Source organism: Elaeis guineensis, chromosome 3, assembly GCF_000442705.2.
Source record: "Elaeis guineensis isolate ETL-2024a chromosome 3, EG11, whole genome shotgun sequence".
Taxonomy (NCBI): domain Eukaryota; kingdom Viridiplantae; phylum Streptophyta; class Magnoliopsida; order Arecales; family Arecaceae; genus Elaeis; species Elaeis guineensis.
This window is the reverse complement of record NC_025995.2, coordinates 50771147-50915325: the sequence shown is the minus strand read 5'-3', so window position 1 is coordinate 50915325 and position 144179 is coordinate 50771147.

Sequence of the window (144179 nt, the reverse complement as noted above, 5' to 3'; positions counted from 1 at the left end):
TTGATCAGATCAAATGGCTGAAGAGTCCAATTGGATTGTGATTTTGGTGAAGAGTCTTACTTGGACTAGACTTTATGGAAAAGTTTCACTAGCATTGGGACTCTACTATTAATAGAAAATTTATTAATAATTAGATTACTAATTGACTCAATTTGATTGAGTAAAGAGATTTGGATCAAGTCTAACTGAATTGGATTCTGTTCGACTCTGATTGGGTTTGATATGATCGAGCCTGATTACAAGAAAAGCTTGATCCTGATTCGATCAGAGTTTTGACTCAGCTAATTTTTAATTGGGTTAAAAATTTATTGAGATATCTGAGTTTCTAATTGGATTAGGTTCATTTCCATCGGTGGGTTCAATCCAAATTTGATTTGGATTAGAATTAGAATTGGAAATGAAGAGTCCTTGACAACTTGGACTCTATCCTTATCTCTTGCGCCACTCCTGAACCCATGCTAATTTCTCTATGCCTAATTGAATTTGGGTTGTGATTTTTGATGTTATGATAGAGGATCCAATATGAGTGGGCGGCAATATTTGATGAGTCATAATCTTATCTCTTGCCTAATTCGAATGCGATCCGAATTAGAGATAAGATGTAAACTAGAAAAAGATTTTTCATACATAAAATATTATTGGTACCATATTATTTTTTTTCTTATTTTTCTTAAAGAATTCTTTAGTATGTGAGACTCTAAAATATTTTTCCATATCTTAATGATTTTTTTAAAATTTTTTTAGATGCCAAAAGGTGGTTTTGGCATGGACTATTGTTGCCCTTCTCTGTAAAAATCCTAATTCCTAGTCTATAAAAAAGGGTCCTCTCTCTTGGATGTCCCATGATCAATTTTCTTACTGATTTTTGATTTCAAAGCCTCTTCTCCTCCTCCTCTCTTCCTCCTCTAGATATTCTCTTACTTTGGAGTGTCCAAGTTATTTGAAAAAGAAGAAAGAAACCAGTTGTCAAAGTTGCTTGCGGGCTAGCATCTCCAAGTCCCTGATCTGTGCCAGTGTTTGCATGCATTTTTTTGTAGAGGTCAGATGACTTTGTGTGGCTATAAGTGATCTGAAGAACACCCTCTCTAAGTGTTAGACTAGAGAAGATCAAAATCCAATTGGTTTGGTAATCATCTCTAATCTATTTTGATCATACCATTAGATCTAATGGTTAGATCTAGGATTTCAGCATCGATGAGATCGATGTGTATTTTTATTTTTAGATCTAAAGTATATCATATTTCATATTTTCTTTATGATATGATAGTCTAGATTAGATCTTATGTATGTTATTTAGATTAAATAGTTTAATCTTATTCTTTCGCTGCACAAAAATTTTGAAATTGCATGCATAGCACTAACTACATTTCCGTCAATTGGTATCAGAGCCATGGCTGTTTTTATATGAATTATTATGCCTTTAAATCTAATTTTTTATTATTAGATCTGATTATTTATGATTTAGATTTGATCTAAATATATTTATTTTTAGATCTGATTATTATTTATTTAGATTAGATGTTCTGAGTAGCAAAGTACTCGGATTGGGTAATCACCAAGCCGTCTGATCATAGGAGCAAGTAGGATTTTATGACCCTCTCTTCTCATTCAATGGGGTGCTCTTCATAGTGTATAGGGGTACCATTATGAGGTCCCATGAAGAAGAAAGTGAAAAGAGAAAATTTATTTTCTTGCGAAATCTTAGATCTTGAAATCTTAGGTGTTGTTGTATGTCATGCAAGTTGCGAAAAAGTTAGTTACATCTAATCTTGTTTAATCAAAATTATTTTGATTTAAAATCATAAAAATTTAGATTTTATCTAAAAAAATTATGATTTAATGTAAAAAATTTATATGTAAAAATTATTTTCAAAATCTTAACTAATTTGATGCAAAATTTAATTGAGAATTAAGTATTAAACTCAATAGATCTAGAATTGTGATTTAGATCTAATGACATTGCATAAAACATGAGGCATGGGTTAGCTCTAATCAGATCTTTCTCTTTAATTGAGTTAGACCTAATGTTAGAATCAAAAAATTGATTAACCATGTAGAAAAATTAATTAAGTCTAATCAAATATTGAATTAGATTAATCAGGATTTTTCTAATGTAATAGTTATAGATGATCAAGTCTATATCTTTGATTAGACCAAATGGACCTTGATTGTGACTTAGTAGTTGAACCTAAATCATTAAGTTGGTCAAATCAAAACTAGTTAACCAATTAGTGTCTAAAGTAAATTTGGCATTTCGACTGGTGGTTTTTAATTGGAAGCGGCTTACCTGACCATTTCGATGGTGTCTAAGGCAAGCTTAGCAGATCCTCCCATCGATCTCACTTACCTGGCCAATTTGGTGAACTAGAGTTTGATTAGATTGCTAAGTGATTCGAGTTAGCCTATGCCATTAAGGTTGATCAATGTGATTGATCTAGATACCATTTCAATCAGCATGACCCTAACCCGATTCAGTGACTTGGTGAAGTCAGTGGGAGAATTATAGTCTACTGATTGATTTCTTCTCTTTTCTCTTCTTAAAAATCAAAATTAAATTTTTTAAATTATTAGATCTCTTAAATGAGCTGGTTATGGTGATAACTAGATCATAGCCTCCTATTAAGTTGGATGATAATGGATCCATTAGTATGATGACATTGGAGGCCCAAAGCTCTGGTGCTCATCTACTATTAGAATTATCATTCATAATATGATGACTTAGTTGAGTCTCTCTATCAGGTGGTTAGGTTAGCCAGCCAAAATTTGACCTAATCATTTGGTAGTTAGATTCATAAGTATGATCATGTTAATAGTTGGACCTAACCAGGGGCTTGCAGAGAAGACCAAAGTCAACTAAAAAGTTACTTAGGGCTAAATCAACTATTAGAAATTGTTTAGTGAAATAATTGGTTAATGAACCTATCCATAGATGCACATGGGTGAGCTGGCCAAAGTCGGACTCATGTGCAGTCTATATGGATTTTAGTACCCACTAAGGAATTAAAGTAATTTTTTGAATTGGAGGTAGAGGCTATCGATTCGTATAAAATAGTGGGAGAACCTTTAGACTAAAGTTCATGTCTTTAGACTGAACAAATTTATATACTAATTAGGTTTTAGTTTTTTCTTGTGTGTGCAGATATGGCCTCAAACTTGTCGTTTTGATCACCGTTGGATAGTGAGAAGTTGATGGGACCTAATTTCGATAACTGGTATCAAAAGTTAAAGATCGTCCTAAAGCACAAGCGGATCCTGTATGTGATTATGGATCCAGCACCTGAGTCTGCTCCCAATGCCCGAGGTACGGTCTGAGATACTTATTTGAAGTGGCTCAACGATTGCACCATAGTTCATTGCATTATGCGGGCCTTCATGAACAATGAGTTCAGCCAAAAGTTTGAAGAGACTCAACTAGAAGAAATGCTTCAAGTATTGAGAGATTTCTTTGATACTCCCGACGATATTGAACGGCACAAGACTAATTGCACCATTTTCAATGCTCAAATAAGGGAGGGTGCATCTGTTATGGATCATGTATTGTATATAATCGAGCAAATCGAGAAACTGAGCAAACTCGACTTCCCTTTGCATGAACAACTGGAGAAGGATGCAATCCTAAACTCCCAGCCCAAGTCCTACCTACCATTTCTAAGTCATTTTAGAATGATGAAGCCTATAGTCAACTACCACGGTCTGTTGGAGTTGCTACAGACTTTTGAGAAGGATCACTAGCTTCACAAGGAGACGGTGAATTTAGTGGGAGGATCTTCTTCGGATAGTCGACGTCTCTTTAAGAAAAAGAAAATGAAGAAAAATAAAAAAGTGCAAAGTACTGGGAGTCAGACCCAGAAGCTCAAGTACAAGGCCGATTAGAGTCAGGTAGAGTACTTCTTTTGTAAGTAGCAAGATCATTGGAAGAGGAATTATCCTCAGTATAAAGCTTCTCTTGATCTGAATAGGCCAAAGAAGAAGCAGCAATCCATTGCTGGACAAGATACTTACGTGATAACACCTTGTAATTTCTCTCTTTTTGATACAATGACTTGGATATTGGATATCAAAAGTCCCATTAATATTTTTAATTCATTGCAGGGTCTCCAGATTAGTGAGAGATTTTTGAACATTATGATAGAAGATCAGTTCCAATTCTAACTTTAGAAATCATCAAGCTTGTATTCGAATCTTATTCTATTGTTCTAAATGAATGTCATTACTATCTTAGTTTTCTTTTAAATATTATTTCTGTAGGCCTCTTGGCCAATCCAAATTATGAAATATTAATAAAAAAAAATTGTGATATCATTTTGAATGGTGCTACAATTGTGCATGGACAGTTGAACAATGGAATCTATGTTGTATCTAGGCCTAATGTAATGTACATGTTAAATAAGCATCCTAAGTTTGTTGATGTCACGAATGTCTACCTTTGGCATTGTAGGCTAGAACATATCAACAAGAACAGGATGAGGAGATTAGCTCAAGAAGGTATTCTTGATAAAGATGATTATAAATCATTATCTACCTCTGAGTCTTTGTTTACTTGGAAAGATGACCAAGTCACCTTTTACTAGAAAAGATGAACGAGCCAATGATGTTCTGGATCTAGTATATATTGATGTATGTAGACCAATAAGCACAAGTGCCAGAGGAGGATATCACTATTTCATTACATTCACAGATGATCTATTGAGGTATGGGTACATCTACTTGATGAAACACAAGTCTGAGTCGTTTGAAATGTTCAAACATTTTTGCAATGAAGTAGAAAAATAAATTGGAAAGAGTATTAAAACTCTTCGATCAGATCGAGGAGGTAATATCTCTCTAATGAATTTCTGACATACCTTGAGGAGAATAGGATTCTCTCTCAATGGACACCTCTTGGAACACCATAGCATAATTGTGTGTCAGAAAAGAGAAATCAAATCCTATTAGATATGGTTCAATCTATGATGGACTTTTCTACTCTATCGATATCTTTTTGGGGATATGCACTCGAGTCAGCTTATTATGTGCTAAATAAAATTCTTAGTAAGTCAATAAGTAAAACACTATATGAGATATGGACTGGACATAAGCCAGTACTCACTCACCTTAGAGTTTGGGGATGTCCGGCTTATGTCAAACATTTGAAAATGGACAAACTAGGAGCCAGGTCTGATAGATGTAATTTTATTAGATATCTCAAAGAAACCAAAGGATATTACTTCTACCTTACTGATGAACAAAAGATGTTTGTCAGTCTTAGGGCAGTCTTTTTAGAAAAGAAATTCTTTGGGGAAGGGATTAATGTCTCTAAGATTGAACTTGAGAAAGTTCAATAGGTAGAACTGATACAGTCTAATGAACCCATAGAACTGAATTTGATGAGATCAAACCTAGAACCCATTGAAAAGGCACCATTAAGAATATTTGATAGAGTATCTCGTCAACCAGATAGATACTACAGTTTCTTGATCCAGGATGGGGATCCTGTTGAACTCAATGAGAGCAATGAGGACCCGATCACCTATATGGATGCAATGCAGAAGTTTGACTCTGATAAATGGCTTAAAGTCATGAAATTCAAAATGGAGTCCATGAAGGTCAACGGTATATGGATATTAGTTGACACACCTGAAGAAGCTAAACCTATAAGGTGTAAGTGGGTCTTCAAAAGGAAGAGGGGCACAGACAGGAAGATGGAGACCCATAAGGCCCATTTAGTTGCCAAGGATTATCATCAGTGTTATGGTATTGATTATGACAAGATATTTTCTCCTGTGGTAATGCTCAAATTCATTCAGATTATGCTTGCGATAGTGGCATACATGGACTATGAAATCTGACAAATGGATGTGAAAATAGCTTTTCTAAATGGAGAGCTATAAGAAGAGGTGTATATGATATAACCTGAGAGTTTCACATCCACAGATGAGTCCAGAGTATGCAAGCTTCAGAGATCCATCTATAAATTGAAGCAGGCATCTAGGAGTTGAAATATGTATTTCGATAAAGTTATTAGAACGTATGGCTTTGTTAGGAACGGAGAAGAGCACTGCATTTACAAATGGATAAATGATTCTGTGATTGTATTCCTCATTCTATATGTGGATGATATTCTCTTAATTAGAAATAATATCTCCTCATTACAAGAAATAAAAGTCTGGTTATCATCTCAATTCTCTATGAAGGACTTGGGAGAAACATCCTACATCCTTGAGATGAAGATCTATAGAGATAGATCAAAAAAGTTACTTGGATTGTCTCAGTCTACGTACATTGACACCGTGCTAAAGTGGTTCAGCATGGAGATTTCAAGAAAGGCTATCTTTCGATAGGCCAAAAAATTTTTCTCTCAAAGAAGGATTATCCGATAATTCTTCAAGAGAGAGAGAGCATATGAGTAGAGTTTCATATGCCTCAGCAGTGGGTTCTATAATATACGTCATGACATGTACGAGATCAGACGTGGCATACTCACTAGGGGTAGTGTGCAGATACAATTCTGATCCAGGAGATAACCACTGGAAAGTCGTAAAGACCATCCTTAAGTATTTGAAAAATGCTAAGGATTAGTGGCATATATATAGTGAAACTGACTGAAAACTAGTGGGGTCTACCGACTCTAGCTTTTAGTCAGACCATAATGATAGCAAGAGTGTATCAAATTATATTTTTACCCTGAATAGTGGAGCAATCTGTTGGAAGAGTTTCAAGCAGCACACTATAGCTAACTTTGTTTGCGAAGCAGAGTATATCACGTCATCCGATACTGCAAAAAAAGCTATATGGCTATGAAAGTTCATCGACGAGCTAGGAGTAGCACCCTCCATTGATGGCCCTATCTTGTTATACTACGACAACAATGGAGCCATTGCTCAAGCCAAGGAGCCAAAGTTTCATCAATGCACCAAGCATATTCTGCACCGCTACCACCTGATCCGTGAGATCGTGGATCGAGGTGATGTCGACCTTCAGAAGATCGATGGAAAGAAGAATCTGGCTAATCCATTTACTAAAACTCTCAGGATCAAAGAGTTTGATGATCACAAATCAAAGATGGGTATATGATATTGTACCGATTGGCTTTAGTCCAAGTAGGAGTTGTTGGAAAATATATCCCAAAGCCAATCGTTAGATGATTGTGCTCATTTTATAATATATATATATATTTATATTAATAAAAGTTATTTGATATTTTTTATTATAAATTATCTATCTTTGAACTTCAATATTGTAATGAAGTCCTTAGGACTATAATTAATCGACAAAGAAGGATTTGTTAAGTCTTTAAAAATATTCATGACCAAACGATATGCTATTACAAGGATGATAGTGATATCAAGTGTAGGTATTGTGCACCATATGAGTTAGTTGTTCTCTTAACCAAGGAGTGTGGAGGCACTGTTATGGTGTGCAGATGGAACGTAGGAGTATATTCGCATCAAACATGATCATATATCGGGCACTCTGCTATCAATAGTAGCTCGAGAAGGGTATGGATATAAGTATCCCTCAGACCTAAGACCACCATGGTGACTTGTAAGCAACTCACTGTATTTTAGTACCACACCATCTGAGTTTTTAATTCAGTGACGGAAGGATACTGGATGAAGTCAAGTACTTAACAAGTCGATGTGTGAGTCAAGATAGAATTGACTCCTCTGAATTAGTAGGAGATATGCATCAGTATATTTTAATTTAGTAAAATCTTGATCAAGGTAATCTATATGATAGATTTGAAAGATTGAAATATAATGTGGTCAACTTAATTAGGGTTGACAGTTAAACCCTAGGTCACTTTGAGTATTTGGGTCAAAGGGATGAATTATATGATAACCGTACGTCAGTAGGTTTTAGAAGGTTACTTTGCAATACTTCAATCTATCCAGTCGTCGGGTCACCATTACTAAATGATTATATCGATGGTATAGAAAGTTGTTCCTATACTATCAGCTTAGATTTGAACCTATGGGGTCACACGTATTAGAATATTTGATCAGATTAGATGGCTAAAGAGTCCAATTGGATTGTGACTCTGGTGAAGAGTCCTACTCGGATTAGGACTCTGTTGAATAGTGCCACTGGGACTGGGACTCTACTATTAATAAAAAAATTATTAATAATTAGATTACTAATTGACTCAATTTGATTAAGTAAAGAGCTTTGGATCAAGTCTAATTGAATTGGATTCAGTTCGACTCTGATTGGATTTGATATGATCGAGCCCGATTATAAAGGAAATTTGATCCTGATTTGATCAAAATTTTGACTCGACTAATTTCTAATTGGATTAAAAATTAGATGAGATATTTAGGTTTTTAATTAGATTAGATTTATTTTTATCAGTGGGTTCAATCCAAATTTGATTTGGATTAGAATTAGAATTGGAAATGAAGAGTCCTTGTCAACTTGGACTCCATCCTTATCTCTTATGCCACTCTTGAACCCATGCCAATTTCTCCATGCCTAATTGGATTTGGGTTATAATTTTTGGCATCATGATAGAGAGTTCAATAAGAGTGGACAGCAATATTTGATGAGTCATAATCTTATCTCTTGCTTAATTCAAACGCGATCTGAATTAGAGATAAGATGTAAACTAAGAAAGAGATTTTTCATACATGAATATTGTTGGCACTATATTATTTTTTCTCTTATTTTTCTTGGAGAATTATTTAACATGTGACACTCTAGTATCCTTCTCCATATCCTAATAATTTTTATAGAATTTGTTGGGATGCCAAAAGGTAGTTTTGGCATGGACTATTGGTGTCCTTCCTTGTAAAAATCTTAATTCCTAGTCTATAAAAAGGGATCCTCTCTCTTGAACATCCCATGATCAATTTTCTTGTAGATTTTTATTTTTAGAGCCTCTTATCCTCCTCTCTTCCTCCTCTAGGTCCTCTCTTACTTTGGAGTATCCATGTTGTTTTAAAAAGAAGGAAAAAACCAGCTGTCAAAGTTGCTTGCAGGCTAGCACCTTCAAGTCCTTGATCTGCGCTAGTCTTCATGGGGATTTTTCTATAGAGGTTAGATGACTTTGTGTGGCTGTGAGTGATCTGACGAACACCCTCTCCAAGTGTTGGATCAAAGAAGATCAAAATCCAATTGATTTGGTAATCATCTCTAACCTATTTTGATCATACCATTAGATCTAATAGTTAGATCTAGGATTTCAGCATTGATGAGATCGATGTGTATTTTTATTTTCAAATCTAAAGTATATCATATTTTATATTTTCTTCATGGTATGGTAATCTAAATCAGATCTTATGCATGTGATTTAGATTAAATAGTTTAATCTTATTCTTTCACTACATAAAAATTTTAAAATTGCATGCATAGCACTACCTACATTTCCTTCATTGTGGGATATGGGAAAAAGGCCACTGAGATACTTGCTCTAGTACACATCGATGTATGTGGACTATTTGATGTATAAGTTAGAGATGGTTATAGCTGCTACTTCATTATCTTTATCGATGATCTATCACGGTATGGATATATGTTTTTGATGAGATATAAATCTGAAGCCTTTGAAAAGTTCTAAAAATTCAGAAATGAAGTAGAGAAACAAATAGGCAAATCCATTAAGGTTCTTCAATCTGATTGAGGAGGTAAATTTTTTAGTCAAAAATTTTTGAGATATCCTAAAAACAATGATATAGTCTCTCAATGGACTCCTCCTAAAACACCTCAGCTCAATGGGGTATCTGAAAGGAGGAATAGGGCCCTATAGATATGGTCAAGTCCATGTGAGCTTCACTAATTTATCCTTATATTTTTTGGGACATGCCTTATTAACCATGATATACCTATTAAATAGGATTCCTTCAAAATCTATTCCTAGCACACTATATGAGATATAGTATGGTAAGAAGCTGAGTCTAGGTTATCTGAAGACTTGAAGATATCCAGCCTATGTAAAAGGACAGATGGCTGATAAATTAGAGGATAAATCTATTATAGTTCATTTTATAGGATATCCAAAATGATCTATGAGATACTACTTCTTTTCACATGATCACAATGTAATTGTGAGTCATCACACTATATTACTAAAAAAATAGTTTATCCAGGATAGTGATAATGGAAAGTTGATTGAGCTCGAAGAGAAAGTATCTGAAGAGCAACGAGCTATAGATCCTCAAAAACTCATTATTTATGAGCCAGTAGTAGATGTTCCTCCACACCTCATAAATATAGTAGGATCTCCCATCTTTCTGAAAGGTACATAGGTTTGTTTATAGAGAATATAGAGAAAATATTTCTTATGGGAGATAAGGGTCATGGAGATGATCTGAATACCTTTGATGAGATGATGTCTGACATCGATTCCAAAAAATGGTTAGATGCAATGAAGTCAGAGATTGACTCGATGCACTCGAACTAAGTATAGACCTTAGTGGATCCACCTAAGGGTATAATACCCATTGGGTGTAAATGGATCTATAAAAGAAAAATTGATGCAGATGGTAAGCTAGGCTCGTGGTAAAAAGTTATAGTCAGCATGAAGGTATTGACTATCGAAAAACCTTCTCGTCTATAGTCATGCTGAAATCTATCCACACTCTGCTTGTAATTGCAGCTTATTATGATTATAAAATCTGACAGATGGATGTGAAAATTATTTTTCTGAATGGATATCTTATGAAAGATATCTATATAGAGCAACCTTTGAATTTCACATCTGATGATGGTGATTACTGAATCTGCAAGCTGCAAAGGTCCATATACGAATTAAAGTATGCTTCTCAAAGTTAGAATATTCACTTTAATAATGCAATCAAATCATTTGGTTTCATCAAAATGAAGAGATTCAGTATGAAAGATTCTAAAAGAGGACTTCTACCTCTTAAGCTGAAGAAAAAATCAGCTTTTTCCTTGTAGGATCTTCCAGATCTAATGAGATCTGGGGTAGAATATTTCAAAAAAAATTATCTTATGATATTTTAGATCTAAGATCTATTAGATCTAATTCTTATTATCTGATATTAAATCTAAAATTAAATCTAAAAATATGAGGAATAGAAAAATACCTCTAGGGTAACTAGATTACCCTGTAGATGATCGCAGCAATGCCCGAGGTTCTAAAATAGCCACGCAGTTGCCTGGCCTCTACCGATATCCACTCAAGTAGGATCTAGATTGTCTTCTCCTCACAAATCTTTGCTCCAAAAATCAGATCTGGATCTGATCTGGAAGATCTTCAAAAGATCTTTTGAAGCTGGAGCAGCAGCTTCTCGATAAATCTTTGCAGTCTTCTAATCAGGAAGCCACCACACCTTGGACAAGCACCAGATGGACACCCAACCTCTTGGATGTGAAGAGGGGAGGGAAAGGAGTAAAGGGGATATGGAGAAGTGGAGAGGATTCAGGCTTTTGTTGGTTATTGCGCAGAGTCTCTAAACCCTAGGCGCAGATAGGGTTTAAATAGACCCTGCTGCGCCATGCAGTGCCACATCATTCGACCAATCAAAAAATTCTAATTAATTCTGAAAAAATTTTGATTGATGCAATGATATCATCTAATCATATTAGATAAGAATCTCCACAATCTCTCCTACTATTGGTGCCAACACTGGATAAGCACAGTGAGATTTGCACCCCACTGTCTAAGTTGATCAAGGGATCAGAGTCCTCATCCCATGGGACTCTATCCTTATCCACTTGGGGTGCATGCCCAATCTTAATATGGCACCCACTTTGAGATCTAATTTAGCAGGTGGACACTCCACAAAAAATCTTCAATGACCTCTTGCCAAGTGGCCTTCAGTCCAAGGTCCATGGGTCAACGTTTGACTAATGTCCTAAAACGAAAATGGCAGGTGACAGAAATTAGCAGGTATTGTCTTAAATTCATCTCATGAATTAAGATAAATCCTTTTTGAGCTAGACTGGCTCCAGTCAAATTATGAGAAACCTTCTCAAGGTTCTCTGAGTGAGTCAAATCATATTTGGCTCAATCGAGATAGAAAAGATTACACGAGGAGAAAGTTAGGCTCAATCATGTGCTAGCATGATTTCCTTAAATCTAATTAGATCTAATCCAAATCAATCGAACTGGACTAGCTCAATTGATGACATCCAGACTCTAACTCTTGTTTGTGTGACCCAGTTAGGTTCATTTTCATATGGCAATGAGACACGTCATGATCTCATCATCGACATCATCGAAACTCCTTTCGATGGATCAGAACTCTTCTGATTCAGACAATTAGAATGATCGATCATCAAGATCATTCTAATTGCTCTCAAAATCCATCAGTGACACCTAATAGTATATGGTGACAACTGATCAAAAATGAAGACGAACCTCTTGGTGCAGCTACCTGTGTGATTGAGTTCCTCTATCATGAGTTCCGACTGAATTAGGGTTAAGATGAACTCGTCAAACCCAATATCAGTCATATGATCAATCGATTGATCTGAGTCCGATGTGAAACCCCAATGAAAAACTCTTTTTTCCATTATTTCACTCTGCCATGGTCATGGGCTTAAGAACTCGATCTTTCGATCATCATAGGACTACTCCTCTCATCTACCGAGGTTGATAGATCCCTTCTTGGTTCGATCTGATTCCTACAATGAATGTGCTACAGCCAACATATACCTCAGAGTTTCGAATGGCTAAAAGATTGAGTTATGGTATAGTCAAACTATAACACACTCAAGGTGAACTGTCGATGTACTTTAGGTCAAAGAACTAAACACATAGCTGCAGCATCGAGCTAGTCATCGACGAGAAGGTAGACTTCCTTATGACTGCTCGAGGTGGTCACGCTCAGTACTCTCATTCTCAATAAATATCTGTACTCTCACTCTGATGTCTCCACACCATAGACTCAAGACACATCTACCCTAAGAAAGTGATTGTACACCAATCTTCCAAATCAATCACCATCCTCGTGATGATCCTATGGTCAGGAGCTGTTTATGAGTTAGTTATGTAAATTCATGCCTTAAATTTTCAACTCTTGAAAATATGAATTAACATTCCTACTAACTCAAAGGATGTATCACAAACATAATGTACATAATGTGATAGTAGAATAACCCTTTTATTCATTTATAGTCAAAATTATAAATTTGCCCTTATATTTGTATAGAAATGTGTCAGCCAATCTGGCATCTAGGGCACACATCTAACAAACTCCCACTTGACCTAATACCAATTAGCTACATATCTAAGTCCCATATTCTCAAGGTGGGCTTCGATCTTCTGCTGGCCTAATAGCTTTGTCAGTGGATCTGCCAAATTGTCTGTGGAGTTGACTCTCTTAACCTCGATATAATCTTTTTCGAGGTAATCATGAATCAGATGGAATCGCTGCTTGATATGCTTAGACTTTTGGTGAGACCTTGACTCCTTAGCTAGGGCTATGACACCATTATTGTCATAGTAAAGAGGGATGGCATCCGATGACATCACTCCAAGCTCTGCAGCAAATTTCATATACCAAAATGCCTCCTTCGTAGCTTTCGATGCAGCAATATACTCTGCCTCCATGGTGGATCAGCAATCACCGTCTGCTTGGAACTCTTTCAGCTAACTGCACCACCATTGTAAATGAACAGACTTCCAGATGTTGATTTTCGATCATCTATATCAGACATAAAGTCTGAGTCTGTAAATCTCTGAACCTGGAGTTCTCCATTCTCAAAGACTAGAAATATATCCTTAGTGCTTCTCAAGTACTTAAGGATACGTTTCACAGAAGTCCAGTGCTCTTCATCTGGATTCGATTGATATCTTCTTGTAACACTCAAAGAATGGGCTATATCAGGTCGTGTACATAGCATGGCATACATGAGGCTCCCTATTACGAAAGCATAAGGGATCTTGCTCATGCGTTCAATCTTCTCAGGTGTGCTAGGGCACATCTTCTTGGAGAGATGAATGCCATGTCTAAAAGGTACTAAACCTCTTTTGGAATTTTTCATACTAAACCTTTTTAGGACCTCCTCTATATACATCTTTTGTGAGAGTCCCAGCATCCTATTTGGTCTATCTCTATAGACCTTAATACCCAGTATAAAGGATGCCTCTCCTAGATCATTCATAGAGACTCCTTAGATAACCATATTTTGACTGAGGTCAATATAAAAATATCATTCCCAATCAAGAGGATGTCATCTACGTACAGTACGAGGAAGACAACTGCGCTCCCACTGACCTTCTTGAACACACATGGTTCCTCCTTGTTCTTAATGAAATCAAACATTTTGATCACATCATTGAAATGAATATTCCAGCTCTGAGATACTTGCTTATGTCTATAAATGGACCTTTACAGCTTGCAGATCTTGTGATCATTATCACTGGATGTGAAACCAAGCAGCTGTTCCATATAAATATCTTCCTCAAGATATCCACTTAAGAATATCGTTTTCACATCCATCTATCATATTTCATAATTGAAATAGGCTGCAACAGCAAGCAATGTGCAGATGGATTTTAGAATGGCTACGGACGAAAAGGTATCCTGATAGTCAATGCCATCGCACTGACTCTAACCTTTCGCTACGAGCCTAGCCTTGAATGTCTCTACATTCCCATCTGCACCTATCTTTCTCTTGAAGATCCATTTACACCTAATAGGTACAATACCTTCAGGTGGATCTACCAAGGTCCAGACTTGGTTTGAGTGCATCGAGTCAATTTCTGATCTCATTACCTCTAACTATTTCTCGGAGTCGATATCTGATATCGCCTCATCATAGGTCTTGGGGTCATCACCATGAGCCCCATTTCCCATGAGGAATATTTTCTTTACTTCCTCTTGTATAGTACCTAAGTACCTTTCAGGAGGATGGAAAACCCTAGTCGATCTACGAGGTAGAAGAGGTTGTGTTAGGATTGGTTCTAATTGATTGGGTTCCTCAGGTTCTTTAGCTTGTTGCTCTTGGGAGACATTCTCCTTGACCTTAATTATTCTTCTGATGCCACCATCTTGAATAAACTATTTTTCAAGAAAAATAGCATGTCGATTCACAATCACATTATGATCTTCCGAAATATAGAAATAGTATCCTAATGACTCTTTAGGATATCCTATGAATCAAGTTCTAAAAGATCTGAACTCTAACTTATACGCCTGTTGTCTCTTGAGATGAGCCGGACAACCGCAAATTCTGAGATGACTCAAACTTGGCTTCTTACCATGCCATATCTCATACGGTGTGGTAGGAATGATTTTAGAGAGAATCCTATTCAATATATATATTGCTGTCATGAGACAATGTCCCCAAAGAAACTCAGGGAGATCCGTGAAGCTCATCATGGAACGGACCATATCTAATAGGGTCTGGTTCCTCCATTTTGAAACCCCGTTGAGTTGTGACGTTTCAGGTGGAGTCCATTAAGAGACTATGCCATTGTCCTTAAGATAGTCTAGAAACTTTCGACTAAGGTATTCACCTCCTCGATCTGATCGAAGAACCTTAATGGGCTTTCTTGTTTGTTTTTCTACCTTATGTCTGAATTCTTTGAACTTTTCAAAGACTTCAGACTTGTGTTTCATTAGAAACACATACCTGTACCTAGACATATCATCGGTGAAGGTAATGAAGTAGACATAGTTGCCTCTAGCTGGCACATCAAATGGGCCACACACATCTGTATGTACTAGGGCAAGTAGGCCTGTGGCCCTTTTCCCATGTCCTGTAAAAGGGAGCTTAATCATTTTGCCTTAAAGGCATGATTCACAAACTGGATATGACTCGGAAGTCAACGGACTCAATAACCCAAATTTTTTCAATTTGTTAACCCTGTCTTCCACTATATGACCTAGCCTTAGGTGCCACAGATACCTATCATTTAGATTATCTCTAGGCCTTTTAATTCCCATGGCATTCACATTTTGCTCAATATGAAATACAGATACATATATAGCTGATAGAGATCATTAATAAGAAAACTATTTGCAACTTTATTATTTTCATAAAATATGTTACAATGGTTCTTATGAAAGCTAATCACATAGCCTTCTTGTGCTAAACATGAAACAGAAATCAAATTTTTGCTTGTTGCAAGAACATAATAACAATCTCTAAGAACTAAATCAAATCCTAACGGTAATCGCAGAGGATAGGTTCCCACGACCACAGCAACAACTCTTGCTCTGTTTCCGACATGTAGGATCATATCCCCATCCCTTGGCCTTCTGCTCTCCTCAAGACCCTACATAGAAGTGCACAAATGAGCACTAAAACTAGAGTTAAGTACCTAACTGGATGTAGAGAAAATCGTAAGATTAGATTCTATAACAAGCATGCCTCCAGAAGGACCATCCTTCTTGTTCTTCAGGGTGGCCAGGTACTGAGGATAGTTTCACTTTCAATGGCCGTCTGAATTGTAGTGAAAATATTTTTTCTTTTCAGCAGCCTTCTTCTTCGGTTCTGTCTTCTTCTTCTTCTCATCCACCTTCTGCTTCTTCACAAACTTTTTCTTCTTTCCAAAAGACTTTCTCTTAGAAGAAGTCTGCTCCACAGTAAGGACTGAGCCTTTTGAACCCTTCAAAGAAAGCTCAGCCGTAACCTACATGTTCATTAACTCAGTCAAGGTACACTGCATCTTATGCATATGGAAGTTCATGATAAACTGACCATATGCATCAGATAAGGATTGAAGGATCACATCAATCTGAAAATCCCTGTCTAAGATGACACTGAGCTTCTCAAGCTCCTCAAGGTCCTTGATCATTGACAAACAATGATCTTGGACTGACTTCCCATCACGCATTTTAGTCTTAAAAAGTCTTTGGCAGACTTGATGCTTGGCTGTGCGACTTTGTTCACCAAACAGCTCTTGTAGGTGAGCCAACATTTGGTGGGTAGTCATAATGTTCTCATGCTGATATTGCAAGTCATCAGATATGGCACCCAACATATAGTACGTGGCTTTGTTATCGTCATCCATCCACTTTTCCAAAGACGTTCTCTATTCAGCAGTCAAATGTGCTGGTATGGCAGGTGGGTCCTGGTCCAAGACATGAGTCAGTTTCTCAAAATCTAGAACAATTTTGTAGTTCCTCAACCAGTCCTTGAAATTAGGTCCAGTCAATCTGTGGGTATCTAGTATTTTGGTCAGGGGGTTGGACGCAGACATGTTTTCTGTAGAGAGTCAAGAGTTTCTAGTTAGATTTTGTAATTAGACTTAACCAATTTATTTAGAGATTTTATTTTTAAACAAATTAGGCTCCCACCATTTTTTCAGATCTCTACACTCCCTAGGTAGAGATGTAAAAATCTCCGTGATTAGTGATTTCTAGTGGGTGATGCGATCTCACCGACTGGCTTACCACCTCACCTAACAATTATTGGTGATGGGTCAACTGATGAGTGGACAACTCTTGTCCAATGATTCTCTAATCATGGTGCACCCAAAACTTGGTCTCTAATTCATGAAGCTCACCATGTCCGAAATATTGCTCCAATCCTTAGTTAAGTCAGACCCACCATTTATACGAACTAGATTTCTGATTGGGTCCCTCACCGTATCTGAAATATTGAGCACAACCCATCCTCTAATCCATAGCATCCAATGCCTAATAGACATGGTTGCATCTTTTCGGTGCAACTGAGCCACTGTAACCAGTCGAGAACAATCAACCCCAGAAAGGGCCCGCATATCCATAATGGTGGAAGACCTTAGACTTAATATTTTTTTAGGAAGATTTGATTTAGGTCTCATTAAACTTGACTTGACATAGTCATAACAATTATGACTAACCTAGTGACATGAGCTAGCTCGAATTGTTAGCCACCTTAAATCAGAACTGGATTGACACATATGGTCAGGTAAGTGAGATCGGTGGGAGGGATATGCCATTAACTTGACAAGAATGCTTCGAGTCGAGTAGCTCCCAATTAAAAATCAGTCGATCGCATCTGCCCAACTTACCTTATACACCAAATTGTCGAACCAGAACCAATTGGGTTAGTCTACAATCCAAGCTCTAACCACTGAGCCAAATTAGGCCTTATCTTGATCGAGTCACATCTAAATGTGATTCGACTTTGACCTAGACTTAATCCTATTGGGCTGGTCAATTATTAGCTTTCATGATCCCACTTAACTAACTTTTGATTCGATTTGATCAACCGTTAGACCTAATTGAGCTACACAAATCCGAATCCAATTTTATGAAAATGACTTAGATCTGAAATTCTCAATTTTAGACCTAATTTAAATTCATAAGCTTAATTCATTAATTAAGTCTTGAGTTTATAAATAAAATATATAAATAAATTCTAAGGTTTCAAGATCTAGAGTTTTGCAGAAAAGTAAATTTTGATTTCTGATTAAGGATGAATGTGCAGCACCCCTATACACCATAAGAACACCTCATTGAATGGGAGGAGAAGATCTTAAACCCTACTTCATTCTTATGATCGGACGGTCATGAGGAACATCTTAATCAGAAATATTAATTTAACTATAAAACTAGTTAGATCTAAGTTACATATCACATATATAATTTTAGATCTAACTTATACATGCTTTGCATACATCTCATGTATTAAAATCTGATCTAATTAGTATGCTTTCAGATCTGATATATCACATATAATATCTAAAAAATAAGATTTAAATTAAACTATTCAATATAAAATCTATTCTAGACAGTTACAAGAATAATTCTACAACTAGTCTAGGCATGCAACAGATCAATCTTATGTATTAATTAAAATTTTATTTTTTATTTTTTGATCTGAATATAATATTTATAACATCAAAAAAATAGAGAATAAATTAGATCTAATTTATATTTTAATCATATTAAAATATAAAACTATAAGACTATTAATAGATCAAACTACTCCTAGTCTAGTCATCCATCTCATACATGTTAGATCTACTTAGATTTAATTTTAATTTTTTTTGATTTTAGATCCTATCATATTTGATGTGACATCTAAAATCTATTAATATTAGATAAATAAAAATAAAAATCAGATCTAAATTAGATCTAAAATAGAGCCATCAACCTGGCTCTGATACCAGTTGAAGGAAAAACTGGCTTTTTCCTTGTAGGATCTTCCAGATCTAATGAGATCTGGGGTGGAATATTTCAAAAATAATTATCCTACAATATTTTAGATCTAAGATCTATTAGATCTAATTTCTATTATCTAATATTAAATCTAAAATTAAATCTAAAAATATAAGGAATAGAGAAATACCTCTAGGGTAACTAGATTACCTTGTAGATGATCGCAGCAATGCTCGAGGTTCTAAAATAGCCACACAGTCGTCTGGCCTCTATCGATATCCACTCAAGTAGGATCTGGATCATCTTCTCCTTATAAATATTTGCTCCAAAAATCAGATCTGGATCTGATCTGAAAGATCTTCAAAAGATCTTCTGAAGCTGGAGCAGCAACTTCTTGACAAATCTCTGCAGTCTTCTAATCAAAAAGCCACCACGCCTTGGACAAGCACCAGATGGATGCCCAACCTCTTGGATATGAAGAGGGGAGGGAAAGGAGTAGAGCGGGTATGGAGAAGTGGAGAGTATTCAGGCTTTTGTTGGCTATTGCATAGAGTCTCTAAACCCTAGGCGCAGATAGGGTTTAAATAGACCCTACTGTGCCATGCAGTGCCACATCATTCGACCAATCAAAAAATTTCAATTAATTCTAAAAAAATTTTGATTGGTGAAGTGATATCATTTGATCATATCAGATAAGAATCCCCACAATCTCTCCTACTGTTGGTGCCAACACTGGATAAGCACAGTGAGATTTGCGCCCCACAGTCCAAGTTGATCAAGGGATCAGAGTCTTCATCTCATGGGACTCTATCCTTATCCACTTGGGGTGCACGCCCAATCTTAATATAGCACCCACTTTGAAGCCCAATTTAGTAGGTGGACACTCCACAAAAAATCTCCAATGACCTCTTGCCAAGTGGCCTTCAATCCAAGGTCCATGGGTCAATATTTGACCAATGTCCTAAAATGGAAATGGCAGGTGACAGGAATTAGCAGGTGTTGTCTTAAATTCATCTCATGAATTAAGATAAATCCTTTTCAAGCTGGACTAGCTCTAGTCAGACTGTGAGAAACTTTCTCAAGATTTTTTGGATGAGTCAAATCATATTTGGCTCAGTCGAGATAGAAAAGATTACACGAGGAGAAAGTTAAGCTCAATCGTGTGCTAGCACGATTTCCTTGAATCTAATTGGATCTAATCCAAATCAATCAAACTGGGCTAGCTCAATTGATGACATCCATTCTCTAACTTTTATTTGTGTGACCCAGTTAGATTTATTTCCATATGGTAATGAGATATGTCGTGATCTTATCATCGACATCATCGAAACTCCTTTCGATGGACCAGAACTCTTCTGATTCAGACCATTAGAATGATCGATCATCAAGATCATTCTAATTGCTCTCAAAATCCATCAGTGATACCTAGTAGTATATGGTGGCAACCCATCAAAAATGAAGATGAACCTCTTGGTGCAGCTATCTGTGTGATTGAGTTCCTCTATCATGAGTCCCGACTGAATTAGGGTTAAGGTGAACTTGTGAAACCCAATATCAGTCATATGAATCAATCGATTAATCCGAGTCCGATGTGAAACCCCAATGAAAAACTCTTTTCCATTATTTTACTCTATCATAGTCATGGGCTTAAGGACTCAATCTTTCGATCATCATAGGACTACTCCTCTCATCTACCAAGGTTGATAGATTCCTTCTTGGTGCGATCTGGTTCCTACAATGAATATACTACAGCCAACATATACCTCAAGGTTCTGAATGGCTAGGAGATCGAGTTATGGTGTAGTCAAACTATAACACACTCAAGATGAACTATCGATGTACCTCAGGTCAAAGAAATAGACACACAGCTGCAGCATCGAGCTAGTCATCGATGAGAAGGCAGACTTCCTTATGACTGCTCGAGGTGGTCACGCTCAGTACTCTCATTCTCAATGAATATCTGTACTCTCGCTCTGGTGTCTCCACACCGTAGACTCAAGACACATCTACCCTAAGAAAGTGATCGTACACCAACCTTCTGGATCGATCACCATCCTCGTGATGATCCTATGGTCAGGAGCTGTTTATGAGTTAGTTATGTAAATTCATACCTTAAATTTTTAACTCTTAAAAATATAAATTAACATTCCTACTAACTCAAAGGATGTATCACAGACATAATATACACAATGTGATAGTAGAATAATCTTTTTATTCATTTATAGTCAAAATTATAAATTTGCCCTTACATTTGTTCAGGAATGTGTCAGTCAATCTGGCATCTAAGGCACATATCTAACACTTAAGCATGGTATTCATCTTTCAAAAATGATGTGTCCGACCACATCTGAGAAAATTCAGCACACAAGTAGGATTTCTTACATCTCGACTATAAAGAGCTTCATGTATGCCATGCTATATACTCGACTTAATATTGCCCTTGCTGTGAGTGTCACGAGCAAGTATCAGTTGAATACAGATGAGAAGCATTGGATAGCTATGAACAATATTCTTATGTACTTGAGAAGAACTAAGGATTCATTCTTGATCTTTGGAGGAGGGTCTGAGTTACAAGTCGAGGGTTATACTGATTTAGATTCATATCTGATCCTGATGATAGAAAGTTTATTTCAAAGTATATGTTCATATGCAATGATGGCATAGTTAGTTGAAAGAGTTCCAAGGAATCCATCATAGCAGATTCGACCACAGAAGCTGAATATGTCACTGCTTTGGATACTGCAAAGGAGGGCTTCTGATTCAAAAAGTTTATCACAGAGCTTGATATAATGACATCGAATGCCATACCACTATATTGTGACAACAATGGAGCCATAGCACTTGCTAAAGAGCCCAAATCTCATAAAAAATTAAAGCACATCGAGTGGTGGTTCCACATTATACGCGACTACCGCGAAAAGAAAATATCGAGGTGTGAAAAGTAGACTCTGCAGACAACGTGGCAAATCCACTGATAAAGCAAGTGAGCCAGCCAAAGATTGAAACTCCACCTTAAGAAAATAAAACTTAGATTAGTGGCCAATTGACTTTAGTCCAAGTGAAAGATTGTTAGATATATGTCCTAGAAGTCAATATAGCTGACACATTATAATACTCTAGGATATAAATTTATACTTAAAATCTTGATTTGATCAATAAAAAGATAAGTTTTATTTTCATTCAAGTGTGATGTGTCTTTGAATTATCCATGAAATTAATGTTTATAATACATATTCTTAGAATGTTGAGAATTAGAGACATATATAAGTAATTTCTAAATTACTCTCGATCATAGTATCATCATGAGGATGGTGATCGATCTGGATAGATCGACATACAAATCGCTTTCTTTGGGGTAGATGAATCTCCAGTCTACAATATAGAGATACTGAGTGACAAGTGCGGATAGTTGTTAGAGAATAACTAGTACTAAGAACGATCATACAAGAGATCATGTGAATTTCTATTCAATCATCAGTGATCATCTTGATGCTGTAGTTGTGTAAATGATCCTTTGACCTGTGATGGTATGATTACTCACAGTAAGACTTCTAGAGTTTGACTACACAAAATATGACCTCTTTGAGTCCTTGTAATGTATGTCGGCAATAGTTGATCCATTGTAGGAGTAAAGTGTGCATCTAGAAGAAATCTATCAACCTTGATAGAAAAGAGTGATCTTATGAGATTTGAGAGGCTAAGTCTGAAAGTCTATGGCCATAGCAATGTAATTGATGGAAATGAGTTTCCATGAGTATCACAATTGAACTTGAGCTAATGGAATCTATCATATGACTGATGTTGAGATTTGATAATTTATCCACAACCTACTATCTAGTCGAAACTCACAGTAAAGGGACTGAATCTCATAGAAACTACATCTTGAGGTTCTTTTTTAATTTTGTTAGATTATCACTACATACTGTTAGGTATCACTGGTGGATTGTGAGAGGTTACTAGAATTATTTTGAATCAATAATCCTTTTTGAGTTAAAGTGAAATCATTCTGATCCATTGAAAAGAGTTTCAATGATACTATAATAAAGATCATGGTATAACCACTACTCGACAGAATTGAATCTATGAAGTCACACAACAAAGGGATTTGATCTAGATTAAGCAATTGGGCTTATGAAGTTTCAATTGGGCTAGGAGAAATCCTATTGGGTTTAAGACAACCTTACTAGCATATGGTTAAACCTAAATCCTCATTTAACTTGGATTGCTTATTTGATAAGAATTAATTCGAGCTGATCATCTATAATTAATCTAATTGAATTGGATTCAATGGGCTCCAAATGTTGGCTACCCAAATAGGTTTGAATCAAGCATAGAAGAGGCCTAATCCTTTAACTAATTAATTCCTTGATTAAATTTAAATGGGCACCAATTGATAAGATCAAAAGGGGTGCACATGGTTGTTATGCATGTAAGAAAGAAAGGATGGGAGGGGTGGACGCCCTCCTCCCAATTTCCACTAATTTATTCTACGTGAGAAACATTCAAAAGGGTGCCAATAGTTGGTGGCCCCTTATCCTATTAGGCATGGATTAGTTGGTATTTGGGTTGAGTTCAAATATGAATCCTAATATGATTAGGATTAGTTCTTTGAACCAAATTAGATTTTGGATGGAACCCAAACAACTCACCTATTTAAGTGATGCCACCCATGGTTTCTTTTAAAGTAATTTTCAGATAAAAAACCACTACCTTCTTAAGCCTCCACGCCCTCCCTTCACGTGGCCTTTAGTTCTCACGCCCAAATTAGTTGGGCGTTCCACCATCTCAATCACCCAAGAAAGTTGGGCATCCCCTCTCTTCACAAATCTGATTTATATTTCTTGATTGCTCCAAGATCAAGAAAGAAAAATCAAGACAGGAAGAGAAAAGGAAAGATAAAGGAAAGGATCAAAGGTTGATCAATAGGATTGATTCAGATACGTAGAGAAGATCCAACTTGGAAAAAAGGATCTTCACAAAAGAAGATAAATCCAGGTGGATTCTGAGTGGATACTCATAGAGGCCAAATATTTGTGTGGCTAATATAGAACCTATATTCTTCTAGATCTAGATTTAAAGAAAGAATTAGTAAAATAGGTACGTAATTCGATCATATATTTAATTTCAGCATAAAATCAGTATATGTTAATTTCTGTATATGAACTAGATTCTATGTATTTTGTTTTTATGCATGCATGTTCTAGATTAAAATAAGTTTTAAACTTCTATTCTATTGTATTATCTCGAAAAAGAAGTTTTTGAAATCCACATGCATTCGCCTCTTACAAAATTCAAACACCATTTTGATTGCCTTTAGATGGCTAAACCTAATCCAAGTGCTCATCAAATTGTGTTAGCCAAATACCAAGATTTGAGATCAAATCTAATCTCCTAAGGAGCTATGGTTAGCCACATGTTTTAGTATACTTACCGACTATCCAATTGGATCCAAAATTTCAATCAACTATATAAAATGGGTTTTTGATCAACTTTTTTATGTGTGTGACCCATTGGATTTCACATTTAGTCAGTAGTAGATTCAGATGCAAGTTGATCTAATTTGATTAGAATCTTTTCTAATCGATTAAGGTCCAAACTGTGCTAACCTAAGTTCAATAATTAGAATCTTTTCTAATCAATGATTGAATTAATTTGATCAAATCTACAAGTAAAGATTGATATCTAGCAATACGTCATGACTATCCAGAAGATGTGAAATTTGATAAAAATACCAAATATATTTTTTAGTGGTAAGCTACCATATATTTCAATCATTCGATCATCCCACATCCCGAATATGTTTATGAGTATAGAATCATGTCAAACTCAAATATATATTCTTATTTATTCTCCATCGATCAATGATGACTCTGATGATGAAGAATTAAAAATCTTTTCAAATCTTCATCCTACTTTAGGCAAAGACTTCCTGAGTCATCAAGAGATGAAAATGCATAGAATGGCATCTCTTCTTATTAGGAGTGATTGATTCCTTGTTGACCGACTCACAACCTTCATACACATTTCACCATATCCAAAACATCCGGTACATATCTTTATGCCATGCATGGGTATGAACTAAAATATGAATTCATGTGCACAAAATTCCACAGTGATCTCAGATCTAAGGTGTTAAGAAATGTGTCTTAAAACTAATTGGCTTATTATAAATAATTAAATTTTTGTATATGAATTATTGAACAATGAATAAAAGTTATTTTAGCAAGTTCATCACATGTACATCTTCCGTATAGAACTCTTAATTTTATGATGAAGTCCTTAGAACTATAATACAATCGATAATGGAGGATTTATTGAATAGTTCTTAAATATATTCATGACCAAATGATACGTTATTAAAAGGATGATGATGTTTATCGAGTGTAGATCATTGTGTATTATATAGGTTGGTTGTCTTCATTACCAAATAGTGTAGAGATACTGGTATACATACAAATGAGATATAGGAGTAAATCATCATTGAACAAGTGACTCACCTGTTGAGCGGTGTTGGGTATAAAATACCCTCAGCCGAAGTTCTTAACAAGATTGACCCTCCCAAGACTCCTCCGGCTTTCGACCGCAGATGGTATCTCCCTGGACTTCTCCAACAGTCGGATTTCCACAGTGCTGACTAAATTCTCCCGACGGATAAACTCCCACTACACCACCTGAGCTCCTTCAACATGAGTTCCCCCAGTTATCTATTAAACCGCCCAAAGCGCTCACTAAGCTCCGCCGCCAGCCGACTTTCTACAACTATCAGCTGCTCCCCGAATCCCTTCCAGACTTCTTCCAGCCAGGTTCAACTCCAATCCGAACTACCCCAGACTTCGTCAACGATTGAAATTCTCCAATGGTAGATTCCTACAACTACTAGATTTCAGCCCGGACTCCTACGAGAGCCGGATCTCGTCCCTGACTTCGACTGCGGAAAGGCTTCGCTCGGACTCCTACGGGAGCCGGATCTCGTCCCCGACCTGGACTGCAGAAAGGCTTCATCCGGACTCCTACGGGAGCCGGGCTCCACCCACGACTTCGCTTATAGGTAAACTTCGTCCGGACTCCTAAGGGAGCCGGACTTCATCCCTGACTTTGATTGCAGGTAGACTCAGCCCGGACTCCTACGGGAGTCGGATCTCATCCCCGACCTCGACTGCAGAAAGGCTTCACACAGACTCCTACGGGAGCCGGGCTGCACCCACGACTTCACTTATAGGTAAACTTCGTCCGGACTCCTAAGGGAGGCGGACTTCATCCCTGACTTTGATTGCAGGTAGACTCAAAGCGGACTCCTACGAGAGCCGGGCTCCACCCACGACTTCGCTTATAGGTAAACTTCATCCAGACTCCTAAGGGAGCCAGACTTCATCCCTGACTTTGATTGCAGGTAGACTCAGCCCGGACTCCTACGGGAGCCGGATCTCGTCCCCGACCTCGACTGCGGAAAGGCTTCACCCAGACTCCTACGGGAGTCGGGCTCCACCCACGACTTCGCTTATAGGTAAACTTCGTCCGGACTCCTAAGGGAGCCGGACTTCATCCCTGACTTTGATTGCAGGTAGACTCAGCCCGGACTCCTAAGGGAGCCGGATCTTGTCCCCGACTTCGACTGCGGAAAGGCTTCGCTCGGACTCCTATGGGAGTCGGGCCCCGTCCTCGATCTTGACTGATGGTAAACTTCACCCGGACTCCTACGGAAGCCAGACTTTGCCCCTAACTTTAATTGCAGATAGACTTCGCCCAGACTCCTACGAGAGCCAGACCTCGTGTCCGATTCTGGCTATGGGAAGACTCCGCCCGGACTTCTACGGGAGCTGGATCTCGTCCCCAACCTCGACTGTGAAAAGGCTTCGCTCGGACTCCTACGGGAGTCAGGCTCCATCCTTGACCCCGATTGCTGGTAAACTTCGTCCGAACTCCTAAGGGAGACGGACTTCGCCCCTGACTTTGATTGCAGGTAGACTTCGCCCGGGCTCCTACGGGAGCCAGATCTCGTCTCCAGCTCCAGCTGCGGGAAGACTTCGCCCAGGCTCCTACGAGAGCCGGGCCTTATTCCCAATTTCGGCTGCACAAGGACTTCGCCCGGACTCCTACGGGAGCCAGGCTCCACCCATGACTTCGCTTACAGGAAGACTCCACCCGGACTCCTACGGGAGCCAGACTTCACCCCCAACTTTGACTGAAGGAAGACTCTATCCGAACTCCTACGAGAGCCAGACTCCGAGCTCCTCTCAGATGGGTGGCTAGCCACCTTTCTCCGCCAGACACCCCAGCCGTACTCCGCCGATAGGTCTGGACCCCCTGGCAGGCCGCAATAATGACCACAGCACTGCTGCACTTTCTGCAACGGATTCCACGTGGCTCCATCACTCCCTAGCAGGCCACATAATGGCCACGATCCTGCTCCACTTCCTGTGATGGATACCACACGATTCTTCCATTCTCTGGCAAGCCACGATAACGGACGCCGCTCCGCTCCCCATGGCAGACTCCATGTGGCATGCCCCGGTGATAGCCACGAGTCCACTCCACTACTCTTCGCAACAAACTCCTGGACAGCCCACTGCCAGACGGTTACAAACATCGCTATCAGTCTGTTGCTCCCTCCATCTATAAAAGGGGGACCCCAGATACGTTATTCTCTAAGCTCTCATTTTTACCTAGAAATTCTGCTAAAATTTCTGTTCGAGCACTCCATTCTTATTGAGGCAGAGAACTGACTTGAGCGTTGGAGGGTCTTGCCGGAGCAACCCCACCTCCGATTTAGACTTCTTTTGCAGGTCCCGGCGGCGACCGCGATCCGCACAACTCTAGCTTCTCCGATGCAGGCAGATTTTTGCACCAATAGGATTGGCGCTAGAAGGAGGGGCTGTGTCTTCGCAGTACCCTTGTTCTTAAAGGAGCGCTCAACGGGACCGCCCCCGGGCATCTTTTCCGGTGCCCTCTCCTCCTTCCTCCTCTTGGTCTTTGCCCGATGCCTCCCCGCAAAGCATCCACGTGATGATCCATGACCTCCGCAGCTAGATCTTAGGCTCCAGCCTCGCCTCCAGTTTTCCAGCCTCCTCCTCCTCCTCCTCCAACAACGACGGTCGGCGTGGAGCAATTTGATCTGCTGGCGCAGTAGGTCAGAGGCCTCACTGAAGCTGTGCAGGCCATGCAGCAGCGGCAGTAGCCGCAGGCATCAGTGCGCCTGGAAAGAGTGTCACCGGAACACCGAAATCCGATGGTAGGGTGGGCCACTTGGGCCAGCCACCCCATCTTTCCTGGGAAGACGAACCCGAGGGTGGAGAGCCCTTAGTCGGATCACGACTCCAGCCCTGAAAGATCTCTACCCCCATTTTGCTAGAGGACCCTCGAGACCCGAAGTCGAAAGAATTTCCTGGATCGGAGGCTCCAGGAGATGAACCGACGGATCGAAGAACTCCACCATGCTCCCCCCGCTTATGGTGAGGATATTTGCACTGACCCTCCCTTTTCTCAAATGATCATACAGGAACCAATCCCGCCAAACTTCAAACTTCCCCAGTTCGAAAGCTACGATGGGACTTCAGACCCGGTTGATCAACTGAAGGCCTTCCGGATGATGATGCTGCTTCATGGCACACCCGACACCATTCTATGCCGAGCCTTTCCATCCACCTTGAAGGGAGCTGTGAGAAACTGATACTCGGCGCTGAAGTCGGGTACCATCTTTTCCTTCGATCAGATGAGCCATCAATTTGTGGCCCATTTTGTCAGCAGTCGGTGACCCCAGAAGGGTTTGGAGTCCCTCATCAATATCAAGCAGAGGGAGGGGGAGTCCATTCGGGCCTACATCAATCGTTTCAATGTCGCAGTGTTGGAGGTCCGAAATTTGGACCAATCGGTAGCAATGGCCGCTCTGAAGGGCGGCCTTCAGAAGAATGACCTTTTGTTCTCTCTGGAGAAGAAGTACCCCAGGGATTTTGCTGATCTGTTGGCTCGGGCTGAAGGGTATGCCCGAGCGGAAGAAGCCTTCAAAATAAAGGATGAGGAGACTGCGAGAGAGTGGCAGGCGGGAGACTCGAGTAAACCCGCAGTCGAAAAAGGGCCGAGAAAAGCTCGGCCACGTTCTCGAACTCCTCCCGGGCACAAGCGTGTCCATACTCCTCCTCGGGTATGTAGGCAGAGAAGTCCGGACTATGGAGTTCGGTGGGGTTCTCCACCGGGAAGATTCCGCAACTACATCCCCCTCAATGCCTCGAAGACCCAGGTACTGATGGAGGTCAGGGAGCAGCTCCCTAGGCCAGAGAGGATGCGCACACACCCCAGGAAGCACAACCCCAACAAGTTCTGTCTCTACCATTGTGATCACGGCCACGACACGGAGGAATGCATCCAGCTCCGAGATGAGATCGAGGAGCTCATCCAGCGAGGTCGACTCGATAGGTTCATTCGACACAGGCCTGAGGGTAGAGAAGATCAGCCAAGGGTCCTGCCGCAGCCTGAACCACCAAGGAGAGAGGAGCAGCCTGAAGATTGGCCTCAAATCGGGACCATCGACTCCATCACCGGAGGGCCTCAAGGAGGAGCAGACCTTCCACGACCATGAGACTCAAAAAACCTGTAAATGTACTACTCACGACTTTGCTTTGAATCAAAATTCTTTTCGACTTTGCATGTCTTTCTCTTTTGGCATGGACTTGTTACGATTGGGGATAACCCCTTCAAACCATTAAAACATGGTCATGTTAGGAACAGGAGGAAAACCTCATCCTAACATGAGCAAAATAAAAGTTCGATTATTTTAAGATCGGATCGGGGGAGAGGCCCATATAACGGCCCTTAAGCACCCCCATGGTCATGTTAGGAACAGGAGGAAAATCTCATCCTAACATGAGCAAAATGGAAGTCCGATTATTTTAAGATCAGATCGGAGGAGAGGCCCTACAACGCCCTAATGTGTCCCCACAGCCATGTTAGGGACAGGAGGAGAACCTCGCCCTAACATGAGCAAAGTCAAAGGCCCGGTTCTTTTAGATCGGATGGGGGGAGAGGCCCTACAACGCCCTAATGTGCCCCCACAGCCTTGTTAGGGATAGGAGGAGGACCTCGCCCTAACATGAGCAAAGTCAAAGGCCTGATTCTTTTAGACCGGATGGGGGGAGAGGCCCTACAACGCCCTAATGTGCCCCCACAGCCTTGTTAGGGACAGGAGGAGGACCTCGCCTTAACATGAGCAAAGTCAAAGGCCCAGTTCTTTTAGACCGGATGGGGGGAGAGGCCCTACGACGCCCCCCACAGTCTTGTTAGGGACAGGAGGAGGATCTCGCCCTAACATGAGCAAAGTCAAAGGCCCGATTCTTTTAGATCGGATGGGGGGAGAGGCCCTACAATGTCCTAATGTGCCCCCACAGCCATGTTAGGAACAGGAGGAAACCTCATCCTGACATGAGCAAAGTCGAAGACCCGGTTCTTCTAGACCGGATGGGGGGAGAGGCCCTTGCAATGACCTTTATGTGCCCCCACAGCCCTGTTGGGAACAGAAGAAGAACCTCATCCTAACCTGAGCTGAGATCGACTATGTCAAGGACAGAAGGAGGACCTCGTCCTGATGATGATAAAAATCTGGTCACCCAACATGATCGGATAAAGGAAAAAGTCCCCTCAATGGCACCTCCACACCTCTACGCGACCCCGCGAAAAGCAAGGGGAGGACCCTCACTTAGAAAAGAGAAGAAAAATTAGAAAGAAAAAGCGACGAACTACATCGACAACAGATGAAAAACAAACTACACCAAAAACATAGGAAACTTCATCTCAACAAAGATGGGAGTTCATACCAAACATCTCCGGCCTCTAAGAAGGCTCTCAACACAGGTCAAGAAAATAACGATCTCTTCCAGGTAATGCGGAGTTCGAACCACCGAGCTCGAGCCTACGGCCATGGACGATAAGAAAAGCAAATCAGCATGGCGATGATTGGGCACCTTCAAACGACATCAACGTCGGACAAGTAAAAAGACAAAAGAAGTTCGACGGACGATAATTTAATACAATACGTGAATGATGTAACACAAAATCCTCTTTTCATTTCATTTGCGAAATATACACCACGAAGCCCAGAAGGCTAAAGGAAGATAAGCAAAACCACAAGAACCAAACAAAACAACAAAAGAAAAAATGTATGCATGGAAAGACAGAAGGCCAAAAAGAGCCCTAGGAAAGCTCTGCTCCTTCCGACCTCCAATTATCTGCTTCACTCCTCATCAAGGACTGCCTCAGATTTTCAACTTCTTCTTCTAGCTCTCTCTTTTTCAGCAGCATGTCCTTGGACACCCGACGGAGTGCTGGCTTTCGTTCTCCGCCTCTCGATGCCTCTTTCTCAGGACCTCAAATTTTGCCTCCGCATCCTTGACGGCCTACTGCTCGCATGCCAGTTGGATCTTCAATTGCTACAGCTCGGCCATCCTCCCCCCAAGGGTGATAGAAAGCTCTTCTGTAGTTCTTCTCAGGGATTGGAGTTGCTGGAATCCTGAGAGGAAGCGAGCTGAGCCCTGCCAGCCAGCTGCCCTTTAAGATGGGCAACTTCATCGGTCACCACCCTAAGTCTCCCCTTGTATTCATCCACCTGCTTGTGCCAGCCAGCCCTGTACACATCGTAGCTCGCCTCGACATCCTGGAGCTACTGCTGGAGGTCGGAGACCTTCTTCGACCACTCCCGATCGCTGTCCGCCCGAGTCAAAGGCCGGGATGAACTTCCCTCCAGCTGGCCAATCCTCTCCCGGGCAGCCGACAGCTCCACTCTGAGGGAACTGATTTTGTCATCTTGAGCCCAAATTTGATCACTGGCATGCTTCTTGTGTTCCTCAAGCTCCTTCTCAAAGTTTGCCTTCCTCCGGCTGTACTCCATGATCCCCTTCACATGGAGATTTCGAAAGTAGGTGGCATCCGCGGTGGCTTCGGAATGACTCTCCCTCAACCTACAAAGCTCGCCTTCCATCTTCTTCGACCTTTTTGTTAAATGGAGGACTTCCTTTTTCAGTCACTGGATTATAGATTTCAGCAGAATCCCCTGAGGCAAGGGAAACGCTTCGGCGGGGTGCTGCCATCGAGAGGTCAACGCGTTAAAATGCAGCTCATTACAAAGAAGAAGAAAGAAAGAAAGAAAAAGAAGAGAAGAAAAGTCCCCCAAAAGGAGGAGACCAATTTTATTGACTGAACATTTCTTGAAGACAAAAGAAAGAAGAAAAATGGCAATAAAGGAAGAATACAAAGTTAGAGGTCTTGGACCTCTGGATCAATGGGGGGACTCGGCACCTCTGGGGGGTGGACCGCGATGGCTGCATCGACGGTGGAGGGTCCGGCTTCATCCTCAGACACCTCGTCCAAGAAGCTGAGGTCGAGCTCAGAGAATTTCACGACCATCTTCTCTTGGCAGAGCTCGAACCCTTTATTGAATGCGGCTTGGCCGAACTCAACCTTCAACTTCTTCATTTCGATGGAAGTCTTGAACTCCTCCACCGCTTGACTCCTGGCCTCCGAGACCAGGGTCGGGATCTATTCTGCCATGTTGGCAACCTCGGCCTCCGCCCTCCTCTTCATCTCCTCCAGGTCGGCCTTCTGTTCTGCCGAGGTCTGTCTCTCTCTCTCAAGCACCTCTCGGAGACCGGCCACCTCGAGGGCCATTTCCTTAAGGCGGGTAGCCTCGGCCTGCTGACCTTCCACCACCTTGTTTGTCATCTCGATGTTGGCGAGGAGTTGGTTCCCGAGCTGCAAGGGCGACCAGAGAGTTAGAATGGGAGCTGGGAAGTTAATTAAATGAAGAAGAGAAAGAAAAAAGGAGGACGAATCTACTTACCTCGAGGAAGGCCCCCAGCGAGTCCCAGACTCATTGTGTAGGATCGACGCGGACGATCCTCTGGATGACTTCGGGCAGTGAGCACCCATCTACCAGCTTTTTTATTAGATCCCTATCACTAAAGGGATCATCCCCCTGCTCCTCTTCAGAGCCGTGGGACTCTTCAGTGGCAGCCCGACGACTGCCGACCCTACGGGCCAAGGTCTTCCTCCTCTTCCTCCTCTCACCCCCTGGCACCTCCTCAAGATGGGTCTCTGAAGCGGGGACCTCGGTAGGAGAACTCAAACCCCTCGGGGAAGCTCGGGCGGTGGGACGCTCAGTGTCTGGAAGGACATCGATGGCTGAGGTCGCTTGGGCAGGCACAGCCGAACTCATCCCCTTCGCTCTGGCCCTCTTCGCCAGCCCGGAGGCCACGACGCCCTTTCTTTTGAGAGCCTTCAGGCCCCTGGCAAGCATCTATGCTTCTTCGGCGTCCATGCCTAAAAAAAAAAAAAAAAAAAGAGAGAGAGAAAGAGAAAAGAAAAAGAGGGCATGAAAAAGAAGAAAAGAAGAGAAGTGGGAGAAAGAGAGGAAAGGAAAAGAAAAAAAAAAAGAGAGATGAAATACTGGCGGGATCCAGGGGGCTCAGGCCGATGTTGAACAGAAACTGCTCCTTCAGGAGGTTGGGGAGAGAAAGAGTTGGATATTTGAGGAGTTTCTGGGAGGCTTGATGGTCGTCTCCCTCCAGGCTGGGCGCCCGGCGGACGGAGTCCCTCAGGGAGCCCCAAGGGGGCAACTCTAGCCTCAAGGTCGGGCATCGAACATAAAGAAACTTCCCCTTCCAGTTATGGATAGAAGAAGGGGCACCCTTCAGTAACCCCTTCCTACCGAACTGAGGAGAGAAGTACCACCAATCCTTCACCGTGGGATGACGCTTGAAGGTGTAGAAGTATCTAAACAAAAAAAGGGTGGGCTGGACTTCGACTACATGACAAAGAGAGAGGAACCCTATCAAAAATCTAAAGGAGTTCGGTGCAACCGAAGCCAGAGAAATGTCCAGAAACTGAAAAAGAGCAATGACAAAAGGCGGCAGAGGAAGCCGGAGTCCGACACGAAAGGCCTCCTGGTACAGGCAGAAGCAGTCGGGGGGAGGGGCACTAGCCTGATCGAACGGGCCAGAAAGTTCCAGTTCGTACTCCGGAGGAACCCCATACTGAACTCTTATCAGTTGGAGTTCGTCCGAAGTCAGAGAACAAGGAATGGCTTTCGGTGCAAAAATCGGATGAGGTTCAGCTCTACCTACCGGTTCATCTACCGCCTGAGGACTCTGGGAGACCGAGACAGACGAACTCCTAGAGCCAATAGAAGAAGAACCCCTAGAAGACATCTAAAATCACACGAAGATCACTTACAGAGGTGAAATCCCTAAAAATCAAGGAAAATCATGGACAAGGTCCCGGGGGGCTGATGTGCAGAGCAAGAGGAAAAAAGATCGAACGGCAAAAGGAAGAACAAAAAGGGGAAGGAGTTCCGAGACTAACCTAGGCGATTCGAAGAAGTACGAAAGTGCGGAAATGGGGACGGCTTGAGGAACGCCTAAGGCTGGGAAGGGTGCTGAGAAAAATCAAAGTTCTCAGGAAGAAGAAGGATGCCAGAATGAGACCGTCGGGTAGAGCGGGACTCTTGGAGGAGAAGTGCGGGTTTAAATAGGCCCTGAGATCCAGCATAATGACGATTGCGAATCCCCTCTGGCCGGTCTCTTTTCACCGTGTGTCCCACTAACCACAGTGGGCGGTTAAAAAGTGGCAGACGGCTGACAGTGCCTTTATTGCACCACGCCTTGAGCACTGTTCCACTGCAGGTTCTAAAAGAGCCTCTTCGGATCACCTCGATTTGAAAAGACTTTGGCGCAAGCGCATTAAATGCCAAAATATCTGAAAATGATTGTGCGCAGACATCGAGGGAGCAACTTCGATTGTGATAATCTTTCTGTACTTCCTTCATTCAAAATTTGAACTCGAAAGTAGGGGGACTGGTGTTGGGTATAAAATACCCTCAGCCGAAGTTCTTAACAGGATTGACCCACCCAAGACTCCTCCGGCTTTCGACCGCAGACGGTATCTCCCCGGACTTCTCCAACAGCCGGATTCTCACAGTGCTGACTGAATTCCCCCGACGGACGAACTCCCACTACACCACCCGAGCTCCTTCAACATGAGTTCCCCCAGTTATCTATAAAACCGCCCTAAGTGCTCACTAAGCTCCGCCGCCAGCTGACTTTCTATGACTATCAGCTGCTCCCTGAATCCCTTCCAGACTTCTTCTAGCCAGGTTCAACTCTAATCCGAACTACCCCGAACTTCGCCAACGGTTGAACTTCTCCAACGGTAGATTCCTACAACTACCAGATTTCAGCTCGGACTCCTATGGGAGCTGGATCTCATCCCCGACTTTGACTGTGGAAAGGCTTCGCTCAGACTCCTACGGGAGCTGGATCTCATCCCCGACCTCGACTGTGGAAAGGCTTCACTCGGACTCCTACGGGAGCCGGGCTCCACTCATGACTTCGCTTATAGGTAAACTTCGTCCGGACTCCTAAGGGAGCCAGACTTCATCCCTGACTTTGATTGTAGGTAGACTCAGCCCGGACTGCTACGGGAGCTGGATCTCATCCCCGACCTCGACTGTGGAAAGGCTTCACCCGGACTCCTAAGGGAGCCGGACATCATCCCTGACTTTGATTGCAGGTAGACTCAGCCCGGACTCCTACGGGAGCCGGATCTCATCCCCGACCTCGACTGCGGAAAGGCTTCACCCGGACTCCTACGGGAGCTGGGCTCCACCCACGACTTCGCTTATAGGTAAACTTCATCCAGACTCCTAAGGGAGCCAGACTTCATCCCTGACTTTGATTGCAGGTAGACTCAGCCCGGACTCCTACGGGAGCCGAATCTCATCCCCGACCTCGACTGTGGAAAGGCTTCACCCGGACTCCTACAGGAGCCGAGCTCCACCCATGACTTCGCTTATAGGTAAACTTCGTCCGGACTCCTAAGGGAGCCGGACTTCATCCCTGACTTTGATTGCAGGTAGACTCAGCTCGGACTCCTACGGGATCCGGATCTCATCCCCGACTTCGACTGCGGAAAGGCTTCGCTCGGACTCCTACGGGAGCTGGGCTCCGTCCTCGACCTCGACTGATGGTAAACTTCACCCAGACTCCTACGGGAGCTGGACTTTGCCCCTGACTTTAATTGCAGATAGACTTTGCCCAGACTCCTACGAGAGCCAGACCTCATGTCTAATTCTGGCTATGGGAAGACTCCACCCGGACTCCTACGGGAGTCGGATCTCATCCCCGACCTCGACTGCGGAAAGGCTTCGCCCGGACTCCTACGGGAGCCGAGCTCCGTCCTCAACCCCGATTGCTAGTAAATTTCATCCAAACTCCTAAGGGAGTCAGACTTCGCCCCTGACTTTGATTGCAGGTAGACTTCGTCCGGGCTCCTACGGGAGCCAGATCTCATCTCCAGCTCCAGCTGCGGGAAGATTTTGCCCAGGCTCCTACGAGAGCCGGGCCTCATTCCCAATTTCGGCTGCACAAGGACTTCTCCCAGACTCCTACGGGAGTCGGGCTCCACCCACGACTTTGCTTACAGGAAGACTCCGCCCGGACTCCTACGGGAGTCGGACTTCACCCTCGACTTTGACTGAAGGAAGACTTCATCCGAACTCCTGTGAGAACCAGACTCCGAGCTCCTCTCAGACGAGTGGCTAGCCACCTCTCTCCATCAGACACCCCAACCGAACTCCGACCGATAGGCCTGGACCCCCTAGCAGGCCGCAATAACGACCACAGCACTGCTCCACTTCCTGTGATGGATTCCACGTGGCTCCATCACTCCTTGGCAGGCCACAATAATGGCCACGATCCTGCTCCACTTCCTGCGACGGATACCGCGCGATTCTTCCATTCTCTGGCAAGCCGCGACAACGGACGCTGCTCCACTCCCCGTGGCAGACTCCACGTGGCACGCCCCGGTGATAGCCACGGGTCCACTCCACTACTCTTCGCAACAAACTCCTAGGCAGCCCCCTGCCAGATGGTTACAAACATCGCTATCAGTCTGTTGCTCCCTCCGCCTATAAAAGGGGGACCCTAGATACGTTATTCTCTAAGCTCTCATTTTTACCTAGAAACTCTGCTAAAATTTTCATTCGAGCACTCCATTCTTGTTGAGGCAGAGAACTGACTTGAGCGTCGGAGTGTCTTGCCGGAGCAACCCCACCTCCGATTTAGACTTCTTTTGCAGGTCCCGATGGCGACCGCGACCCCCACAACTCCAGCTTCTCTGGTGCAGACGGACTTTTGCACCAACAAGTGCTATACTGTCAAGAGCAACTCGCAAAGCATATGGGCATTAGTGTCCCACAAATCTATGATCACCATAGTGATTGCAAGCAACTCACTGTACTTTGGTACCAGACTATTTGCATTTCTAATATAGGAATGGAAGGCTACTGGGTACAGTCAAGTACTTATGAAGTCTGTGTGTGGATTAAGATGGGATTGATCTCTCCGGATTACAAGAGACAATGCATCATTGTATTTCAATTTAATAAAGTTTTGGCCAGGGTAGTCCATGTGATAGATTTAAAAGGTTGAAATACAATGGATGACTCATTTAGGGTTGATAGTTAAATTCTAAATCATCTTGAGCATTCAGGGTCAAAGAGATATTATGCGATAACCATATGCGTAGATTCTTGAATATTGCCTTGCAAATATTAGACCGATCTGAACATTAGAAATTATTGTTGGATGATAACTTTGATTAGTACAAAAAATAGTTCCTATACTACCGTCTTAGTGTTCGAACCTATGGAGTCACATACAAAGTCAAGCAACATAGGAAAGAATTGATCTAAGTCTATATATTCTATTTAGAAGTATGTGACTTGATTGAATAAATAGATTAACTTAATTAAGAACTAAGTTAAGGATCATACAGGATTAAATAGTTGACTATGTCTAGCTAGCACTGGATATGAGGTGCAAGTTTAATTTTAGGGATGATAATGATCTGATCTATGATCCAAAAAATTTATGAGAGATTGAATTAAAGTGCTAATTATTTTAGATCAAATCTAATTTAATTAGACTTAGTTTAATTGGGATGAAAATCCAAGTAAGATTTGGAGCTAAATCCTAATTAGATTGGGATTGACAATCTATTTGAATTTAATTCAAATTAGGTTCAAATTGGATCTGATTTGAGCCCAATTTGGATGAGATCCTTAGAGTCCCAAATATCTGGGATTCTCTCTCATCATAGCCGACCAAAAGAAGGAGGGGGTGCTAGTTTTTCTGCCCCTCCTCTTATGTGCATGCATGAGGATGTGAGGATGCTAAGATTGGCATCAATCCTATCTCATCTGGGTTTTCTTCTGTTGGGACATGTGTCCCAAAGCTAATCGTCAGCTTGTTGATGATTATGCTTATCTTATAAATTGTATATAAATTTTTATGAATAAAAGTTATTTGATATTTTCATTACAAATTATCTATTAGAAAATATGTCCCAAAAGTCAATCGTCAACCTGTTGACGGTTGAGCAACCTTGTATTGTAATTGATTTGTTAATAAATAAAATATATTTTTAGCAATTTTATCACAAGCTTTCTTCTTCTAATAAACTTCATTGTTGTGATGAAGTTCTTAGGACTATTTAGGTTCAATAAAGAAAGGATTTATCGATTAGTCCTTAAAACTATTCACGATCAAATGATAGGCTGTTAATAAGAACGATAGCTTCTATCGAGCATAGGTTGCTGTAGGCCATATGGGTTGGTTGTCCTTTTAATCAAGGAGTGTGGAGATACTGGTATGGTATACAGGTGAGATGTAAGGGTACATCATCATTGAACGTGATCAACTCCAGAGCATTCTGCTGTCGAGAATGTCTCTGATGGAATATAGGTATAAGTGTCCCTTAGACCTGAGATCGCCTCAGTGACTTGCAAGCAACTCACTGTGCTTTGGTACTGGACTAACTAAATTTTTAATTCAATAATGGAAGACTTTTGGGCATAGTCAAGTACTTGCAAAGTCAGAGTGTGATCGAGATGGGATTGACCACTCCAAGAGTTGGAGAAGAATGAGTCACTGTATTTTAATTTAGCAAAACCTTGGCCAGGGTAATCCATCAGATGGATTTGATATTTTGAAATACAATGTGGACAACCTGATCAGAGTTGACAGTTGAACTCTGAGGTATCCTATGAGCATTTTGATCAAGGGGATGAACTATATGGAAACTATATCCGCATGGGTTCTAAGGATGTTGTTCTACACATTCGACCTATCCGACCGTCGGGTATCATTGCTAGATGATCATTTTGATTGATACAGAAATTTATTTTTATACTACCAGCTTAGGTTCAGACCTATGAGGTCACACACATTAGAGTTCGTGATCCGATCAAATGGTTGATCAATGATTAAGAATTGTTCTAGGGTTAAATCATCAATACGATTGACATTTAAGCTAGTGCAACTGTTGCAGGAGGATCGATTAGCAATTTGATTGCTAATTGGCTTAATCTGATTAAGCCAATGGGCTGAGATTAAGTCTAATTGAATATAATTTAACTAAATTTAGTTTGGACTTGATTGGATCAAGTTTAATTGATTTATTTGATAAGCCAAGTGCAAGAAAAAACTAGTCCTAGTTCAATTAGGACTTGGGTCAACCTAATTTCTAATTCGATTAAAAAATTAAATCAGATTTAAATCTAATTTAATTTGATTAAATTAAATTTTTAATTGGGCTAAGACCTATTTTAATTGGGTTGATTTGATTTTTGTTGCCCAGCTATGCAACCTAAGAGGGGGGTGAATTAGGTTTTTAAAAATTTAAACTTAATTTGCAACTATGAAGATTATTTAACAAGAGCAAGATAAGTATGGAGAGTGTAATTTATGCAAGGGTAATAGTTGGATGCAAGAATGCAAGAGAATAAAGAAATTTAAAAGGAGAGCAATTAAGCACAACACAAACAAGAAGATTTATAGTGGTTCAGTGCCAATCTTGCACCTACATCCACTCTCCAAGTTCCTACTTGAGAATTCCAATCTACTAAACTGTATTCGACCTGAATATACTCATCGAAACCTCCGACTCTAGCTATCTCAAGCTAGAATACTTATTTTTTGGATACAATCCAACCCAATACAATCCGATTAAAGGTTCGGATCAACCTTCCCACATTTTAGAACCCTTCCAAAAAAAAATAATAACTCAAAAAGAGTATTACAGTTAATTGCACAGAAATACAGATGAAGCTCCTTTAATGAGTGAATAAAGCTTTAAATACACTTTACACAATTAGAAGGAAACTCTTTCAGATTTTTTCAGGGTGGTTGGAGACTTGAATGAGGACTTGAGGAGTTGGTGAACTTGAATTAAAAGCTTCTTGAACTCTTTAAGTGGGCTCTTGCTTAGGGTTGACAAGGATGCTTAAAGAACCTTTTTCAAATCTCTCTCTCTCCTCTTCTTTTTATTGTTGATTTTCTCCTTTAAGTCCCTTTATATAACTTCAAATAATGATGGAGAGTAATCTGGGCTAAAATAGAATCGTTAGAGCACATTAAATAAGCATTAAATGCAATTGAAACGGGTTAAAAACTAGCCGTTGCGAAAATTTTCCATCACAGGGGTCGACTCATAGGGTCGACTCATGCTCATGGGTTGACTCATGGGGTCGACCTCTGTGAAAAAAAATAGAAAATGACTGTTCTGTAATTTTGGCCTGCAAAGCAACAGAGGTCGACTCATAGGGTCGACTCATCCCAAGGGGTCGACCCATGGGGTCGACTCACAGAGTGTGCCAGCCAAAATTTTCGCGTGCCGTTCAGCCCTTTAAGCCATGAGTCGACTCATGGGATCGACTCAAAAATAGAAATCTGATTTTCTTACAAAATACTTTTTCAAAAATATTGAAATCGCCTCTAATAGATTGCACATCTTTTATTCTTGCTCTTGAGGCTTCTGAATCAGATCTTGATAAAATTATGATTTTGCCCCTAAAATGCAATAAGCCTTTTTCCAAGCTAAAATCATTAGTAATCTCCTCAAATGCTTTGTAATCATCAAAATCAATTCAAGGAGCAACAATCTCTCCCTTTTTTATGATGACAAAATACTTGAGCAAAAGCATATATAAAGCATTGAACATGAATTTTAAATTTATGAAGATGCATTACTTAAATATTATAGCAAAGTATTGGAACGAAATACATCATAAGAAGTTTAAAGATAAATTTGAAATTTGCTTATAAGTGTATTTGCCTGGAAAGAAAAAGCTGATTTTGATTCTTTGGCATATGACACATGTGCCCATTTGCTTAACAATTTACTTATTGCTCATTCTTTATTGCTCTTAGTGCTCAATCTCAATCTCAATTTTTGGATTTTTTTTTTTTGCTTAATGTTCAATCTTTATTGCTCTTATTGCTCAATCTCAATCTCAATTTTTGGATTTTTGCTTAATGTTCAATCTTTATTGCTCTTATTGCTCAATCTCAATCTTGATTCTCTACTCCCCCTTTTTGACAGCATCAATTGAGATTCTCTACTTCTCTTTTTTTTTGAATATATTTTCTCTATTCCTTTGTTTTGATGGGATCAATTTTACTTCTTTAGCTTCCTTCTTTGATTGCTTGTTTCTTTATTGCTTATTGTTTTACTCCCTCTCAATATAGCAATCGTAAAAGATATATTAGATTGCTTCAAATATTTCAGAATTTAAAAGTAATTCAATTTGATTACATTCAAAGATATTCATTGAAAGTCAAAGTATATATATATATATATATCCAAAAGGTGACTGAATACATAGATGTTTTAATACATAAGTGTTAACTTAGAGTACAAAAGACATGGATAGAAGCTATCCAAGAGTCAATCAGTCAACATTACATTACATGGCCCATAAGATAGATCCTAGACAACAACAAAAAGGAAAGGACAGACTATACTGGATCTAATAGATATCATGGCTGGATGGATCGAAGTCTGATAAATCAGAGATGGGGTGAGGAGATGAAGGATCATGTCTACGAACTCGACCTCGACCGCGTCTGCCTCTGCCATGGGTAGAGGTGCCAGCACGAGTGGACGGGTGAGAAGATCCTGAAGGCTGAGAAGCAAAAGACTGTGCTACGAGTGAGTGTCTGATGGTGTCCAGAAGGTTCAAAGCTCTCGAAATAGATTGTAGCAGTGCACTGAACTGAGTAGAAGCATGTTCACTAGAGCCCCTGATCTCTCTCCTCAGGAAGTCAAAACCACTCTCTAAGACTCCTTGCAGTCTGGCTGCCTCCGCAGATAGGTCTGAGACCTCAGTGATGTCCTCATGCGGCTGTGGATGGGCTAGAGCTAACACATGCCCCTGCAAGTCAAGAACTCTGCCAGTCAGTCTCAATATACAACCCTCAAGCTGCTCAATACGTACTGACTGATTAGAAATCATCTGGAAGATAGTGGAGATGTGAGGGATCAATGTCTGATCAGATACATCGTGAGATGTCGATCCCTGTGCAAAAGCTGAAGTACCCAACTGTCGAGATAGTATGGAAGCTACACGCTAAGATATCACCTCTATCTGATCATCAGCCAATCTGATCTCTGAAGGATGTGCTCTGCTGTCCGACTGCTGAACTGAAGTATGCCTCCTCGCAGACTCTGACGGGCCAGCCTCGTGATCAGAAATAAACTGAATATCTGGTGAAGCTGCTCTGTGATCATGGAGGGTTGAGGATGGTCCTTCCTCCTCTGCTCTGTCCTCAGCTCTCTCTTCCACACCTTTTGTCCAACCTCCATCAGTTTTGGAAAATCCCATGCGGTGCAAAGTATGGCGGTTGATAGTATCGGAGTGAGATAGCCTAGCTACAGCCTCCCCCTCAAAGCTAACTCCGAACCTCCTAAATACTAAAGTGAGAGCCATACCAAAAGGCAAGTGTACCTTGGATCTATTCAAGGTCTCTCTCATAGCCTCAAACATCAATACCGGGAGGTTCAGGGGGGTTTGAGTAATTACATGAAATATAATGCAGATGTCCCGACCAGAGAGAAGATCATGTCTACCACTTCTAGGAAAAAATAACTTAGTTACCATGTGGTGCAGCAGTCTCATCTTAATGGAAAGAATCTTTGCCTCTAATTTGTTTAAACTACCAGTGAAGGATCTCCCTAGAATAACATTTATTCCTTCCTCTTTAACTGGGAGTTCCATGTTGGTGTACCCCTCACAAGGTAAATGAAGTATCTGCCCTAAAAGCACAGGAACTAGGCTAATGTCAACACCTTTCACTGTGGATTTTACTGTTTTATTACTGTATCCCAAATTCAGATAAAATTCTCTAACAAGATCCACATAAGTATTTTCTTTTAGGGAGTAGTAGAATTTCCAACCTTGGTCCTTAATTTTTGATCCGATAGAGAACCCTTCCTTTTCAAAAAATCTGAAATCAATATTTTTACCGGGCTCTACCTTCCTATCGGAGAGGGGTACTTTACTAGGGCTGATTGGAGACCGTGTTGTAGCTGGAGCTGAAGCAGGGGCAGGGTTTGAAGTAGAAGTGGTCTCGATTGCTGGTCTCTTTCGGTGCACACTTTCTTCCAACCCGCGAACTGATTTCTTCCTCTATGGAAGCTTCATCTTGGGAGCCATTTGCACAAGCAGAACTAGCAAGGAACTTAGGAGAGAAAATGTGAGGGAGAGATGAAGGGATTTTAGTGGAAAGATAAGGATTTTGAAGAAGTGGAGAGCTGGTTTGGAGAAGACGGGTAGAGTCTAGGGTAAGCTCGAGTCACTCCAAATGAGGAAGGAGAAAGAGAGGAACTTGGTTCCAAGAGGGTGATTTAGAGGGTGAGAGACGGTGGGAAAGGGATCTTGAGAGAAAACTTGGATTTGAGGAAAAAGAGAGGGAGACTTGGGTTGGCTGAGAGAAAACTTGGATTTTTGGTTTGGTGGAAGGAAGAAGGTGGAGAGTTGGATCAGCTCAAGGAGAGATTTTCAACAAAAAGAGAGCGTCCGAAGGATTTAGTCAATATTACAAGTTTACCCTAGGGTCGACCTTGGGGGTCGACTCATGGCACAGAGAAATTCAGAAAAAGATGAAACAATTTTGAAAAAATTTGAAACATTAGGAGAAGGATGTTTACCCAAAAATTGATTATGAGAATGATAATTTTGGACTTTTGAGCTCAACAAAAAATATGAGAATTAAGCTAAAAGGATTTTTGGTGGTAATACCTTGAAATCAGAGAGACACTTAAGCAGATGAATCAAGGATTCTTAGTTCTCTTCTAATTTTATAAAATCTATCTTCACTTAAGGCCTTGGTAAAGATGTCAGCTAATTATTTTTCAGTACAAACATAGTCCAGAATTATGTCTTTATTTTGGACATGTTCTCTTATGAAATGATGCCTGATTTCAATATGTTTTGACCTAGAATGTTGAATTGGATTTTTAGTGAGATTTATAGCACTAGGTGTTATCACATCTTATGGGAGTTTCATTAAGTTTGATACCAAAGTCTTCGAGTTATTGCTTAATCCACAAGATTTGAGCACAACAACTTCCAGCTGCAATGTATTCGGCCTCGACCGTAGATAGTGCTATCGAATTTTGTTTCTTGCTAAACCAAGAGATTAGGTTAACTCCAAGAAATTGGCAAGTTCCACTAGTACTTTTTCTATCTAATCTACATCCAGTAAAATCAGCATCTGAATATCCTATTAGGTTAATTAATGAGTCTTTAGAATACCATAATCCTAGAGTTTGTGTACCATTTAAATATCTAAGGATTTTTTTAACTACATTCAAGTGAGATTCTTTTGGATTTGATTAAAAGTGAGCACAAAGGCAAACACTAAATATAATATCAGGTCTACTAGCAGTTAAATATAATAAAAAATTAATCATGCCTCTATAAAATTTTAAGTCTACACTCTTATCTTCTTCGTCCTTGTCAAGCTTACATGATGGGCTCATGGGTGTGTCAATTGCTTTGGAGTTCTTCATTCCAAATCTTTTGAGTAATTCTCGTGTATACTTGCTTTGGGTGATGGAGATTCCTTTCTTTGTTTATTTGATTTGGAGTCCGAGGAAGAATGTAAGTTCTCCCATCATGCTCATCTCGAACTCCCCCTGTATGAGCTTCGCAAAATCTTGACAAAGTATTTCATTAGTAGACCCAAAGATAATGTCATCAACATATATTTGTATAACTAATATATCATCTTGATTTTTTTTAATGAAAAGAGTTGTGTCTATATTTTCTCTTAAAAAATTATTATTGAGTAGAAATTTACTTAGCCTTTCATACCAAGCCCTGGGTGCTTGTTTCAAACCATATAGAGCTTTATTTAATTTAAAAATATGATTAGGAAAAGCATGATTTTTAAAATCTGGAGGTTGTTCTACATAAATTTCTTCAGCAATATATTTATTTAAAAAAATATTTTTGACATTCATTTGGAATAATTTAAATTTCATAAAGCAAGCATATGCAAGTAGAAGTCTAATTGCCTCTAATCTAGGAACAGGTGCAAAGGTCTCATCAAAATCAATTCTTTCTTCTTGATTATAACTTTTTGCAACCAATCTTGCTTTATTTCTTATTACATTTTCATGTTCATCCAATTTATTCCTATATACCCATTTTGTGCCAATTATTGAATAGTTTTTAGGTCTTGATACTAAGGTCCATACATTATTTCTTTCAAATTGATTAAGTTCTTCTTACATTGCATTAATCCAATTATAATCTTTTTCAGCTTCATCTATAGTTTTAGGTTCAAGATGAGAGAAAGCAAAATGATTGAATGCATCTTTAAGTGAGGAACGAGTTCTTATACCATGTGCAGGATCACCAATGATTAGTTTCTTGGGGTGATTGTGATCATACCTCCATTTCTTGGGTAGATTATTTGTACCTTGAGGTTATTCTTATTGTTCTTCACCTTCCTCATCCTGTTTGTCTTCATGTTCTTCATCATCTTGAATTGTTGAATCTTTTAGAGTGATCTCCTTTATCCCTTCTATAAGAGGATCTGCATCATCAAAATCTTCATTCTTCTTTGAAGGAAGATCGTTACTTTCATCAAAGACAACATGTATTGACTCCTCTACTACTAAGGTTTTTTTGTTGAAAACTCTAAAGGCTTTACTAGAAGAGGAGTAACCAAGAAAGATCGCTTCATCGGATTTTGCATCAAATTTTTCTAGTCTTTCTTTACCATTGTTTAACACAAATCATCGGCAACCAAAAATATGAAAATATGCAATGTTTGATTTTCTTCCTTTCCAAAGCTCATAGGGAGTTTTCTTTAAAATTTGTCTAATTAATGCATGATTTAATATGTCACATGCCGTGTTAATTGCTTTCGCCCAAAAGTATCTTGGAAGGTTGCTTTCACATAGCATGGTACGGGCCATTTCTTCAAGGGTTCTATTTTTTCTTTCTACTATCCCATTTTGTTGGGGTGTTCTAGGTGCCGAAAAATTATGGCCAATTCCTTTTTCATCACAAAACTTTTCAAAATCTTGATTTTGAAATTCGGTTCCATGATCACTTCAAATATTTTGAATTGAAAAACCTTTCTCATTTGTGACTTTTCAATAAAATTTAGAGAAAACTTGAAAAGTTTCATCCTTGTGTGCCAAAAAAAAAACCCATGTAAAATGAAAGAAATCATCAATGATTACAAAATCATATCATTTTCCTCCTAGACTAGTAGTTCTAGTGGATCCAAATAAATCTATGTGTAATAGTTCTAATGGCCTAGAAGTTGAAATAATATTTTTAGATTTGAATGAAACTCTTGTTTGTTTATCTAGTTGGCATGTATCACAAATTCTATCCTTTTCAAAGTTCAATTTGGGTAAACCAATAACCAATTCCTTCTTAATGAGTTTTGAAAGTGAATGCATGCTAATATGTGCAAGCCTATGATGCCAAAGCCAACTAGTCTCATTAATCTTGGCATTCAAGGATACTAGGCATTGCATGTTTATTTTGGATAGATCATTCAAATCTACCATATAAACATTACCATACCTATGCCCAATAAATTTAATACCTTCATTAATAGGACTAGTTACAATGCAAACAGAAGATTCAAAAATAACTTTGTATTCTTTATCATAAAATTGAGTGATGCTTAATAAATTATGTTTTAAACCATCTACTAATAAAATATTTTTAATATACTTGGAGGGAGTGATACCAATGTTATCTTTACCGATGATCTTTCCTTTGCCATTGTCTCCAAAGATGACCATCCCTCCATTTTTAGCATCAAGTGTGATGAATTGGGATTCATCACTAGTCATGTATCTTGAGCATCCGCTATCAAGATACCATTTTCGATTTGCTCCTTGGGATGCTAGACACACCTGCAAGCAAAAGTCAAGTTTTTACTTTAGGTACCTAAGCTTTCTTGGGTCCTTTTTGGTTAGTCACAATGGTTCCTTTTGGAACCCATATTTTCTTTCTATTAAAATTTATGGATTTATTAGAGAGACAAGTGTATGACTTGTGACCTATTCTACCACATTTGAAGCAAGTAATGTTTGAGAACTTATTATTTGAAGAGTTTACATAGATATTTTTTAGAAACTTTTGTTTCTTTAAGGGGTTGTAACCAAGACCAGCCTTATCATAAATGACCTTTTAATTTTTAAAAATCATATTAAGTTTATTAGAACTTAAAGTGAATTTTTTAACTATTAGTTTTAGCTTGGCAATTTCACTCCTTAAGTTAAGATTTTCTTGAAACAGGATAGATTTTTCATTTGAAATGCTATCATTTTGTTTTAGTAAAGATTGATTCTTTGATTTTAACTCTTTGTTCTTTACCCCTAGCTTCTTTAGTTCATCAATTAAATCATAAAAAGCTTCATGAAGTTCTTCAAAGGTAAAGTCAATAGGAGTTGTAGAATTTACCTCATTTTCATGTGCCATAAGGCACAAGTTGGCTTATTCATTTGAGTCTTCTTCTTCAGAGCTTGACTCATCACTTTCACTCCAAGTAGCCATCATGGCCTTCTTCTTGTACTTCTTGGGACCCTTCTTCAGTTGTGGACATTCAGACTTAAAGTGTCTCGATTTCTTGCATTCGTAGCAAATAAGAGGTTGGTCTTTATCCTTTTCTTTTCTATGTTCTTCTTTTGTAGGTGGCCTCTTCCTCATTCCTTATTTCTTTTTTCTCAAAAATTTTTTAAATCTTCTAGTAATGAGAGCCATTTCTTCATCCTGCTCTTCATTTTTTGTATCATTAGTTTCTTCATCAAGTTGAGCTGTGGATTTGAGGGTGATTGTCTTCTTCTTTTTGACTTCTTCTTCTTGATGTTGTTTCATGCTCAGCTCATGTGTCATCAGTGATCCTAGAAACTCTTCTAAGGGTAGGATGTTCAGATCCTTGGCTTTTTGGATAGCGGTCACTTTGGCTTCTCAAGTTCTTGGTAAGAACCTAAGAATCTTTCTTACGAGATTACTGTTAGAATAAGACTTATCAAGACTTTTCAGACCATTTATAATATCAGTAAAATGAGTAAACATTTTAGTTATAGATTCATCATGCTCCATTTTAAAAAGTTTATATTTATGCACGAGCATGTTAATTTTGGATTCTTTCACTTGATTAGTTCCTTCATGAGTTACTTCTAATCTATCCCATATTTTTTTAGTAGACATGCATGTTGAAATCTGATTGAATTCATTAGCATCTAGAGCATAATACAAAACATTCATGGCTTTAGCATTTAGTTGAGCCATTTTTTTATCAACCTCATCCCATTCTTTTTCGGGTTTGATTGATTCCACACCATCAATTAATTTAGTGGATGTGTGAGGTCCATTTACTATGATACTCCACATATCATAGTCAAGTGCTTGAATGAAGATTTTCATCCGAGCTTTCCAATAAGTATAGTTTGACCCATTGAAAAGTGGAGGTCGGTTAGTGGACTGCCCCTCGACTAGAGAAGTACCAACTTGAGTTGCCATAGATCTTTAGCTCTTTAATGGTTAAATCAAAGTAGGGCTAGAATATCGAGCTCTGATACCACTTATTGCCTAGCTATGCAACCCAAGAGGGAGTGTGAATTGGGTTTTTAAAAATTTAAACTTAATTTGCAACTATGAAGATTATTTAATAAGAGCAAGATAAGTATGGAGAGTGTAATTTATGCAAGGGTAATAGTTGGATGCAAGAATGCAAGAGAATAAAGAAGTTTAAAAGGAGAGCAATTAAGCACAACACAAACAAAAAGATTTATAGTGGTTCGGTGCCAACCTTGCACCTACATCCACTCCCCAAGCTCTTACTTGAGAATTCCAATCTACTAAACTATATTCGACCTAAATACACTCGTCGGAACCTCCGACTCTAGCTATCCCAAGCTAGAACACTTATTTTTCAAGTACAAGCCAATCCAAAATAATCCGATTAAAGGTTCGGATCAATCTTCCCACATTTTGGAACCCTTCCAAAATAAAAATAATAACTCAAAAAGAGTATTACAGTTAATTGCACAGAAATACAGATGAAGCTCTTTAATGAGTGAATAAAGCTTTAAATATACTTTACACAATTAGAAGGAAGCTCTTTCAAATTTCTTCAGGGTGGTTGGAGACTTAAATGAGGACTTGAAAAGTTGGTGAACTTGAATTAAAAGCTTCTTGAACTCTTTAAGTGGGCTCTTGCTTAGGGTTGACAAGGATGCTTAAAGAACCTTTTTCAAATATCTCTCTCTTCTCTTCTTCTTATTGTTGATTCCCTTCTTTAAGTCTCTTTATATAACTTCAAATAATGATGGAGAGTAATCTAGGCTAAAATAGAGCCGTTAGAGCACATTAAATGAGCATTAAATACAATTGAAATGGGTTAAAAACTAGCCATTGCGAAAATTTTTCGTCACAGGGGTCGACTCATAAGGTCGACTCATGCTCATGGGTCAACTCATGGGGTCGACCTCTGTGGAAAAAAGCAGAAAATGATTGTTCTATAATTTTGGCCTGTAAAGCAGCAGAGGTCGACTCATAGGGTCGACTCATCCCAAGGGGTCGACCCATGGGGTCGACTCACAGAGTGTGCCAGTCAAAATTTTCGCATGCCGTTCAGCCCTTTAAGCCATGAGTCGATTCATGGGGTCGACTCAAAGATAGAAACCTAATTTTTTTACAAAATATTTTTTAAAAAATATTAAAATCACCTCTAATAGATTGCACATCTTTTGTTCTTGCTCTTGAGGCTTCCAAATCAGGTCTTGATAAAATTATGATTTTGCCCCTGAAATGCAATAAGCCTTTTTCCAAGCTAAAATCATTAGTAATCCCCTCAAATACTTTATAATCATCAAAATTAATTCAAGGAGCAACAGTTTTGGTTTGATTTGGTTTGAGAAACCAAATTTGAGTAAGTCATAGGTTGAATTCTAGTAAGACTAGGATTCCACCTTGCACCACCTTAGCCCCCCACACCCACTCTCTCTTATTTTGTGTGACAAAACTTTCTCTCTCAGGCCTTCACACATGCCCAAAGCTTTCCACTCTTTCTCTCTTACATGGAATATGGTTGTGGACCAAGTCAAAGTCGGAATTAGTTTGGATTTCAAATTCTATGAGATAGAATTTTAGAAAACCAAAACTCTTTCCTTATGGCACTGATTTTATCTAGATTTTTTTGAGATTTTTGTGACTTTTATGGCATATATTGTGCACCCTCTACTAGTGGTCCATGGCAGAAAAAGAAGGAGGGGGCACCCAAGAGTTGGGTACCCCTTATCTTGCCCTGTTTGGATTTTTCTTGACTAGGTATTTGATCTAGACAAGGATTCTTCATATCTCATTATTTAAGATAAATTTTATCTTAAACTTTTCATAAATTATAGAGCATTGAGAGATATTTGGGATGTATGAAAATTAGGGAGAAAGAGTGTTGGGACATGGAGATGTAATAGACACAAAACTAAGTGTCTGGGTTAGAGAAAAGAGAAGAAGAATAGGGTCTTCTTCTAGGGTTGCTGAGTTCACCTCTTTTCTTCCTCTATCTGTAAGTTTTATGAGAGTGTCTCATATCTAAAACTCTTTCTCCTACTTCTCATCTTTGAAAGAGTCTAAATCAAGAAGAAGGAGGCATCTGATCGACCATCGAAAAAGGATCAGCACAGTACTAGCATACTGTGCTGATTTCCTGGATCAAGACTTCTGATCGTGATTCGTGGGCTCGTGTGGACGACTCCTAAAGGTTGAACATGTGTGTGTCTCACAACATCATCCTCAAGCCTGGATCAGAAAAGTTAGAACGTCTAACTTGCAAGGTAATAGATCTGATCTATTATATTTTACATACATTAGATGTAGTATAGAAACATGTTGATATGATCAACATGTAGTTCTTGCTCTTTATATTTTAATTTTTGATTTAATGCTATACAATAATCATGTAATAAGATTTTAGATCTAGAAATTCTCTAATTTTATAAGATAAATTTTGATTTATTTTAGTCTTCCACTGTCTAATCTTGAAAAAATTTCAAGATCTAACCCTGAAACCCTAGATCTGGTTTCTTCAATTGGTATTAGAGCCTAGGTTGTTTATTACATGATTATTTATACATACATAGATTATTTCTTAGATTAGATATAATTTATAATCTAATTGTTAAATCTAAAATTAAAATTTTTAGATCAATCACGAACTATAGGTTGTCCTGCTGTAAGGTTTACCCCTTACAGTGCAAAGGTTGTCCTAGTTCGTGTAGATCTATCTTTAATCATAAATTTGTTAGATGTGATCTAGATTAAATTTATGATTTATTAGATTTAAAAAATATTTAAATCTAAAATAAAATCTTTTTGTTAATAATTTCTGTGCAAAGAACCATCATATATTTATTTGGGAAACTTGCACAGTTTAAAGTTAAAATTATTTCAATTATATGAACCTGTTTAGATTAAATCTAAAGTAGTTTCGAGCTTATTTCACTTGCATTTTGATTATGAATCAAATATGCAACTTGGTTGGTAAGAACCATGTTGTAAAATATTTTACAAACATAAAAATTATTTTTGAAAAGCCGAACCCCAATCTTCAATCCAAAACTTAATTGAGAATTAAGAAGTTGTTTGATTAAATTCTAGGATTGTGAATTGAAGAACCTAAGACACAAACCATAACACATTGGGTTAATGAGAATTAGGTCCATTAATTGGGTTAGACCTAAGGTTAGATTAAAGATGGACTTAATTAGAGAATTGATTAAATCTAATCAATTGTTGTCTTAGATTAGGTCAAGGATTCTCTAAATCAATTACAATAGTTGTAGTTGGTCAAGTCCATGTCTTTAATGAGAACCAAATGGACTTGATTCTTGGCTAAGCAGTCTAGCACAAACTGTTAGGTTGATCTGATCGAAACTAATTAAATTAGTTGGTGTCTAAGATAAACCAGACTGGTGATTTTTAATTGGCAGCCCACTTATCTGGCCATTTCTGATGGTGTCTAAGGCAAGCTTTGGCAGACCCTCCCATCGATCGAACTTACCTGGTCTCTTGGTGAAATTATATTTTGATTGGATCATTTGACTATTCGAGCTAACCCATGTCAGCTAGGTAAATCAGTGTGACTGATTTAGGTGCTCCTAGACTAGCCCTTTTAAATGGTCTCCCTTAAGCTGACTTGGTGAAGCTAGTGGGAGGATCATGATAAGCTGGCTCATCTGACCTCTTCCTCTAAATCAATTAAATCTTCTAAAATTATTAGATCCTTAAAATGAAATAGTTATGTGATAACTAGATCATAGCCTCCCATTAAGTGGATGATAATGGGTCCATCAGTTGGATAATCATTGGAGGCCCAAAGGCCTGATGCTTATCGACTGATGGAATTGTCATTCACAATATGATTTCTTAACTGCATCTTTCTAAATGGTGGTTAAGTTAGCCAACCAAAGTTGGGCCTAATCATTCATTGGCTAGATGGGCCATGTATGGTTATGTTAATGGTTGGACCAGACCTTTTCTGTGGAGGCCAAAGCCTACTGATTAAAGACCGAGACAAAATTAAAATTACTAGAAATTATTTAGAAAAATAATTGGTTATGAACCTACCCTTAGATGCACATGGGTTAGCCAATCAAAGTTGAGCTTGTGTGCAGTCTAAGTGGATTCTAGTACCCACTAAGAAATTAGTATAATTCCTCGAATTAGAGATAGAGGCTATCAATTCGAATAAAATAGTGAGAGAAATCTTTTGATTAAAGTCCAAATCTTTAGGTTTAATAAATCAATTACTAATTAGGTTATGATTTTCCTTTGTGCAGATATGGCCACTTCTCTATCACTCCAATCATTGTTGGACAATGAAATTTTGGTGGGACCCAACTTCGGTAGCTGATACCGAAAGTTGAAGATAGTTCTTGAGCATGAACGGATCCTATATGTGATAACGGATTCTGCACCTTAAGAGCCAGCTGTCAATGCACGTGGAATAGTTAGAGACACTTATCAGAAGTGGCTCAATGATCAGAACACAGTACGCTGCATCATGCTGGCTGTCATGAGCAACGAGTTTAGTCATAAATTTGAGACAGCTCAGCCAAAGGACATGCTTCAAGTGTTGGAGGATGCCATTGGCACACTCGATGACGTGGAGAGGCACAAGACTAGTTGTGCCATCTTCAATGCCAAAATACAGAATGGTGCCTCTGTCACTGATCATGTATTGTACATGATCGAGCTGATGGAGCATTTGAGCAAGCTTAGCTTTTTATTGCATGAGCAGCTTGAGAAAGATGCAATACTGAACTCACTGTCCAAGTCTTATCTCCCATTCCTCACTCATTATAGAATGACAAAGCCTGAAGTAAACTATCACGGGTTACTGGGGTTGCTTCAGAACTTTGAGAAGGATCACCAACTCCACAAGGAGTCAGTAAACTTAATGAGAGGTTCGTCTTCTGGTTCTCGACCCTTTGAGAAAGGAAAGAAAAATAAGAAGAAGAAAGTGAAGAAGGTGCAAGTTCAGGCTGGGACATCAGTGCAGGGCTAGACTAAAAAGATCAAGCCCAATAAGAGTCAAGCTGAATGCTTCTTTTACAAGAAGCGGGGGCACTGGAAGAGGAACTGTCCTCAGTACATTACCTCTTTGGATTCAAACAGGTAGAGAAAGAAGCAAGCTGTTGCTTGGCAAGGTATTTATATGATAACTCCTTGCAATTTTTCTATTTGTGATATAGCTGACTGGGTATTGGATACCTGTAGCCCTTACCATATTTGTAATTCATTGTAGGGGTTGCAAGTCAGTAGGAGATTCGAGCAAGATGAGAGGTTCCTGAACATTGGAGATGGAAGATCAGTTCCAGTTCTAGCATTAAAAATCTTGAAACTTGTATTTGAGTCCCATACCATTGTTCTTAATGATTGTCGTTTCTGTCCCATTTTCCTTTTAAATATTATTTCTGTAAGCCTTCTAGCCAAAAATGATTATGAAATTTCAATAAAGAAATAAGTTTGTAATATCATTATGAATGGTGTTACTATTTTTTGTGGATATTTGAACAATGGTGTGTAAATATTATCACAACCTGTTAACGTAGTCTATTCTACTGGCAAGCACCCTAGATTAGATAGTGTATCAGATATCTACTTATGGCACTATAAACTAGGTCATATAAACAAGAACAGGATAAACAGGTTGACTCAAGAGAGAATCCTCGAAGTCAGTGATTGTGAATCACTTCCAACCTATGAGTCCTGTCTTCTTGGTAAAATGATCAAGTCACCTTTTACTGAAAAAGGTGAGAGAGCTACTGAGCTCTTGGGCCTAGTACATACTGATGTACGCGGGCCCATGAGCATAAGTACTAGAGGTGGATATTTCTACTTCATCACTTTCATGGATGATCTAACCAGATATGGATATATCTATCTGATGAAACATAAGTCGGATTTATTTAAAATATTCAAACGATTCTGAAGTGAAATAGAAAAACAAACTGAAAAGAGTAGTAAAACTTTTCAGTCTGATCGAGGAGGAGAATACCTTTCTGGTGAGTTTCTCACATATCTAGAAGAGAATGGGATTCTCTCCCAATGGACTCCTCCAAGAACACCACAGCATAATGGTGTGTCTGAAAGGAGAAATCGAATTTTGTTAGATATGGTCCGATCCATGATGGGTTTTGTCAGCTTATCGATATCCTTCTGGGGATATGCACTCGAATCAGCCTATTATCTGTTAAATAAGGTTCCAAGTAAGTCTGTAATTAAGACTCCATACGAGATATGGATAAGGCGTAAGCCAGCACTTTCACATCTTAGGGTCTGGGGGTGCTCGGCCTATGTCAAATGGTTAGTTACAGATAAACTTGGATCTAGGTCTGACAAATACACATTTATAGGGTATCCCAAAGAGATCGAAGGATATTTTTTCTATCATGCTGATGAACAAAAGGTATTCGTCAACCTTAAGGTAATCTTTTTAGAAAAGTAGTTCCTTGGTGAAGGAACTGTTGCCTCTAAGGTTGAACTTGATGAAGTTCAACAGGTAGAAGGACCGACACCAATAGCTGAACCTGAGTCAGATTTGATTAGATCAGATTCGATGCCCAATGTACTTGCACCATTAAGGCGATCCGATAGAGTACCGTATCAGCCAGATAGATACTTCAATTTTTTGGTCTGAGATGGTGATCCCATCGAACTCGATGAGAACGATGAGGATCCGATCACCTATATGGATGCAATGCAGAGACCTGATTCTGAGAAATAGCTTGAAGTCATGAAATCTGAAATGGAGTCCATAAAGATCAATGATGTATGAACATTGGTTGACCCACCTGAAGGGGTTAAACCCATTGGGTGTAAATGGATCTTCAAAAGAAAGAAGAGCACAGATGAAAATGTGGAGACCTATAAAGCCTATCTGGTTGCCAAGGGATATCGTCAACATTATGGTATTGACTATAACGAGACGTTCTCCCCTGTGGCAATACTCAAATCCATTCGAATAATACTTGCAATAGCTACCCATCTGAATTATGAGATCTGGCAGATGGATGTAAAGACAGCTTTTCTGAATGGAGAGCTGACCGAAGAGGTGTATATAATACAACTTGAGGGGTTTACATCCACAGATGAGTCCAAGGTATGCAAGCTTCAGAGATCTATTTATGGATTGAGGCAAGCTTCTCGGAGTTGGAACATGCATTTTGATAAGGTGATCAAAATGTATGACTTCGTTAATGGTTGCTTTGCAATCTTCGACCTATCCGATCGTCGGGTCATCATAGTTAGATAGTTACATCGATTGGTATAGAAAGTTATTCCTATACTACCAACTTAGGTTTGAACCTATGGGATCACATGCATATAAAGATTTGATCAGATTTGATGGCTGAAGAGTCCAATTGGATTGTGACTCTGGTGAAGAGTCCTTCTCAGACTAAGACTCTAGGGGAGAGTCCCACTGGGACTGAGACTCTACTATTTTTAAAAAATTAATTAATAATTATATTACTAATTGACTCAATTTGATTGAAAAAAAAATTTAGATCAAGTTTAATTGAATTATAATCAGTTCGATTCTAATTGGGTTTGATATGATCGAACCCAATTACAAGAGAAATTTGATCCTAATTCGATCAGAATTTTGACTTGATTAATTTTTAATTGGATTAGAAATTTGATGAGATATTTAAATTTTTAATTGGATTAAGTTCATTTCTATCAGTGGGTTCAATCCAAATTTGATTTCGATTAGAATCAGAATTGAAAATGAAGAGTCCTTGTCAACTAGGACTCTATCCTTATCTTTTGCATCACACCAGGATCCATGCTAATTTCTTCATGCTTAATTGGATTTGGGTTGTGATTTTTGACATCATGATAGAGGATTCAATGAGGATAGGTGGCTATAGCTGATGAGTCATAATATTATCTCTTGCCTAATTCAAATACAATCCGAATTAGAGATAAGAGATAAATTAGGAAAGAGATTTTTCGTATATGAAATATTGTTTGCACCATATTTATTTTTCTCTTAATTTTCTTGAAAAATTCTTTAGTGTATGAGACTTTAAAATCTTTTTTCACATTTTAATAATTTTTTTGGAATTTTTTGGGATGCCAACAGGAGATTTTGGCATTGACTCTTGGTGCCCTTCCTTGGAAAACCCTAATTCCTAGTCTATAAAAAGGGGTCCTCTCTCTTGGCTCTCCCATGATCAATCTCTCATTGGTTTTTATTTTCAGAGTCTCTTCTCCTCCTACTCTATTCCTTCTCTTGATCTTCTCTTGCTTTGGAGTATCCAAGGTACTTAAAGAAGAAGGAACAAATCAGCTATCGAAGTTGCTTGCAGGCTAGCAACTCCAAGTCCCTGATCTGCACCTGTCTTCGCGTGAATCTTTCTATAGAGGCCAGACAACTCCGTGTGGATGCAAGTGACCTGAAGAACATCTTCTCCAACCATTAGACTAGAGAATATCAAGATCAAATTTGTTTGGTAACGATCTCTAACTTATTTTGATTTCTATAGTAGATCTAATAGTTAGATCTAGAATTTCAGCATCGATGAGATCAATGTAATTTTTATTTTCAGATCTAAAGTATATATTTTTATATCAAAGATCATGATGTGATAGTCTAAGATAAGATCTTATGAATGTGATTAAGATTAAATTATTTAATCTTTTATTTCTACTACACAAAATTTTTTAAATTGCATGTATTGCACTACCGCATATTTTCTTCAGCTGGTATCAAAGAATGATTATTTTGATATGAATTAATATGACTTTAGACCTATTTTTTTTTTTTTTATTTGATTATTTATGATTTAGATTAGATATAAATTAGTTTATTTTCAGATCTGATTATCATCTGTTTAGATTAGGTGTTCTGAGTAGCAAAGTACTTGAATTGGGTAATCACCTGTTGTCCGATCATAGGAGCAAGTAGGATTTCATGATCCACTCCTCTCATTCAATAGGGTGCTCTACATAGCATGTAGGGGTGCCACTATGAGGTCCCATGAAGAAGAAAGCAAAAAAAAAAACTTACTTTCTTGTAAAATCCTAGATCTTGAAACCCTAGGTGTTGTAGTATGTGATGCAAGTTGTGAAGAAACTAGTTACATCTAATCTTGATTAATCAAAATTATTTTAATTTAAAATCATAAAAATTTAAATTTTATCTAAAATCTTTTATAATTTGATGTAAAAAATTGACATAAAAAATTATTTTTAAAACCTTAACCATGTTGATGCAAAACTTAATTAAGAATTATGTTAAACTCCATAGATCTAGAATTGTGATTTAGATCTAATGACATTGCATAAAACATGGGGTATGGGTTAGCTCAAATTAGGTCCTTCTCTTTAATTGGATTAGACCTAAGGTTAGAATCAAAGAATTGATTGACCATATAGAGAAATTGATTAAGTCTAATCAAATATTGAATTAGATTAATCAAGATTTCTCTAGTACAATAGTTGTAGATGGTCAAGTCCATATCTTTGATTAGATCAAATGGACCTTGATTGTGGCTCAGTGGTTGAACCCAAATTATTAGGTTGGTCAAATCAAAACTAGTTAATCAATTGGTGTCTAAGATAAGTTTGGCATTTCAACCAGTGGTTTTTAATTGGGAGCGACTTATCTGGCTATTTCGATGGTGTCTAAGGAAAGCTTAGCAGACCCTCCTACCGATCTCACTTATCTAACCAATTTGGTGAACTAGATTTTAGTTAGATCACTAAGTAATTTGAGTTAGCCCATGTCATTAAGGTTGATCAGCATGACTGACCTAGGTGCCAGTTCAATCAGCATGACCTAACCCAATTCAATGACTTGGTGAAGTCAGTGGGAGGATTGTAGTCTACTGATTGATCTTTTCTTCTCTCTTTTTCTCTAAACTGATTAAATCTTTTAAATTATTAGCTCTCTAAAATGAGTTAGTTATGGTGATAACTAGATCATAGCCTCCCATTAAGGTGAATGATAATAGGTCCATTATTTATGATTGACATTGTAGGTGCCATCCGTCTGGTGTTCATTCTGAATGATGAAATTATCATTCATCATATGATGACTTTGCTGAACTATCTGATGATGGTTGGGTTGACCGAGCCATCCTCAGGCTTAATCACTTATTGGTTAGAATCACTGAGTAGATTCATGTTAATGGTTTAATCTAATTGAAACTTTCAATGGAGGCCCATCGCCTATTAAAATAAAATCTGGGGCTAAATTAAATACTAGAAGTTATTTAGAGAAATAATTGGTTGAGAACCTATCTATAGGTGCATATGGATTGATCGAGCTATCTTTGAGCCTATATGTAGTCTGTGTGGATTCTAGTATCCATTAAAAAATTAAGATAATTTCTCAAATTGGAGGTAGAGGCTACCAATTCGTATAAAATAGTGAGAGAATCTTTAGACTAAAGTTCAAATCTTTAGAATTAATAAATTTATATACTAATTAGATTTTGTGTTTTCTTTATGTGTGCAGATATGGCTTCAAACTTGTCGCTCCGATCACTGTTGGACAGTGAGAAGCTTATCAGACCAAATTTTGATAATTGGTATCAAAAGTTAAAAATAGTCCTAGAGCACGAGAGGATCCTTTACATGATAATGGATCTGACACCTGAGGAGCCTGCTCCCAACACCTGAGGCTCGATCCAAGATACTTATTTGAAGTAGCTCAACGATCGCATCATGATTCATTGCATTATATGGGCCTCTATGAATGATGAATTCAGTCAAAAATTTGAAGATACTCAACCAGAGGAAATGCTTCAAATATTGAGGGATTCTTTTGGTACTCTTGATGACGTTGAGCGGTATAAGACTAGTTGTACCATTTTCAATATCCAAATGAGAGAGGGTGCATCTGTTATCGATCATGTATTATACATGATCGAGTAGATTAAAAAATTGAGCAAACTCAGCTTCCCCTTGCACAAACAGCTAGGGAAGGATGCGATCTTGAACTCTCTACCCAAGTTCTACTTATCGTTCCTCAGTAATTTTAGAATGACAAAGCCTATAGTCAACTACCACAGTCTATTGGAGTTGCTATAGACTTTTGAGAAGGATCACCAGCTCCATAAGGAGACGATGAATTTAATGGGAGGATCTTCTTTGGATAGTCGTTGTCCCTTTAAGAAAGGAAAAAAGAAGAAGAATAAGAAGATGCCTGGTGCTGAGAGTCAGTCCCAGAAACTCAAGTTCAAGGTTGATCAAAGTTAGGCAGAGTACTTCTTTTACAAGAAGCAAAATCACTAAAAGAGGAATTATCCTCAGTATATCGCTTCCCTTGACCCGAACAGGCCAAAGAAGAAGTAGCAATCGATTGCAGGACAAGGTACTTATGTGATAACACCTCGTAACTTCTCTCTTTTGATACAATGACCTGGGTATTGGATACTGATAGCCCTATTCATATTTGCAATTCGTTGCAGGTTCTTCAGGTTATTAAGAGATTTGGAGATAGCGAGAGATTTCTGAACATTAGAGATGGAAGATCAGTTCCAGTTCTATCCTTAGGAATCATCAAGCTTGTATTCGAGTCTCATTACATTATTCTTGATGAGTATCATTACTATCCTTTTTTTTTTTAAATATTATTTTTGTTGGCCTCTTGGCTAATTCTAATTATAAAATATCAATAAAAAAAAATTTTGTAATATCATTTTGAATAGTGTTATAATTTTGTGTGGATAGTTAGATAATGGTATTTATGTTGTATCTAGGCCTAATATAATGTACATTTTAAATAAACACCTTAGAATAGATGATATCATAAATGTCTACCTTTAACATTGTAGACTAAGTCATATCAACAAGAATAGGGTGAATAGGTTAGCCCAAGAAGAGATTCTTGATAAAGATGATTATGAATCTTACCTACCTATGAGTCTTGTTTGCTTGGACAGATGATCAAGTCACCTTTTACTGAAAAAGATGAACGAGCCAGTGATGTGCTGGGTCTAATATATACTGATGTATGTGGACCCATGAGCATATATGCCAAAAGAGGGTATAGCTATTTCATTACATTTACAGATGATCTATCTAGGTGTGGGTACATCTACTTGAAGAAATATAAGTCCGAATCGTTTGAAATGTTCAAACGATTCCTGAAGTAGAAAAATAAACTAAAAAAAAAAATAAAATTCTTCGATCTAACTGAGGAGGTGAATACCTCTCCAGTGAATTTCTAGCATATCTAGGAGAGAATGGGATTCTCTCCCAATGGACCCCTCTAGGGACACCATAGCATAATGGCATCTCAAAAAGAGGAATCGAACCTTGTTGGATATGATTCGGTCCATGATGGCATTTGCAACTCTATCGATCTCCTTTTGGGGATGTGCACTTGAAATAGCCTGTCTTGTACTCAATAATGTATTAAGCAAGTCAGTTAGTAAGACACCATATGAGATATGGTCAAGACGTAGGTCAAACCTCTTTTACTTTAGGGTTTGGGGGTGTCTGACTTATGTTAAATAATTACAAATGGACAAGCTCAGTCCTAGATCTGATAAGTATAATTTTGTAGGGTACTCCAAGAAAATGAGGAGATATTACTTTTACCTTCCTGCTGAACAAAATATATTTGTCGGTAGTAAGGCACACTTTTTGGAAAAAAAATTCTTTAGTGAAGGAATAAGTACCTCTAAAATCGAACTTGATGAAGCTCGACAGGTAGAAGAACCGACACCAATGATTGAATCTAAACCAGATTTGATAAGATTAAATCTAGAGCCCAATGAACAAACATCCTTAAGGCGATTTGGTAGAGTACCGCATCAGTCAGACAGATACTTAGGTTTCTTGGTTCGAGATGAAGATCTTGTTGAACTCGATGAGAATAATGAGGATCTGATCACCTACATGGATGTGATGCAGAGGTCTGACTCTAACAAATGGCTTGAAGCCATGAAATTCAAAATGGAATCCATGAAAGTCAACAATGTATAGATATTGGTTGACCCACCTGAAGGGGTTAAACCCATAGGGTGTAAGTGGATCTTCAAGAGGAAGAGGGGCACAGACGGAATGATGGAGACCTATAAAGCTCATTTGATGGTCAAAGATTATCGTCAGCATTATGGTATTGACTATGATGAGATATTTTCTCCTGCGATAATGCTCAAATTCATTCAGATCATGCTTGCGATAGCAGCATACCAAGACTATGAAGTCTGACAGATGGATGTGAAGATAGCTTTCCTAAATGGAGAGCTGAATGAAGAGGTGTATATAATACAACTTGAAGGGTTCACATTCATAGATGAGTCCAAGATGTGCAAGCTTCAGAGATCTATTTATGGATTAAAGCAAGCATCTCAGAGTTGGAACATACATTTTGATAAAGTGATCAGAACGTATATCTTCATTAGGAATGGATAGGAACCCTGCATATATAAGCGGGCAAATGGTTCAATAATTATATTTCTTATGTTGTATGTAGATGACATTCTCTTAATTGAGAGTGATGTCCCTGCATTACAGAGAATAAAAGTATGGCTGTCGTCATAAATCTCCATAAAGAATTTGGGAGAAGCAGCCTACATCCTAGGGATGAAGATCTATAGGAATAGATCTAAGAAGCTGCTTGGTTCTCACAATCCACATACATAGATACCATGCTGAAATGGTTCAGCATGGAGAATTCTAAGGAAGACTATCTTCCGATAGGCCAAAAAATTTTTCTTTCAAAAGGAGATTGTCAGACAACTCCTCAAGAGAAAGCATATGAGTAGAGTTCTATATGCTTCGACAGTGGGTTCTATTATATACGCCATGACATGTACAAGATCAAATGTAGCATGCTCCCTAAGGGCAGTGAGCAGATACCAGTCTGATCCAGAAAAAAATTACTGGAAGGTCATAAAGACTATTCTTAAGTATTTGAGAAATACTAAGGATCAGTGGCTTGTGTATGATGAAATTGACTTGAAACTGATAGGGTTTACCGACTCCAGCTTTCAGTCAGACCATGATGATAGTAAGAGTGTATAAAATTATATTTTTATCCTAAATGATAAAGTGATCTACTAAAAAAATTTTAAGCAGCATACTGTAGCAGACTCTGCTTGCAAAGCAGAGTATATCGCAACATCCGATACTGTGAAGGAAGCTGTATGGTTGCAAAAGTTCATCGTTAAACTCAAAGTGGCACCCTCTATTGATGGTCCTGTGTTGTTATACTGTGACAATACTAGAGCCATTGCTCAAGCTAAAGAGTCGAGATCATATTAGTGCACCAAACATATTCTGCACCGCTATCATCTTATCTGAGAGATCGTGGATCGAGATGATGTCGACCTTCAGAAGATCGATGGAAAGGAGAATCTGACTGACCCATTTACTAAAGCTCTTGAAATCAAAGAGTTTGATGACCACAAGTTGAAGATAGGTATTCGATACTGTATCGATTAGCTTTAGTCCAAATGGGAGTTATTGGGAAATATGTCCCAAAACCAATCATCAGCTTGTTGATGATTGTGCTCATCTTGTAAATTATATATGAATTTTTATTAATAAAAATTATTTGATATTTTTATTATAAATTATCCATCTTTGAATTCTTATATTGTAATGAAGTCCTTAGGACTATAATTAATCGATAAAGAAGGATTTATCGTTAAGTCCTTAAAAATATTCGCGACCAAATGATATGCTATTAATAGGATGATAGCATTGTCGAGTATAGATCATTGCATGCCTATGAGTTGGTTGTCCTCTTAACCAAAGAGTATGAAGATACTATTATAGCATGCAGATGGAATGTAGGAGTACATTCGCATCGAACATGATCATGTACCAGTACTCTCCTGTCAAGAGTAGCTCGTGAAGGATATGGGTATAAGTGTCCCTTCGATCTGAGACCACCACGGTGACTTATAAGCAACTCACTATACTTTAGTATCAGACCATCTAAGTTTCTAACTCAGTGACGGAAGGCTATTGGGTGCAGTTAAATACTTATCAAGTCGGTGTGTGAGTCAAGATGGAATTGACCCCTCTGAATTAGTAGGAGATATGCATCAGTGTATTTCAATTTAGTAAAATTTTGGTCAGGATAATTCATAAGATGGATTTGAAAGGTTGAGATACAATATGATTAACTAAATTAGGATTGATAGTTAAACCCTAGGTCATCTTGAGCATTTGGGTCAAAGGGATGAATTATACAGTAACCATACGCCAGTAGGTTCTAAAAGGTTGCTTTGCAATACTTCGACCTATCCAGTCGTCGGGTCATCATTGCTAGATGGTTACATTGATTGGTATAGAAAGTTGTTCTTATATTACTGACTTAGGTTTGAACATATGGGGTCACACGCATTAGAAGATTTGATCAGATCTGATGGCTAAAGAGTCTAATTGGATTGTGACTCTCGTGAAGAGTCCTACTCAGACTAGGATTCTGAGAGAAAATCTCATTGGAACTAAAATTTTACTATTTTTAGAGAATTAATTAGTAATTAGATTACTAATTGACTCAATTTAATTGAACAAAGAGCTTTGAATCAAGTTTAATTGAATTAGATTCAGTTCGACTCTGATTGAGTTTGATATGATCGAATCCGATTACAAGAAAAATTTGATCCTGATTCGATCAGTGACTCGGCTAATTCTTAATTGGGTTAGAAATTTGATGAGATATTTAGATTTATAATTGGATTAAATTTATTTCTATCAGTGGGTTCCATCCAAATTTGATTTGGATTAGAATCAGAATTAAAAATAAAGAGTCCTTGTCAATTAGGACTCTATCCTTATCTTTTGCACCACACCTGGATCTATGCCAATTTCTCCATGCCTAATTGGATTTGGATAGTGATTTTTGGCATCACGATAGAAGATCCAATAAGAGTGGGCAGCTCTAGCTGATGAGTCATAATATTATCTCTTGCCTAATTCGAATGCGATCCGAATTAGAGATTAGAGGTAAACTAGGAAAGGAATTTTTTGTATATGAAATATTATTAGCACCATATTTATTTTTCTCTTATTTTTCTTAGAGAATTCTTTGGTATGTAAGACTTTAGAATCCTTCTTCACATTTTAATGATTTTTTTTGAATTTTTTGAGATGCCAAAAGGAGATTTTGGTGTTGACTCTTGATGCCCTTCTTTGGAAAACCCTAATTCCTAGTCTATAAAAAGGGATCCTCTCTCTTGGATGTCCCATGATCAATCTCTTGCTAGTTTTTATTTTTAGAGCCTCTTCTCCTCCTCATCTATTTCTCCTCTTAATCCTCTCTTGCTTTGGAGTGTCCAAGGTACTTGAAGAAGGAGGAACAAATCAGCTATCGAAGTTGCTTGCAAGCTAGCACCTCCAAATCCTTGATCTGCGTCTATCTTCACATGGATCTTCCTATAGAGGTCAGACGACTCTGTGTGGCTGTGAACGATCTGAAGAACACTTTCTTCAATTGTTGAACTAAAGGAGATTGATCAAATTTATTTGGTAATGATCTCTAACTTGTTTTGATTTCTATGGTAGATCTCATAGTTAGATCTAGAATTTCAGCATCGATGAGATTTTTATTTTCAGATCTAAAGTGTATATTTTTATATTAAAGATCATGATGTGGTAGTTTAAGATAGGATCTTATGCATGTTATTAGGATTAAATCATTTAATCCTTTATTTCCACTGCATAAATTTTTGTAAATTGCATGTACTGCACTACCGCATATTTCCTTCAACATCTTCTTGGATAAGGTTGGAACTCATTCAAATTAGATTTGAATTAGGAGTCCTAACCCTATATGTCTTCATGTGGGCAACATCTATAAATAGAGAGGTCCTCTTAGTGTCGGTGGAATGCAAAAAAAAAAATTTATGCAACAAAATATTTCTCACATCATCGGTGAGAAGAGAGAGTATTGGAGCCTCCCTTCTTTCTTGGCATGGGTTCTTGGCACTGATCTTCCTCTTGGCATGAAGAGCTCCAAGCATCCATAATCTTGGCTTGAAGGGTCACATCCAAGATCAAATCTCATCCCCCTTTGCTGCCTTCAGAAGGAGCGACGCAGAGATCTTCATCCCTCTTCCTATGAGGCTTGGCGTGCACACGAAGTAGAGGGTATCTTTAGACCTCACGAGGTATCAGATTCAAGTAAATTCTTAAGAATTTTGATCCTTATTCCACTACATATAAGATAATTTATAAAGGTTATAAAGTTTTAGAATAGAAAATATTTCAAATGCACCCTGGTGATTCGACCTTGATTGAATATTTTTCCTTTCAACTGGTATCAGAGCTGGATTGATAATATGAATATATAGATAATTTATTTTATTGAGATTACATCTAGTATGTAACCAAATTTTTATGTTAGACATTGAATCTAATTTAGATCTATTATCTAAAATTTTATGATCTAGTTTTGATCATATTTCAAGATCCTAATCAATGGTTGGTTTTGGTTTGTTATAAATTTGTTATAACAAAATTTTTTGGTTACAAATTTATGTTAAAATAATAACCTATCTATGATCAATTTTCAATAAGTTTTTCATAAATTTTTGTGGAGTTATTTCAGGTTGGAAGTTAGACTTAATCTAGATCTGAATCATATCTGTTTTGATAGATTTTTAGATCTGATTTTAAATAAAATTCTACACAACATACAAACAGGTTTAACCAAAATTTTATTTTCTATATATTCATATGTATGTCTGAATAGTTTTTCTATATAATTTTAGATCTGAATTAATTATTTTATATGCTGTATAAAAGTAAGTTCAGATCTAAAATATATCTGATGTGATGATCTAATAAGATTAGATGCATGTCATATTTGTATGATCATGTGCATGCCTAGATTGTTTGACAATATACATGTTGATGTAATTAGTTTTTGAAATTAAATTTTTGATCTTAGTAGTTCAATACTAGAATTAAGATGATCACCAGGCCATCCGATCATAAGAGAAAATAGAGATTAAGTCCCTCTCTTATCCATTGGATGGGTTCTCTTATGATGAGTAGGGGTGCCACTGTAATCAAGTCTCATAAAGAAGAACAGTGTAAAAAATTTTAAAATTATTTTAATCATAAATATATTTAGATTAGATCTAAAGTGATTTATGATTAATTATAATTTTAATAAAATTAATTCAGATATAAAAATTAATTTTAAAATCTAAATTGTATGTTGCATATGATGTAATATGTAGAGATCTAAATTTTTTTATAATGTGTATGATGCATATATAAAATTTAGATCAGAATGACACATGTTTAATAGTTAAACTTAGATCTGAAAATTAGTATTCAAGATCTGAAATATATAATGTATGTTTCACATGATACCCTAGTAAAATAGTTTTACAAACTGTAACACACATTTCACACATTTAATTTAGAATTAAGTTTAAAAAATCTAGATTTAAGAATTAAAGATGTTAAGATACCTCATAAATCGATGGACAATGGATTAGCACGAATCAGATTTTCTAATTGGATTAGATCTAGGGTTAAAAATAAATATGAATTAATTAAAAAATTAATTAAATCTAATCAAAAATTGAATTTGATTAGATCAGAATTTTTTTAGATCAATCTTAATAGTTGTAACTTGATCAAGTCCATATTTTTGACCATACCAAATGGACTTGATTGTAGTTCAATGATTTAGCTCGAGTCCTTCAATTGATCGAATCGAAACTAATCAATCAATTAGTATCTAAGATAAGTATGATAATTCGATCGGTGGTTTTTAATTGGCAGTTTGCTTACCTGATCATTTCGATGGTATCTAAGGTAAGTCGAGGCAGACCCTCCCACCGATCTCACTTACCTAGCCAATTCGATAGATTATATTTTAATCAGATCACTCATTGATTCGAGTTGACCCATGCCAATAAGGTAAATCAGTTTGACTGATTTAAGTATCTTTGGATCAGCTTGTCTCTAGTCCTCTTCATGACTTAGTAAAATCAATAGGATGATTTATGACTTGTAGGTCAATTTCTTCTCTTATTCTTAAATCATTAAATCAAATTTTCTAAAGTATTAGGTCCTTAAAGTGATACAGTTATTAGATGTGTGCCCTAGATGCCAGATTGGCTGACACATTCCTGTACAAATCTAAGGGCAAATTTATAATTTTGATTATAAATCAATAAATGGGTTATTCTTCTATCACATTATGTACATTGTGTCTGTGATACATCCTTTGAGTTAGTAGGAATGTCAATTCATATTTTCAAGAGTTAAAAATTTAAGGTATGAATTTACATAACTAACTCATAAATAGCTCCTGACCATAAGATCATCACGAGGATGGTGATCAATCCGGAAGGCTGGTGTACGATCATTTTCTTAGGATAGATGTGTTTTGAGTCTATGGTGTGGAGACACCAGAGTGAGAGTACAGGTATTCATTGAGAATGAGAGTATTGAGCAGACCATCTCGAGTAGTCATAAGGAAGTCTACCTTCTTGACAATGACTAGCTCGATGCTGCAATTGTGTGTCTGGTTCTTTAACCTGAGGTGCATCGACAGTTCACCTTGAGTGTGTTATAGTTTGACTATATCATAACTCGATCTCCTAGCCATTCGAAATCCTGAAGTATATGTTGGCTGTAGCATATTCATTGTAGAAACTAGGTCGCACCAAGATGGGATCTATCAACCTCGATAGATGAGAGGAGTAGTCCTATGATGATCGAAAGATCGAATCCTTAAGCCCATGGCCATGGCAGAGTGAAATAATGGAAAAAGAGTTTTTCATTGGGGTTTCACATCGAACTCAGATCGATCGATTGATTCATGTGACTGATGTTAGGTTTGACAAGTTCACCTTAACCCTAATTCAGTCGGGACTCATGATAGAGGAACTCAATGACACAGGTAGCTGCACTGAGAGGTTCATCTTTAATTCTGATGGATTGCCACCACATACTGCTAGGTATCACTGATAGATTTTGAGAGCAATTAGAATGATATTGATGATCGATCATTCTAATTGTCTGAATCAGAAGAGTTCTGATCCATCGAAAGGAGTTTTGATGATATTGATGATGAGATCATGACATGTCTCATTACCATACGAAATTGAACCTAACTGGATCACACAAACAAGGGTTAGGGTCTGGATGTCATCAATTGGGTTAACCTAATTGATTTGGATAAGATCCAATTAGGTTCAAAGAAATCATGCTAGCACATGATTGAGCCTAACTTTCTCCTCGTGTAATCTTTTCTGTCTCTACTGAGCCAAATATGATTTGACTCATCCAGAGAACCTTTGAAAGGTTTCTCTCAGTCTAAATAAAGCTTGTCCAGCTCAGAAAAATCTTATCTTAATTCATGAGATGAATTTAAAACAACACCTGCTAATTCCTGTCACCTGCCAATTTTATTTTAGGACATCTGTCAAATATTGACATATGGGTCTTAAACTGAAGAGAGTTTATTGGAGGATTTTTGTAGAGTGTCTACATACCTAAACCATATCAAATTGGGTGCCATAATCAGATTATGGCGTGAGTCCAATTGGATTAAAGTGGGCGCCCCAAATGGATAAGAATGAAAGAGTCCTGATAAACATGGACTCTTTGGTGCCACCTTGCTTGTGCTTATCCAAAGTTGGTGCCAACATAGGAGAGATGGTGGGAGTTCTTATCTAATATGATCAAATAATATCACTCCACCAATCAAATTTTTTTTAGAATTTATTGAAATTTTTTGATTGATCGAATGATGTGGCACTGTGCAGCATCCAGGGTCTATAAAATCCCTATCTGCGCCTAGGGTTTGTAAGTTTCTGCTCAATATCCAGCCAAAATGAGAATCCTCTCCTCTTCTCTATGTCCTCCCTACTCTCCTCTCTCCCCTCTTCACATCCAAGAAGTTGGACATCGATCTGGCAAAGGTCCAAGGCGTGATGATGCCTGAAACAGAAGGCTGCAGGACATCTTCGACAGGCTGCTGCTCCAACTTCAGAAGGAGTTCTGAAGCACTTTCAGATCAGATAGAGATCTAATTTTTGGAGCATAGATTTATGAGGAGAAGAAATTCTAAATCCTACCTGAGTGGATACTGGTAGAGGCTAGACACTTGCGTGGCTACATCAGAACCTCGGGCTGTGCTGAAATCATCTACAGGGTAATCAGATTACCCTTGAGGTATTACTTATTTTCTCATCCCTTTTAGATTTATTTTAGACTTAATATTAAATATGAAGATTAAATCTAGAGACTTAGATCTAAAATAAATATAGAATAATTTTTTTTTAAAATTATTTCACCTCAGATTTGATGAAATCTAGAAGATCCTATAAAGAAAAAAGGCGGTTTTTCCTTCAACTGGTATCAGAGCCAGATTGATGGCTCAGTTTCAGATCTAATTTAGATCTGATTTTAATTTTAATTTATTTAATATTAAATAATTTCAGATGTCACATCAGATATGATAGGATCTGAAATCAAAATATTTAAAATTAAATCTAAGAAGATCTAACATGCATGAGATGCATGACTAGACTAGGATTAGTTAAATCCATGAATAGTCTTAAGTTTATGTTTTAATGTGATTAAAATATAAATTAGATCAAATTTATTTTTTATTTTTTTGATATTATAAATATTATAATCAGATCAAAAATAAAAAATAAAATTTTAATTATTTCATAAAATTGATCTGTTGCATGCCTAGACTAGTTGTAGTTAAATTAATATTTCTGATTAAGGTGTTTCTCATGGCCGTCCGGTCATAAGAACGAAGTAGGATTTTAAGACCCTCTCTTCCCATTCAATGGGGTGTTCATATGATGTGTAGGGGTGCCGCGTGTTCATCCTTAATCAGAAATCAAAACTTACTTTTCTGCAAAACCTTAGATCCTGAAACTCTAAGATTTATTTTACATGTTTTGTTCATGAACCCAAACTTAATTAATGAATTAAGTATATGAAATCAATTTGGTCTAAAATTGAGAATTTCAGATTTAAGACATTTTCATAAAATTGGGTTCAGACTTAGGTAGCTCAATTAGGTCTAGCGGTTGATCAAATCGAATCAAGAGTTGGTTAGGTGGGATCATGAAAGCTAATAATTGACCAGCCTAATAGGATTAAGTCTGGGTCAAGATCGAATCACATTTAGATGTGACTCGATCAAGTTAAGACCTATTTGGCTCAGTGGTTAGAGTCTGGATTGTAGGCTAACCCAATTAGTTCTAGTTCGATAATTTGGTGTCTAAGGTAAGTTGGACAGAAGTGACCGACTGGTTTTTAATTGGGAGCTACTCGACTCGAATGCATTCTTGTCGAGTTAATAGCATATCTCTCCAATCGATCTCACTTACCTGGCCATATGTGTCGACTCAGTTCTGATTAGAGGTGGCTAACAATTCGAGCTAACCCATGCCACTAGGTTAGTCATAATTGTTATGACTATGTCAAGTCAAGTTTAATGAGACCTAAATCAAATCTCCCTAAGAAAATATTAAGTCTAGGTCTTCCACCACTGTGGATGTGCGGGCCCTTCCTGGGGTTGATTATTCTCGACTGGTTATAGTGGCTCAGTTGCATCAGGAAGATGCAACCATATCCATTAGGCATTGGATGCTACGAATTAGAGGATGGGTTGGGCTCAATATTTTGGATACGGTGAGGGACCCAATCAGGAATCTAGTTCGTGCAAATGGTGGATCTGACTTAACTAAGGATTGGAGTAATATTTCGGACACGATAAACTTCATGAATTAGAGATCAAGTTTTGGGTGCACCATGATTAGAGAATCATTGGACAAGAGTTGTCCACTCATCGATTGACCCATCACCAAAACTGTTAGGTGAGGTAATGAGCCAGTCAGTGAGACCGCACCATCCACTAGAAATCACTGATCATGGAGATTTTCACATCTCTACCAAGGGAGTGTAGGGATCTGAAAAAATAGTGGGAAGCTAATTTGTTTAAAAATGAAACCCCTAAACAAATTGGTTAAGTCTGATTATAAAATCTAACTAGAAACTTTTGACTCTCTACAGAAAATATGTCTGCCTCAACCCCCTGACCAAAATACTAGACACCCATAGATTGACTGGACCCAATTTCAAGGACTAGTTGAGAAACTATAGAATTATTCTAGATTTCGAAAAATTGACTCATGTTTTGGACCAGGACTCACTGCCATACCAGCACGTTCGACTGCAGAACAGAGAGCGTCTCTAAAAAAGTGGACGGATGATGATAACAAAGCAAGGTACTACATGTTGGGTGCAATGTCTGATGACTTGCAGCACCAACATGAGAATATTTTGACTACCCGCCAAATATTGGCTCACCTGCAAGAGTTGTTTGGTGAACAAAGTCGCGCGGTCAAGTATCAAGTCTGTTAAAGACTTTTTAAAGCCAAGATGCATGATGGGTAGTCAGTCTAAGATCATTGTTTGACAATGATCAAGGATCTTGAGGAGCTTGAGAAGCTCGGTATCATCTTAGATAAAGATTTTTAGATTGATGTGATCCTTCAGTCCTTGTCTGATGCATATGGTCAGTTCATCATGAACTTCCATATGCATAAGATGCAGTGTACCTTGGCCGAGTTAATGAACATGCTGGTTACGGCTGAGCTTTCTATGAAGGGTTCAAAAGGCTCAGTTTTTACTGTGGAGCGGACTTCTTCCAAGAGAAAGTTTTTTGGAAAGAAAAAGAAGTCTGTGAAGAAGCAGAAGGTGGATGGCAAGAAGAAGAAGATAGAATCGAAGAAGAAGGCTGCTGATAAGGAAAAATGTTTTCATTGTCAATCAGACGGCCATTGGAAGCAAAATTATTCTCAATACTTGGCCACTCTGAAGAACAAGAAGGATGGTCCTTCTAGAGGAATGCTCGTTATAGAATCTAATCTTACGGTTTCCTCTGCATCCAGTTGGGTTCTTGACTCTGGTTCTAGTGCTCATTTGTGCACTTCTATGTAGGGTCTTGAGGAGAGCAGGAGGCTGAGGATTGGGAGATGATCCTATGCATCGAGAATGGAGCAAGAGTTGCTACTGTGGCTGTGAAAATCTACCCTCTGTGATTACCATTAGGATTAGATTTATTTCTTACAGATTGTTATTATGTGCCAGCAGCAAGCAGAAATTTGATTTCTGTTTCATGTTTAGCACAAGAAGGCTATGTGATTAGCTTTCATAAGGATCATTGTAATATTTTTTATGAAAATAATAAAGTTACAAATGATTTTGTCATTAACAGTCTCTATCAGTTACATGTTGATGTATTTGTATTTAATATCGAGCAAAATGTGAATTCCATAGGAAATAAAAGGCCTAAAGATAGTCTAAATGATAGGTATCTGTGGCACCTAAGGCTAGGTCATATAGCGGAAGATAGGGTTAACAAATTGGAGAAATCTGGGCTATTGAGTCCGTTGACTTTCGAGTCATATCCAGTTTGTGAATCATGCCTTCAAGGCAAAATGACCAAGCTTCTTTTTGTGGGACATGGAGAAATGGCCACAGACCTACTTGCCCTAGTACATACGGATGTGTGCGGCCCATTTGATGTGCCGGCTAGAGGCAACTACATCTACTTCAATACCTTTATCGATGATATATCTAGGTACGGGTATGTATTTCTAATGAAACACAAGTCTGAAGCTTTTGAAAGGTTCAAAGAATTCAGACATGAGGTAGAAAAACAAACAGGAAAGCCCATTAAGGTTCTTCGATCAGATCGAGGAGGTGAATACCTTAGTCAGGAGTTCTAAGACTATCTTAAAGACAATGGTATAGTCTCTCAATGGGCTCCACCTGGAATGCCTCAACTCAACGGAGTTTCAGAACAGAGAAATCGGATCCTATTAGATATGGTCTGTTTCATGATGAGCTTCATGGACCTCCCTAATTTTTTTTAGGGACATTGTCTCATGACAGCAATTTATGTATTGAATAGGATTTCCTCTAAAATCATTCCTACCACACCATATGAGATATGGCAGGTAAGAAGTCAAGTCTGAATCATCTCAGAATTTGGGATTGTTCGGTTCATGTCATGAGACAACAGGCGGACAAGTTAGAGTTCAGGTCTTTTAGAGCTCGATTCATAGGATATCCTAAAGAGTCATTAGGATACTATTTTTATATTTCGGAAGATCATAATGTGATTGTGAGTCAAAATGCTATTTTTCTTGAAAAATAGTTTATTCAAGATGGTGGCATCGGAAGAATAATTAAGCTCAAGGAGAATATCTCTCAAGAGCAATGAGCTAAAGAACCTGAGGAACCAAATCAATCAGAACCAATCCTAACACAACCTCTTCCACCTCGTAAATCGACTAGAGTTTTTCATCCTCCTGAAAGGTACTTAGGTACTATACAAGAGGATCTAGAGAAAATTTTCATCACAGAAAATGGGATTCATGGTGATGATCCCAAGACCTATGACGAGGCGATATCAGATATCGACTCTGAAAAATGGTTAGAGGCAATGAGATCAGAAATTGACTCGAAACACTCAAACCAAGTCTGGACCTTGGTAGAACCACCTGAAGGTATTATACCTATTGGGTGTAATGGATCTTCAAGAGAAAGATAGGTGCAGATGGGAATGTGGAGACATTCAAGGCTAGGCTCGTAGCAAAAGGTTATAGTCAGTGCGAAGGCATTGACTATCAGGATACCTTTTCGCCGTAGCCATGCTAAAATCCATCCACACATTGCTTGCTATTACAGTCTATTTCAATTATGAAATATGGCAGATGGACATGAAAATGATGTTCTTAAATGAATATCTTGAAGAAGATATCTATATGGAACAGCCGCTTGGTTTCACATCCAGTGATGATGATCACAGGATCTGCAAGCTGCAAAGGTCCATTTATGGACTTAAGCAAGCATCTCGAAGTTGAAATACTCGTTTCAATGATATGATCAAAATATTTGGTTTCATCAAGAACGAGGAGGAACCATGTGTGTTCAGAAAGGTTAGTGGGAGCACCGTTATTTTCCTCGTATTGTACGTAGATGACATCCTCCTAATTGGGAATGACATTCCCATGTTGACCTCAGTCAAAGTATGGTTGTCTAAGGAGTTCTCTATGAAAGATCTAGGAGAGGCATCCTTTATACTGGATATTAAGATCTATAGAGATAGACCAAATAGGATGCTTGAACTTTCACAAAAGATATACATAGAGGAGGTGCTAAAAAGGTTTAGCATGGAAAACTCAAAAAGAAGATCATTACCTTTTAGATATGGCATTCATCTCTCCAAGAAGATGTGCCCTAGCACACCTGAGGAGATTGAATGCATGAGCAAGATCCCTTATGCTTTAGCAATAGGAAGCCTCATGTATGCCATGCTATGTACACGACCTGATATAGCCCATACTGTGAGTGTCACAAGCAGATATCAGTCAAATCCAGGTGAAGAGTATTGGACTTCTGTGAAATGTATCCTTAAGTACTTGAGAAGGACTAAGGATATGTTTCTAGTCTTTGGAAATAGAGAACTCCAGATTCAAGGATATACAGACTCAGACTTTATGTCTGATATAGATGATCGAAAATCGACATCTGGGAGTCTGTTCATTTGCAATGGTGGTGCAGTCAGCTGGAAGAGTTCCAAGTAGACGGTGATTGCTGATTCTACCATGGAGGCAGAGTATATTGCTGCATCAGAAGCTGCGAAGGAGGTATTCTAGTACAATAAGTTTGCTGCAGAGCTTGGAGTAATGTCATCAGATGCCATCCTATTTTACTGCGACAATAATGGCACCATAGCCCTAGCTAAGGAGCCAAGGTCTTACTAGAAGTCCAAGCACATCGAGCGGCGATTCCATCTGATCCGTGATTATCTCGAAAAAGGTTATGTCCAGGTTAAGAGAGTCGACTCCACAGACAATGTGGCAAACCCATTGACAAAGCCATTAGGCCAACAGAAGATCGAAGCCCACCTTGAGAAGATGGGACTTAGACATGTAGCCAATTGGCATTAGGTCAAGTGGGAGTTTGTTAGATGTGTGCCCTAGATGCCAGATTGGCTGACACATTTCTGTACAAATCTAAGGATAAATTTATAATTTTGACTATAAATCAATAAATAGATTATTCTTCTATCACATTATGTACATTGTGTCTGTGATACATCTTTTAAGTTAGTAGGAATGTCAATTCATATTTTCAAGAGTTGAAAACTTAAGGCATGAATTTACATAACAAACTCATAAACAGCTCCTGACCATAGGATCATCATGAGGATGGTGATCGATTTGGAAGGTTGGTGTACGATCGCTTCCTTAGGATAGATGTATCTTGAGTCTACGGTGTGGAGACACCGAAGCGAGAGTATAGGTATTCATTGAGAACGAGAGTACTGAGCGTGACCATCTCGAGCAGTCATAAGGAAGTCTACCTTCTCGTCAATGACTAGCTCGATGCTCCAGTTGTGTCTGGTTCTTTGACCTGAGGTGCATCGACTGTTCACCTTGGATGTGTTATAGTTTGACTACATTATAACTCGATCTCCTAGCCATTCAAAATCCTGAGGTGTATGTTGGCTATAGCATATTCATTGTAAGAACTAGATTTCACCAAGATGGGATCTATCAACCTCGGTAGATGAAAGGAGTAGTCCTATGATGATCGAAAGATCGAGTCCTTAAGCCCATGGCCATGGCAGAGTGAAATAATGGAGAAGGAGTTTTTCATTGGGGTTTCACATCGGACTCAGATTGATCGATTGATTCATGTGACTGATGTTGGGTTTGACGAGTTCACCTTAATCCTAATTCAGTCGGGACTAATGATAGAGAAACTCAATCACACAGGTAGCTGCATCGAGAGGTTCATCTTTAATTTTGATGGGTTGCCACCATATACTGCTAGGTGTCACTGGTGAATTTTGAGAGTAATTAGAATGATATTGATGATCGATCATTCTAATTGTCTGAATCAGAAGAGTTCTGGTCCATCGAAAGGAGTTTCGATGATGTCGATGATGAGATCATGACATATCTCATTACTATATGAAATTGAATCTAACTGGGTCACACAAATAAGGGTTAGGGTCTGGATGTCATCAATTGGGCTAATCCAATTGATTTGGATAAGATCCAATTAGGTTCAAAGAAATCATGCTAGCACACGATTGAGCCTAACTTTCTCCTTATGTAATCTTTTCTGTCTCCACTGAGCCAAATATGATTTGACTCATCTAGAGAATCTTTGAAAGATTTTTCTAAATCTAAATGAAGCTTGTCCAGCTCAAAAAAGTCTTGTCTTAATTCATGAGATGAATTTAAGACAACACCTGCTAATTCCTGTCACCTGTCAATTTTATTTTAGGACATCTGTCAAATGTTGACATATGGGTCTTAAATTGAAGAGAGTTCATTGAAAGATTTTTGTGGAGTGTCCACATACCTAAACCACATCAAATTGGGTGCCATAATTAGATTATGGTGTGAGCCCAATTGGATTAAAGTGGGCACCCCAAATGGATAAGAATGAAAGAGTCCTGATAAACATAGACTCTTTGGCGCCATCTTGATTGTGCTTATCCAAATTTGGTGCCAACATAGGAGAGAGAGTGGGGGTTCTTATCTGATATGATCAGGTGATATCACTCCACCAATCAACATTTTTTTCAAAATTTATTGAAATTTTTTGATTGGTCGAATGATATGTCACTGCGCAGCATCCAGGGTCTGTAAAATCCCTGTATGCGCCTAGGGTTTGTAAGTTTCTACTCAATACCCAACCAAAATGAGAATTCTCTCCTCTTCTCTATATCCTCCCTGCTCTCCTCTTTCCTCTCTTCACATTCAAGAAGTTGGACATCCATCTGGCAAACATCCAAGGCGTGATGATGCCTGGAACAGAAGGCTGCAGGACATCTTCGACAGGCTACTGCTCCAACTTCAGAAGGAGTTCTGAAGCACTTTCAGATCAGATAGAGATCTGATTTTTGGAGCATAGATTTGTGAGGAGAAAATGTTCTAGATCCTATCTAAATGGACACTGGTAGAGGCCAGGTGCTTGTGTGGCTACATCAGAATCTCGGGTTGTGTTGAGATCATCTACAGGGTAATTAGATTATCCTTGAGGTATTACTTGTTTCCTCATCTTTTTTAGATTTATTTTAGACTTAATATCAGATATGAAGATTAGATCTAGAGACTTAGATCTAAAATAAATATAGAATAATTTTTTTTAAATTATTCCACCCCAGATTTGATGAAATCTGAAAGATCCTACAAAGGAAAAAGGCGGTTTTTCCTTCAACAGTTGTAGGAATAACTAGTTCATAGCCTCCCATTAAGGTGCATAATAATGGGTCTAATAATCTAAATAAGTATTAAAGGCACCACACGTCTGGCATTTATTGGATATTAGAATTATTATTCATCACATGACCATCTTGTTGTGTCTTTCAGATCAATGGTCAGGTTGGCCAAGCCACACTCAGGCTTGGGCATTCATTTGTTGGATGCACTTGGTGTAGTCATATTAATAGTTGGACCTAATCAAAATTTTTAGTGGAGATGCCACACACCTACTGAAAAGAAGCCTGGGGCAAAACCTAATTGCTAAAAATTATTTGAAGAAATAATTGTTTAAGAACCTACCTATAGATGCACTAGGATTGGCCGAGCCACACTCGGGTCCAAATGCAGTCTGTGTGGATTCTAATACTCGCTAAGGGATTAATGTAATTTCTTAAATTGGAGGTAGAGACTACTAATTCATATAAAATAGTAGGAGAACCTTTAGACTAAAGTTCATGTCTTTAGAATTAAAATGATTCATATACTAATAGGCTTTTGGTTTTCTTTTTCAGCAATGGCTAATATAATATCACTCCGCTCGCTATTAGATAGTGACAAGCTAACCAGACCCAACTTCGATAGCTGGTATCAGAAGTTGAAGATTGTCTAGGAGCATGAGAGGATCCTGTACGTGCTTACAGATCCAGCACCTAAAGAACCTACTACCAATGCACCCCATGTGGTGAGAGACACTTATTTGAAGTGGCTCATGAAGAAAAAACAGGTAGTTCAAAGCATGTATTTTTAAAATTTTATAGCAGAATAATAAAAGATTAAATATTTTAATCTTCTAAATATACTTTAGATCATATCTAAACTACTATTAAGGATCTATGATATAAAAAATTTACATATAAAATATGAAATAAAATAGATAACTGTATCGATCACATCAATGCCCTGAATTTGATCTAACCTTCAGATTATGTCGGTAGAGTTCAGAACTCATCACCTTTTCAAGGATTGATGATCTTCACTATTGATAAGCATGGTATGAAGCTCTCATTAATGTTGAGTAGTTGCACAAGCATCCGACCTCTACGGATGGTCCACACGAAGCCTCTCAGACCGATCAGCTCTCCACGGGAGTGCTAGCTCATGCAGTTGGCTTCTGATGGCAGATCTGACTTGATCTCCTTCTTTGATCATCTCAAATCTTTTTGACATCGAATATGGATCAGAGAAAGATGCTGGATGATAGAAAATTTAGATGAAGACTCTCTTCTCTTTGATTTTTTCTTCACCCAAAAACCTAGAACAGTTCTAGGTCTCTCACCCAAGAGGAGAATGGTCTCCTCTTTTGTTCATGCCAAGGAGAAAGGAAACCCATCCAATCCTCATATCCCAAAGAAGTATTTTTGACCCTATTTCTCTCTGATATCTCATGGTAAAGAGCTCTCTTCTTTTGGCATACAAAATTATGGTCTTTTTATGGTTGTCGCACAAACTAGATAAAACAGGATAAGGGCTAGAGTTTATTGCAATTCAAACTCTTTTGAATTTTAATTTGACTCCAACTTTTTCTCACCCTTATCTAACTTAAAGAGGGACATACCAAAGAAAATTGAGTATAAAATCAATTGGAAAGATCTCCTTTTCTCATACAAAATAGACCCCTTCAAAAGCAGCCAGCGTGTGGAAGGATATGGATAAGGTTTTAAGTTGAAATTCAAACTAATTTGAATTCAAATCAAAACCAATCAATTTTTATCCTTAATAAGTGACAAAAAAAATTATTTTTTAGTTTTCTCATATACAAACTAATTTTGTACGGTGAGAAAAGATGTGAGACAATTTAAGTGGCACAAGGGATAGAGTCCTACTCATTTAGGACTCTAGGGTTTAACCAATTGGATTTCTTTCAAAGCCAATCCAATTAGACCCAAATAAAATATGGTGAACTTAATCTAATTAAGCTCTTATAATTTTAATTAAATTTAATCTAATTAATAAATTAATTGAGCCATAGATCTGATCAAATCAGGATCATTTCTACCTTACCGATTAGGTCATCTCATAACCTAATCAGACTTGACCTGATTGAATCAAATTCAATCATACTTGATCCAGACTTTAATGCTTGATCAAATTGAGCTAATTAGTAATGTAATCACTAATTAATTCTCCATTAAAGAGAGAGTCAAAGTTTAGTGAGACTCTTCTCTAGATTTCTCGTCCAGTGGGACTCTTCAGCAGAGTCCCCGTCAAGTGGGACTCTTCACCAGAGTCTCCATTGACTGGGACTCTTCAGATTAGTTGGGTGATCAGAGTGGAACTTCTAATATGTGTGACCCCATAAGTTTAAACCTAAGTCGGTAGCACAGAAATTAATTTTTGTACCAATCGAAGTAACCATCTAGCAATGGTACCCGACGTCTGAATAGGCCGAATGTATGCTAAGCAACACTCAAGAACCTATTTGAATATAGTTACCGTATAATTCATCTCTCTAACCCCAATGCTCAAGATGACCTTGGATTTAATAGCCAACCCTGATATGGTCATCCACATTGTATTTCAATTTTTAAAATTCATTACATGGATTACCCCGGCCAAGGTTTTACTGAATTAAAACATACTAATACATTAACTCCTACTTATTTGGAAGGGTTAATTCTATCTTGACTCACACACCGACTTCACAAGTACTTGACTATGCTTAAAAATCTTTCATCGCTGAATTAGAAATTCAGATAGTCTGACACTAAAGCATAGTGAGTTGCTTGCAAGTCACCATGATGATCTCAGGTCGGAGGGACACTTATATCTATACCCTTTGGAGTGACTCTTAATAGTAGAGTGCTCTGAAGTTGGTCACGTTCAGTGAAATATACTCCTATATTTCACCTGCATGCCATACTAGCATCTCCACGCTCCTTGGTTAAGAGGACAACCAACCTATATGGCACACAATGACCTACATTTGATATGTCTATCATCCTAGTAATAGCATATCATTTGATCGCGAACTCATTCAAGGACTAAATGATATATCCTCCTATATCGAATCAAATAGTCCTAAGAACTTCATCACATAACAAGAGTTCAAAATGAGATATACACAGTGATAAAAAACCAAATAATATTTATTAATTTAATAATTCATATACAATTACAATGATAAGCATAACCGTCAACAGGCTGATGATTGACTTTCGGACATAATTTTCAACAACTCCCACTTGGACTAAAGCCAATCAGTGCAGTATCGTATACCCATCTTTGATTTGTAGTCTTCGAACTCCTTGATGCTGAGGGCTTTAGTAAATGGGTCAGCCAGATTTTTCTTTTCGTCGATCTTTTGAATTTCGACATCACCTCGATCCACAATCTCTCGGACCAGATGGCAATGGTGCAAAATGTGCTTGGTCCGCTGATGTGACTTTGGTTCCTTGACTTGAGCAATGGCACCAGTACTGTCATAGTACATCAAGATGAGACCATTAAGGGAGGGTGCCACTCTGAGCTCGTTGATGAACTTTCGTAGCCACACAGCTTCCTTCGCAGCATCGAATACCGTGATATATTGCGCTTCACAAATAGAGTTGGCCACAGTGTGTTGCTTGAAACTTTTTCAGCAGATTGCTCCATCATTCAGGATAAAAATATATCTTGACATGCTTTTGCTATCATCATGATCCGACTAAAAATTAGAGTCTGTAATCTCCATAAGTTTTAGGTCAGATTCTCTATAGATAGCCATTGATCCTTAGTATTTCTCAAATACTTAAGGATGGTCTTTACGATATTCCAGTGATTCTCACCTGGATCGGACTGATATCTGCTCACTACTCCTAATAAGTATGCCACATTCGATTGCATACATGTCATGGCGTACATAATAGATCTTACTGTCGAAGTATATGAAATTCTACTCATATGCTCTCTCTCTCTTGAGGAGTTGTCAGATAATCACTCTTCGAGAGAGAAATTCTTTGACCTATCGAAAGATAGCTTTTCTTAGAATTATCTATATTGAAACTTTTTAGTGCAGTATCAATGTACTTTGACTGGGATAATCCAAGCAACCTTTTAGATCGATCTCTATAGATCTTTATCCCAAGGATGAAGGATGTTTCTCTTAAGTCTTTCATGGAGAACTATGATGACAACTAAACTTTTATTCTCTGTAATGCAAGAATGTCATTCTCGATTAAAAGAATATCATTGACATACAAAATAAAAAATACTACCACAGAGTTATTAACCCATTTGTATATGCTGGGTTCCTCTCCATTCTTAATGAAGCCATATGTTCTGATCACTTTATTGAAATGCATATTCTAACTTCGAGATGCCTGCTTAAGTCCATAGATGGACTTTTGAAGCTTGCACACCTTAGACTATCTGTGGATATGAAACCTTCAGGTTGTATCATATACACCTCTTCTTTTAGCTCTCTATTTAGGAAGGCTATTTTCACATCCATTTGCCAGATGTCATAGTCTAAATGTGCTGCTATTGCAAGCATAATCTGAATAGACTTGAGCATTGTCACAGGAGAAAATATCTCGTCATAGTCAATACCATAACCCTGACGGTAATCCTTGACAACCAAATGGACTTTATAGGTCTCCACCTTTCCGTCTGCACCCCTTTTCTTTTTGAAGATCCACTTACACCCTATGAGTTTTATCCCTTCAGGTGGGTCAACCAACATCCATACATTATTGATTTTTATGGACTTCATTTCAGATTTCATGATTTTCAGCCACATATTGGAGTCAGACCTCTGCATCGCATCCATATAGGTGATCGGATCCTCATTGTTCTCATCGAGTTCAACTGGATCTCCATCCCAGACTAAGAAACCATAGTATCTATCTGATTGATGTGGTACTCTATTGGATCTCCTTAAAGATGTTTCTACAATAGGTTTCAGATTTGATCTAATCAAGTCTGACTCTATGGGTTTACTAGATTGTGTCAGTTTTTTTACCAATCGAACTTTATCAAGTTCAATCTTTGAGGCATTAGTTCCTTCACCAAGGAACTTCTTTTTTAAAAAGATAGCCCTATTACTGACGAACACCTTTTGTTCGTCAGTGAGGTAGAAGTAATATCCCTTGATCTTTTTTGGATACCTTATAAATAGATATTTGTTAAACCTAGGTCCAAGCTTGTTAGTTTTCAATCATTTGATATAAGCCGGACATCTGCAAACTCTCAGATGAGAGATTGCTGGCTTACGCTCTATCCACATCTCATGTGGTGTTTTACTTACAGACTTACTCGAAACTTTATTTAAAATATAACAAGTCCACTCGAGTGCGTATCTCTAAAAAAAATCAGGAGACTTGCAAAGCCCATCATGGATCGAACCATATCTAACAAGATTCGATTCTTCCTTTTCAATACACCGTTATGCTGTGGTGTTCTAAGAGGAGTTCATTATAAGAGAATCCCATTCTCTTCTAAGTATGTCAGAAACTCACTAGAGAGGTATTCTCCTCCTCGATCGGATCAAAAAATTTTAATACTCTTTCCAGTTTGTTTCTCTACTTCATTACGGAATCGTCTGAACATTTCAAATGATTCTGACTTATGTGTCATTAAGTAGATGTGCTCATACCTCAATAGGTCATCTGTAAATATAATAAAATAATAATATCCATCTCTGGTACTAGTGTTCATAGGTCCACATACATCAGTATGTATCAGACTTAGAACTTCACTGGCTTGCTCATCTTTTTCAGTAAAGGTGATTTGGTCATTTTTTCAAGAAGACAGGACTCACAGGTTGGGAGTGATACACAATCACTAACTTTGAAGATTTTCTCTTATGTCAACCTGTTTATTCTATTTTTGTTAACAAGACCTAACCTATAATACCAAAGATAGATATTGAAGATATCACTAATTCTAGGGCATTTGTTGGATGTGTACATTACACTAATAGATTGTGATAACATGTAAATATCATTGTTCAGTTATCCATTCATCACATTAACACCATTCATAATGATATTAAAATTATTTTTTTATTAAAATTTTATAACCGTACATGGCCAAAAGGCCTACAGAAATAATATTCAATAAAAAAGAAGGATAAAAGTGACATTCACTTAGAACAATTACATTAGACTTGAATACAAGCTTCATAGTCCCTAATGCTAGAACTGAAACTGGTCTTCCATCTCCAACATTCAGTAATCCTTCGCATTCTTCAAATCTCCTACTAACCTGCAGATCCTGCAATGAATTATAAATATTAAAAGAACTTTCGGTATCTAATACCTAGGTAGTGGAATCAGAAATTGAGAAATTATAAAGTGTGATCGTATAATTACCTTGCCCAGCAACAACTTACTTCTTTATCGATCTGTTTGGATCCAGGGAGATAATGTATTGAGGATAATTTTTTTTCAGTGCCCCTGCTTCTTGCAGTAGAAGCATTCCACCTGACTCTGGTCAGACTTGAGTTTCTTGATCTGACTGAGCTTAGGTGTCCTAGCACTTTGAATCCTTTTCTTATTCTTCTTGTTCTTCTTTTCTTTCTTAAAGGATCGACGTCCAAAAGAAGACCCTCCCACAACATTCATCGACTCTTTTTGGAGCTGGTAATCCTTTTCAAAGTTTTGCAGTAACCCCAGCAAATCATGGTAGTTAACTGCAGGCTTTGTCATTCGAAAATGAGTAAGAAAAGGGAGGTAGGACTTGGAAAGAAAGTTTAGAATAGCATCTTTTTCCAACTGCTCATGCAGGAGAAAATCGAGCTTGCTTAGGCGCTCAATCATCTCGATCATGTACAATACATGATCAGTGACTGATGCTCCTTTCCTCATTCGAGTGTTGAAGATGGCACAACTAGTCTTGTGCCTCTCAACATCATCGGGTGTGCCAAAAGACTCGTTCAACATTTGCAACATATCCTGTGGCTGAGCATTCTCGAAACGATAGCTAAACTCATCATTCATTGCCACCAGTATAATACAATGAATCATAGTTCGATCATTGAGCCACTTCTGATAAGTGTCGCTGATCGTGCACGTGCATTTGGAGCTGGCTCCTCGGGTGTCAGATCTGTCAATATATACAAGATCCATTCGTGCTCCAGGATAATTTTGAGCTTTCGATTCTAGCTATCAAAATTTGATCCCATCAATTTATCACTATCTAATAGTGATCGGAGCGACAAGGTAGTTGCCATAACTACAAAAGAAAAATCAAAACTTAATTAGTATATGAATTGATTAAGCCTAAAGACATGAATTTTAGTCTAAAGGTTCTCTCACTATTTTATTCAAATTGATAGCCTCTACCTTCAATTCAAAAAGTTACACTAATTTTTTAGTGGGTACTAGAATCCACATGGACTACACATGGGCCCGAGTGTGGCTCGGCCAACCCTTGTGTACCCATAGGTAGGTTCTTAACCAATTATTTTATCAAATAATTTTTAGTATTCAATTTTACCCCAAACACCTCTTCAGCAGGCATGTAGCACCTCCACTGAAGGTTCTGGTTAGGTCCAACCATTAACATGCCAGAATTTAGTGTATCTAACAAACGAGTGACCAGGCCCGAGTGTGGCTCGGCCAATCTGACCATCATCAGAAAGACACAACTAAAATAATATATTATGAATGATAATTTTGACAATCAGATGAGCACCAGGCATATGGCACCTCCAATGATCATCTAAACCATTGGACTCACTATCACCTAACTTAATGAGAGGCTCTGATCTAGTTATCACCATAACTATTTCATTTTAGAGACCTAACAATTTTAGAAGATTTAATTAGTTGAATTAAGAGATGAGATGAGACTTGATCAGTTAATCTTAATCCTCCCACTGACTTCACCCAGTCAGATTTAAAAAGATCAGGCATAAGCTGGTCCAGCCAACCAGTCATAAATCCTCCTACTGGCTTCATCAAGTCATAAAGAAGACTCAAGACAAGTTGAACTAGGGACACCTAAATTAGTCATACTGATTTCCTAGTTAGCATGGGTCAACTCCAATCATTAAGTGATCTAATCAAAACATAATTCACCATATTGGCCAGCTAAGTGAGATCGATGGGAGGGATATCCCATTAACTTGACATAGACTCAATCATGCGAGTAGCTCCCAATTAATGACCATCGATCAAAGCTGCCATACTTACCTTAGACACCAACTAGTTAGTCATTTTTAATTTGATCAACTTATAGACTTAGATTCGACCACAGAGCTATGATCAAAGTTCATATTGGTATAATCAAAGATATGAACTTGACCAACTACAACTAGTGAAATTGATCAAGAGAAAAAATTGATCCAATCAGAATTAACTTTTAATTAGATTTGATCAATTACTAATATGATCTATTATCAATGATTTCTAACCCTAGATCTAATCCAGTTAAATGACTTGACTTAAGCTAATCCATTAACCCATGAGTTATGAAATTAATACCTTAGATCTTTGATTCTCAAATCTAGATCGCTTAATTTTCAATTAAGTTTTGGCCTGATATGCGCTCGGGTTCGGTGTTTGAAACCAATTTTTAATTTTATAAAATATTTTTATAATCAATCATCTAATGATCAAAACTTTAATTTTAAATTTAATATACATTATTTCAGATCTAAAATAAAATTTTAAATTTTTTTTTATTATTCATCATCGTGAAAAAGACCGCACAGCACCCCTACACGCCATATGAGATCCCATCGAATGGGTTAATAAGATAGTGAAATCCTAATTTCTCCTATGACTGGATTGTTAGATGTGTGCCCTAGATGCCAGATTGGCTGATACATTCCTGTACAAATCTAAGGATAAATTTATAATTTTGACTATAAATCAATAAATAGATTATTCTTCTATCACATTATGTACATTGTGTCTGTGATACATCCTTTAAGTTAGTAAGAATGTTAATTTATATTTTCAAGAGTTGAAAATTTAAGGCATGAATTTACATAACTAACTCATAAACAGCTCCTGACCATAGGATCATCATGAGGATGGTGATTGATCCGGAAGGTTGGTGTACGATCGCTTTCTTAGGGTAGATGTGTTTTAAGTCTACGGTGTGGAGACACCAGAGCAAGAGTACAGGTATTCATTGAGAACAAAAGTACTGAGCGTGACCATCTCGAGCAGTCATAAAGAAGTCTACCTTCTCGTCGATGACTAGCTCGATGCTGCAGTTGTGTGCCTAGTTCTTTGATCTGAGGTGCATCGACAGTTCACCTTGAGTGTGTTATAGTTTGACTACATCATAACTCAATCTCTTAGCCATTCAAAATTCTGAAGTGTATGTTGGCTGTAGCATATTCATTGTAGGAACTAGGTCGCACCAAGATGGGATCTATCAACCTTGATAGATGAGAGGACTAGTCCTATGATGATCGAAAGATCGAGTCCTTAAGCCCATGGCCATGGAAGAGTGAAATAATGAAAAAGAGTTTTTCATTGGGGTTTCACATCAGACTCGGATTGATCGATTGATTCATATGACTGATGTTGGATTTGACGAGTTCACCTTAACCCTAATTCAGTCGAAACTCATGATAGAGGAACACAATCACATGGGTAGCTGCATCGAGAGGTTCGACTTCAGTTTTGATGGGTTGTCACCACATACTGCTAGGTGTCACTAATGGATTTTGGGAGCAATTAGAATGATATTGATGATCGATCATTCTAATTGTCTGAATCAGAAGAGTTCTGGTCCATCGAAAGGAGCTTCGATGATGTCGATGATGAGATCATGACATATCTCATTACCATATAGAATTGAACCTAACTGGATCACACAAATAAGGATTAGGGTCTGGATGTCATCAATTGGGCTAACCCAATTGATTTGGATAAGATCCAATTAGGTTCAAGGAAATCGTGCGAGCACATGATTGAGTCTAACTTTCTTCTCGTGTAATCTTTTCTATCTCTACTAAGCTAAATATGATTTGACTCATCCAGAGAATCTTGAGAAGGTCTTTTTCAATCTAAATAAAGCTTGTCTAGCTCAGAAAAGGCTTGTCTTAATTCATGAGATGAATTTAAGACAATACCTGCTAATTCCTGTCACCTGCCAATTTCTTTTTAGGATATCTGTCAAATATTGACATATGGGTCTTAAACTGAAGAGAGCTCATTGAAGAATTTTTGTGGAGTGTCTACATACCAAATCTATATTGAATTGGGCACCATAATCAGATTATGGCATGAGCCCAATTGGATTAAAGTGGGCACCCCAAATGGATAAGGATTGGAGAGACTTGATAACCTTGGACTCCTTGGCGACAACTCTCTTTGTGCTTATCCAATGTTGGCATTAACTTTTGGAGATAAGGTGGGGTTCTTATCTGATGTGATCAAATGACATCACTCCATCAATCAAAATTTTTCTAGATTAAATAAAATTTTTTGATTGGTCGAATGATGTCGCACTGCGCAGCATACAGGGTCTATAAAATCTCTGTCTGCGCCTAGGATTTGTGAGTTTCTGCTCAATACCCAACCAAAAAGAGAATTCTTTCCTCTTATCTACATCCTCCCTACTCTCCTCTCTCCCCTCTTCATGTCCAAGAAGTTGGATGTCCATCTGGCAAAGGTCCAAGGCGTGGTGATGCCTGGAACAGGAAGGCTGCAGGACATCTTTGACAGGCTGCTGGTCCAACTTCAGAAGGAGTTCTGAAGCACTTCCAAATTAGATAGAGATCTAATTTTTGGAGCATAGATTTATGAGAAGAAGATGTTCTAGGTCCTACCTGAGTGGATACCGGTAGAGGCTAGGTGCTTGCGTGGCTACATCAGAACCTCGGGCTGTGCTGAGATCATCTACAGGGTAATCAGATTACCCTTGAGGTATGTCTATACTTCTCATACTTTTAGATTTAATTTTAAATTTTAAATATTAGATAATAAAATTAAATCTAATAGACATTAGATCTAAAATAGTATAGGATAAAATTATTAAATTATTTCATCTTAGATTTGATAAAATCTGGAAGATCCTACAAAGAAAAAAGGTGGTTTTTTCTTCAACTGATATCAGAGCCAGGTTGTTGGCTCTATTTTAGATCTAATTTAGATCTAATTTTTTATTTATTTATTTGATATTTAAAAAATTTCAAATATCATATCAGATGTGATAAGATCTAAAATCAAAATATTTAAAATTAAATCTAAGAAGATCTAACATGCATGAGATGCATGACTAGACTAGGATTAGTTGAATCCATGAATAGTCTTATAATTTTATATTTTAATGAGATTAAAATATAAATTAAATATAATTTATTTTTTATTTTTTTGATATTATAAGTATTATAATTAGATCAAAAAATAAAAAATAAAATTTTAATTTTTTCATAAAATTGATCTATTGCATGCCTAGACTAGTTGTAGAATTGTTCCATAACTTATCTAGAATAGATTTAATTTTGAATAATTCAATTTAAATTTTATTTTTTAAATATTATATGTGATGTATCAGATCTGAAAGCATGTTAATTAGATCAATTTTTGATACATGAGATGTATGCAAAGCATGTATTAGTTAGATCTTAAATTGTATATGAGATATGTAAATTTAGATCTAACTAATTTTGTAGTTAAATTTATATTTTTAATTAAAGTATTCCTCATGGCCGTCAAGTCATAAGAATGAAGTAGGATTTTAAAACCCTCTCTTCCCATTCAATGGGATGTTCATATGACATGTAGGGGTGCCGCGCGTTCATCCTTAATCAGAAATCAAAACTTACTTTTTTGGAAAATCCTAGATCCTGAAATTCTAGGATTTATTATACATGCTTTGTTTATGAATCCAAACTTAATTAATGAATTAAGCTTATAAAATTAAATTAGATCTAAAATTGAGAATTTCAGATCTAAGATATTTTCATAAAATTGGGTTCGGGTTTGGGTAGCTCAATTAGGTCTAGCAGTTGATCAAACCGAATCAAGAGTTGGTTAGGTGGGATCATGAAAGCTAATAATTGACTAGCCTAATAGGATTAAGTCTGGGTCAAGGTCAAATCACATTTGGATGTAACTCGATCAAGTTAAGACCTAATTTGGTTCAGTGGTTAGAGTCTGGATTGTAGGCTAACCCAATTGATTCTGGTTTGATAATTTGGTGTCTAAGGTAAGTTGGATAGATGCGACCGACTGATTTTTAATTGGGAGCTACTTGACTCGAATACGTTCTTGTCAAATTAATGGCATATCCCTTCCACCGATCTCACTTACCTGGCTATATGTGTCGATCCAGTTTTGATTTGAGGTGGCTAACAATTCGAGCTGACCTATGCCACTAGATTAGTCATAATTGTTATGACTATGTCAAGTCAAGTTTAATGAGACCTAAATTAAATCTCCTTAAGAAAATATTAAGTCTAGGTCTTCCACCATTATGGATGTGCGGGCCCTTTCCGGGGTTGATTGTTCTCGGCTGGTTATAGTGGCTTAATTGCACCGGGAAGACGCAACCATGTCCATTAGGCATTGGATGCTATGGATTAGAGGATGGGTTGGGCTCAATATTTCGAATACGATGAGGGACCCAATCAGGAATCTAGTTCGTGCAAATGGTGGGTCTGACTTAACTAAGGATTGGAGCAATATTTTAGACATGTTGAGCTTCATAAACTAAAGACCAAGTTTTGGATGCACCATGATTAGAGAATCATTGGACAAGAGTTGTCCACTCATCGGTTGACCCATCACCAATAACTATTAGGTGAGGTGATGAGCCAGTTGGTGAGACCGCACCATCCACTAGAAATCACTGATCATAAAAATTTTTACATCTCTACCAAAAGAGTGTAGGGATCTGAGAAAATAGTGAGAGCCTAATTTGTTGAAAAATGAAACCCCTAAACAAATTGGTTAAGTCTGATTACAAAATCTAACTAGAAACTTTCGACTCTCTATAGGAAACATATCTACCTCCAACCCCCTGACCAAAATACTAGACACCCACACATTGACTGGACCCAATTTCAAGGACTGGTTAAGAAACTACAAAATTATTCTGGGTTTCAAAAAACTGACTCATATCTTGGACCAAGACCCACGTGCCATGCCAGCACGTCCAACTACTGAATAGAGAGCGTCTCTAAAAAAGTGGATGGATGATGATAACAAAGCAAGGTACTACATATTGGGTGCAATGTCTGATGACTTACAGTGCCAGTATGAGAACATTTTGACTACCCACCAAATGTTGGCTCACTTGCAAGAGTTGTTTGGTGAACAGAGTCGCACGGCCAAGTATCAAGTCTGTCAAAGACTTTTTAAGGCCAAGATACATGATGGGCAGTCAGTCCAAGATCATTGTCTGACAATGATCAAGGATCTTGAGGAGCTTGAGAAGCTCGGTATCATCTTAGACAAGAATTTTTAGATTGATGTGATCCTTCAGTCCTTATCCGATGCATATGGTCAGTTCATCATGAACTTCCATATGCATAAGATGCAGTGTACCTTGGCTGAGTTAATGAACATGCTGATTACGGCTCAGCTTTTTATGAAGGATTCAAAAGGCTCAGTTCTTACTGTGGAGCGGACTTCTTCCAAAAGAAAGTCTTTTGGAAAGAAGAAGAAGTCTGCGAAGAAGCAGAAGGTGGATGGGAAGAAGAGGAAGTGAAACTATCCTCAGTACCTGGCCACCCTGAAGAACAAAAAGGATGGTCCTTCTGGAGGTATGCTCATTTTAGAATCTAACCTTACGGTTTCTTCTGCATCTAGTTGGGTGCTTGACTCTGGTTCTAGTGCTCATTTGTGCACTTCTATGTAGGGTCTTGAGGAGAGCAGGAGGCTGAGGGATGGGGAGATGATCCTACACATCGAAAATGGAGCAAGAGTTGCTGCTGTGGCCGTGGGAACCTACCCTCAGCGATTACCGTTAGGATTAGATTTAGTTTTTAAGAGACTATTATTATGTGCCTGCAGCAAGCAGAAATTTGATTTCTATTTCATGTTTAGCACAAGAAGGCTATGTGATTAGCTTTCATAAGGACCATTGTAATATATTTTATGGAAATAATAAAGTTGCAAATGGTTTTGTCATTAACGGTCTCTATCAGTTACATGTTGATATATCTGTATTTAATATCGAGCAAAATATGAATGCCATAGGAATTAAAAGGCCTAGAGATAGTCTAAATAATAGGTATCTGTGGCACCTAAGGCTAGGTCATATAGCAAAAGACAGGGTTAACAAATTGGAGAAATTCGAGCTATTGAGTCCATTGACTTCCGAGTCATATCCAGTTTGTGAATCATGCCTTCAAGGCAAAATGACCAAGCTTCCTTTTGTGGGACATGGGGAAAGGGCCACAGACCTACTTGCCCTAGTACATACGGATGTGTGCGATCCATTTGATGTGCCGGCTAGAGACAACTACATCTACTTTGTTACCTTCATCAATGATATGTCTAGGTACGGATATGTGTTTCTAATGAAATACAAGTTTGAAGCTTTTGAAAGATTCAAAGAATTCAGACATGAGGTAGAAAAACAAACAGGAAAGTCCATTAAGGTTCTTCGATCAGATCAAGGAGGTGAATACCTTAGTCGGGAGTTCCTAGACTATCTTAAGGAGAATAGTATAGTATCTCAATGGACTCCACCTGGAATGTCTCAACTCAATAGGGTTTCAGAATGGAGAAATCGGACCCTATTAGATATGGTCCGTTCCATGATGAGCTTCACAGACCTTCCTGAATTTTTTTGGGGACATTGTCTCATGACAGCAATTTATGTATTGAATAGGATTTCCTCTAAAATCATTCCTACCACACCATATGAGATATGGCATGGTAAGAAGCCAAGTCTGAATCATCTCAAAATTTGGGGTTGTCCGGCTCATGTCAAGAGACAGCAGACGGACAAGTTAGAGTTCAAGTCTTTTAGAGCTCGGTTCATAGGATATCCTAAAGAGTCATTAGGATACTATTTTTATATTCCAAAAGACCACAATGTGATTATGAGTCGAAATGCTATTTTTCTTGAAAAACAGTTTATTCAAGATGGTGGCATCGGAAGAATAATTAGCTCAAGGAGAATGTCTCCCAAGAGCAATAAGCTAAAGAACCTGAGAAACCAAATCAATCAAAACCAGTCCTAACACAACCTCTTCCACCTCGTAGATTGATTAGGATTTTTCGTCCTCCTGAAAGGTACTTAGGTACCATACAAGAAGATGTAGAGGAAATATTCCTCACGAAAAATGAGGTTTATGGTGATGATCCCAAGACCTATGACGAGGCGATATCAGATATCGACTCTGAGAAATGGTTAGAGGCAATGAGATCAGAAATTGACTCGATGCACTCAAACCAAGTCTGGACCTTGGTAGATCCACCAGAAGGTATTGTACCTATTGGGTGTAAATAGATCTTCAAGAGAAAGATAGGTGCAGATGAGAATGTGGAGATATTCAAGGCTAGGCTCGTAGCGAAAGGTTATAGTCAGCGCGAAGGCATTAACTATCAGGATACCTTCTCCCCCGTAGCCATGCTAAAATCCATCCGCACATTACTTGCTGTTGCAGCCTATTTCGATTATGAAATATGGTAGATGGATGTGAAAATGGTGTTCTTAAATGGACATCTTGAGAAAGATATCTATATGGAACAACCACTTGGTTTCACATCCAGTGATGATGATCACAAGGTCTGCAAGCTGCAAAAGTCCATTTATGGACTTAAGCAAGTATCTCGGAGTTGGAATACTCATTTCAATGATGTGATCAAAATATTTGGTTTCATCAAGAATGAGGAGGAGTCATGTGTGCTCAAAAAGGTCAGTGGGAGCATGGTTGTCTTCCTCGTATTGTACGTAGATGACATCCTCCTAATTGGAAATGACATTCCCATGTTGACCTCAGTCAAAGTATGGTTGTCTAAGGAGTTCTCTTTGAAAGATCTAGGAGAGGCATCCTTTATATTGGGTATTAAGGTCTATAGAGATAGACCAAATAGGATGCTCAGACTTTCACAGAAGATGTACATAGAAGAGGTGCTAAAAAAGTTTAGCATGGAAAACTCAAAAAGAGGTTTATTACCTTTTAGACATGGCATTCATCTCTCCAAGAAGATGTGCCCTAGCACACCTGAGGAGATTGAATGCATGAGCAAGATCCCTTATGCTTCGGCAATAGGGAGCCTCATGTATGCCATGCTATGTACATGACCTGATAGAGCCCATGCTGTGAGTGTCACAAGCAGATATCAGTCGAATCCAGGCGAAGAGCACTGGACTTCTGTGAAATGTATCCTTAAGTACTTAAGAAGGACTAAGGATATATTTCTAGTCTTTGGGAATGGAGAACCCCAGATTCAGGGATATACAGACTCAGACTTTATGTCTAATATAAATGATCGAAAGTCAACATCTGGGAGTCTGTTCATTTGCAATGGTGTTGCAGTCAGCTGGAAGAGTTCCAAGCAGATGGTGATTGCTACTTCTACCATGGAGGCAGAGTACATTGCTGCATCGAAAGCTGTGAAAGAGGTATTCTGGTACAAGAAGTTTGCCACAGAGCTTAGAGTGATGTCATCAGATGCCATACCTCTTTACTGCGACAATAATGGCACCATAGCCCTAGCTAAGGAGTCAAGGTCTCACCAGAAGTCAAAGCACATCGAGCGGCGATTCCATTTGATCCATGATTACCTTGAAAAGGGTTATGTCGAGGTCAAGAGAGTCGACTCTACAGACAATGTGGCAGATCCACTGACAAAGCCATTAGGCTAGCAAAAGATCGATGCCCACCTTGAGAAGATGGGACTTAGATATGTAGCCAATTGGCATTAGGTCAAGTGAGAGTTTGTTAGATGTGTGCCCTAGATGCTAGATTGGCTGACACATTCCTGTACAAATCTAAGGGCAAATTTGTAATTTTGACTATAAATCAATAAATGGGTTATTCTTCTATCACATTGTGTATATTATGTCTGTGATACATCCTTTGAGTTAGTAGAAATGTCAATTCATATTTTCAAGAGTTGAAAATTTAAGGCATGAATTTACATAACTAACTCATAAACAGCTCCTGACCATAGGATCACCACGAGGATGGTGATTGATCCAGAAAGTTGGTGTATGATCGCTTCCTTAGGGTAGATGTGTCTTGAGTCTACAGTGTGGAGACACCAGAGCGAGAGTACAGGTATTCATTGAGAATGAGAGTACTGAGCATGACCATCTCGAGCAGTCATAAGAAAGTCTACCTTCTCGTCGATGACCTCGTCGATGACTAGCTCGATGCTGCAGTTGTGTGTCTGGTTCTTTAACCTGAGGTGCATCGACAGTTCACCTTGAGTCTGTTATAGTTTGACTATACCATAACTCGGTCTCCTAGCCATTCGAAACCCTGAGGTGTATGTTGGCTGTAGCATATTCATTGTAGGAACTAGGTCGCACCAAGATGGGATCTATCAACCTCGGTAGATGAGAGGAGTAGTCCTATGATGATCGAAAGATCAAGTCCTTAAGCCCATGGCCATGACAGAGTGAAATAATGGAAAAGAGGTTTCCATTGAGGTTTTACATCGGACTCGGATCGATCGATTGATTCATATGACTGATGTTGGGTTTGACGAGTTCACCTTAACCCTAATTCAGTCGGGACTCATGATAGAGGAACTCAATCACACGGGTAGCTGCACCGAGAGGTTCATCTTTAGTTCTGATGGGTTGCCACCACATACTGCTAGGTGTCACTGATGGATTTTGGGAGCAATTAGAATGATATTGATGATCGATCATTCTAATTGTCTGAATCAGAAGAGTTCTGGTCCATCGAAAGGAGTTTCGATGATGTCGATGATGAGATCACAACATATCTTATTATCATATAGAATTGAACCTAACTGGATCACACAAATAAGGGTTAGGGTCTGGATGTCATCAATTGGGCTAACCCAATTGATTTGAATAAGATCCAATTAGGTTCAAGGAAATCGTGCTAGCACACGATTGAGCCTAACTTTCTCCTCGTGTAATCTTTTCTATCTCTACTGAGCCAAATATGATTTGACTCATCCAGAGAACCTTGAAAAGGTTTTTCTTAGTCTAAATGAAGCTTGTCCAATTCAGAAAAGGCTTGTCTTAATTCATGAGATGAATTTAAGACAACACCTGCTAATTCCTGTCACCTGCCAATTTTATTTTAGGACATCTGTCAAATATTGACATATGGGTCTTAAACTGAAGAGAGCTCATTGGAGGATTTTTGTGGAGTATCTACATACCAAATCCATATTGAATTGGGTGCCATAATTAGATTATGGCGTGAGCCCAATTGGATTAAAGTGGGCACCCCAAATGGATAAGGATTGGAGAGACTTGATAACCTTGGACTCCTTGGCGCCAACTCTCTTTGTGCTTATCCAATATTGGCACCAACTTTTGGAGATAAGGTGGGGTTCTTATTTGATATGATCAGATGACATCACTCTACCAATCAAAATTTTTCTAGATTAAATAGAATTTTTTGATTGGTCGAATGATGTGGCACTGTGCAACATACAGGGTCTATAAAATCCCTATCTGCGCCTAGGGTTTGTGAGTTTCTGCTCAATACCCAGCCAAAATGAGAATTCTCTCCTCTTCTATACATCCTACCTACTCTCCTCTCTCCCCTCTTGACATCCAAGAAGTTGGACGTCCATCTGGCAAAGGTCCAAGGCGTGGTGATGCCTGGAACAGGAAGGCTGCAGGACATCTTCGACAGGCTGCTGCTCCAACTTCAGAAGGAGTTCTAAAGTACTTTCAAATCGGATAGAGATCTAATTTTTGGAGTATAGATTCATGAGGAGAAGATATTCTTGATCCTGCCTAAGTGGATACCGGTAGAGGCCAGGTACTTGCATGGCTACATCAGAACCTCGTGCTATGCTGAGATCATCTACAGGGTAATCAGATTATCCTTGAGGTATGTCTATACTTCTCATACTTTTAGATTTAATTTTAGATTTTAAATATCAGATAATAAAATTAGATCTAATAGATATTAGATCTGAAATAGCGTGAGATAAAATTATTGAATTATTCTATCCCAGATTTGATGAAATCTGGAAGATCCTACAAAGAAAAAAGGCAGTTTTTCCTTCATGGATGGCTAGGAGGATCTATCCAATCAGATAATGATACTACTTAGATTCAAAATTAACTATTTAGATCTAATCTAAATAATTAAAATCAGATTATATCTAAAAAAATTATGTCGTAAGAAATCTCGCTCTGATACCATATGAAGGAAAAATGGGTAGTTCAAAGCATGTATTTTTAAAATTTTATAGTGAAATAATAAAAGATTAAATATTTTAATCTTTTAAATATACTTTAGATCAAATTTAAACTATCATTAAAGATTTATAATATAAATAATTTATATATAAAATCTAAAATAAAATAAAAAACTACATCGATCACATCGATGCCCAGAATTTGATCTAACCTTTAGATTATGTCGGTAGAGTTCAGAACTCATCATCTTTTTGTGGATTGATGATCTCTGCTGCTGGTAAGAATGGTATGAAGCTCTCATTGATGTCGAGCAGTCACACAAGCATCCGACCTCTACAGATGGCCACATGAAGCCCCTCGAACCGATCACCCTCCGCGGGAGTGCTAGCCGTGCGTCAGCTTCTGATGGTAGATCTGACTTAATCTCCTTCTTTGATCATCTCAAACCTTTTTGATGTTGAAAATGGATCAGAGATGGTAGAGAAAATTTAGATGAAGACTCTCTTCTCTTTGATTTTTTTCTCACCTAAAAACTTAGAACAGTTCTAGGTCTCTCACCCAAGAGGAGAACGGTCTCTTCTTTTGTTCACACTAAGGAGAAAGAAAACCCACCCAATCCTCACATCCTAAAGAAGTATTTTTGATCCTCTTTCTATCTGGTATCTTGTGGTGAAGAGCTCTCTTCTTTTAGAATACAAAATTATGGCCTTTTTATGGTTGTCGCACAAACCAGATAAAACAAGATAAGGGCTGGAGTTTGTTGCAATTGAAACTCTTTTGAATTTCAATTTGACTCCAACTTTTTCTCACCCTTATCTAACTTAAAGAGGAACTTATCAAAGAAAATTAGATATAAAAATTAATTAAAAAGATCTTCTTTTCTCATACACAATAGACCCCTTTAAAAGCAACCAATGCGTGGAAGGATATGGATAAAGTTTTAAGTTGAAATTCAAACTAATTTGAATTCAAATCAAAACAAACCAATTTCTATCCTTAATGAGTGACAAAATAAAGATTATTTTTTGATTTTATCACATATAAATTAATTTTATACAGTGAGAAAAGTTATGATACAATTTAGGTGGCGCAAGGAATAGAGTCCTACTCATTTGGGACTCTAGAGTTTAACCAATTGGATTTCTTTCAAACCCAATCTAATTAGATCCAAATAAAATATGATGAACCTAATCTAATTAGGCTCTTATAATTTTAATTAAATTTAATCAAATTAATAAATTAATTGAGCCATAGATCCGATCAAATCAGGATCATTTCTCCTTTACCGATTAAGTCATCTCATAACCTAATCAGACTTGACCTGATTGAATCAAATTCAATCAGACTTGATCCAGACTTTAATGCTTAATCAAATTGAGCTAATTAGTAATTTAATCACTAATTAATCATCTATTAAAGATAAGTGGGACTCTTCTCTAGAGTTCCCATCCAATGAGATTCCTCAGCAGAGTCTCCATCAAGTGGGACTCTTCACCAGAGTCTCCATTGATTGGGACTCTTCAGATTAGCCATGTGATCAGAGAGAAACTTCTAATGTATGTGAGCCCATAGGTTCGAACCTAAGTCAATAGTACAGAAACTAATTTCTATACCAATCAGAGAAACCATCTACCAATGGTACCTGATATCCGGATACGCCGAATGTATGTTAAGCAACACTCAAGAACCTATTTGAATATAGTTACCGTATAATTCATCTCTTTGATCCAAATGCTCAAGATGATCTAAGGTTTAACTGCCAATCCTGATATGGTCATCCACATTGTATTTCAATTTTAAAATCCATCACATGGATTACCCCGCCCAAGATTTTACTGAATTGAAACATATTAATACATTAACTTCTACTTATTCGGAGGAGTCAATTCCATCTTGACTCACACATCGACTTCACAAGTACTTAACTATGTCCAAAAATCTTTCATCGTTGAATTAGAAATTCAGGTAATCCGGCACCAAAGTATAGTGAGTTGCTTGCAAGTCACCATGGTGATCTTAGGTCGGAGGGACATTTATATCTATATCCCTTCGGAGTGACTCTTAACAGTAGAGTGCTCCGGAGCTAGTCACGTTTAATAAAATATACTCTTATATTTCATCTGCATGTCATACTAGCATCTCCATGCTCCTTGATTAAGAGGATAACCAACCTATATGGCACATAATGACCTACACTTGATATATCTATCATCCTAGTAATAGCATATCATTTGGTCGCGAACTCATTTAAGAACTAAATGACATATCCTCCTATATCGAATCAAATAGTCTTAAGAACTTCATCGCATAACAGGAGTTCAAAATGAGATGTACACAGTGATGAAAAATCAAATAATATTTATTAATTCAATAATTCATATACAATTACAATGATAAGCACAACTATCAACAGGCTGATGATTGATTTTGGAACACAATTTTCAACAGCTCAATGACTGCATGACTGTGCATTATATTATGAGGACAGCCATGAGCGATGAACTTAGCCATAAGTTCGAGGATGCATAATCGAAGCAAATGATTCATATGTTGAATGAGTCCTTCTGCACTTTTGAGGTGTTGAGAGACATAAAACCTCATGTGCTGTGTTTAATATCCATATGCGAGAAGGGGTGTCAGTCACTGATCATATATTGTACATGATTGAGCAGATTGAATGCTTGAGCAAACTTGGCTTTCTATTACCTGAACAATTGGACAAGGATGCTATCCTGAACTTGCTATCAAAATCCTACCTATCCTTCTTGAGTCGTTGTAGAATGACCAAGCCTGTAGTGAACTACCATGATTTGCTAGGATTGCTACAGACATTCGAGAAGGACCATCAACTCCAGAAGAAGCTGGTGCATGTAGTGGGAGGTTCATCAGCAGGTCATCGATCCTCTAAAAGAGGAAAGAAGAAGAAGGTGCAAAAAGTTCATGCCATGGATCCAAAGTTGAAGTAGAGTAAAAAGTCAAAAGTCGACAAGAGTCAGGTAGAATACTTCTTTTGTAAGAAGCTGAATCATTGGAAGAGGAACTGTCCTACATATTTAGCTTTCCTGTCCAAATAGGCCAAAAAAGAGAAACAAGCAATCAGTTGCTACATAAGGTACTTATATGATAACTCCTTATAATTTCTCTGTTTGTGATACTACTATCTGGGTATTGAATACCAGAAGTTTCATTAATATTTACAATTCATTGCAAGGACTACAAATTAGTAAGAAGTTTAGAGAAGACAAGCGGTTCTTAAACGTTGGAAATGGAAGTTTTGTTCCAATTCTAGCTTTAAGAACTATGCAGCTTATTTTTGAGTCTAATAGTGTCATGTTAGATGAGTGTCATTATTATCTTTCTATTATGATGAATGTCATCTCTGTAGGCCTTTTGGATAAATTTGATTTTAAATTTTTAATAGAAGATAATTTTTGTGATATCATTGTGAATGATACTAAAATCATGTGAGAACAATTGCAACATGACATATACCTCTTATCATAGCCTGTTAGTATAATGTACACATCAAACAAATATCCTAGAATAGATAATTTCAGTAATACATATCTTTGGCATTATAGATTAGGTCATATAAATAAAATAGATTGACCAAAGAGGGTATCCTCAATATTAATGATTATGAATCATTATCGACCCATGAATCCTATCTTTTTCGTATGATCACCAAGTCACCTTTTAAGAAAAAAAGTTAACAAACCAGTGATGTTCTAGATCTAATACATAGTGATATATGTGGACCTATAAACATAGACGCTAGAGGAGGATACTATTACTTCATTAAATTTACTGACGATCTATCGAGGTATGGATATATCTACCTTATGAAATATAAGTTTGAATCATTTGAAATGTTCAAATGATTCTGTAGTGAAGTAGAAAAATAGACTGAAAAGAGTATTAAAATTTTTTGATCAGATCGAGGAGATAAATACCTCACCAATGATTTTTTGATATATTTAGAAGAGAATGGGATTCTCTCATAATGGATCTCTTCTGGAACACCATAATACAATGGAGTATCTGAAAGGAAGAATCGAACACTATTAGACATAGTTCAATTCATGATGGGCTTTGCGACACTATCAATTTTTCTTTTAGAGATACGCTCTTGATACTACCTGCTACATGTCGAATAAAGTCTCTAACAAGTCTGTCAATAAAATATCATATGAGATATGGACAGGATGCAAGCTAGTGCTCTCATACCTTAGAGTTTGGAGATGTCCAGCTTATGTCAAACATTTAAAGATAGATAAGCTAGAACCTAGGTTCGATAAATATTTTTGGAAAAGAAGTTTCTTAGGGAAGGAACTGATGCCACTAAAATCAAACTTAGTGAAGTTTGTGAGATAGAAAAATCAGCATATACAAAATTAAATTTAATTGGAGAATCAAATTTGGAGCTTGTAGAGACACCATTGAGAAGATCCGATAGAGTATTATATCAACTGAATATATACTATGATTTTTTAATCTGAGATGGTGATCCTATCGAACTGGATGAGAACGATAAAAATTTGATCACTTATATGGATGCTGTTGGTGCAAAAATCCGCTTACGTCGGAGAAGCTGGAGTCGAGGAAGTCGCAGTCGCCGTCGGGACCTGCAAAGGAAGTCTAAACCGGAGGTGGGGTTGCTCCGGCAAGACCCTCCAATGCTCAAGTCAGTTCTCTGCCTCAACAAGAATGGAGTGCTCGAACGGAGAATTTAACAGAGTTTTTAGATGAAAGATGAGAGCTTATCGAATAACGTATCTGGGGTTTTCCTTTTATAGATGGAGAGGGCAACAGATTGATAGCGACACCTGTAACCGTCTGGTAGTGGGCCGCCCAGAGTCAGGAGGAATTTATTGCAGAGAGTAGTGGAGCGGGGTTGTGGCTATTGCCGTGGCTTGCCATGCGGGATCAGTTACGGGGAGTGGAGCGGCGTCCGCTGTCGCGACTCATCTGGGGGTGGTGGAATCGCACAGGATCCGCCGCAGGGAGTGGAGCAGAATCATGGCCGTTAATACAGCCTGTCAGGGAGTAATGGGGTCGCGTAGGGTCCGCCGTAGGGAGTGGAGCAGTGTTGTCCGTTATTGTGGCCCGCCAGCGGGTCCAGACTTATCGGTCGGAGCTTGGTTGGAGTCGGTAGCGAGGTCCGGCACCCGTAGAAGTTCGAACGAAGTCTACTTGCAGTTGGGGTTGTGGGCAGAGTCTGGCTCCCGCAGGAGTCCGGACGAAGTCTGTCTGCAGCCGTTGGTGTCGAGGATGGAACTCGACTCCCGTAGGAGATCGGGCGGAGTCCTCTCAGAGTCGATGTGGCGGACGGAGTCTGGCTCCCGTAGAAGTTCGGGCGGAGTCCTTCTGCAGTTGAAGTTAGGTGCAAAGTCCGGCTTCCGTGAGAGTCCGGACGGATCTTACCGACGGTTGAAGTTGGTGACGGAGCTCGGCTCCCGTAGGAGTCTGGGTGGAGTCCCTCTTAAGGTTGGAGCTGTGGAAAGAGCCCATCTCCCGTGGGAGTCCGGGCGGATCTTACCGGCAGTTGAAGTTGGCGATGGAGCTCGACTCCCGTAGGAGTCCGGGCGGAGTCCCTCTTGAGGTTAAAGCTGTGGACAGAGCCCATCTCCCGTGGGAGTTCGGGCGGAGTCCTTCTTCAGTAGAAGTTGGCGATGGAGCTCGACTCCTGTAGGAGTCCGGGCGGAGTCCCTCCTGAGGTTGGAGCTGTGGATAGAGCCCATCTCCCGTGGGAGTTCGGGCGGAGTCCTTCTTCAGTTGAAGTTGGCGATGGAGCTCGGCTCCCGTAGGAGTCCGGGCGGAGTCCCTCTTGAGGTTGGAGCTGTGGACAGAGCTCATCTCCCATGGGAGTTCGGGCGGATCTTACCGGCAGTTGAAGTTGGCGATGGAGCTCGGCTCCCATAGGAGTCCGAGCGGAGTCCCTCTTGAGGTTGGAGCTGTGGACAGAGCCCATCTCCCGTGGGAGTTCGGGCGGAGTCCTTCTTCAGTTGAAGTTGGCGACGTAGCCCGGCTCCTGTAGGGGTCCGGGCTGAGCTCACAAGGGCTAATCCCGCTGAGAACTTCGACCATGGGTATTTTGTACCCAACACTAGTCCCCCTACTTTCGAGTTTGAATTTCGAATGAAGGAAATACAGAGAGATGGGCATGGCCGAAGTTATCCCCTCGAATCCTGCGCATAACCGCCCTTGGATATGTTGGCATTTAATGTGCGCACGTCAGAGCTCTTTTTTCGGTTAAGGCGACCTGAAGAGTCTTTTCGGAACTCCCACCGAAACATGATCCCAAGCATCACGCTACAGAAATTTGCAAACAGTCAATCTTCGATAGCGGCGAGTGGGACACGCGGGACACGTGGCATGCACCAGTTGGCCTAGGGACACCCGCCGCCATAACTGCGCTAAGATCTGTTGGCTATTTAAACCCCCTACTCTTCCTTCGGGGCTTCATCCTGCCGAGAGGATGGTACCTTTCTTTCGTCTGAGAGCCTAGCTACTCAGCCACTTCCTCCGCACCGGTCCTTGCCGTCTTCAGCCCCTCGATTTTTCTCTAAGGGGTTCCCACGTCATGTTCTCCACCCCGGAGGCCATCCTCGAAGGGATATCTAGGGCTTGGAGGAAGGCGAGGAGGAGAACAACGGCCGGTGAGTTCTCCGGTCATCAAGTGGCCGCTGAGGATCCCCGTCGTTTCAAAGGGGGCTCAAGGAAGAATTTCTTCAACAACAGGGGTTTAATAACGGGGGCCGCCGGTAAAGGTATTCTGCCCGAGAATTTTGGAGTAGCAAGGCGGGGTGATACCGGTCAAGAGGGCAGAGCTGTCGTCACAAGCTGTGGTGGGATCCTTGATGCCGTCGGGGCCGAGGGACCAGAAGCGGTCGACGTCGACGGTGGGGCAGTAAAACTTATTGCGGGGGCGGTGGAAGTAGCGCATGCCGACCTTGCCGGAGTGTTTTGGACGGTGGCTACCATGGAGTATTCGGTGATGACGCATATCTCTGGCGCCACCGTTGCCCCCAGGGTGACTCCGGTTCTTCTTGAAACAGGTCTTCGTCGCCACTGCCGTTGCCCGTACCACCTCCAAAAATCTATCCCATCCTTTTTCCCCTGAGGTTGGGACTTCGGAGGTGGGGCGAAGCAAGGCAGGGCGAAAGCCGATAGGCCCGCCACACGCACTGGACACAAAATGGGAAGAGAAGTTTGCAGCTTGAAGCAGCTTCCGGTGTATCCTTTCCAAACCGTGTTCTCGATGTCGTCGATGATGTATTTATTTTTTTTTCTGGCCCACCGGGTCTTGTAACGTACACCTTGTTGGTTGAAAAATGAAAAGAAGATTTTGTTACCTCGTCTGCATCTTGCATCGAATAGTCGTCTGTCGAACTTCTTTATTCTTCTTTCTTCTCTCTTCCTCCTTTTCTTCTTTTCTTTTTCACATCGTCCTAAGGTCATCAACGACCTCGTTTATTCGTGTTGGATTGTTATTTGCCGAGCTCCTTTTTGACTTTTACGCCGTTCGAAGATACCCGGTTGTCATTTTTCCATCAATGGCTGCAGGCTCGCTTGGGGCCATTCGGGCCTGGGGTCCCTCCTAGGGCTTGAATTTGGGGATCCGAGCTTTTGTCACCCTAAGTAAGTTGTCCTATTTTGTGTCAAAAACTTCCTCAAAAGCTGGGACTCCCGATGGGAGCCCCAGTCCTTGCGGTGACAGAGTTTTCTGTACCTCGATCGCTGTCCGTTTTCCAATCGTAGCTGTCATGGTCCATTGCCTTCCTTTTTCCTTTTTGCTCGGAATTTTTCTCTGCTGAAGTCAAGGCAAAGTTCGACTCCCGTGGGAGTCCGGATGGAACCCTCCTGTGATTGGAGTCGTGGGCGAAGTCTGGCTCCCGTAGGAGTCCGGGCGGAGTCTTTCTTGGCGTCGTGGACGGAGTCCGACTCCCATAGGAGTCCGGGTGGAGTCTTCCTTGGCATCGTGGATGGAGCCCGGCTCCCGTAGGAGTCTGGGTGGAGTCTTTCTTGGCATCGTGGATGGAGCCCGGCTCCCGTAGGAGTCCGGGTGGAGTCTTCCTTGGCATCGTGGACGGAGTCCGGCTCCCGTAGGAGTCCGGGTGGAGTCTTCCATGGCGTCGTGGATGGAGCCCGGCTCCCGTAGGAGTCTGGGTGGAGTCTTCCTTGGCATCGTGGATGAAGCCCAGCTCCCGTAGGAGTCCGGGTGGAGTCTTCCTTGGCGTCGTGGATGGAGCCCGGCTCCCGTAGGAGTCCGGGTGGAGTCTTTTTTGGCGTCGTGGATGGAGCCCGACACCCGTAGGAGTTCAGGTGGAGTCTTCCTTGGCATCGTGGACGGAGCCCGGCTCCCGTAGGAGTCCGGGCCTTCCACTTTGCTCGAGCCAGGGCGAGGTTCTCCTCCCGTTCCCGGCCCGGCTGTGGGGGCGCGTTAGGGTACTGTAAGGCCTCTCCCCCCATCCGATCTAAAAGAACCGGGCCTTTGACTTTGCTCATGTCAGGACGAGGTTCTCCTCCTGTTCCTGACACGGCTGTGGGGGCACATTAGGGCGCTGTAAGGCCTCTCCCCCCATCCGGTCTAAAAGAACCGGGCCTTTGACTTTGCTCATGTCAGGACGAGGTTCTCCTCCTGTTCCTGACATGGCTGTGGGGGCACGTTAGGGCGCTGTAAGGCCTCTTCCCCATCCGGTCTAAAAGAACCGGGCCTTTGACCTTGCTCAAGTTAGGGCGAGGTTCTCCTCCTGTCCCTAACAGGGCTGTGGGGGCGCATATGGGCGTTGTAGGGCCTCTCCCCCCATCCGGTCTAAATGGAACCGGGCCTTCGACTTTGCTCATGTCAGGACGAGGTTCTCCTTCTGTTCCTGACATGGCTGTGGGGGCACATTAGGGCGCTGTAAGGCCTCTCCCCCCATCCGGTCTAAATGGAACCGGGCCTTCGACCTTGTCGGGATGAGGTTTCCCTTTTGTTTTTGATACAGTTTGTTTGCATTGTCCAAGGACATATAGGTATATGATTTTCAATTAAAATGAAGTTACTGGTAGTACATCCGCAAGTTTTTCGAGCTCCACGATCGCGGGAGGTCGGCTCCTCCGAGTTCCTTAAGATAATAAGTTTCGGGCCGGACTACTTCTTTGACTTCATACGATCCCTCCCAGTTTGGGGCGAGTTTCCCTCGGTCCCGAGGTTGCGAGACAGCGGCTCGTCGAAGCACTAGATCTCCCGCTCCAAAGGCTTTGTTCTTAACTCGGGCATTGTAATATCGAGCAACCTTCTGTCTGTAGGCTGCCATCCGAACCTGAGCTATCTCCCATCTTTCTTCCAGTAGGTCGAGATTGGCTCTAAGACCTTGTGAACTTTGATGTTCGTCGAACGTCACGACTCGTGCTGACGGGAGTTTAAGCTCGATGGGGATGATGGCTTCCGTACCGAAGGCTAAAGCGAAAGGGGTCTCCCCCGTAGGTAGCCTCTGAGTAGTTCGATACGCCCACAACACATGATAAAGTTCATCCGCCCAAGTTCCCTTCGCTTTTTCAAGCCTTGTCTTAATCCCGTGCAAAAGGGTTCTGTTGGTCACCTCAGCTTCGCCGTTCGCCTGGGGATGGGCTACTGATATGAAGTTGTGGGAGATGTTTAGATCTTCACAGAATTCGATGAATTTTGCTCCCACAAATTGTCGTCCATTATCAGTGATTAGGGTTCTAGGCAGACCGAACCTACACACGATCGATTTTCAGATGAAATCTTGTACTTTTGCTTCCATGATTTTTGCTAGTGGTTCGGCTTCAACCCATTTGGTGAAGTAGTCGATCGCTACGAGGAGGAACTTTCTTTGCCCAGATGCCATGGGAAAAGGGCCAAGGATATCCATCCCCCATTGCGCAAAAGGCCATGGGGCACTCAAGGGTGCGAGCTCGGTGGTGGGCTGTCTCTGGATGTTGGCGTATCTCTGGCATCGATCACACTTTTTGACATATTCAATCGAATCACGATGCATCGTTGGCCAGTAATATCCCTGGCGGAGCAGCTTGTGGGATAAAGATCTAGCCCCCAAATGGTTTCCGCAAATCCCCTCATGTACTTCCCACAAGACGTAGTCAGCTTCCGAGGGTCGGAGACATTTCAAGAGGGGCAAGGAGTATGATCTTTTGTACAATTTGCCCTCATAAAGGATGTACCGGGAGGCTTGATTTCAGAGCTTTCGAGCCTCCTTCGCATCCTGAGGGAGAACTCCATCTCTGAGATAGGTTATCAGTGGGTCGACCCAGCTGGGCTCGTGGTCGATCTCCATTACGGGCCGTGATTCTTCTGTACTCGGGTGTTTTAGAACTTCAAAGAGGATGTCTTTGGGCAATTTGGCCGGAGCCGATGTCGCCAGCTTGGAGAGAAGATCGGCTCTGGTATTCTCCAGTCTTGGAATCTGTCTAATGTTGAAGCTGCTGAAGGCGGGGGTGAGCTCCTTTACCTTCTCAAGGTATCTGGCCATACTGTCCTCCCGCGCTTCGTAACTCCCGCTGACTTGCCCCACCACTAGTTGAGAGTCACTGTGCACCCGGAGCTGACTTATTCCCAGCTCTCTGGTGATCCTTAGTCCTGCGATCAGAGCTTCATATTCCGCTCCATTGTTTGTTGCGGGGAACTTGAAACGTAGAGCGTACTCCGCGATGACTCCCTTCGGACTGACCAAGATCAGGCCTGCACCTGCACCCGACATGTTGGAAGATCCGTCCACATAGAGGGTCCAAAAGCGATCGGAGGGATTGGCCTCTTCGTTGGGGGAGTTCGATTGAGACTTCAGGTCATCAGCTTTGCTTTGCTCAGGTTCGGCCTCCTCTGGGATGGTGCACTCTACTATGAAATCTACCAGTATTTGGGCCCTTACTGCTGGTCTAGGTCTGTAGTTGATGTCGAATTCTATGAGCTCGATCGCCCATTTTGCCATTCTTTCGGAGGTGTCAGCCCAGTGCAAAACCGCCTTGATCGGTTGATCGATGAGTAGCGTCATGGTGTGCCCTTGAAAGTAGGGTCGGAGCCTCCGAGCTGCAACCAACAAGGCGTAGGTCAGTTTTTCTAATTTGGTGTACCTGGTCTCGGCGTCCCTCAGTGCGTGGCTAATGTAGTAGACTAGTCGTTGGACTTTCGTTTCTTCCTTGACAAGGATGGCCGTGAGGGCCATGGGAGAGATCGCTAGGTATAAAAATAGTTCCTCCCCAGGTTCAGGCTTTGCCAACAACGGGGGTGAGCTAAGGTAGCTTCTTAACTCTTCGAACGCCTGTTGGCACTCAGAGGTCCAACAGAAGTTCTTCGGCTGCTTGAGGGTTTGAAAGAAGGACAAGCACCGTTCGACCGACCTCGCGATGAAGCGATTAAGAGCCGCTATCCTCCCTGTGAGGCACTGAACCTCTTTGATCGACTTTGGGGCGGTCATCTCCTGGATGGCGTGAATTTTCTCTGGATTGGCCTCAATCCCACGCCCTGATACCATGAAGCCCAGGAACTTTCCTGAGGTTACTCCAAAAGCGCATTTAGTTGGGTTCAGCTTTATTCTATACTTTCGGAGAGCGTCAAAGGTCTCCTCGAGGTCGGCGACATGATTTCTGGAAGACTTGCTTTTTACGAGCATATCGTCCACGTAGACCTCCATGTTTCGGCCGATCTGCTCTTTGAAGATTTTGTTCACCAACCGTTGGTAGGTTGCGCCCGCATTCTTGAGGCGAAAGGCATGACCCTGTAACAGTAAAGGCCGCGATTAGTGATGAAAGCTGTCTTTTCTTCATCTTCCGATGCCATTCTAATTTGATTATAGCCGGAGAATGCATCCATAAAGGTGAGGAGCTCATGGCCTGAGGTCGCATCCACCAGTTGGTCGATTCTGGGAAGGGGGTAGCTGTCCTTTGGACAAGCCTTATTCAGCTTTTTGAAGTCTATGCACATCCTCCACTTGTCGTTTGCTTTTTTGACCAGAACAACATTGGAAATCCAATCAGGATAATTGACTTCCTTAATGAATCCGGCCTTGAGGAGCTTATCCACTTCCTCGGCTATCGCCTTCTGCCTCTCCGGGGTATGACTCCGGATTTTTTCTTTCATCGGTCGATGCTTTGGATCGACGGCCAGATGATGCTCCATGACTTTCGTGTCAATCTCCGGCATGTCTGCTGGAACCCAAGCAAAAATGTCCGCATTCCTTCGTAGAAAATCAACAAGACGCATCCGCACCTCCTCCCCCAGGTTGGAGCCAATTAGCGCCACATGCTCCGCGTTCCCATCATTCAAAGGGATTGGTACCAGATCTTCGATTGGGCCGCTCCTTTCTTCGGTGAGGTCATCGCGAGCATCTAGTCCATCGACGGGACAGGGGTCAGCCTGATCGCTTCTTTGCAAGGCGATGTTGTAGCAGTGTCTGGCCAGGGCTTGGTCTCCCCGGACCTCTCCGATCCCCTGGTTGGTGGGGAACTTCAACTTCAAATGGTAGGTCGAAACGACAGCTCAGAGAGCATTGAGGCCGGGTCGGCCAAGGATTGCATTGTAGGCGGATGGCGCCTTCACCACCAAGAAATTCACCAGAGCCCTGGATTGCTTTGGATATTGACCCACGGCCACAGTCTAAGCTATCATTCCTTCCGTCGGAACAGCATCACCGGTAAACCCTACCAGGGGGGAGCAAATCGGCCTCAGATGATCGCCAAGAGCGGACATTCTTGAAAAGGCATCGTAGAACAAGATGTCGGCCGAACTTCCATTATCGACAAGAATACGACGGACGTCGTAATTTGCTATATTCAAGAAAACTACGACTGCATCGTTATGAGGGAATTGGACTCCCTGGGTGTCTTCTTCGGTAAAGGTTATGGGTTCTTCAACCTTTTGCCGCTTGGAGGATACAGCCGGTATGTTGGTTGCCTCCCGCCAGGATCCCCCCGAAATGGTGTTGACGGAATCCGATAGAGGCCGATCATCCGGCCACTCCTTGTGCGAATGCCTCGCGAGAAGGCATCAGATGAGGAAAGGAGGAGTGGGTGCCAGATAAGATGACCGGAGGTGGATCCGTTGAGCGCTCCTTTAAGAACAAGGGTATTGCGAAGACACAGGACCCTTCCTCTAGTGCCAATCCTGTTGGTGCAAAAATCTGCTTGCGCTGGAGAAGTTGGAGTCGAGGAAGTCGCGGTCGCCGTCGGGACCTGCAAAGGAAGTCTAAACTGGAGGTGGGGTTGCTCCGGTAAGACCCTCCGATGCTCAAGTCAGTTCTCTACCTCAACAAGAATGGAGTGCTCGAATGGAGAATTTAGCAGAGTTTTTAGATGAAAGATGAGAGCTTATCGAATAACGTATCTGGGGTTTCCCTTTTATAGACGGAGAGGGCAACAGATTGATAGCGATGCCTATAATCGTCTGGTAGTGGGCCGCCCAGAGTCAGGAGGAATTTATTGCGGAGAGTAGTGGAGCGGGGTCGTGGCTATTGCCGTGGCTTGCCATGCGGGATCAGTTACGGAGAGTGGAGTGGCATCCACTATCGCGACTCATCTGGGGGTGGTGGAATCGCACAGGATCCGCCACAGGGAGTGGAGCAGAATCATGGCCGTTAATACAGCCTGTCAGGGAGTAATGGGGTCACGTAGGGTCCGCCGTAGGGAGTGGAGCAGTGTTGTCCATTATTGTGGCCCACCAGGGGGTCCAGACTTGTCGGTCGGAGCTTGGTTGGAGTCGGTAGCGAGGTCCGACACCCGTAGAAGTCTGGATGAAGTCTACTTGCAGTTGGGGTCGTGGGCAGAGTCCAGCTCCCGCAGGAGTCCGGATGAAGTCTGTCTGCAGCCGTTGGTGTCGAGGACGGAACTCGGCTCCTGTAGGAGACCGGGCGGAGTCCTCTCAAAGTCGATGTGGCGGACGGAGTCCGGCTTTCGTAGAAGTTCGGGCGGAGTCCTTCTGCAGTTGAAGTTAGGTGCGAAGTCCGGCTTTCGTGGGAGTCCGGACGGATCTTACCGGTGGTTGAAGTTGGTGACGGAGCTCAGCTCTCGTAGGAGTCCGGGCGGAGTCCCTCTTGAGGTTGGAGCTGTAGACAGAGCCCATCTCCCGTGGGAGTCCGGGCGGATCTTACCGACAGTTGAAGTTGGCGATGGAGCTCGGCTCCCGTAGGAGTCCGGGCGGAGTCCCTCTTGAGGTTGGAGCTGTAGATAGAGCCCATCTCCCGTGGGAGTTCGGGCGGAGTCCTTCTTCAGTTGAAGTTGGCGATGGAGCTCAGCTCCCGTAGGAGTCCGGGCGGAGTCCCTCCTGAGGTTGGAGCTGTGGACAGAGCCCATCTCCCGTGGGAGTTCGGGCGGAGTCCTTCTTCAGTTGAAGTTGGCGATGGAGCTCAGCTCCCGTAAGAGTCCGGGCGGAGTTTCTCTTGAGGTTGGAGCTGTGGACAGAGCCCATCTCCCGTGGGAGTTCGGGCGGATCTTACCGGCAGTTGAAGTTGGCGATGGAGCTCGGCTCCCGTAGGAGTCCGGGCGGAGTCCCTCTTGAGGTTGGAGCTATGGACAGAGCCCATCTCCCATGGGAGTTCGGGCGGAGTCCTTCTTCAGTTGAAGTTGGCGACGTAGCCCGGCTCCTGTAGGGGTCCGGGCTGAGCTCGCAAGGGCTAATCCCACTGAGAACTTCGGCCGTGGGTATTTTGTACCCAACAGATGCCATACAAAGGTCTGACTCTAAGAAATAGCTTAATGCCATGAAATCTGAGATGAAGTCCATGAAGATCAATGATACATCGACACTTATTGATCCATCCGAAGGAATTAAACCCATAGGGTGTAAATAAATTTTTAAGGGGAAAAGATAAGCGGATGGGAAGGTGGAGATATATAAAGCTTGTCCAGTTGCTAAGAGATATCGTGAGCATTATGGTATAGACTATGAGGAGACGTTCACTCCTGTGGCAATGCTCAAGTCCATCCAAATTATGCTTGCAATAGCAGCACACTTAGATTATGAGATTTGGCAAATTGATGTCAAAACTGCTTTTCTTAATGGAGAGTTGGAAGAAGAGGTGTATATGATACAACCTGAAGGATTTACACCATAGACAAATCTAAAGTATGCAAGCTAAACAAATCCATCTATGGACTGAAGTAAGCATTTAGGAGTTGGAACATGCATTTTAATAAGATGATCAAAACATATGGCTTCGTTAGGAATGAAGAAGAGCCTTGCATCTATAAATGAACCAATGATTCTACAGTCATCTTCCTTGTATTGTATGTAGATGACATACTCTTAATAAAAAATAACATCCCAACTTTGTAAAGTGTAAAGTTGTGGCTATCATCATAGTTCTCCATGAAAGATTTAGGAAAAGCATCCTACATCGTAGAGATAAAGATCTATAGAGATAGATCTAGAAGGTTGCTTGAGTTATCCCAATCCACCTATATCGATACCATGTTAAAACAGCTCAACATGGAGAATTTTAAAAGAGACTATCTTTCGATAGACCATAGAATTATTCTCTTAAAGAAGGATTGTCCGACAACCCCTCAAGAGAGAGCATATGAATAGAATCTCATATACTTTGACAGTGAAATATATCATGTACGTCATGACGTAAACGAGATCGGATGTGGTCTATTCACTAGGGGTAGTGAGTAGGTACCAATCTGATTCGGATGAGAACCATTGGAAGGTTGTGAAAATTTTTTTAAGTATTTAAGAAATACTAAGGACCAATGACTTGTCTATGGAGACACTGACTTGAAATTTATGAGATATACTGATTTTAATTTTCAGTCAGATCATGATGACAGTAGAAGTATTAGAAAATATATCCTAAAGCCAATCATTTGGATAATTATATATTTTATAATTTATATATGAATTATGAATTAATAAAACTTATTTGATATTTTCATCATAAGGATACATCTTCCTTGATTAGAACTCTTGTGTTATGATGAAGTCCTTAGAACTATATGACAATCGATAAAGAAAGATTTATCGAATAGTTCTTAAACATGTTCGTGATCAAATGATATGTCATTAAAAGATGACATTTATTGAGTGTAGATCATTATGTGCCATATAGGTTGGTTGTCCTCATAATTAAGGAGTATGAAGATACTTGTATGGCATACAGATGAGATATAAGAGTACATCATCACTGAATAAGTGACTCACCTGTGAAGTACTCTACTGATAAGAGCAGCTCTCAAAGAATATGAGCATAAGTGTCCCTCCGACCTGAGATCACCACGGTGACTTGCAAGCAACTCACTGTACTTTGATGCTAGACTACCTATATTTCTAATATAGTAATGGAAGGCTACTGGGTACAGTCAAGTACTTATAAAGTCTATGTGTGGATCAAGATGGAATTGACCCCTCCGTATTTTAGGAGTTGATGCATCACTGTATTTCAATTAAGTAAGATCTTGGTCGGGGCAATCCATGCGATAAATTATAGGATTTAAAAAAGATTGAAATATAATATGGATGAGTAATCTAGGGTTGACAATTAAACCCTAAGCCATCTTAAGTATTTAGGGTCAAAAGGATGAATTATGTGGTAACCATATTTTTAGGTTCTTGAGTATTGCCTTACAAACATTCAACCTATTCGGATGTTAAAAATCATTGCTAGATGGTAACTTCGATTAGTATAGAAAGCAGTTCCTATGCTACCGACTTAGTGTTCGAACCTATGGAGTCATGCGCAAATCAGGCAAAGTAGAAAAAAATTGATCTATATTTATGTGTTCAATTTGAAAGTAAATGATTTGATTGAATAAATATATTAGCTTAATTGAGAATTAAGTTAGAAGTCATACGAGATTAAAAAGTTGTCCATGCCTAGGTAGCATTGGACATGAGGTTTAGGTTTAATTTTAGGGATGATAATAATCTGATCAATAATCCAAAAAATTTATGAGAGAATAAATTTAAATACTAATTAATTTTAGATTAGATCTGATTTAGTTAGGCTTGATTGGGTTGAAAATCTAAATTAGATTTAGACCAAAATCTTAATTAGATTAGGATAGACAGCTTCTTCTAGTTTGGTTCGAATCTGATTTGAATCAAGTTTGAATTAAACTCAAATTGGATCTAGTTTAGATTAGATACTTGGAGTCCCAATTGCCTGAGATTCTCTCTTATGAAATGGCCGACCAAGAGGGAGTGGGCATTGATTTATTTTCACTCCTTTCCATGTGCACGTGAAGGATGGTCATGCGAGTATTGGTATCCTTTCTTAAGTCGGCTTCATAGTTGGATTAGAAGTCCTAATCAGTTGGGACTTTGACAAGATGTTATATGCCACATCTTTTTAAGGGGAGATAGCTAACTACCAGTTGGTTATGGTTCTATTTGTGCAACAAAAAATAAACCAATAACCATTGGTGAGAAAGAAGAGTTTTTTATGTGACAAAACATCTTAGGGAGGGCACTGTTTTGCACGAGTTCTCTTCCTTGGCATGACATCTCCCCTATAGTGGTGTGAAGACTTCCTTCCAGCCCTTCCCTAGCCATAAGATTTGATCTTGATGGCCTCTCTTGCTTTTCTTCTGAAGATTAATGTCCAAAGAAATCATCCCTCTTCCCTACGGAGCCTAATGTGCACGCGAAGTAGAGGGTCTGTGCGTTCATATCTTGCGAGGCATCGGATTCATGCAACCCCTGAAGATTTGATCCCTATTTTATTGTGATTCAGATAATTTATAAAGGTTATAAATTAATAGAATAAAAAAATTTTCGAATGCATCTTGATGATCCAATCAGATCGGATGAATTTTTTCTTCAACTGGCATTAGAGCCAAACTGATATATGGATACATAGATTAATTTTTTTGATATTTTTATATAATATATATTATTAGATTTTTATGATAAATAATAAATCTGATTTAGACCTATTAATATAAAATTTATAATCTGGTTTTAACCAAGATTTCAAGAATTAAATCAATGGTTGATTGAAGGTTGTTATAAATCTATTATTATTAGAAAAAATGTTCTAAAACTAATCATTTAGGTTATATATGATTGTGCTCTATATATGTATATAAATTATAAAATGATAAATGTTATCTAGCTGATTCATCATAAAGAATACATCTTCTAAAATAGAACTCATATATTATGATGAAGTCCTTAGAGCTACTTCCAAAATTATAAAAGAGGATTTATCGTGTAGTTCTTAAATCTTGCTCGTGATCAAATGATACAATGATTATAAAGATGATAATTATATCAAGTGTAGGTTATTTTGTGCCATATTAGTTGGTTGTTCTCTTAACCAAGATGTATGGTGCACGGGTATGACATACGGGTGATATGTAGGAGTATATTTCACTAAGCGTGACCATCTTTCAGAGTATTTTACTATCAAGAGTTACTCTAACGGGATATAGATATAAGTGTCCTTCTGACCTGAGGTTATCTTGATGACTTGCAAGCAACTCACTGTGCTTTAGTGTCGGACTATCCGAATTTCTAACTCGATGATGGAAAATTTCTAAGTATAGTCAAGTACTTGTAAAGTCTAAGTGTGAGTCAAGATGGGATTGATTGCTCTAAGTAAAATTGAAGATGATACATCACTGTATTTTAATTTAGTAAAATTTTGATCAAAGTAGTCCTAATGAGGAGTCACAGGATTTTTGAGGTGGAGACACAATGTGGACCACTCATTCTAGATTGATAGTTTAATCCTTAGTCATCCTTGAGTATCGAGAGTCAAAGAGATGAATTATACGGTAACTATATCCACATGGGTTCTAGAGTATTGCTAGGCATACATTCAACCTATTCAGACATCGAAAACTATTGTTAGATGGTAATATCGATTAGTATAAAATTATTTTTGTACTATCAGTTTAAGTTCAAACCTATAGAGTCACACACATAGAAGTATCTGTCTGATTAAATGACTGATCGATAATTATAAATCATTGAAGGGTTTAATTATTAATTTGATTAATGATTAATTCTATGTAAAGGTTGTAATAAATTATTTACTAATGATTGATAAATTAGAAGAATAATTAATTAACAATGTGATTGTTAATTGACTCAATTTGATTGAGCAATGGAGATTAGATCAGATCTAATTGAATTGGATTCAATTAGGTTGACTTTGGATTCATTGGATGCATCCCTATTGGATAACAAGATTTGTTCTCATTGATCTCAAGGATGCAAATCAAATTCTAAGTTGAATAGAATTTAATTAGTTTTATATAGGTTTTAATTGGATCAAATCCTGTTGGATAACAGGCTTAATTGGATCAAGCCCTATTATCAAATAGCTTCTCTGATATCTATCAAGAATCAATCTCTGGATCAATAAGATTTTAATCTAACTAATTTCTAATTAGATTGGAGTCTAATTGGTTTCATAATTGGACAAGGATCTAATTAGTTAGTTTGTTATAACTAATTTCTAAATTAGTTAGGATTGGGTCCAAGGGTTAGTTAGAGTTGGAACAAGTTTCTTGAATCCTATTTGGAATAGAGCTGAACCAACTCTCTCCACCCAACTATTTAAGATCTTCCTCATGCCTCCACTCCCTTTCACCATGGAATTCCTCATGCCCAAAGAAAAGGCCACATCCCCTCTTATGTTTCATGAAAGAAAAGAGGAACTCTTCTTCTCTTGTTGTCACCCAAAGAAAAAAAAAAGTGAGGGGCGTCCATCCAAGAGTTGGATGCCCCACAACCCCATGCACGAAGCCCCTCATCTCTCCCCCTTTTTAGAAGAGATTTTTTAGAGCTTTTACTACTAGTTCTTAGGTATCAAAGAAAGACTCCTCTACTAGTCTTATAGTAAAAAATTGAAAAAGAAAAGTTTTTTCCAACGAGAGAAAGAGAAGGAAGAAGAAGGATCTTCTTTCTTGTACGCAACTTTGGAGAAGGAGTCTTCTTTCAGATTTTTTTTAAATTTTTTTTAGAATAAAAATTAGATTAGATCTAATTTTTAATATAAAAAATTAGAAACAAAATATCAAAAAAATCTGGTTGGATGTTTGGGGCTTCTTAGAGTTCTAGATCAAGGAGAAAAAAAAGAGAAGAAGAGAGAAGAATGATTCTTCTCTTGTGTCTCTCTTTTGGATTTTTTTAAAATATAAAAATTTATATAATTTTTAGTATGAAAAATTAGATTAGATCTAATTTTTATCATAAAAAATTAGAGAAGAAAAGTTTTTTTTTAAAGGTATGGAAGGAAGAGAGAAAGGTTCTCTCTTGTGTATGAAAGAATTGAGAAGAAAGAGTTCTTCTCTTGATCTCTATCATAGAGATTTGATGCATGAATCCAAAAAGAAAATGAGAGGATTTCCTTATTCTTCATTTTCATCATGTTCCTCTTAAATCAATCAAAGCATGATATCTTCGTGAGTTAGAACTTTCAAAGAGATCGATCAGCACAAGGGCTTCATGTAGATATCCGTAGAGACCGGACACATGTACGGCTGCTGAGCATCATGAAGAATCAACTATTATAGATTTTAGATATGATGATTTGCTATCTGTACTCAGATATAGAGTTTTAAATTTAATTTATATTTAGATATGATCTAAATATAATTTAGATGTGATCTAATTACATACAGATATGATATATACTTGCTGAATTTTAGATTTTAAATTTACATACATGTATATTAGTTCATATCATAGTTTGTATATGATAGTTTTAGATTTGATCTATGCATATATTGTAGATTAAATTATTTAATCTATGTATATTTTGCTATAAAATTTTAAAAATATATGCACAATACCATCACACTTCCCTTCAAATAGTATCAGAGTGAAGGTTCATTATGACATGAACATATATGCATGTTTAGTTGAAATCTAAATTTAGCAATGCATGAGACATATTATGATCAGATTTTAGATATGATCTAATATAAAATTAGATCTAATATAATTTAGATTAAATCTAAATTTTTGTATATATGATATATAAATTAGATTAGATGTTCTGAGTAGCAAAGTACTCGGATTGGGTAATTACAAGGCCATCCGATCATAGGAGCAAATAGAATTACATGACCTTCTCTTTTCATTCAATGAGATGCTCTTATGGCATGTAGGGTGCCTCTGTGAGATCCCATGAAAAAGAAAATAAAAGAAAAAAAAATTACTTTCTTGTAAAATTCTAGATCTTGAAACCCTAGGTGTTGTTGTATGTGATGCAAGTTGTAAAGAAACTAGTTACATCTAATCTTGATTAATCAAAATTATTTTGATTTAAATCATAAAAATTTAGATTTGATCTAAAAGATTTTATGATTTAATGTAAAAAATTTACATGAAAAATTATTTCGAAATCTTAACCAGGTTGATGCAAAAACTTAATTAAAAATTAAGTGTTAAACTAAATAGATCTAGAATTATGGTTCATGATCTAATGATGTTGCATAAAATATGAGGCATGGGTTAGCTCAAATCAGGTCCTTTTTTTTTAATTAGATTAGACCTAAGATTAGAATCAAAGATTTGATTGACCATATAGAAAAATTGATTAAATCTAACTAAATATTAAATTAGATTAATCAAGGTTTCTCTAATACAATAGTTGTGGATAGTCAAGTCCATATCTTTGATTAGACCAAATGGACCTTGATTGTAGCTCAATGGTTGAACCCAAATCATTAAGTTGGTCAAATCAAAAGTAGTTAACCAATTGGTGTCTAAGATAAGTTTGGCATTTCGACCGGTGGTTTTTAATTGGGAGCGGCTTACCTGACTATTTTGATGATATCTAAGGCAAACTTAGCAGACCCTCCTATCGATCTTACTTATCTTGTCAATTTGATGAATTAGATTTTGATTAGATCGCTAAGTAATTCATGTTAGCCCATGCCATTAAGGTTGATCAATGTGACTGATCTAGGTGCCAGTTCAATCAGCATGATCTATCCCGATTCAGTGACTTAGTGAAGTCAGTGGGAGGATTATGATCTACTGATTGATCTTTTCTTCTCTCTTCTCAAAATTGATTAGACCCTCTAAATTATTAGGTCCCTAAAATGAGTTGATTATAGTGATAACTAGATCATAGCCTTCTATTAAGGTGAATGATAATGGATCTATTATTTCTGATTGACATTGCAGGTGCCATCCGTTTGGTGTTCTCTCTAAATGATGAAATTATCATTCATCATATGATGACTCTGTTGAACTATCTGATGAATGATTGGGTTGACCAAACCATCTTCGGACCTGATCATTCTTTGGCTAGAATCATTGAGTAGGTTCATATTAATGGTTTGATCTAACCGAGACTTTCAGTGGAGGCCCATCACCTATTGAAATGAAATCTTAGGCTAAATTAAATATTAGAAGTTATTTGAAAAAATAATTAGTTGAGAACCTATCCATAGGTGCATATGGATTGATCGAGCCATCCTCGGATCTATATACAGTCTGTGTGGATTCTAGTACCTACTAAAGAATTAAGGTAATTCTTCGAATTGAAGATAGAGGCTACCAATTCATATAAAATAGTGAAAGAACTTTTAGACTAAAGTCTAAGTCTTTGACTTAAAATGATTCATATACTGATAAATCAATTATTCTTTTCTCAGAAATGACTAGAAAATTATTGCTCTCTTCACTATTAGATAGTGAAAATATTATTAGATCTAACTTCAATAGCCAGTATCAGAAGTTGAGTATAGTTTTTGAGTGAATTGATCAAGAAGTCTCAGGCTAACCTAAACAGGCTTAAAAGAGAAATCAGCAAATGGTTGCTGGTCAAGATAGTTTTATGATAACTCCTTGAAGTTTCTCTATTGGTGATACTACTATCCGAGTATAGGATATCGACAGTACAAGTCATGTTTGCAAATAGTTGCAAAAGACTTCAGGATAATAGAAGGTTTGAAAATGACAAGAGAACTCCTAAATGTAAGAGATGAAAGTCTGTTCTAGTCTTTAACATTAAGAATCGTCGAGCTTATTTTCAATTTTGAAGATGTCATTTCAAGTGATTGTCATTATTGTCTAATCTTATTGATGGTGTCAATAAGTATGATTGTTGTGATATCATTGTGAATGATACTACAATAATGAGTGAATAATTGAAAATGACATAAACTCAGTACCATAATCTGTTAGTGCAAAATATACGTCTAACTAGCACCTTAGATTAGATAATGTTTCTAAAGCCTATCTTTAGCATAATTGACTCAGTCACCTTTTATTGGAAAGGGTGAATGAGCCAACAATATTTTGAGTTTAATATATATTGATGTATTTGCACTCATGAATATTAGTGTCAGAAGAAGGCTTACTATTTCATTAGAATCTCTAATGACCTATCTTGGCATGGGTGCATCTTGCTTATGAAGCACAAGTTTGAATCGATTGAAATATTCAAATGATTCCATAATGAGATAGAAAAACTAACTGCAAAGGATATTAAAACTCATTGGTCAGACCAATGAAGTGAATACTTTTATAGTAAATTTTGACATGTCTTGAAGAGAATTAGATTCTCTCTCAATGGACCTCTTTTGGGATACCGCTGTTTAAAATGGTGTCTGAAAGGAGGAATCGAATTTTGTTAGATATGGTTCGATCTACTATAGGATTTGTTAGTCTATCTGAGGTTAGAGACTACTTGCTATGTGCTTAAGAACATTCCGAACAAGTCGATTACCAAATCTTCATATTAGATATGAATTTGGATAATTCGATACTCCTTTATTTGGAGTGTCGAACTTATATGAAATGTTCACAAATCGACTAGCTTAGATTTTGGTCTGATAAATATTATTTTAGAGATATTTCTTCTACCTTCCTGATGGACATGAGATATTCATAAATCTTAAGGCATTCTTTTTAGAAAAAAAAATTTTTGATGAAAGAACTGATGCCGTTAAGAGCAAACTTGGTGAAACTTGATGGGTAGAGGAACCGACTCTGACACAAACCAACAGAATATAAGTTGATTAGATCAAATTTGAAGTTTGATTTAAAGGTATCTCTGAGTAGATATAGTAGAGTACCGTATCAGTCGAATAGATACTTTGATTTCTAAGTTTGAGATGGAGATTTAATCTCCCATTTGGATGCAATATAGGGATCTGACTTTGAGAAGTGGCTTGGAGCCATTAAATCTGAGATAAAGTCATGAAGATCGATGATGTATGAACATTTGTTGATTCACCTGAATAGGTGAGATCTATAGGGTGTGAGTGGATTTTAGATGGATAAAAGGTGCAGACAAAAAGGTGAAGACCTATTAATTCTATCCGATTGCTAAGAGATTTCATCAAAGTTATAGTGTTGACTATGACAAGATATTTTTTCTATGACAATCCTCAAATCCATTCGGATTGAATTAAACTTCTCAGAGTTGAAACATAGATGTTGAATGTATGGCATCATTAAGAATGAAGCAGAATCCTGTATATACAAATGGTCCAATAGTTTTATAAAAGTATTCTTTGTGTTGTTTGGATGAAATTTTCTTAATCGAAAATGACATTCCTATATTACAGAAAATAAAAGTTTGATTGTCATCTTTATTCTTCATAAAGATTTGGAAGGTTATGAGAGCCATCCTTAAGTATTTATGAAATACTAAGGACCAATGGCTCGTTTATGGAGAGTCTAACTTAAACTTTATGAAATATTGATTCCAGTTTCTAGTCGGATCAAAATGATAAAGTTGTGTCAAGTTGTATTTTTATCCTAAAAGGAGAAGCGATATGCTGGAAAGGTTCCATGCAGTATTCAATAGCTAGTTTTATTTGCGATACGGAGTTCTTTATGATATTTGATGCTGGTAAAGAAGTTATTTGGTTATAAAAATTCATCAGTGAGCATGGAGTGGCACCCTCCATTGATGGTCCAGTCCTTCTGTATTAACACCAGTACTAGAGCCATAACTCAAGCTAAAGAACTAATATTTTATCTGAGGACCAAATACATTCTGCATTGCAATCAACTTGTTTGATAAGATCGAAATAAAGTCGACCTTAGAAAGATCGATCAAAAGGAGAACTTGATCGACCCATTGACTAGAGCAATCAGACCTAAAGAGTTTGATGATCTAAAATGAAAGATGCATATTTAATACCAATCTGATTGGCTTTAGTCCAAGTAGAAGTTGTTAGAAAATGTATCCTAAAGCCAATCATCTAGGTTGTAGATGATTGTGCTCCATACATGTATATGAATTATAAAATGATAAATATTATCTAACAGATTCATCATAAGGAATAAATCTTTCAAAATAGAACTCATATGTTAATATGAAGTCCTTAGAGCTACTTTCAAAATGATAAAGAAAGATTTATCGTATGGTTCTTAAATCCTACTCGCGATCAAATGATATAATTATTACAAGGACAATAATTGTATCAAGTGTAGGTCATTGTGCACTATATTAGTTGGTTGTCCTCTTAACCAAGGCATGTAGTGACATGAGTATGGAATACGGGTGATATGTAGGAGTATATTTTACTAAGCGTGATCACCTTTCAAAATATTTTGCTGTCAAGAGTTGCTCTGATGGGATATGAGTATAAGAATCTCTCTGACCTGAGGCCATCTCGGTGACTTGCAAGTAACTCACTGTGCTTTGGTGTCGGACTATCTGAATTTCTAACTCGATGATGAAAAGTTTTTGGGTATAGTCAAGTACTTGTAAAGTCTAAGTGTGAGTTAAGATGGAATTGATCGCTCCAAGTAAAATTGAAGATGATGCATCACTGTATTTCAATTTAGCAAAATTTTGAGCAAAGTAGTCCTAGTGAGGAGTCACAAGATTTTTGAAGTTGAGACACAATGTGTACCACTCATTCTAGGTTGACAGTTTAACCTTTAGTCATCCTTGAGCATCGAGAGTCAAAGAGATGAATTATACAGTAACGATATCCATATGAGTTCTAGGGTATTGCTAGGCATACATTCAACCTATCCGGACATTAGAAATCATTGCTAGATGGTAACATCGATTAGTACAAAAATTATTCTTGTGCTACAGGCTTAGGTTCAAACCTATGGGGTCATACACATAGAAGTATCTGTTTGATCAAATGGCTAATCGATGATTATGAATCATTGAAGGGTTTAATTATCAATTTGATTGATGATTAATCCTATGCAAAGATTACAATAAATTATTTACTAATGATTGATAAATTAAAAAAATAATTAATTAATAATTTGATTATTAATTGACTCAATTTGATTGAGTAATGAGGATTGGATTAGATCTAATTGAATTAGATTCAATTAGATTGGCTTTGGATTGATTGGATACATCCCTATTGGATAACAGGACTTGTTTCAATTGATCTCAGGGATGCAAATCAAATTCTAAGTTGAATAGAATTTAATTAATTTTATATAAGTTTTGATTGGATCAGACTCTATTGGATAATAGGTTTAATTGGATCAAGCCCTATTATCAAATAGCTTCCCTGATATCTATCAAGAATTAATCTCTGGATCAATAAGATATTAATCTAACTAATTCTCAATTGGATTGGGACCTAATTGATTTCATAATTGGACTAGGACCTAATTAGTTAGTTTATTATAACTAATTCTTAAATTGGTTAGGATTAGATTCAAGGGTTAATTAGAGTTAAAACAAGATTCTTGAATCCTATTTGGAATAGGACTGAACCAACTCCCTCCACCTAGCTATTTAAGATCTTCCTTATGCCTCCTCTCCCTTTCACCATAGAATTCCTCACACCCAAAGAAAAGGCCATGCCCCCTCTTATGTTCCGTGAAAGAAAAGAGGAACTCTCCCTCTCTTATTGTCACCCAAAGAAAAAAGAAGTGAGGGGCGTCCAAGAGGGGCATCCAAGAGTTGGACGTCCAACAACTGTTAGATGTGTACCCTAGATGCCAGATTGGATGACACATTCCTATACAAATATAAGGGCAAATTTATAATTTTGACTATAAATAAATAAAATGGTTATTCTACTTTCACATTGTGTACATTATATCTGTGATACATCTTTTGAGTTAGTAGGAATGTTAATTCATATTTTCAAGAGTTAAAAATTTAAGGCATGAATTTACATAACTAACTCATAAACAGCTCCTGACCATAGGATCATCACGAGGATGGTGATTGATCTGGAAGGTTGGTATACGATCGCTTTCTTAGGATAGATGTATCTTGAGTCTATGGTGTGGAGATACCAGAGTGAGAGTATAGGTATTCATTGAGAACGAGAGTACTGAGCGTGACCATCTCGAGCAGTCATAAGAAAATCTACCTTCTCGTCGATGACTAGCTCGATGCTGCAGCTGTACATCTAGTTCTTTGATCTGAGGTACATCGACAGTTCACCTTGAGTGTGTTATAGTTTGACTACACCATAACTCGATCTCCTAGCCATTCGAAATCCTGAGGTGTATGTTGGTTGTAGCATATTCATTGTAGGAACCAGATCGCACCAAGAAGGGATCTATCAACCTCGGTAGATGAGAGGAGTAATCCTATGATGATTGAAAGATTGAGTCCTTAAGCCCATGGCCATGGCAGAGAGAAATAATGAAAAAGAGTTTTCCATTGAGATTTCACATCAGACTCGGATCAATCGATTGATTCATATGACTGATATTGAGTTTGACGAGTTCACCTTAATCCTAATTCAGTCGGGACTCATGATAGAGGAACTCAATCACACAGGTAGCTGCACCAAGAGGTTCATCTTCATTTTTGATGGGTTGCCACCATATACTGCTAGGTGTCATTGGTGGATTTTGGAAGCAATTAGAATGATCTTGATGATCGATCATTCCAATTATCTGAATTAGAAGAGTTCTGGTCCATCGAAAGGAGTTTCGATGATGAGATCACGACATGTCTCATTATCATACAGAAATAAATCTAACTAGGTCACACAAATAAGAGTTAGGGTCTAGATGTCATCAATTGAGCTAGCCTAGTTCGATTGATTTGGATTAAATCCAATTAGGTTCAAGAAAATTATGCTAGCACATGATTGAGCCTAACTTTCTCCTCGTGTAATCTTTTCTATCTCAACTGAGCCAAATGTGATCTGACTCACCCAGAGAACCTTGAGAAAGTTTTTCATAGTCTGACTGGAGCCAATCTAGCTTAAAAAAGATTTGTCTTAATTCATGAGATGAATTTAAGACAACACCTGCTAATTCCTGTCACCTGCCATTTTCGTTTTAGGACATTGGTCAAACGTTGACCCATGGACCTTGGACTGAAGGCCACTTGACAAGAGGTCATTGGAGATTTTTTGTGGAGTATCCACCTATTAAATTAGATCTTAAAGTGGATGCCATATTAAGATTGGGTGTGCACCCCAAGTGGATAAGGATAGAGTCCCATGGGATGAGGACTCTGATCCCTTGATCAACTTAGACTGTGGGGCGCAAATCTCACTGTGCTTATCCAGTGTTGGCACTAACAGTAGGAGAGATTGTGGGGATTCTTATCTAATATGATCAAATGATATCACTTCATCAATCAAATTTTTTTCAAAATTAATTAGAATTTTTTGATTGGTCGAATGATGTGGCACTGCATAGCGCAGCAGGGTCTATTCAAACCCTGTCTGCACCTAGGGTTTAGAGACTGTGCAATAACCAACAAAAGCCTGAATCCTCTCCACTTCTCCATATCCCCTCTACTCCTTTCCCTTGCCTCTTCACATCCAAGAGGTTGGGTGTCCATCTGGTGCTTGTCCAAGGCGTGGTGGCTTCCTGATTAGAAGACTGCAGAGATTTATCGAGAAGCTGTTGCTCCAGCTTCAAAAGATCTTTTGAAGATCTTTCAGATCAGATCCAGATCTGATTTTTGGAGCAAAGATTCATGAGGAGAAGACAATCTAGATCTTACTTGAGTGGATACCGGTAGAGGTCAGGCGACTGCATGGCTATTTTAGAACCTCGGGCATTGCTGCGATTATCTACAGGGTAATCTAGTTACCCTAGAGGTATTTTTCTATTCCTCATATTTTTAGATTTAATTTTAGATTTAATATCAGATAATAGAAATTAGATCTAATAGATCTTAAATCTAAAATATTATAGAATAATTTTTTTGAAATATTTCGCCCCAGATCTCATTAGATTTGGAAGATCCTACAAGGAAAAAGCCAATTTTTTCTTCAACTGGTATCAGAGCCAGGTTGATGGCTCTATTTCAGATCTAATTTAGATCTAATTTTTATTTTTATTTATTTGATATTAATAAATTTTATATATCATATCAGATATAATAGGATCTAAAATTAGAAAAATTTAAAATTAAAGCTAAGTAGATCTAACATGTATGAGATGCATAACTAGACTAGGAGTAGTTTGATCTATGAATAGTCTTATAGTTTTATATTTTAATATGATTAAAATATAAATTAGATCTAATTTATTCTCTATTTTTTTGATATTATAAATATTATATTCAAATCAAAAAATAAAAAATAAAATTTTAATTAATACATAAGATTGATCTGTTGCATGCCTAGACTAGTTGTAGAATTGTTCTAGTAACTATCTAAAATAAATTTTATATTGAATAGTTTAATTTAAATCTTATTTTTTAAATATTATATGTGATGTATCAGATCTGAAAGTATGCTAATTAGATTATATTTTAATACATGAGATGTATGCAAAGCATGTATAAGTTAGATCTGAAATTATATATGTGATATGTAACATAGATCTTACTAATTTTGTAGTTAAATTAATATTTCTGATTAAGGTGTTCCTCATGGCCGTCCGATCATAAGAACAAAGTAGGGTTTAAGACCCTCTCCTCCCATTCAATGGGGTATTCTTATGGCGTGTAGGGGTGCTGCGCGTTCATCCTTAATCAGAATTCAAAATTTACTTTTCTGCAAAATTCTAGATCCTGAAACCCTAAGATTTATTTACATATTTTGTTTATGAACCCAAGACTTAATTAATAAATTAAGCTTATAAAATTAAATTAGGTCTAAAATTGAGAATTTCAGATCTAAGTCATTTTCATAAAATTGGGTTCGGGCTTGGGTAGCTCAATTAGGTCTAGCGGTTGATCAAACCGAATCAAAAGTTGGTTAGGTGGGATCATGAAAGCTAATAATTGACCAGTCTAATAGGATTAAGTCTAGATCAAGATTGAATTACATTTAGATGTGACTCGATCAAGATAAGACCTAATTTGGCTCAGTGGTTAGAGCCTGGATTGTAGACTAATCCAATTGGTTTTGGTTTGACAATTTGGTGTCTAAGGTAAGTTGGGCAGATGTGACCAACTAATTTTTAATTGGAAGCTACTCGACTCAAATGTGTTCTTGTCAAGTTAATGGCATATCCCTCCCACCGGTCTCACTTACCTGGCCATATGTGTCGATCCAGTTCTGATTTGAGGTGGCTAACAATTCGAGCTAGCCCATGTCACTAGGTTAGTCATAATTGTTATAACTATGTCAAGTCAAGTTTAATGAGACCTAAATCAAATCTTTCTAAGAAAATATTAAGTCTAAGGTCTTCCACCATTGTGAATATGCGGGCCTTCCCGAGGTTGATTGTTCTCGGCTGGTTACAGTGGCTCAGTTGCACCAGGAAGATGCAACCATGTCTATTAGGCATTGGATGCTACAGATTAGAGGATGGGTTGTGCTCAATATTTCGGATACGGTGAAGGAGCCAATCAGAAATCTAGTTCATGCAAATGGTGGGTCTGACTTAACTAAAGATTGGAGCAATATTTTGGGCACAGTGAGCTTCATGAATTAGAGATCAAGTTTTGGGTGCACCATGATTAGAGAATCATTGGACAAGAGTTGTCCACTCATCGGTTGACCCATCACCAATAACTGTTAGGTGAGGTGGTGAGCCAGTTGGTGAGACCGCACCACCCACTAGAAATCACTAATCACGGAGATTTTTACATCTCTACCTAGGGAGTGTAGGGATCTGAGAAAATAGTGGGAGCCTAATTTGTTTAAAAATGAAATCCCTAAACAAATTGGTTAAGTCTGATTACAAAATTTAACTAGAAACTTTTGACTCTCTACAGGAAACATGTCTGCATCCAACCCCCTAACCAAAATACTAGACATCCACAGATTGACTGGACCTAATTTCAAGGACTGGTTGAGGAACTACAGAATTATTCTGGGTTCTAAGAAACTGACTCATGTCTTAGACCAAGACCCACCTGCCATACCAGCACGTCCGACTGCTGAACAGAGAGCATCTTTGGAAAAGTGGATGGATGATGATAACAAAGTCAGGTACTACATATTGGGTGCCATATCTGATGACTTGCAGCGCCAGCATGAGAACATTATGACTACCCACCGAATGTTGGCTCACCTACAAGTGTTGTTTGGTGAACAAAGTCATGCAGCCAAGTATCAAGTCTGCTAAAGACTTTTTAAGACTAAAATGCATGATGGACAGTCAGTCCAAGATCATTGTTTGTCAATGATCAAGGACCTTAAGGAGCTTGAGAAGCTCGGTGTCATCTTAGATAGGGATTTTCAGATTGATGTGATCCTTCAATCTTTGTCTGATGCATATGGTCAGTTCATCATGAACTTTCATATGCATAAGATGCAATGTACCTTGGCTGAGTTAATGAACATGTTGGTTACGGCTGAGCTTTCTTTGAATGGTTCAAAAGGCTCAGTCCTTATTGTGGAGCGAACTTCTTCCAAGAGAAAGTCTTTTGGAAAGAAGAAGTCTGCGAACAAGCAGAAGGTGGATGAGAAGAAGAAAAAGATGGAACCGAAGAAGAAGGCTGCTAAAAAGGAAAAATATTTTCACTGCACTTCAGACGGCCATTAGAAGCGGAACTGCCCTCAGTACCTGGCCACCCTGAAGAACAAGAAAGATGGTCCTTCTGGAGGTATGCTCATTATAGAATCTAATCTTACAATTTCTTCTGCATCCAGTTGGATACTTGACTCTAGTTCTAGTGCTCATTTGTATACTTCTATGCAGGGTCTTGAGGAGAGCAGGAAGCTAAGGGATGGAGATATGATCCTATGCGTCGGGAACGGAGCAAGAGTTGCTGTTGTGGCCGTGGGAACCTACCCTCTGCGATTACCGTTAAGATTAGATTTAGTTCTTAGAGATTGTTATTATGTGCCTGCAACAAGCAGGAATTTGATTTCTATTTCATGTTTAGCACAAGAAGGCTATGTGATTAGCTTTCATAAGAACCATTGTAACATATTTTATGAAAATAATAAAGTTGCAAATACTTTTTTTATTAATGGTCTCTATCAGCTATATATTGATGTATCTGTATTTCATATCAAGCAAAATGTGAATGCCATGGGAATTCAAAGGCCTAGAGATAGTCTAAATGATAGGTATCTGTGGCACCTAAGGCTAGGTCATATAGTGGAAGACAGGGTTAACAAATTGGAGAAATTCGGACTATTGAGTCTGTTGACTTCCGAGTCATATCCAGTTTGTGAATCATGCCTTCAAGGCAAAATGACCAAGCTCCCTTTTACAGGACATGGGGAAAGGGCCACAGACCTACTTGCCCTAGTACATACAGATGTGTGCAGCCCATTTGATGTACCGGCTAGAGGCAACTATATCTACTTTATTACTTTCACCGATGATATGTCTAGGTATGGATATGTGTTTCTAATGAAACATAAGTCTGAAGCCTTTGAAAAGTTCAAAAAATTTAGACATGAGGTAGAAAAACAAATAGGAAAGCCCATTAAGGTTCTTTGATCAGATCGAGGAGGTGAATGTTAGATGTGTGCCCTAGATGCCAGATTAGCTGACACATTTTTATACAAGTGTAAGGGCAAATTTGTAATTTTGACTATAAATGAATAAAAGGGTTATTCTACTATCACATTGTGTACATTATGTCTGTGATACATCTTTTGAGTTAGTAGGAATGTTAATTCATATTTTAAGAGTTGAAAATTTAAGGCATGAATTTACATAACTAACTCATAAACAGCTCCTGACCATAGGATCATCACGAGGATGGTGATCGATCCGGAAGGTTGGTATACGATCACTTTCTTAGGATAAATGTATCTTGAATCTACGATGTAGAGACATCAGAGTGAGAGTACAGATATTCATTGAGAATAAGAGTACTGAGCATGACCACCTCGAGCAGTCATAAGGAAGTCTACCTTCTCGTCGATGACTAGCTCGATGCTGCAGCTATGTGTCTAGTTCTTTGACCTGAGGTGCATCGACAGTTTACCTTAAGTGTATTATAGTTTGACTACACCATAACTTAGTCTCCTAGCCATTCGAAATCCTGAGGTGTATGTTGGCTATAGCATATTCATTGTAGGAACTAGATCGCACCAAGATGGAATCTATCAACCTCGGTAGATGTGAGGAGTAGTCCTATGAAGATCGAAAGATCGAGTCCTTAAGCCCATGGCTATGGCAGAGTGAAATAATGGAAAAGTATTTTTCATTAGGATTTCACATCAGACTTGGATCAATCAATTGATTCATATGACTGATGTTGGGTTTGACGAGTTCAACTTAACCCTAATTCAGTCGGGACTCATGATAGAGGAACTCAATCACATAGGTAGCTGCACTGAGAGGTTCATCTTCATTTCTGATGAGTTGGCACCATATACTGTTAGGTGTCACTGGTAAATTTTGAGAGCAATTAGAATGATCTTGATGATCGATCATTCTAATTGTCTGAATCAAAAGAGTTCTGGTCCATCGAAAGGAGTTTCGATGATGTCGATGATGAGATCACGATATGTCTCATTATCATACGAAAATGAACCTAACTAGATCACACAAATAAGAGTTAGGATCTGGATATCATCAATTGAGCTAGTCCAGTTCGATTGATTTGGATTAGATCCAATTAGGTTCAAAGAAATCGTGCTAGCACATGATTGAGCTTAACTTTCTTGTCGTGCAATCTTTTTCATCTTGACTGAGCCAAATATGATTTGACTCATCCAGAGAACCTTAAGAAAGTTTTTCTCAGTCTGACTAGAGTTAGTCCAGTTCAAAAAAGCCTTGTCTTAATTCATGAGATAAATTTAAGACAACACCTGCTAATTCCTGTCACCTGCCATTTTTATTTTAGGACATCGATCAAATGTTGACTTATGGATCTTAAACTGAAGGCCACTTGGCAAGAGGTTCTTGGAGAGTTTTTATGGAGTGTCCATCTGCTAAATTAGGTCTCAAAGTGGGCACCAAGATCAGATTGGACGTGCACCCCAAGTGGATAAGGATAGAGTCCCATGAGATGGGGACTCTGATCCCTTGATCAACTTGGACTGTGGGGCGCCAATCTCACTGTGAATATCCAGTGTTGGCACCAACAGTAGGAGGGATTATGAGGATTCTTATCTGATATGATCAGATAATATCACTTCACCAATCAAAATTTTTTCAAAATTAATTGAAATTTTCTGATTGGTCGAATGATGTGGCACTGCATGGCGCAGCAGGGTCTATTTAAACCCTGTCTGTGCCTAGATTTTTATGATTCTGCTCAATACCCAGTAAAAATGAGATTCCCCTCCACTTCTCCATATCTTCTCTGCTCCTCTCTCTCCCCTCTTCACATCCAAGAAGTTGGACATCCATCTGGTGCTTGTCTAAGGCGTGGTGGCTCTCTGAACAGAAGGCTGCAGGGATTTATCGAGAAGCTGCTACTCCAGCTTTAGAAGATCTTGCAGATCAGATCTAGATTTGATTTTTGGAGTAAGAATTCATGAGGAGACAATGATCTAGATTCTACTTGAGTGGATATCAGTAGAGGCCAGGCGACTGCGTGGCTATTTTAGAACCTCGAGCGTTGCTGCGATCATCTACAGGGTAATCTAGTTACCCTAGAGGTATTTCTCTATTCCTCAAGTTATAGATTTAATTTTAGATTTAATATTAGATAATAAGAATTAGATCTAATAGATCTTAGATTTAAAATATCATAGAATAATTTTTTTTGAAATATTTCACCCCAGATCTCATTAGATTTGGAAGATCCTATAAGGGAAAAGGCGGTTTTTCCCTTCAACTGGTATCAGAGCCAGGTTGATGGCTCTATTTTAGATCTAATTTTTATTTTTATTTATTTGATATTAATGGATTTTAAATATCACATCAGATATGATTGGATCTAAAATTAAAAAATTTAAAATTAAATCTAAGTAGATCTAATATGTATGAGATGCATGACTAGACTAGGAGTAGTTTGAACTATGAATAGTCTTGAAGTTTTATGTTTTAATGTAATTAAAATATAAATTAGATCTAATTTATTTTTTATTTTTTTGATATTATAAATATTATATTCAGATCAAAAAATAAAAAATAAAATTTAATTAATTCATAAGATTGATCTGCTGCATGCCTAGATTAGTTGTAGAATTATTCTAGTAATTGTCTAGAATAGATTTTACATTGAATAGTTCAATTCAAATCTTATTTTTTAGATGTTATATGTGATGTATCAGATCTGAAAGTATGCTAATTTGATCAGATTTTAATACATGAGATGTATGCAAAGCATGTATAAGTTAGATCTAAAATTATATATGTGATATGTAACTTAGATCTAACTAGTTTTGTAGTTAAATCAATATTTCTGATTAAGGTGTTCCTCATGGCCGTCCGATCATAAGAATAAAGTAGGGTTTAAGACTCTCTCCTCCCATTCAATGGGGTGTTCTTATAGCGTGTAGGGGTGCTGCGCGTTCATCCTTAATCAGAAATCAAAATTTATTTTTCTACAAAATCCTAGATCTTGAAACCCTAAGATTTATTTTACATATTTTGTTTATGAACCCAAGACTTAATTAATGAATTAAGCTTATGAAATTAAATTAGGTCTAAAATTGAGAATTTCATATCTAAATCATTTTCATAAAATTGGGTTCGGGCTTAGGTAGCTCAATTAGGTTTAGCGGTTGATCAAACTGAATCAAAAATTGGTTAGGTGGGATCATGAAAGCTAATAATTGATTAGCCTAATAAAATTAAGTCTAGGTCAAGGTCGAATCATATTTAGATGTGACTCGATTAAGTTAAGACCTAATTTGGCTCAGAGGATAGAGCCTGGATTGTAGACTAACCCAATTGGTTCTGATTCAACAATTTGGTATCTAAGGTAAGTTGGGCAGATGCGACGACTAGTTTTTAATTGGGAGCTACTCGACGCAAATGCGTTCTTATCGAGTTAATGGCATATCCCTTCCATTGGTCTCACTTACCTGGCCATATGTGTCGATCCAGTTCTGATTTGAGGTGACTAACAATTCGAGCTAACCTATATCATTAGGTTAGTCATAATTGTTATGACTACGTCAAGTCAAGTTTAATGAGACCTAAATCAAATCACCCTAAGAAAATATTAAGTCTAAGGTCTTCCACCATTATGGATGTGCGGGCCCTTTCCGGGGTTGATTGTTCTCAGCTGGTTGCAGTGGCTCAGTTGCACCAAAAAGATGCAACCATGTCCATTAGGAATTGGATGCTACGGATTAGAGGATGGGTTGTGCTCAATATTCTGGATACGGTGAGCTTCATGAATTAGAGACCAAGTTTTGGGTGCACCATGATTAGAGAATCATTGGACAAGAGTTGTCCACTCATCGATTGACCCATCACCAATAACTGTTAGGTGAGGTGATGAGCTAGTCGGTGAGACCACACCACCCACTAGAAATCACTAATCACGGAGATTTTCACATCTCTACCTAGGGAGTATAGGGATCTGAGAAAATAGTGGGAGCCTAATTTGTTTAAAAATAAAATTCTTAAACAAATTGGTTAAGTCTGATTACAAAATCTAACTAGAAACTTTTAACTCTCAACAGGAAACATGTCTGCATCCAACCTCTTGACCAAAATACTAGACACCCACAGATTGACTGGACCTAATTTCAAGGACTGGTTGAGAAACTACAAAATTATTCTAGATTTTGAGAAACTGATTCATGTCTTGGATCAGGATCCACCTACCATGCCAGTACATCCGACTGCTGAACAGAGAGCATCTCTGAAAAAGTGGATGGATGAAGATAATAAAGTCAGGTACTACATGTTGGGTGCCATGTCTGATGACTTGCAGCACCAGCATGAGAACATTATGACTACCTACCAAATGTTGGCTCACCTACAAGAGTTGTTTGGTGAACAAAGTCGCGCAGCCAAGTATCAAGTCTGCCAAAGACTTTTTAAGGCTAAAATGCATGATGGGCAGTCAGTCCAAGATCATTGTTTGACAATGATCAAGGACCTTGAGGAGCTTGAGAAGCTCGATATTATCTTAGACAAGGATTTTCATATTGATGTGATCCTTCAGTCTTTGTCCGATGCATATGGTCAGTTCATCATGAACTTCCATATGTATAAGATGTAGTGTACCTTGGCTGAGTTAATGAACATGTTCGTTACAACTGAGCTTTCTTTGAAGGGTTCAAAAGGCTCAGTCCTTACTGTGGAGCGGACTTCTTCAAAGAGAAAGTCTTTTGGAAAGAAGAAGAAGTCTGTGAAGAAATAAAAGGTGGATGGGAAGAAGAAGAAGACGGAATCGAAGAAAAAGACTGCTGAAAAGAAAAAATATTTTCACTGTAATTCGGACGGCCATTGGAAGCGAAACTATCCTCAGTACCTGACCACCCTGAAGAACAAGAAGGATGGTCCTTCTGGAGGTATGCTCGTTATAGAATCTAATCTTACAGTTTCATCTGCATCTAGTTGGGTTCTTGACTCTGATTCTTGTTGGGAATAGTATCCCAAAGCCAATCGTCAGTCTGTTGACGGTTGTGCTCCTTTTGTATTAGTACATAAATCATAAATAAATAAAAGTTATTTTGATATTTTTCATCATAAATTGTCATCTTCTAATTGTTGGGAATAGTGTCTCAAAGCCAATCATCAGTCTGTTGACGGTTGTGCTCATTTTTTATATTTGTACATGAATTATAAATTAATAAAAATTATTTTGGCATTTTTCATCACAAAATATTTCATCTTCTAATGAACTCCTATGTTGTGGTGAAGTCCTTAGGACTATTTAGACTCAACAAAGAAGGATTTGTCGTTTAGTCCTTAAATCTATTCCCGACAAAATGATACGTTGTTACCAAGGATGACAACGTTTATCAAGCATAGGTCATTGTATGCCATGTAGGTTGGTTGTCCTCTTAACCAATGAGTGTGGAGACACTGGTATGGCATACAGGTGAGATGTAAGGGTACATCTGCACTGAACGTGACCGACTCCAGAGCTATTTCTGCTGTCAAGATTTGCTCCAATGGAATATGGGTATAAATATCCCTCCGACCTGAGACCGCCACGGTGACTTGCAAGCAACTCACTGCACTTAGGCACTGGACTACTTGAATTTTTAATTCAGTGACGGAAGGCTGCTGGGTGTAGTCAAGTACTTGACTTGTCAGTGCGTGTGTCAAGATGGGATTGACCACTCCAGTTTAGAAGCTGTGTACAGTCGTGTTTCAATTTAGCAAAACCTTGGCCAGGGTAGTCCTTGTGAGGAGTCACAGGACTGTTTGAGTTGAGCATGATTCGGATGATCTGATCAGGATTGACAGTTTAACCCTGAGTCATCCTAAACACAGGGGTCAAAAGGATGAATTATACAGTAACCATATTCATGTAGGTTCTGAGTGTTGCGATTGCGATTCTTTGACCTATCCAGACATCGGGTACCATTGCTAGATGGTCACTTCAATTAGTATAGGAATTAGTTTCTATGCTACCGGCTTAGGATCGAACCTGCGGGGTCACACACATTAGAGGTTCCTATCTGATCTGATGGCTGATGTAGAATCCTACATGTTTGGGACTCAGTGATCGAGAATCAGGATTCTCTGATCATGAGTTCCACACATTACGGGTACCGTGGTCAAGAGTCCCACTGGTTGAGATTTTTCGATCAGGGTTACATATCGATGAATTCTGATATCCGATTGCCCATCGAATTTGGACTCAATATTTATGAGAGGTTTAATTAGTGATTTGATCATTAATTAACTTAATTTGATTGAGTAATTATTTTTGGATCAAGTCTAATTGAATTGGATTCAGTTGGGTTTGACCTGATTAGGTTAAGAGTTGACCTAATCGTCGAGATGGTTTGGTCCCTGATTTGATCAGGGGTTGGACTTAGTCAACTTTTAATTTGATTAAGATTTTATTGAGCCTAATTAAGCCTAATTTAGTTGGGTTTAAATTAGTCTAATTGGACCTAAATTATTTGGTTCAATTAGGTTGGTTTAAATAATTAAACCACCTTGACCAAATTTTCATGCGCCACCTCACTTCCATTGCACCAATTTGAATTCATGAGAAGGAACTTCTCATGAATTATTTCCTCACGCCAAGCCCTCTCCATGTGCCATATGAATGGATAAGGATGATTGGTTGGCCATTCAAATTCAAAATAAAGTTTGAATTTGAATGGGCAATCAATCTTTGCACCTTATTCCTTTTTTTACGTCCCATTTATTACATGAGAAAAGATTTCTCATGAAATCACTCCATGCATAATTTAAGCCATGCCTCACGCCTTTAGTGGATAAGGGATGAGTTGATGTCCATTTGAATTCAAAATTTGATTTGAATTCAAATGTGTAATTACTCATCTTTATCCTTTCTTTTGGATAAGACATTTGACGTTGTTATAAAAGGAGGAGAAGAGTGGGGCATGCAAGAAGAAGATTTTTGGAGAAAAATTTTGGGATGTGAGGAAGTCTTGTGCGTGAGAAGAAAATCCATATCCTTCCAAGAGAAAAAGAAAAAAAAGAAAGAAAAGTGGGTACAAGATTTTCAGTGAGTTTCCTAGAGTTTTGCTTGGGATTTGGGAAGTGAGAAAGTGAGCTACGAGTGTCGTGAGCCCACAAAATCTTAGAAAGATCTTCAACATCCTCTCAAGCACGTCTGTTGATGATCTGAAGTATCCAAAGAATCGACAGACATCGATCGAAGGAGTTCGATCAGCATCCACCATCAAAAGGGCTCTACAACGAGCTAGCACTCGTGAGGAGTCGATCAGACCGGGAGCTTCATATGGATGATCCACAGAGGTCAGACATGCTATGTGGCTATATCGTGATGATCAGACTCTCTGAACGGTGATCAGATTACGGTGATCTACTATCCGCACAAAGGTATTGTGTTCTGAACACATTACAGTAAAGTGTTTACTGTTTGAATTTTAAATTCAAATTTAAATAAATGCATGCTATATATCATATTTAAATCTTAATGTAGGATAAATTTATGTTAATTAATTAGATTAATTAATATTTTTTCACTGTAAAATCATAATTTTGAAAAAGTTTTAAAATTACTATTTTACCCTTGCACTGAATTTTTCCCACAAATGGTATCAGAGCTAGGTTCTTAGATATCATATATGTATTTGCATGCATAGATTAAGTTGTAATCTAAAAGTTTAAATTTAAAATTTAAAATTCAAAATTTAAAATTTGAATTTTGAAAGTTGTTCGAAATTCAAAATTTGAAAATTTGAAATTTAAAATTTAAAATTTGAATTTTGAATTTTGAAATTGAAATTTGAAATTCAAAAATTTGAAATTAAAAATTTAAAATTTGAAATTTGAAATTTGGTTGAAATTTCAAATTTAAAATTCAAAATTTAAAATTCAAAATTTGAAATTCAAAATTTAAAATTCAAAAATTTGAAATTTGAAATTTGAAATATGTTTAAAATTTGAAATTCAAAATTTAAAATTTAAAATTTAAAATTTAAAATTTAAATTTTAAAATTGATATATTTAGATATACTTGATCCAAGTAGCAAGTAATCGAATTGGGTTGGTTGCCATGGCCGTCCGGTCATAGGAGAAAAGCAGGGTTTAAAGGCCCTCTCCTCCCATTCGATGGGGTCTCCTATGGTGGTAGGGGTGCCGCTGTAATTATATCCCATGCAGATGAAGCAGTGAAAGAAATTAATTGTAAAGGTTCAATTGTAAAATTTATCATGAATGTGTTAGATTAGATCTAAAGGAATATTCATGATTTATTTTGATTGAGTTATTTTCTGTTATGTAATTAGCAATAGGATTGCTATTTATGAAATGTGCTCATCTATTTATGAAATGAGTCAACATATTTGGTGAACAAAAAATAAAACCTTTCAAATTTAAAAATTATTTTTGAAATGCCAAACCCTGACCCATCAGCCCAAATACTTAATTAAAAAAATTAAGTGTTGTCTAGTAGGTCTAGAATTGTGAATTAAGACCTAAGATAATTGCATAAACTTGTGGATCAATGGGTTAGATGGATTAGGTCCATAATTGGGTTAGACCTAAGGTTAGCTTAAAGAAATGGACTAAATTAGAGTAATTGGTCAAATCTAATCAAAAGTTGAATTAGATTAGGTCAAGGATACTCTAGACTTAACTCCAATAGTTATAGTTGAATGGGTCCATGTCTTTAACTAGACCAAGATGGACTTAATTCATGGCTACGCAGTGGAACCCTATTTACTAAGTTGATCAAATTAAAACTAATGAACCAGTTGGTGTCTAAGGTAAGTTTGGCAGTTTGACTAGTGGTTTTTAAGCGGGAGCTACTCGTAGTGATTCGATCTCTGACGAGTTAATGGCTTATCCCCATCACTGATCTCACTTACCTGGCCAACCTGGTGAATTAGATTTTGATTAGATCACTTGGTGATTAGGGCTCACCCATGTCATTAGGTAAATCAGTTTGACTGATTTAGGTGCTCCTAATGCTAGCTTTAATTAAATCTTTTTTAATCTGACTTGATGAAGTCAGTGGGAGGATTGAAATTGGCTGGATATTTTCTTCTCATCTATCTTTTAATAAAATCCTCAAAAATTATTAGGTCCCTAAAAATGATTAAGTTATATTGATAACTAAGTCATAGCCTCCCATTAAGTGAGTGATAATGAGTCCATTAGTTTAATAATCATTGGAGGCCCAAAGGCCTGGTGCTTATTAACTAATGGAATTATCATTCATAATATGATAATTTGGTTTGAGTCTTTCTGATGGTGGTCAGGTTGGCCAGCCAAAGTCGGGCCTGATCATTTATTGGTCCAATTCATCAAATCAAATCATATTAATGGTTGGACCTAACCAGATCTTTTCAGTGGAGGCCAAAGCCTACTAATTAGGTTCTGGGGCAAAATCAATTACTAGAAGTTGTTTAGAGAAACAACTGGTTATGAACCTATCCATAGATGCACATGGGTTGACCAACCAAAGTTGGGCTCATGTGTAGTCTATGTGAATTCTAGTACCCACTAAGGAATTAAAGTAATTCCTCGAATTGGAGGTTGAGGCTATCAATTCGTAAAAATACTGGGAGAAACTTTAGACTAAAGTCCAAGTCTTTAGTATTTATAATTTATGTACTAATAGAGGTCTGATTTTCCTTTATGCAACTATGGCCACTACCCTGTCCCTCCGGTCATTATTAGATAATGACAAGCTCATGGAACCTAATTTCGATAGCTGGTATCGAAAATTAAAAATCATCCTTGAGCATGAGTGGATCCTTTATGTAGTAATGGATCCGGCACCTGAGGAGCCAGCCCCGAACATTAGAGGGATGGTCTGAGATACTTATCAGAAGTGGCTCAACGACCGCACCTCCATTCGGTGCATTATGCTGGCGACAATGAATGATGAGTTCAGCCGCAGGTTTGAGAATGCCAAGCCACAGGAGATGCTTCAAATGTTGAACGACTCTTTTGGCACGCCTGACGATGTTGAAAGGCACAAAACTAGTTGTGCTATTTTCAATGCTCGGATGAGGGATGGAGCCTCAGTCACTGATCATGTACTGTACATGATCGAAATGATTGAGCACCTAAGTAAACTAGGCTTTCCCTTGCACGAGCAGCTCGGTAAGGATGCGATTCTTAATTCATTGCCCAAGTCCTTCCTCCCTTTCCTTACTCATTTTCGGATGACAAAGCCTGCAGTGAACTATCACGGCTTGTTGGGGTTGCTGCAGAACTTTGAGAAGGATCACCAGCTCCATAAGGAGTCGGTGAATGTTGTGGGAGGGTCTTCTTCTGGTCGTCGACCCTTTAAGAAAGGGAAGAAGAAGAACAAGAAGAAGAAGAATAAGAAGGTGCAGCTGCATGCTGGGACATCTGCACAGGGTCAGACTAGGAAGCGCAAGCCCAACCAGAGCCAGGCAGAGTGCTTCTTTTGTAAGAAGCAAGGGCACTGGAAGAGGAATTGTCCTCTATACATTGCCTCACTGGATCCGAACAGGCTAAAGAAGAAACAAGGTACTTATATGATAACACCTTGCAACTTTTCCATTTGTGATACTACTGCCTGGGTATTGGATACCGGAAGCCCTTATTATATTTGCAATTCGATGCAGAGTCTACATGTCAGTAAGAGATTTGATGAAGGCGAGAGATTCCTGAACGTTGGAGATGGAAGCAAAGTTTCAGTTCTAGCATTAGGAATCATGAACCTTGTAATCAATTCTCGAAATATAATTCTGAGTGAATGTCACTATTGTCCCAGCTTTTTATTAAATATTATTTCTATAGGCCATTTGGCCATGAACGGTTATCAATTTTTAATAAAAAAAAATATTTATAATATCATTTTGAATGATGTTACAATGTTTGTTGGAAACTTAATAATGAAATTTACTTTCTATCATAACCTGTTAATGTGGTTCAAACCTTCGGTAAACGCCCTAGAATAGATAATGTGTCAGAAGTCTACCTTTGGCACTATAGGCAAGGTCATATCAATAAGAACAGGATAAACAGGTTGGCTCAAGAAGCAATTCTTGAAGTAGGTGATTGTGAATCACTTCCAACCTGTGAGTCCTGTCTTCTTGGTAAAATGACCAAATCACCTTTTACTGGAAAAGGTGAGTGAGCCAGTGAACTTTTGGGTCTGGTACACTCTGATGTATGTGGACCCATGAGCTCAAGTACAAAAGGTAGATATTTCTACTTCATAACCTTCACAGATGACCTATCGAGGTATGGGTATGTCTATTTAATGAAGTATAAGTCGGAGTCGTTTGAAATGTTCAAACTATTCTGAAATGAGATAGAAAAACAAACTGGAAAGTGTATTAAAATTCTTCGATCTGATCGAGGAGGTGAATACCTTTCCAATGATTTTTTGATATATCTTGGAGAGAATGAGATTCTCTCTCAGTGGACTCCTCTTGGAATACCACAACATAATGGTGTATCTGAAAGGAGGAATCGGACCTTGTTGGACATGGTTCGATCCATGATGGGATTTGCTGGTCTGTCGATCTTCCTCTGGGGATATGCGCTCGAATCAGCTTGTTACCTTCTAAATAGAGTTTCGAGTAAGTCTGTAACTAAAACGCCATATGAGATATGGATAGGACGTAATCCAGTACTCTCGCACCTTAGGGTTTGGGGGTGTCCGACTTATGTTAAACGTTTAATTATGGACAAGCTTGGACCTAGGTCTGACAAGTGTAATTTTATAGGGTACCCAAAAGAGACCAAAGGGTATTACGTCTACCTAGCTGATGAGCAAAAAGTGTTTGTCAGCCTCGAGGTAATCATTTTGGAAAAGAAATTCCTTGGTGAAGGGACTGTTACCTCTAAGATCGAACTTGACGAAGTTCGACAGGTGAAAAAATCAATACAAGTTGCTGAACCTGAACCGAATTTGGTTAGATCAGTTTCGGAGTCCATTGTTCAAGCACCCTTAAAGCGATCTGATAGAGTACCATATCAACCGGATAGAAACTATGGTTTCTTGGTCCGAGACGGTGATCCTATCGAACTTGATGAAAATGATGAGGATCCGATCACCTACATGGATGTAATGCAGAGACCCAACTCTGAGAAATGGCTGGAGGCCATGAAATCCGAAATGGAGTCCATGAAGGTCAACGATGTGTGGACATTGGTTGACCCACCCGAAGGAGTAAAACTCATAGGGTGTAAGTGGGTCTTCAAGAGGAAGAGGGGTGCAGACGGAAAGGTGGAAACCTATAAAGCCCGTCTGGTTGCCAAGGGATATCATCAAGATTATGGTATAGACTATGACGAGACATTTTCTCCTATGGCAATGCTCAAATCCATTCGGATTATGCTTGCGATAGCTGCCCATCTGAACTATGAAATTTGGCAGATGGATATGAAGATAGCTTTCCTAAATGGAGAGCTGGACGAAGAGGTGTATATGATACAACCTGAAGGATTTACGTCCACAGATGAGTCTAAGGTGTGCAGGATACAGAGATCCATTTATGGACTTAAGCAGGCATCACGGAGTTGGAACATACATTTTGATAAGACGATCAAGACGTATGGCTTCGTTAAGAATGGAGAAGAGCCCTGCATTTATAAGTAGGCTAATGGTCCAGTAGTAGTATTTCTTGTATTGTATGTGGATGATATTCTCTTAATCGAAAATTATGTCTCCGCATTACAAGGAATAAAGATTTGACTGTCATCACAGTTCTCCATGAAGGATCTGGGAGAAGCTTCCTACATCCTAGGGATGAGGATCTATAGGGATAGATCTAAAAGGTTGCTTGATTTATCTCAGTCCACTTACATTGATACTATGCTGAAGAGGTTCAGCATGGAGAATTGCAAGAAAGGCTATCTTCCGATAGACCCTGAAATTTTTCTCTCGAAGAGGAATTATCCGACAACACCTCAAGAGAGAGAGCGTATGGGTAGGATTCCATATGCTTTGGTAGTGGGATCTATCATGTACGCCATGACATGTACACGATCAGATGTGGCATACTCACTAGGGGTAGTGAGTAGATACCAATCTGATCCAGGGGAGAATCACTGGAAGGTTGTTAAAACCATCCTGAAGTATTTAAGAAATACTAAGGACCAATGGCTTGTTTATGGTGAATCAGACTTGAGACTTATAGGGTTTACAGACTCTAGTTTCTAGTCTGATCATGATGACAGCAAAAGTGTGTCAGGATTTATTTTTATCCTTAATGGTGGGGCTATCTGTCGGAAAAGTTTCAAGTAGCACACAGTGGCTGATTCAGTTTGCGAGGTGGAGTATGTCGCCGCATCAGATGCTGCCAAAGAAGCGGTGTGGCTGAGAAAATTTATCACCGAGCTCGGAGTAGCACCCTCCCTTGTTGGTCCAGTTCTGCTCTACTGTGACAGCTCTGGAGCCATTGCTCAGGCGAAGGAACCAAAGGCACACTAGCAGACGAAGCATATTCTGCGCCGCTACCATCTCATCCGAAAAATTGTGGATAGAGGTGACGTCGATCTTCAGAAGATCGATGGGAAAGAGAACCTGGCTGACCCATTCACTAAAGCCATTGCGGTGAAGGAGTTCGACAACTACAAGTCAAAGATGGGTATTAGATACTGCACCGATTGGCTTTAGGCCAAGTGGGAGATTGTTGGGAATAGTGTCCCAAAGCCAATCGTCAGTCTATTGACGGTTGTGCTCATTTTTTGTATTTGTACATGAATTATGAATTAATAAAAATTATTTTGATATTTTTCATCACAAAATATTTTATCTTCTAATGAACTCCTATGTTGTGGTGAAATTCTTAGGACTATTTAGACTCGACAAAGGAGGATTTATCGTTTAGTCCTTAAATCTGTTCACGACCAAATGATACGTTGTTACCAAGGATGATAATATTTATCAAGCATAGGTCGTTGTGTGCCATATAGGTTGGTTGTCCTCTTAACCAATGAGTGTGGAGACACTGATATGGCATACAGGTGAGATGTAAGGGTACATCTGCACTGAACATGATCGACTCTGGAGCTATTTCTGCTGTCAAGATTTGCTCCAATGGAATATGGATATAAATATCTCTCTGATCTAAGACCGCCATGGT